We start from the raw sequence: 142,068 nt of genomic DNA, 5'->3' as shown, positions 1-142,068 counted from the left end.
AGCGAAATTCGACTTTTGGGTGGACTTTGGCCACCCGGATTTGTTGCCTGCATTTCATGCCAGGAAGCTCTTAGAACACTAAGCACTGACCCACTTTCGAATGCAAGTAGTACGGAAACGGCAGGGAAAGCTACCCTTAAAAATCGTCATTACGCCACAGGTAGCTACTTGTGCAAAATTCGACTTTAGGACGACTTTGGCGATCTGAATGTTTTGTAGGACGGACTTAGAACACCAAGCTTTCAAGTATAATTATGAAAAACGGCTAGGAAAGCTGTCCTTAAAAATAACAATTTCGCCACAGGTACAAAATTCTGTGCAAAATTCGACTTTTGGGTCGACTTTGGCGGACCGGATTTTTGTTTATGTTTGTTTTGGTTTAAACGCCGTTTTTTTTTACAGTATTCAGTTATGTAACGGCGGGCAGTTAACCTAACCAGTGTTCTTGGACTCTGTACCAGTACAAACCTGTTCTCCGCAAGTAACTGCCAACTTCCCGACATGAATTATCAGAGGTGGAGGACGAATGATTTAAGACACTCGAACTTGCAATCCCGCGATCTGTAGTCCAACGCTATCCCTACTGAGCTAAGCGGGCGGGTTTAGGATTTTTATAGGACGGTCTTAGAACACCAAGCACTGACCCACTTTTAGATATAAGTGCGGAAACGGCGAATCAAGCTACCCGTAAAAATCGTCATTTCGCCACAGTTAGCTACCAGTGAGAATTTCGAAATTTTGGGTCCGGAATTTATGCCTGCATTTCATGCTACGACGGTCCTAGAACACCAAGCACTGACCCACTTTTAAATATAAGCACAGAAACGGCCAGGGAAGATACCCCTAAAAATCCTCATTTTTCCACAGGTAGATAGATATCTGCAAAATTCGAATTTTGGGTCGACTTTGGCGGCCTAGATTTTTTGCATGCATTACATGCTAGGACGGTCCTAGAACACTGACCCACTTTTAAATACAAGTACGGAAAGGGCCAGGAAAGCTACCCTCGAAATCGTCATTTTGCCACAGGTAGATATCTGTGCGCAATTTGACTTTTTGGTCAACTTTGGCGGTCCGGAGTTTTTCCCTGCATTTCATGCTAGGATGGTCCTAGAAGACTAAACACTCACCCACTTTCAAATATAAGCACAGAAACGACCAGAAACGCTATCCTTAAAAATCGGCATTTCTCTCCAGGTTGGACCCTGTAAGAAATTCGAGTTTTGGGGTGATTTTGGCAACCCGGATGTTTTGCCTGCATTTCATGCTAAGATGGTCCTAGAAGACAAAGCTCTCACCCACTTTTAAATATAAGCACAGAAACGGTCAGAAACGCTACCCTTAAAATTCGTCATTTCTCTCCTGTTAGAAATTCGAGTTCTGGGTTGATTTTGGCGACACGGATGTTTTGCTTGCATTTCGTGCTAGGACGGTCCTAGAAGACCAAACACTCATCCGAATTCAACTATAAGTACGGAAACGGCCAGGAAAGCTACCCTTTTGACAGTCCCAGTACACCAAGCACTAACATGCACACAAACGCACCCACATACGTGCACACACATAAGCACAAGCATTCGCAAACATGTCCGCACACTCATACGCACGCATGTTCGGACACACACACGTGATGAAATGAAATATAACAATATTGGAGTATTTCACCCGTCTGTAGTTTTCAATTTTTGCAAAATATTTATTCCTTCTTAAGAAGTAACAAAATGAACAGTTTTTACTTAAAGGTGCATATTTACGCTAAGCTGAGCGAAACTATACTACCGATTATAGCTTAACACAGTGGAAACTTATTGTTTCAGCAGAGTGTATGTTTTCTTTTATACAAAACTCTTAATTTCACCATTCAGCGTAGCCTAGCTCTACATGTTGACATGTGCTTGATTCGAACTTCTTAAATAAGAATAATAACATCAGTAGTGGAATGACACGTCAAGCCGTACTTATTCATCCTCTCAAAAATGGGAAATTCTAATATCTGGCAAATGTTTAAACAGATCCACGTACCCAAAATGTTTCATCTTCATGACCTAAGTCCATCAGGGGTGGTTACTAGACTCACAGAAGGACTACCTTGATATACAAATGTACAAAGGCAGAAACATATTCGGCCCTGAAAGGTCTGCATTTCACATTACATAAAAGCAGTTCGTATTTGCGATAAACAAGTCATAGTATAATTACATGTCAGGTGTAGTATCTAGATCATTAGCGTTATTGATGATTTACAATTTGGTTACAAGGCGTTATCACTATTCTCTGACAAATATCAATGTACATCCTGGTAAGCCGATAAAATCTGTGACCTGGGCTCCTGGACGACGTCAGGACCACATGTCACCACTCTTTACTGGAATCAGAAAGCTTCATGATATGGATGTCATTTGAAAACTAACCTGACGCCGTTGACAACAGAATTCAACAGTTTGCAATGTAATCAAGACAAACGGTTGTACAATAGAAAAGAAAATGAATGAAATTTCCGTTGTAGCGGTGTACGACTGAATCTTTGTAAAACTAGGATATTCAATTAGATCGTTTTTTGTGTGTTTAAATTGAATATCTTAACTTGCAAGTTAAAACTCTACTTTATCACTGTTATAGAGCATAAGCACCTATATGTCTACATACAACATTTGTAAGACTAGAGACACATTTCGTATCATACTTGCGCATGTTAATATGCAATATGAGGAGCATTCTGATTTGTTTGTGTTCTCTTTCATTCAGTTTTAAGACCGCATTGTGATTTCTTTTGGCCATATTTATCTGACGAAGGATGATCATTTAAATCGAAAATTATGGTCATTAACATGCCTGTGATCAATCAGGACATTTATTTAACCATGTTTCATTCAAAGTTACGTTTCAGAAGTAGCTTTAATAAGAATATGAGCCGTGCCATGGGAAAACCAACATAGTGGCTTTGCGACCAGCATGGATCCAGACCAGCCTGCGCAGATCCATGCTGTTCACTAACGGTTTCTCTAATTGTTATAGACTTTCAAAGCGAACAGCATGGATCCTGACCAGACTGCGCGGATGCGCAGGCTGGTCTGGATCCATGCTGGTCGCAAAGCCACTATGTTGGTTTTTTCTCATGGCACGGCTCATATAACTACACATTTGAATTTTTTCTATCAAAAGTTTTATATGGATTTCACTTGGAGAATCGTGCAATATTTAAAAGACGCTCTAATTTCAGAAGCTTCCTATTCTACCTTTTCGTTGGGAGTTCGATCCTCATTTTTTTTAATTTGCATTACATACTTTGTGTAAGTTTGTTTTACTCTGGTTTCTAATTTAATATTTTGTTTCTTATTTTCATATAAAATTGGTAGTATCTATAAATCAAGCAATCCTAAAATTATTATCGGGCAATGCTTTTACAAAAGTGAAGTGTAAGATTGTTATAAAAGTTATAAACCTAATTCATATAGGTTTAAAAATATCACAGGAAAGCTTAAAACATTAGATCATGTTAAAGGTGGAATGTATTTAGATATAATTACATGTCAGTTGCAACATGTAACTTTTATTAGTTTGAACTGGTTGTTAGAGCTAAGTCGTATTACCTCCACCGAATTGTATTGAAAAAAAAATAAAGACAAAATTTAAAAGGTCTGGGAATCGAACTCAGGACGGAAAAGTATATTACGAATACCGTAACAGTTCAAGGCCAACGAGAAATAACTGACTGCATCGTAAATGTACTTAGTGTATTGACTTTATTTGCTGACGGAAATTCGTTTTTTATAAACCGGGAAATCCTTATCAGAAATTGTAGACGAATATTTTAATCTTAAATTGATTAAGAAAACAACAATTTTCAACAGAATTTGATGAAAAATACATTGTTAGAACATCGAGTATGCAGCATACAGGTGAATATAGCAAATGTTTTATTTCTTAAAATCTGACACCACGATGGGTGGGTTAGTCGCTTTAACACGAACAATTTTGCACCTTAGGAACAACGTGTATTTTATACGGGAAAACCGAAGGTTTTTCCGTCTATAGATAATGTGTACGTGTATATGTCAAAGTAAACCTATATACCGTTTAACTTGGGAATATGTTCTATACCTTCATCGTTTTTGTTGTTGTTGTTTTTACCCATCATTCCCGGAACTGCCGTGCAGTTTGCGCAATAAATAATTTTCAGGACGATAAAATAAAATTGCTTATGAACGATCCGGCGCCGATTTATCAAAACAGATTATTCTATCGAGTTGAAAATTCGCGGTATTAATGGAAATCGGTGTTATTCGGGTTTCTTTATGTAACGGGTTTGTGGATGGTTCAAGCGGCCCGCTTTTTGTTTCCAATATTGAATAATAAGATTATAAAATTATACAGTCAAAAAATGTACACGTGTCACTTACAGACTTACTAAACATATCATGATAAAGTACATGGACAATTTGATAAAAACATGTTTTGAAAATCCTTCCACAGCTCAATCACATATTGACTTGTACAATATTTACACATCGAATTCAACTATTATAACTGATTATGCACGGTAATTCTGTTCTGTCCGTCTTTTCCGTGTTCTAAGCCAGATTTACTTAGGGCGTCCTTATTCCCCGGATGGAATTGAGTCGAATCGGATCACCTAGCTCGAGTAAAACGCTCTAACACCGGAAACCGGAAGTGAAGTTTTACAGCCTTATTTATGGCGCTTGTTTACATTACCGATAGGTAAACCAACATCTCTACAAAAGTAGTGTAGCTGCTTCATTCAATAATATTTTATTAGGTCATAAATTTATCATATGTTTATTTCGCTACGACGTTTCATTGACAATGAAGTTGTACCTTCGCATTCCGCCATATTGTTCTAGCATTGTTCTCGGTCCTCTCGATTAGGAGGTGATGTCTTATTTTGACCAGAGAATAACGTTCTTGGACCTTGTTTTTGTCATTAGGGCGATTCTATCTCGGGTCGGACACAGAAGAACGAAGCGCACAAGGACGCCCCGTATGTCTATTTCGCTTAGACGAACAAATTCGTGATCTATAGTATAAAATTGGGTTATTACATAATAGTAGCTTGATCTGTGATGTTGTATTCACGAGGCGCGGAACAACATCCCAGATCGAGCTACTGTTATACTGACTCTTTTATTATATACCGTGAAGTTCTAACTTTTGTTTATTGTTTTCAAGAAAAATATGAACACATCTGCAACATAGTTATTTGTTTACCTCGCGCAGGAATATATACCTTACAAGCATTAATTACTGCCCGTTCTAACCGTTTATCGTTTCGGAGCTTTGTTTTATAGGAATGCTTGTTAAGAAAGTACAAACTATAATATTTTTTAAATCTAAAATTAAATCTCAATTTAGATATCATTGATGAATTCTTTCAATGTGTCTTAAGATCAATACTTATAGATCACAGCAAAACTTTCAACCATAAAACGCTGACTGAATTTAAATCATTTCATCGCTTTTTTACATACTTTATAAGGGTAGCTTTTAACCGTATGTAGCGTTCCATTATGTGTTTTTTTTATGTCTACGGTTCTAGTAGAATTTATTTTTCATACAAAGCAGAAGGACAGAATATAAATGTACCGATAGATAAGTTCTATTTTCTATTACACACAAATGATATTTATTTAACAAAAGAATAACATATAAGTATTTTAAACAGTTTTGCTTCGGGGTCTATCGTTGTTGGTGTGTGCTATTTGTAGAACTGGGTCAGGTCATGCATATTAATTCACGAAATTAGTACTGGAACTTGCAATGCAAAAGGTACAATACGGAATTTTTTTCTGCGGTGGCCTTAATGGATAAGATTCGAGTCCTGTTAGAAGCATTAAATGAGCTACAAGAGAGACCGGTTGGTGAGCAAACGAATTATTGAATTAAGTAAAACAGGAAATACTGAATAAAGTATGAAACGTGTATGAAACATTTGATACTGTGAAATCATTAATATTCGTGGGGGTCAATCCACGAAATCTAATTCCTACGAACAAGTAAAATTCCCATTCATTTTATGTTAAAAAAAGTAGATCCACGAATTTATATCCTCACGAAATTGTCGTTTTGACCAAAACCACGAAATTTCATGCACACGAAATTGAATGATTTTACAGTATATGTCTATTGAATACGACTTAGTAACGGACTGTTTTCTTTTACATTAAATATAAACTGTGTATATGATCGTGACAAATATCCCGCAGCAAATATGTTAGTATGCGGATCCGCAAAAGAATTTCTGCTACGTAAGATCCAACCAATTTATAAGACTGAAACTGTGTGTTATTACGCAACACAAGCATTGAATACGTCAAAATTATTACGTCATAACGTCAAATGTCATAGCGTTGCGCTTGAAAAATAAAGCACACTAAACGGGTAAATACTTGGCGAATATCTTTAAACACGAGATTATAATAGTTGACGACGTGTTAGAATAGAAATAATATATCTCAAACATTGATTTGCTCTTGTATGAAATCAATGTTTGGAGTTCAGATGTTGATTATCACGAGGGCGCAGCCAACGACAAATCATTGTTTGGCATATATTATTTCTTAAGTAAAATCTTATCACCAATATGTACACATGTAAACGCATTATTTTCTGATAAAATACGTTTATTTTCAGCAAATGCCTAAGATGTCAAGATTACATAAAAGAAGTTTCGGGTTGTAAAGAACTGTCATCAAAATTGATACTTTTATCTTTTTGAATAATGCTATTGCGTGTTTTATACTACAGAGTTTTAATACTTATATGTATAATGTTTAGGCTCAGTACCTGGGTGTGTTGTACATAGTAGCCACGAATCAATCTATTTTCACTTTCTAAAAAACGGAATCTGATCATATGACGTGCCCTCTTTCTAACGCTTCTTACATGTATATTTCGCCTCTATAATTATACTGATTTATAGGTTCATGTGTACATCCTTAACGAATTTATTTCGAAACTAAGCACTTTAGCTTATCACGATCATGTAAGGGCTTTAATATTGTCATAGAAACGATCTGATGCAGCGTCTTGAAAACGAATGTTGTTTATTAATATCTAGTTATGTTGGAACTGCTTAATCACACACTAGATATAGTCGGTTGCGAAAGCTTATGTTTATTTGCTGTAGTATTGCCGACTCCAAAATAAATCATATCTACCTTACCTTACCTTACCTTATCTCACGTCACCTCTTCTCACCTGATCTCATGATCATCTCATCTCGCCTCGTTTCGTCTCCACTCGTCTAATTATCTTGTAGTACCTTATCTTATCTTATTGTACATTACCTTATCTTAACTTATCTTATTTTTGCGCACAGTATTCCTGTATAACATTTAACAGTACTTAAGCCGTTTTAATTCTCTTTCTTTCTTTTTTAAAAAGAGACGACAACATGTGACCAGATCTTATTAATAGCTCGTATGATTTTGAAAAATAGCCTAAGATGTATTATCGTCACTTGTGAGCGCGATGCTATTCAGTTATTTTTGTTTTAAATTACACAATACGGTAAATGATTTACTTTTCTCTTAAATAGGAACTTCAATAACATTTATTATCGTTACTCGAAGAGCTAGTGTGAAAGGATCTCGAACTTTCAGTTTCTTTTATTTATTCTACATCTGCTGAAAAGTATGTCTGGTGTTTTATGCTTACCTTGGCCTTTTTTTTACAGATTTCACCATGTACACATGTAACAAGTTAGGATTTCCGCATAAGACACACAATGGTTTATATGCAAATAATCTACTACTACTTTTAACTGAGTCGTTTAATGGTTAAGGTAAATCAGGAAGAGTCAGGGGCCTATTGCTGAAGCTTGAGGCACTGCAGAGAGTACAGGTAGAGTGCACGAGGACAGCCGTTAACAACGACACTTTGGGATATGTCTTTTAGTAATGACTATGTGCTCTCTGATGCTAATGGATGGGCTACCAGTGGAGTTTATGTATTATTTTATGGTGGTCAACCTTTTGGAAAGCGTTAGCAAAGTGCATTGCCATAATTGTCAGTTTGCTGGCCATTTTCTAGATTCTAGAAGACCTCTTTTGTAACAGTTATAACTTTTGTTTCATAGGTGAGCTCTGAACTGAATCAATATTGGTTCTGTCAAAGTAGGACGTGGTGTTAGAGACTAAAATATGTTCCATCATTTCATAGGCAATGCATGCCAAGGATATAGGCCTATAGCTGCTAGCCTCGGGATTTTGGCGTACTGTTGCTCCCCAGTTCAATGTGTCATTTCAAAAGTCTTAGTATCGGTGCAACGTTTATGTGCCCAGCTGCAGTATGATACCTTTCTATGATATAGAAAAAATATGAGGTCCCGATTGCGATGTCGTAATTTAATACCCAGCAGATCGAATTAGAGCTAATTTGGTCATTTTGTTTGTAAAACGGTCTCATTGGTATGATATTATTATGATCAGCTTAAACAATATAATACTTTATTTATAGAATATGCTTATTGTTATACTCGTTGAATTTTATGTTTCTTTGATTTTTCTATGATATTTCTGAGAAGATGTTGTTGAAAGGGATTTCTACTCCTAAATCTAGCAGCCCCTTAAAGGGTCCAAATACCAACATTTCTACAATATTCTACAATATTGAGGAAAGACCTTATAATGATGCTACAGACCAATTTGGTGAAGATCGATCAAGCAGATGATGAGAAGATGTGTCTTATGCGGAGAATAATTTAAACGTTTTTTTTTCTATTTCTAGCTCTTTCTAGCCAAAAAAGGATCCAAGTGCCCCATTTCGATCAAATATTAAAGTCGTTCATAAGAAGAAGTCATTTAAATATATTTCTATTTTTAACTCTTACGGTCCCTAAGAGGCAAGCTTAAACATTTGTACAAACTTGACAGAGGGTCTTGGTGTAATTCTGGTCAGTAGTTTCAGAATAGCTGTCATCTGAAGAAAAATGTGGACAGACAGACGACGGACGGATAGTGAGCAATAACAATAGCTCACGCGTCGAGTACTTCGTGCTCAGGTGAGCTAGATAATAACCAAGGCAGGCATATGAAGTATTGAACACATGTCGTTCAAATTGTATCATGATATGAAAGGCATGTCTGAAGGGCTATGTGAAATAGTAGCAATACTTTTTGACGCTCCTCCATTTAGCTGTACAATTCAAAATTATATATAATTTGACTTACATATGTATTACATAACACACTCACCTGCAATGAAAGTATCATAGCTTTATATTTCGTAGGTAATGCAAATCCGGCATTTTCCCTATGTGTTAAACTGTTATTGTGAGATTATAGACTTTCACCACTTGGGTCGTTCAGGAGGTTGCCTCTTTTAAAACGAATGATTATCCTGGAATGCTTTTGTCATTAAAATATCGATTCGAATTTGGTTGAATTTAATTTAATCTAAAATCACAAAAATGCATATTATGTTTAACCGTCCGCTAATGTTACTATCTGATAATCTAACGTTCGACTGGCTGAAGGATTACCTATTTATATGCAATTTATACACAATTATTTTACATTCTATCTATACAGCACATTAAAAGACAAAATTATGAAAATTAAAAACGTTTTATTGATGTATTTTTAGCCAGTATGCAAGAACAAACTAGTAAAATATTGCCTTAATATTCGACATTTTTTGGTTTGCTGCTTTGGATAAACGTTAATTATAATAATGATTATAAAAAACAACATTTAACGTAATAACATGGACCATAAGTAAGAATTGCTACAGTTCATGATTAAATTTTCTGCAAGTAGATGTATCTGAACATGACATATTAATACGAGAATGAGCAACAAGACCTGTCTAACTGCATTTTATTGAACAAACTGATATGTTTTTAGGGTTAAAAGCGGGGTCTATGTGTGCCTCAATTGCCAACACTAAATGCTAGAAAGGCAACATTTCAAAAACAATTCTAGGAAATAAATAAATTGAGCTATTTGTCTATGGATTGCCAAGCAAAAATAGTCAATAATAAGAGAGAACCATTAGTTCGAAATAGAATGTCTCCTTATGTCTAACGCAAGTTTGATAAAAGTCTGTTTTGGGGTGGTGTGACTACACGGCTTATAGCGCACAAAAAGCTACCACCACTGCAATTCTATCTCATAGTTTCTGACTTGTCAGATGATTACTTTTCTAATAATAGTAATGAGCTTTATTCCCATCGAATGGTACCGCTAACCAATATTACCGGGTCTGGATCTTCGGCTAATAGACAACTGACTGGCATGGCATGCCATCTCGTAAGTAACAGAGTTATAGATAAAGGTTCAGGAAATGTTTATTTGTTACATTTTAAATACAGTAAAATGATGATTACACAAAACATTTGCATACATAATGCATTTTAAAACACTTCATGGGGTTATTGAAACAGGTCAATATTCATTTTGCTTAAGGTAAAATACATGCAGGTAAAGAAACAGACTGTCTGTCTTGCTGAATGATGGAGTTTTCGAGAAATATTTCGCAACGTTAAAGGAAATGAACCATGTCAAGATTAAATTGTATTTTGTGTATTAAATATTTATCTTTGATATATCCTTAAATTGGTCCTTCAACGATAGACCCTGAAGTGGAAGGCTATAGAAGACGGCCTGCTTGGAATACACATAATAAACCAGATGCATTTTATTTATACGAAAACACATGGCAACATACATGGCATATAAAACGGACAAAAACAAGCTGAAAACATAAGGACATCGTATTATAAAGGCAAGTAACATGAACTGCACGTTTTTAAATTCTAAAGCCGATGAGCTTATTTTCACTGTATTATTGCTAAACGTAATGTGAACTAAACACATTAAGGATGGTGGCAGTATCCGGTTTACTTTCCTTTAAATTCAGCGTTTTGCGTGACGCCCAAATTATATGGTTAGTCATATATATTTCCAGTTCTGCTTCACGATATATGGATATATATTTGACTGGTTTTAATCTATAGAAAGGATACAAGTTAGCCCAGTGCTACGGTAATTACTAATTAGCACATATGCTTATTTCTCCATCATCACTCTTAAATATTCATCATAATGATTGCTATCCAATTCATTTCAACGTGTATTGTACGTCAATAGTTAGTCTGAACCATTTTAGGTGCTGTTATATGTTAATACTGTGTACATTGAATAATGGTTTGTTTCGTTGTTGAATTTATAACTGTTTCAATAAAATATTAAAGCGATCTTCATAAATTTACTTTTTTAAACTTAACCTATCATTTTATGTGATTTGAACGATCACAAAGTTGACATTGCGTTCCGAGTAGAAGTCCGTTTCGCAAAATTAGTGTCCGTAGGTAGACTTCTACTGGTAGAAATGAATAACAGCAAAAGTGATCCGGAATATTTGGAAATGACTCGAAATAGCCGCGTTCACGGAGGTCGGAAAATTTATGTAATAAGCAAATTTAGCGCTATTTCCAAAATCAGTTAACGTTTTGGCAATTTGATGATCTGCTCATAGATACAAAGAAAACGAAAGTGCACATGTTAACTCCTCGAAAATTCTGAAAATGTGTTCGAAATACAAGTACACTGTATACGTTAAAACTTTTACCGCTATTTATTTATTAATTAGATAAATAGCAACATGGAAAATGGTTTCATATAAAGAACAATGTCTCAGACGATTTTTAACAAATAACTTTTTTATTTTACCAGTTTATAGCCGGCTTATCTCAAATTTATTATCATATTACATTTATAGTCTACATTTAGCACGATTCGTAGTGTGCTCTCATGTTAAGTATTGATAACCTCCTAATCAAAGTGTTTGTGTTGAGAAGTGGACAGATACTCCGGAATTTTTTTATATATTCGATTTACACCCTGTAAATTACACAGGTATTTATTTTACTTCTTCAATATGTTGTTATTGTTATGATTCTTTTGTTATTGGCATTTATTCCTGTTATACTGGTTGCATATCTTTCCATATTATTAATTTGATAACGCATCCATAACGAATACATATTCAGTGGCGTAGCTTCTATAAGGCACTGCAGGCCCGGGCCTGCAGATTATCCGAGAAAGTGAAAAAATAAAAATGTCAAATATGCAATAAAAATCGAAGGGTAAGGGGGGTTAGGCTGTAGGAGGTAATGAATCAGTCACTAACGGGAGCGTACCTGGATGGTTTTGAACTGTAATAATAATAATAATAATAACGACTTTATTTTACGTGGATAACATATTTGGTGTTTAACCAATTTTCAATATGGTCCACATTATCAAACAAAAGATACATGATTAATTACAAAATTTACAAATCAGCGAACAGTAATGATTGATAAATATACAGCTGTATACAGCTGAGAAACAAACCTGAAAAGAAAGTTCAATAATGAACTGTACGCTAGATATGAGCAGCACAGTTACGATGCTGCGAGTATGATGTTGGTGAGGGAGGGGTCTCCATCTCCCAGAAAATTGAGATTTAGTGAATGTTTTAGGCAAGAGATGCGTTCTCTTGCTATATTCCAGCGTTAATCTATTTTGTTTGTCACATTTGTACTACATATTACGGAGATAATCATTTAAAATCAAAGATTAGCACACCGCTCATGCTTAATGGCAGGGATCGTGACATTGTCTAAAAACAAAAACTGCAACTCGAGCAGCCCAGGATATTTTGAGGAATACAACCATTTTTCATATACTTTATTTATAATGAAGAGTTCTAATTAACTTGACCATGAAATTGTATATCACTCTAACACGGCTGAGACTTAGAACGTTGAAGAATCAGAGTTCTGTGAATTGCTCTACACAATATACTCCCTGTTTTCGTACATTAGACATCAATAGTAACAGTAGATATATGGTTATGTTTCAAAATATTTGTGTCACTGAAACACTGTGTCATTCTATGATGTATTTTATTGTACAACTGCCAAGACCCGCTCACGCCAAAGGGGCCTAACACTATGGCAGTTTGGGTAACTGCATCTAACTGCTACACACGTGAAAACATCGAATATTCGAACCGTGTGCAAAGCTGTCACTATGATTATTTATTTATTTATTTATTATTCATTTAATATCCTCCACAACATCAAGATTACATAGACAATGAATGGAACGTTACCAAGCACATTAAAGGTATACTAGGTTTTTTTTGGTTTTATCATAATTGAAATATTCGTCGTTAATTAATGCATTGCGTCTGCATCCGCATTTTGGTAAGTTTTTGATACCTCGCACTTTAAAGGTATACTAGTTGTTTTTTTTTACTTTTGTTGTAATCGTATTTGAAATCTTCGTCAGTGTTTAATTTAATGCATTGCGTCTGCATCAACATTTTGGCAAGTTTTTGATTAATGTATCTATGCACACATTGCAAACGTTTCAAGTTTTCTCACGGGAAACTTAACATTTTTTAGTCATTAAACATCTAATTTTGGCAAAATGCAAATTTAAACTGCGCAAATTGCTAAAAGTACTTCTGTATTCAGATCTGGATATAGATTGATAGATGTTATTGCAACCATTAATAAAGTCTTCGATATCACGTAAGCAGTCACGTTTTTCTTACTCGAGATAACGGAAGACTATCAGTTTTATTCTCCCACTGCTCTGTTTTATTACATCTTATTGATACTTGAATAGCAGTCAGGCGGGTGATCCTTTGTGCAAACAGATTCCGACATGCCCAAATTGAGTATACCGAGGTTCAATGGGCAAAGTGATATGTAGGTATGTTTGTAGAAACGAGCGCTCGGTAGTTGCCGTAGAAACTTGCATGCACAACGGAATCTCGCTTTTGACTGAGTATCGCAACTAGGGGTTTGTGGCAAAATGTTTCGCCTGAAGCGGTGGTCTAAATCTAAAACATCCAAACATCCAGTTAATATACATGTACCGGTATGCTGAGATTTAGTGTCAATTAAATATAAATCATTGGCTACATTTTTTGTAATAGCAGCAAATATTTATACTGTGTTTAGCTATACATGCATTACGTCTTATTTTAAACCTAGGGCATATAGTACTGTTAATACAGATAAACCTGTTACTTTATGTTTACCTCAACTATATGAAGTAACTGTTCATATTTTCAAATATGAAAGTCTTTAGCTTGTATCCGCTTGTATCTTTGTCTGTTCGAAACCTCGCACGAGGTGTCTATTTTTTCATTTTTCATTGTGAGGAAACCATCAGGTTGGCTTTCTGAACAATTTATGGCTTTATCCAGGTATCAGTTCATGGCCTAAAGTTATGTCCGAAGGAGACATCCGGGGTCTTCCTCCCAACATTAAACACTGTTAAAAGCTGGACAGTTCTTTTGAGACATAAACACATACTTGTAAAAATTACAGTTGATGATTTTATACTAAACCTCTGAAACTGTTTAGGGTTTACCTACATAATTGTTTTCCATGGCATTAAAACACTTGCTTTACTTTCATTTTTTGCTTGTTTCTACTTAAGTTTGTCACTTAGGCAGACAGAAGTTTTAGTTCTTGTGAGACATATCTGTGCGAAATGTCTTCTACATGTATAGAAAACTTCAACTAAACGGATGCACAATATACACATATGTAATTAAGATCATATGACATTACGAATTCATTTAAAATATACGAAACTTAAAACTATTCACAATATATGTTCAACATCAAATGATATGTCCGTACTCCCTATATAAGGTTTGTTCACTTTTACGCTATAGATCACAATAATCCAGATGCCACTGATCATATGAACTGCAAACTGCAAAGAAGATAAGTATGATATACAGAAATGAAGCAGTATCAGTACGCCCAGCTTTGTAAGCAATGTGTAATTTAGAAAGAAGGAAAATACACACTTATCGTTCGAAGGTGTTGCCACCGGCCGTTCCTGTGCGGTTCCCACTGTGTTCCTTTATATGTTCGTTATGTTCTCGCTGACAGTTTGTGTCGAATTTGAATTGTACGCACAGGCTTATAGGCGTATGCCCAGATACGCGCCTGACCAATATTGAACATGTAATTAGAGCGTATTTATTACATATTTCCATGATTAAAAAGATAAAACCGATACCAGTAGTTTTAATTATTTTCTCGCTCGATTACCACCGCCCCGCCAATTATCGCCCCACAACTTTATTAATGTTGGCAAATAGACAGTACTTGAGCCGAAAAAAGGGGTTGCGAATGTCATGATCAAATTACGCGGACGGAATTCGAACCCGCGACCTCCGGGTTAGGAGTCCGACAGTACTTACAGGATTTTTTTACCAAGAGGGGAAGGGGCCAATGCCTGTTATTTGAGGGGTGTGGGGGGAGGGGGAGGAGGGGGAATAGCTAGGTATTTGAGCAAAGGGGAATAAAAACCTGATGTAAAGTAAATTTTTGTGGAAAACTGCATGATTTTAAAGGAATTTACTGAGGGGAAGGGGCCTATCAGCGGCCCCTATTATGAAGGGGAAAAAACCCTGATTTAATTCTACCCCTACACCTCGGTGCCTCTAAATAATCCGTGAATCTAATGCATATTGAAAACATAAACTGTTTCAAGTTTATTTAAGTTTGAAAGTATTGTTTTTGATTAAAGAAGTCTAGACTGTGCTGTAAAATCTGTTTCATAGTACAAAATGCAAATCTTTAAGTGCGTATACAGCTTATTTTTCAGTTGAATAATTATTGAAATGTGCATCTGTTTAATAAATAATGATTTACTACATTTTATCGGTGAATGAATATAATCAGAACTTCGGATGCTTAGTAATTAAATCAGGAGTGCGTAGCATGAGTGATTTAATTATTCGCATCATTTTATCCATCAACAAAATACAGGAACATATTTTAATTCAGTCACACTGTGAGTGATATAGGTTTGCTATTTCTTTTATTAGCATTCAGCAAAAAATAAACAGAATTTGTTTGTTGTGAATGGATATGGAATATCACATCGAGAACTGATACAATAACTCGCGCTACCTGCTCATGAAAATATCAATTGCATCAACTGTCAATGTGATATATTCCATAGCCACTCAAAACAAACAAATTCTGTTTATTTTGTTTTGCTGAATGCTAATAAAAGAAATAGAAAAACTATATCACTCACAGTGTGACTGATATGGAACTGATAATACTGATGCTGGGTCAGTTATACTTAGTTATGATAACTTAGTCATAAACTGAACTTTGATCGTTTTTTGTGTGTTTTTATTGAATTAAACTCCCCCGCTTAGCATTGGTATTATTCCGCCAGAATGGCTCAGAACGCACCATAGACACTCTTAGTTTTTCCAAATTTTCGTGGGGAGGATACCCCAATACCCCACTACCAAGGTCGCTTCTTCGGCGCATCGGCCTGCAATTTATAAAATGCCAACTACGCCCCTGATATTGATTTAAAAGACTGACAATAACATCTGTTAGAGCTGAGGGTCATCAGGCAACCGGCTACTATCTTTACATTTGACAAATTAAACATACAGAAGGGTATTTTGCAATAAGCCGGTTGGACCGAACTCTTAAACTGTCTGTTGTGGACGATCGGCCCATTTTACAATCTTTAATTTGTTCCTCGTGTTGTTTTGATGTAACATCTCTTAGCTGAGACTTGAGCGGAAGGTACCAATTAAACGTATAGTTCTAACAGTTTTCACCTATGAAAAAAATAAAAAATAAAATAAAACCTCACATCTCTTATCACGCACCAGTCAAGGAGTGGTGGTATATTTTATCAAAGGTTCATGATTTGACTGCATAATCTATGTCTTATTTATCTAAGTATTTTAAAATTATTATGCACTATGTCAGTGATCCGTGGATTTTAGAGCAAAATCGAAGTATGTACATGACGAAGTAATTTTGACATCACTTTTACATGGCATCACGTTAACAGGCTGGTATTTACTTGCAAATAACGGATAATTACTTCAATAAAATGTTTAAAATGTTAGAAAATCAACGTTCCCCACTAGTTATTTTGTAATAAGGGAATTCAAGCATTGGTTTGTGATATTAAAACAATAAAAAGCTCGGTGCTCATTTTTAGAATAAATATCAACCTAAGATCAGGGACCTCTTTGTCAGAATGGTTAAGGTTGCAGACTTCAAATCATTTGTAGGACCGGACCCCTAGGTACCCGCCCCTGGGGTCCTCTTTCATCATCAAAAGCTAGAAAATCAACATATGACATATAATTGTGTTGATGTGACGTTAAACCCAACAGGAACAAAACAAAACAAAAAACCTTGGGTCGGATTTTCTGTATTCACAACTCAAGGGCATGGTAGATGCTCTTTATGTCACGAGTGGTAAAAACTATACACTTTAATCTTAAATGCTTTTGCATGTCTTTGTTTCTTAGATGATTGTCCTTTAATATCCAAAGTGGAAGAAATTCAGTTTTGGTAAATCGCCCATCTCATATACTTAAACTGTAGCGAACGTATTTAAAGGCTCATAATGCCTTTGTTCATAATGTGGCTGCCACCATTTTCATTGTGGACATAAAATATATTAATTTCTTGTTAAATCCTATTTTCAATAACTGTTTTCTCTAATTAGTTGCCAATGGTTTGAATATCGATAAACATAGTATAAAGTTTTAAAGAACACATAGTTTTTTATTACCTCCCTTTACATATCCAACTATATAAGTGCATATGCAGTACTTTATGTACTAGTAGTGCTTTTCTAACCATCCAATTTCGCATAACATCTATTTGGACAGCTCTTTCATCTGTCTTAAATATGATATTTAAAGCCTAATGGGATTGATTAGTTGTGGCATGCGCATAAAATAATTTATTCGTTTCAGCAGCGCTATTTCTCCGAGATAACATCAGTTCAACATGATTCAACTGCAGTACCGCGTTCTTCTAACACTGTTGACAGTTTATCACAATGTTGGTATGTATATTTTATAGATGTCAAAATGGATGTTGCTAAAAAGTGTAAACCTGATATACGTTATCTAAAAATAACTTGATTTCAGTAAAGTGACATTTTTGCGAAATAAGTATAATCAAATACAAATAAATTCATATAAAACAAACATGAACTATAACGTATATATATTTATTGAAACTTCAAACGCCCCCACCCCCACCTCCCATACCCCTCTCAATATTTTTGACTATCTTTCAAATTGCACACATTAGATATAGGATATTTCTTACACATTTTGAAATTTCAAGAAAACAATGTAATAATGCAGTAATTTTACGACATCTGCCAATTTTAATAATAATAATAAAAAAAACTATAAAGGAAAGTTTTACTTTCGACAATCATGCAAATGATTTATAAAGATAATGAGGCATAGGCATTAAATCATTTTAGATATATCTAACCAAATCTCTTGTTGTCTAAGATGGCAGGATGTCTGTCTACTTTGTTCGTGATTTTCCTACCTTATGACCAAATTCGTTCGTTTGTTACTAGATATCAGTGTGTATTTATGTGATTTTTTGAAATTGTATTAATGTAGCGAAGTGATTTAAAAGATATCATAGCCTTTTCCTTTTAGTGAAACTGTTAATTAAAGCATATCGGAAATGTTGTATATATATCCTATTTGCAAAGATATTCCACAAATATTGAGATGTTAGAAGTTTTGTTCAGTGTAAATTATGTAAAGATGTTGTTTTTTTTATATTCCAGTCATGTTTGCATGTCATGACGGAATCCCATATACTGTCAAACGAAAACTAACAAGAATATTTAAAATTGACGGAATACCAGCTGTCAAGACATCGATAAAAGATAATTTGAATCATTGGGTATCTGGAAGCGAAATAAACATCGGTGTGACAGGAAATTCAGGTGTCGGAAAGTCAAGTTTTATCAACGCGATCCGTGATCTAACGCCGGAAGATGAAGGGGCAGCCAAAGTTGGAGTAGTAGAAACAACGACAGAAATAAAAGCATACCATCACCCAGTAAATAACAACATTATTCTGTGGGACTTACCCGGAGTTGGAACTCCTACATTTCCGCGATATAGGTACTTTAGTAAAATAGACGAAGAACAGTTTGATTACTTTATTATCATTTCCTCTGAAAGATTTACGGAAAACGATCTTTGGTTAGCAGAAGAATTTAATGAAAGAGATAAGGCATTTTATTTCGTTCGAAGTAAAGTAGGGCAAGATATTGAAAACGACAAGAGAAGCCATCCAAAAAGTCACAACAAAGAGTCAATTTTAACTGACATTCGAAACAACTGTAACCAAAATCTTAAATATGTAAATGCCAGAAATCAGCGGGTATATCTAATTGACAACTATGACACTGAAAAGTACGATTTCAAACTGCTCTCATTAAAACTAATGGAGGATGCATCGGAGCTAAAAAGAAAGGCCTTGGATAGAGCATTGATTCACTTTTCCAATACTCTTATAACTGACAAAAAGGCTGACTTGCATGGAAGAATAAGAGCTATTGCGTTGGCGTCCGGTTTGGCTGGCGCAATGCCAATACCAGGTTTGGATGTTGCTGTAGATTTAGCCGCTCTTCTGAATGAAGCAGTACATTATCGGAAAGAATTTGGTTTGGACGACGACTCATTGAGATACTACGCAAATAGAAATAGTTTATCAAAAGACAGGTTTACGCGAGAAGTCGGTCTCAAAAGTAGTCTAATTGAGTATACAACATCTGGTTTGCTAACATATTTTGCGAAAATTGGACTGACACAGGCTGCCTCATATACAACTTCAAATATTATGAAGTACTTGCTACCAATATTTGGCAACATAGCGAGTGGCATCACATCATACACGGCGACAACGATCTGCCTTAATAACTTGCTTGATATGATGGCAGAGGACGCCAGGAAGATAAATGACTATAAGCTTTAAATATTTCAAAGACTTATACATTGTTTATATATTTTAAAGTTTTATACAATGTTTAAATGCTTCAAGGTCTTATACAACGTTAAATATTTCAAGCACTGTACAATTAATTAATATTTCATGGACTGTACAATGTTTAGATATATCAAGGTCTTATACAAAGTTTTAATATTCTAAGGACTCAAACGATGTTTAAATATTTCAAGGACTTACACGATGTTTTAATATTCCAAGAACTTGTGCAATGTTTTAATACTTGAAATACTTACATAATATCTTAATAGTCTAAGGACTTATAGAGTTGTTTAGTATTCAAGGACGTATTCAATGTTTTGATATTTCAAGTACTTGTTTTAATGTTACAATTTTGATGATTTTACAGATAGTCTGAACGTTTACAAATTCTTTCTGCAGTTCAAAGCATTCCTCTTTCAGAAGTATTTTTATTCTATGATTCTTTCACAATTCATTAACCTTATATCAACATTTTGATAAAAATCCATAAATAAAGATTTTATACATATTTTTCAGTATCACAATATGTTAATCGACAGTTACAATTAATATCTGTGTATGCAAATGTTTGGTTTACCAGAGCCATCTGTAGCTGAACTTGTATAACAAACATCTACACATACTGAGTAAGAAACTTCAGAAAAAAAACTCCAGAGACGAGGATTAATATTAGCAGTATTACAATTTAACTGTCACTTCAATTCATTTACACACTACTTTTCAAAATCTTAATAAACCTGATATTCAAGTAAAGATTTTATACACATTTTATAGGATCACTATTTAAACTCGTTAATGCGTATGATAAAAAGCTACGTTTTTATTAATTTACAACCTTATCAGTGAAGAAGTGTAAATTTAGATAACGCATATTGTAGACTCACACGATTTTAAATGCAAGGTTTACTGAAAATTGTCGTGTTAAACTATTAAGAAATAGGAGAGATCGCCGTGACGTCACGCGTTAACATCTGTTTATCTGGTGGTTGGCAAAACAAATGATTTTAACACCGTATTGAATCAGAATTTTTAATTTTTAATAACTTTTTTGCTCATTTATGGATTTTCAAAATTCAAAAAGATTTGAAATACTAACAATCTTCATATTTTTGTATCCAAATATCTTTTTTCAATGAATAACCGTTTTAAATGACATATAATTTTAAAAGCGGCGTAGTGATTTTCACAACCTTTAGAAAAACAGTGTAAGTTAAGCGTTCATAATTAATCCATTTTATTTCGAAATAACAATTAAAAGTAATCAATAAATTGCTTGTTTTATAACCTTTCCATTGATCAAAAAATTATTTATGTAATTTGTGTTTTAAGAAAGTTTAGACCGTTAGAAAAACATCACTGTTTACAAAAAACATGGACGGTCGGCTTCTGCCCACCCGATCATTGTCTTACCAGTTCTAAAAATAGAATTTGTATACAAACACGATCTCTCCTATATATGTAAAATTTAATTGTTACATCAAAGACAATAAAGTTTTGGTAAATTGTGTGTAAATGAATTTATTTCAGATAATATTTAGTATTGGCTAATGTACTTTTCAATTTTTGCTGTGTGAGAAGTCTGCCCTTAAATATATTATTGGATTTACTTTTGGTTGAAATTTTTCTGTAGAATTAAATCACGATTATAGCTATTCAAATGAGATGTTGAAATTTTAATTTAAATTGCTAAATATTTAAGCATGCTTAAGTCAGTTTTTAGTGCACTGATATAATTAAAATTGTTTAATCGAATGCAGAAAATTTACGCTAAATAAAATTTATGAAAAAATGGATGGAGATGGTTAATGTACTTAATACCTGTATTGCCACTCTAAAGGTCTTTATTCATTAGCTACTGGATTTCACTTCAATTCCCTCCTTAATTGGGTACTAAATGAGTAGCAAAATATTTCAACAGCACCTTCATTTAAACATGGAGTTTGCCTTGACCTATGGTTTAAAATAATCGTACGAGTACACCAATTTTAGAATCCATAGGTCTCTGCACAATCGTAGCGTCTGGTCACAGTATCTACGGGTCCCGTACGATCTTTAGAGGACTCAATCGTAGAATATTCGTACGGACATCACAGACAGGTCGTGCGGAACTCCAGGGAGCCCGGCCGTACCTGGTACGGTACTCGCGAGTTCTTACGGCGTTCGCACGGCACGGTGTCCTTGCGACAAGAATAAATCAATTCGGCGACGTCTGAAAAAAATGCATTTACGATCGTAGGATATCTGTACGGACATCGCAGACGAGTCGTACAGAACTCGCAAGGAGTCCGGCCATACCTCGTGCGATGTCCGTTGGCTCGTACAGTGCTTGTACGGTGTCTGTACTAGTGTCCGTGCGACAAATAATACATTAGTTTTGCGAATTAAAACTCTGTGAGCCCCATTGTACGGATATCGTACATTGACAGTGCTAGTCCCCTACGCCACTCGTTCGACCATCAGCAAGCCTCGCACTTCTCCAAATCGGTGCGATGCACGCACGAGCTCCTCTAGAACCCCATGCGGTTCCCGCACGGGGCTCTTGCGAGCAGCTCCCGACTTCGAAATCCTCTATAAGCTAGTAAAGAACTCAGGAGCTCGGTGAAACATTTTCACTGAGTTCCCGAATTCTCTACTAGTTCAAAAAATCCGCACGAGGGTCGAACGAATGCGGCGGACGCCGTACGTGTTTGCCAAAATGTGACTGAGAACCTACTCGTACGGAGCTCGTAGCGTTCTTGTGAACAGGGTATAAATGGTTGCCCAATCAAGAAAGCATTTTTAAACGTGCGAATGAAGCTCATAAAGGTATATTGACTGAAGAGGTCATTGATCATACTGTAAGACAATTTCGACGATTGAAAAAAAAAGAACGCCTTTGAAATAAATGTTTATGAGTTTGTGTCGTCTCCATTCTTAACTATACTTGTTGTGCTAATCAAATCTAATTAAAAATCATGTGCAAAATTCTGTGAAAAAAAAACTTATTCGAAACTCAAGAGAAACAGTGTACAAATACACAATTACGTTTATGTAGACTGTTTAATTGATCAAAAATATTTGAAGAGGTGAAAACAGTTACTACCTTAAATTTTTTTTTATTGAAAATGGGTGGTTGATGAAAGTCCCCATCTAGAATATATGGGAGATTTTATTTGCAGACGGGCTCATGGTAAGTGTAATATTTACCGCCCAGTATCTAGCCAAGCTCGACACAATTGGTACAGTACAAGTTAAAGTAAAATCGCCCAATACTGAACTTTAGCTGGGATAGCAGCAGCCACCGTTAATTGAACACAAATCACCTACTCGCATTACTAGTTTTAATCTTTCAAAAACATATTACAGTATATCTTTACATTCAAAACTGTCGAAATTATTACATGGATACACTGTACTTGCTTCTAATACCACTTAGTGTACAAAATGCAATATATGCAGTCATTGACTGACTACGTATTTAACAAAAGGAAATTTCAAACAGAAGCTTATCAATAAATTATCAATCTAGCTTTCCCGATCAAGGTAAGCGTTGTTTATGTACAAAATAAAATTAACCTGCTCTTCAAAATTCGTGAAAATGATTATGAAAATAAATATCTGAATTTTGAACCCCCGATACGATTCGACAAAAGAATTAAATATTTTGTTCAGGTAACCATATACCACACTCTTTAACGCTTTGTTCCCTCTTTTCAGATATATGATATGTATGTTCTTCAGTTAACCAGTTTATAGCAATACTGCAGTATCAGATACTTTATCTTATATCATAACTCGGTGTAGGGTTACGCACACAATGCTTTATCGTTTAGCTTCTGTAGTATATTCATATAACATAAAATATTTACAAACGTTGATGTTGAGACAAATTAATATTGTAGAATGATTTTTATTCTCATTTTCTATTGTTAATTACAAAGATGTTTGAACTTTTATAATTTTGCTATCTGGACCTTTGAGGGCTGGCTTAGAATATCACATGAAAATTACTACAGAACATGATATTCAGTTTCTTCTTTGTTTTACATTTTACCACAGACTTTTAAATATAGAAACAAGAATTGTTGCCGTGATTGTAGAAATGCCTCCAAACTTCTATAAATGATGAATTAACATTGTAACATTTTTTTATATCCATTTAACAAAGTGATAAAGGGACGTATTATGTTATACCCCTGGTGTCCGTCTGTCCATTAGCAATTTCGTGTCCGCTCTGTAACTCTTGAACCCTTGTCTCGCTTCAAGGTCAAGGTCACACTTAGTGGTCAAAGGTCATATCAGTTTGTTTCGTGTCCGATCTGTAGCGCTTGAACTGCTTGAAGGATTTCAAAGAAATTTGGCACAAATGTTCACAACACCGAGAGGACGTGGAGAGCGCATGTTTCGGATGACTTCAAGGTCAAGGTCACACTTAGGGGTCAAAGGTCATATATGACTTTGCTTTATGTATATTGCTCTGCACTGCAGTGCTCTTGTTTTTATTTGGCAGATCTGTTGTTTGTTCATTTACAATAAAAAAAATCGAATTACTTCCCTTTTATGTTACTATAAATAGCTTATTTTGATTTTTTTTTATTGGCCGTAGGGAAAAACCGAGACCACTTTTCTATTGTACAACATGAATGGTACCTCCAATTTTAAGCTGTATTTTGACATACTTGTACCTGGTAAGGATTTTTTTGTGGACTAAGATTTTTTTTTGAATTTCTTCCCTTTGTTCTTCCTGTCATTTGGGCTTCAGCAGTCAAGTTTTTTAAATTTTATTCCAATCCTCTGAGGTAACCCATCGGGCTTATATTGCCCCGCTTGGCGGAGCTCTTGTTTTATTCATAATTTGATACCTACAAGACTTTGATGAAGACCTTTTGAAGATTTTTTATGACAGACATACCCATGCTATGGGTAAATCTACGAAAGAGTTCCCGTGTGTGGACTGACGATAAAAGGTCCATCGATCAACAACCTAGTAATGCCAATGCGAGACTATCAAAAAGTGTATCACACGCTTGTTTTTTTACTCCGCGACATATTTCTCTTGAAGCAAGATACATCTATGAAACTCAATGACCAGTGCTTGGTAGTTTTACATATTGGCATATGGACATTGGTGCTGACTCAGTGATCAATGTTTGTGCGTCTGTTAGTAGAGTAGAGAAATCTCAATTCTTCCTGCCGTCAGTTTGCTACATATGCAAATATTAGAAGTGTATGACTGTATGACTTTGTCATGAATTTGTTTTAATAAAACAAGTAAAATAACTAGAACTGTGATGCCCAACTGGTTGTTTATAATTAAATAGGGATTATTGAATATAGTTTTGGAGGACCAGGCGTGTTTTTCTCGAGTTTGCTTGTTTCATTGTCTTTTGAAAGGGAGATTTTCTTGATGTGAACACAAGTGATTTTCTTTTCGGATACGTTAACGTTTTGTTCTAAATGCAAAGGAAGCCATTTCTGAGGATCTGAATACAAACGAACTCAACTGATTGTTATATAAACATGTTACATTTTATATTCCAGATTATTATTATTTAATGTTCAGTATTTCAGTGAAATATGAATGTAGACATGATCAATAGTTATTCTGGTAAAATTTATATTCGTACTTTATGCTAGGTGTTTGTTCAATTTAAGTTCTAGTTTTTTTGTTGTTGTTGTTTGTTTTGTTTTTTTTGTCAAGAAAAATAACATTTTTAGCCAATAATAAAATTAGTCTATTGAAATGGAGCATTTTTTCCCCTTCTTACAGAGATTCAAAGGAATATATGCCCGTCGTATCGAGAATTTTATTAGAAAATAAATTGAACATATCCAGATGTCCGCTTTCCAAGTACAGTCAAGCTATCCAGACTCGAGATCCAGTTAATATATATAATAGTTGTAGGTAGAATACATGTCATCTCCAGTACACATTGATTAGATTTCTCAAAATTACTCACTTCGGTAGTTCCTATATCATTATTGCCTGCAGTGTACAGCATACTTTCGAATACATGTATGTCAATATTACCTAAGCCACAATAACCCTATTTTATAAAATATTTATGGGCAAGCTCCAGTAACTCACCTCGAGACGTGTAAAAATATTTGTCGTTCTGCATCTTACATTTTGGTTTGTCCGAAAGGCATACCGCTTTCGTAAACTAACATGGTAGGTCAAATATTATTTTGCGCAATTCTATCTCCGATGCCGCAACTGAAATATTCCAGCCATGTATTTTAACTTTATGTAAGGAAAACACGATTTGAAGTAAGGTTATGTATAAAATTGCGATTTATTTGCTATATTTTCGTTCGGAATGGAAAGGATAGCAAAAACAAACCATTTATGTGCAGCACTCAGATATCATTGAACAATATTTTGAGCCGTAGGTCTGCAGAGTTTTCATCGTACTTCACTTGTTCTTTTACTAATCAAGCACACATTTTCTAGGATAAGTCTTTGTTCATATACAGGTCAAACTACGAAGCCCGATTTGCGGTATCCTATTTCAAGACCAGAATGATTTAAAGAAAAGTGTGTTACCAAAAGTAAATTTGTCGACTTTATGTGCGCAAATCGTTCACCGGAAATGCCGCAATTCCATTGAAGCGGAGCACCAGTGGTGCTCGAATTGCGCGATTAGCAGCCGTGCCCTCGGGCGATTTGGCTAGTTTATAAACTTGGCCGAGGAGTTATGGTCAAAAACTTTTGGTTGAAATTTGGTGAAGATCGGATGAGAACTTTTCGACTTAGAGCGCGAACAAGAGTAAAAAGAACGGAGTAAATCAATATGTCTCTAACACCACTGTGTGGTAGGAGACATAATCAGCTTCGGAGAAGATTATATGTTGTTTTGGATCTCTAATATGATTCTAACGAACTTACTACTGTTTAACCATACTTTTACTGATTTGAAATAAAAGTATACGTACATTTGTCTTAAAGGAAAATACATAGTCTATTTTTACATTGACTTGCAAATGTCAAGCTAGAAACTCAGGGTAGTAACTTAGACTATAAAACCTAAAGTATCTGTGTATGCGACATCAATTCAATTTGACAAACCAGTTTGACAAACCAAAGAACGGACGGGCAAATAATCGGATGAAACGATGGACGACATATCGAAGGGTCAGAGCGAAAGTGTTCCTAGTAAAGGTAGATAAAGAAGCACTTAGAAGTTTCCTTTCATCCACGTCGAAACCATATCCCCCCGACTTTACCTAGAGGTAAAAAGCCGTATGCAATGGATAATCATTATCACAGTTACCTTAGTTTTTATTCTTATTTTCTATTTTTTGTTAATATTATATTTGAAAATCTACCACCTTACTGAACATTGGTGAGCGACCACAAATTTTAAATAGAATTGTGCCATTATATAAAAGAAGATACACATTTCCATCAAAGACATCAACTGCTTCATTCTCATCCATCAGAGGTTCGCCAAAATCCCGAGATGAGCCATGGTAGACCTCAAGTATGCGAGAATTATACTGCTTATGATCGAGCTTTTTGTAAATCTTCAATATTTAGTAAATTTTCACCATAATACACAAAAAAGAAGGATGACGGTATCAATTTACAATAACAAATTAATATTTACAGAGTAAATGTTACTTTAGCTTGCATATGAAAGATATATTTCACTCTTAATTTTCTTTCAGCTTTCACAAATTTCATCCGTAACGACTCAACGCAGGTAGGAACCGCACACAATATTACAATACTTAGCAATATCGGGCTACTGTGACTTATGTGTTTGTTCCTATCTATCATTGATGATATTTCTTTGAAATTAAGATTGTGATCTACAATTTGCGGGGCTTTACTGCCGATTCAGTTCATTGGTTAGGACATGTTGACGGTATAAATGTAGTCTAAAATTGAATATTTACAGAGCAAATGCTACTATTCGTTGCATATGAAAAGTATATGGTACTGGGTGATTTCTTTCAGCTTTTCCCCAAACATATTCGTATAAGACTCAACGCAAATGTAGACCTCATAATTTTTAACAAGCCCTAGTTATTCGGGCTACTATGACCAACGTTTTTGTCCTGTTCTGGCATTGAAAACATATCGATGTATTAAGCTTTTGATCTACAATTTGAGGGGCTTTACTGCCGAATCGGTTTAGTGTAACAAATTAATATTCAAAGAGGAAATGTTTCTATAGGTTGCATGTGAAATATATATTTCACTAGTCTAGTTAATGTTTTACTCCCATTATGAAAATTTGAGTGAGGTCCAAAGTTTTCTAATCAATCCAGCAAGAGAATAAGCAGACGATCCTGTCTTTTTCTCTAAGTATATTCTGAAAATAAAGAAAAAGATAAAGGTTTAATCAAGCTCTACATTGTAGAAATATTTATTATCCAAACGTGTACCTTAAAACATACAAATATAAAAAATACTTACTCCTGCTTCAAAATACTCACCATTCCGTTTCGTGATGATACTGTTCGTTTTGTTTCCTTGTGTCTACTTTAACTTTCGTTTTCGCACTGTGTAGGGTAAACCCTAGGTTTTCTACAACTCTAAAGTAAGGAGTAAAATGATATAGTTTTCGAACACGTGACAATAACCGCATTATTGGGGTTTTAATCGCGACAGTTTGAAATAGGAGGGTAAATGCAATATTCATTATTGGTTTATATATTTGTAAGTTTATGGGACCCTATTAAATGATCAGCAAAGTGTTTGGCTTGATATTGGACAACAAGTAATTATGCATGTTTTAGATTTTATCTTATATAATGTAGCATAACATTTCCTTCGCTGGTGGATAATTTGTAGTGATTTATATAAAGAAATGGTGTGTTAAACCAGTAGAAGACACACGTCAGTGCTCCATCTATACTAAGTTATTCCATAATTAGCACGTTAGGTAGAATACCTTGACTACCTCATTTGTTACGTAAACAGATACAGGGAATATTGATTAAAATATAGAAGATTCACACACTGTAAAGAACATAGTAAGTATTTATTTCACTTTTTTTTGGCAGTGATAATACTGGTTGCTTGTCGTTTTATAATATTGAACATATTGATTTAATTGGCAATAGCATTTTCTTTCAGTTAAAACAAATAGATAATGTACTTGGTTCAATCTTTCGGCTAGGGATAAGTGTCTGAGTGGGTGGGGATTCCAGTTAATCAAGTATATACAAATGTATATATATAGTAACTAAATTCTTTGGAGTATTTGTGTAGGCGAAGTCGAGGCGTCGGTCAATCGGTAACTCTGTGTTTGCATTTTATTTATCCAATGACACGTGCACAGGTAATGTATTATATCTGTCATAAAGCCTGCCAATAATTTTGCTTGATTAAAAGGTACTACCCACCCGATATGGGCAAGAATCTCAACACCCAATTTAATGTTAGGGTAAACGCAGGGCTCCTTGATGAATTGACACTTTCGTATAGTTTGGGACAAAGTAAATATTATGCAAGCGAGTATAAGAGTATATTGCAGTTAGTATAATAAGACCGAACTCTTGAATTGTGTATGGCAGATGAATATTTGAAATTCAGAAATTTGGACATAACCTAACCATAGAATGAAAAAGTTGTTTTACATTCAAACTGAACGGCTCATTAAATATGCTCGCTATTCTAAAAACAAATTTTAATTTATAAATATATGCCTTGACTTAAGGAAAAGGATCACATGAAGGGACCACACATCCGCACAGTAAAATGCCATTTTCAAGGAACTTTTGCATATCTTAGTTTTTATGCATTTGCTCAGATTCCACATATGAATTAGGTTAAATAGTTTTCATCAATTTAAAAAAATTGATAAAAATAAGATGTCTTCACAATGATTACTTATCCATGACTTGTTAAATGAAAAATGTTGTTCCCATGCTAGTTAGAAGTACATTTTGCAATTTACATTCACTTTTATGGAATAATCATGTTTATTTCATGAAAGTCATTATGTCCAGTTCTTTGCAGTGTTTGTTTCTGTGAGATTTACATGCAACTGCTAATGGCAATGCGTAAAATATTGCTCGGACATCAATGCAAATACATAACAAAAAAAAAAAAATGTACAACCACAGGTCGCCCAAAATGACATACACGAAATGTTGCAGGCTCGGTTTGATTAAGCCTGTTAATGGATGGTAGTGGAAATGCAAGCTTCCGTCCACGCCCTCTAGCCCCGGGTTGAGCAGAACTCAACATTTACACATGTTATAAGTACTATAATATAATTTACAGACATCCGCAGATGTATACATACGGCGGTTGACATGGAACCTTCAATGATACACAGAGTGCAATTCCATGAAAAGCGGCGTATGGTCCCCAGATAAAAATAGCTTTGTCATAAACGAGAAAGCAATGAGCAGAACTAAACAGAGGGGATCTGTGGTTATGTACATTTTACAGTTTAATGACTAGAGTGCCATAAAAAATATAAAAAAAACAACACTTTGAATAATTCGAAAGTGTGACCCTTACAAGAGTAATATTACAAGACTTATTTCAACAAATTGACAATTCTATAATAGCATAATAAACATTTTTTAGATTCTATATTTAATGTTTAATTTTTATATAAGATATCCTGCTCAACCATAAAGAACTGTAGGAATTACGTTTTAATTGTGTTCTCATGAAATTTTGATGATACTGAGACCTGATAGTTGAGACCTATTTTGCAATATCCAATAAAGCAGTGCGTATGATATTGATATTTAGATCTAGTAAATAAAATACCGATATTATCTCACATCACTTGTCTCACACCCGTCACGGGCTGATATTAAGTTTCCAGTAATGTAAAATGGATAAATAAAGTGGTCGAAACGGTGACAAAATAAAGCTACTTCGTCAGTTAAGTTGTGATAATAAAGAAATCCCACATTTGGTTTGAGATATTCCCAAATACCCATATACAAAATCATAATCTTGGGCCAGGGGCCTCCGTGGCAGAGTTTCCTCTACCAACAAAAGCTGGAAAGTCACCATATGACCTATAATTGTCTCGGCGTGACTTTAACCCCACCCCCACCCCCCATCCCCCGAAAAAAAAAGAACGGTCCGGATTTCTCTAATCACAATTCGAGGCCATGGTAGATTTACCTTATGTCACGTGTGGTGTGAACTATATATTTTATCTAATGAGTTGCGACTTTCGCATAAAATAATTTATTCGTTTCAGCAGCGCTATTTCTCCAAGATAACATCAGTTCAACATGATCCATCTACAGTTACTGTACCGCGTTCTTCTCACACTGTTGACAGTTTATCATAATGTCGGTATGTATATTTGATAGATGTCAAAATGACTTTTGCTGCAAAAACGTGAAAACCTGATATCTGTTTTCTAAAATGAATGAGATTTCACTTTAGTAATGCAATGTGACATTGCAAAGTATTATCATAAAAGCAAACTTATGCGAATACACGAAACTTCTACATCACCACTTATTTTTTTATTTATTGCAATTATATCTCTCTTTGTAGTCTAAGTACATTTATGTCGTTTCTCATAAGTGATTGTTAATAACATATTGGATTTTAATGCAATCAGATCATTGTTTATTTACGACCTCTACCTATTTTTAATATATCATAAAAGTAAACTTGAATGTTTTCTTCATCATATAGGTGTAACTATCATTTATGATGATACAGAGTTGAAGATATTAAATTATTTTCGATATAATAATGATCAGATATCAAGCTAAATCTATTTGTTTCTAAGGCAGAAAATAGAAGTCATTTTGCTTTTTTTCGTAAATTTCCTGCCTTACAGCGATTTTTGTTTGTTTGTTTATTCTAGACATTTATGTTTATTCGTGTGACTTTTTGAAATTGTTTTTGAATATCGTTTCAAATTTGCGGCGCATGCCGTTTCGCCGCTGGCTACCGGCTAGGCATTCGGTTGTCCCCCTGCACTGCCAGATCTATCACTTGTACGCCTATGTGCGTCGGCTTCGATACCAGCAAAGATCATGTCAAAAGAAAACAGTCGCAAACTTATTTGGAACAAGTCGCAATAGAAAATCAAAACAAATTAAATTTGCTTGTTTTAGTTGCAGATCACGCGACTGGCGTACACCGTGGCGTTCGTTTATTCAAAAAGCTGGAGAGATTTATTTTCTTATCGCTAACGTGACCGGCGTATCCTGGATTGTGTGAAACAAATTAGCTCAATTGTTCTCCGCGTATTTCAGATGTCCAAAATATCCTATTTGTCATATGAAAGATATAATTGCAGAGATATCGAAATTGCAGATATTTCATTAGTGTGTAATGCTTATAATTTTCTTTGATATATTCTAGTGATGTGTACCTACCTACAATGTACTTCCAAATGATATCGATTGGGATCTGATACGTATATTTAAAAATGACGGAATAACCGCTGTCAAGACATCTATTAAAGACAATTTGAATAAATGGGTATCTGAAAGCGAAATAAACATCGATGTAACAGGAAATTCTGGTGTTGGAAAGTCAAGTTTTATCAACGCTATCCGTGGTCTATCACCGGAAGATGAAGGGGCTGCCAAAGTGGGAGTGGTTGAAACAACAACAGAAATAAAGGCATACCGCCATCCAGTAAATAACAAAATTACTCTATGGGACTTGCCAGGAGTTGGAACTCCTACATTTCCGCGATATAGATACCTCAGTAAAATAGATGAAGAAAACTTTGATTACTTTATTTTCATTTTCTCTGAAAGATTTACGGAAAACGATCTGTGGTTAGCAAAACAATTTAATAACAAAGATAAGGCATTTTATTTCGTTCGAAGTAAAGTAGGGCAAGATATTGAAAACGACAAACGAAGTCATCCAAAAAGTCACAACACAGAGTCAGTTTTAGCTGTCATTCGAAACAACTGCAATCAAAACCTAAAATATGTAAATGTCAGAAATCAGCGGGTATATCTAATTGACAACTATGACATTGAAAAGTACGATTTCAAACTACTCTCATTAAAACTAATGGAGGATGCGTCAGAGCTGAAAAGAAAGTCCTTGGAAAGAGCATTGATTAACTTTTCCAATAAACTCATAATTAACAAAAAGACTGACTTGCATGGAAGGATAGGTGCTATTGCGTTGGCGTCCGGTTTGGCTGGCGCAATGCCACTACCGGGTCTGGATGTAGCAGTGGATTTATTTGCTCTTCTTGAAGAAGCACTCTATTATCGGAAAGAATTTGGTTTGGATGACGACTCATTGAGCCATTACGCATATTTAAATGGTATATCAAAAGACAGGTTTACGCGAGAAGTCGGTCTCAAAAGTAGTCTAATTGAATACACTGCATCTGGTTTGCTAACATATTTTGCGAAAATTGGACTGACACAGGCTGCCTCGTACAAAACTTCAAATATTATGAAGTACGTGCTACCAATATTTGGCAACATTGCGAGTGGAATCACATCATATACAGCGACAACGATCTGCCTTAATAACTTGCTTGATATGATGGCAGAGGACGCCAGGAAGATAAATGTCTATGAACTTTAAATATTTCAAGGACTTATGCAATGTTCTTATGTTTCAAGGACTGTACAGTGTTTTAATATTTCAAGGACTGTTCAATGTTTAAATATTTCAAAGACTTTCACAATATTCTAATGTTTCAAGGACTGTACAATGTTAAGTTATTTCAAAAACTTACACAATATTCTAATGTTTCAAGGACTGTACACTGTTTAAATAGTTCAAGGACTGTTCAATATTTAAATATTTCAAAGACTTATAAAATGTTTTAATGTTTCAAGGACTGTACAATGTTTAAATAATGCAAGGACTGTACAATGCATAAATATTTCAAAGACTGCATTTTTTTATTTCATGGATTGTACAATGTTTAAATATTTCAAGGATATACCGTTTTTAATATTTCAAGGACTGATACGATCTTTTAATATTTCAAGGACTTGTACATATTTTAATATTCCAAGAGCTTATACAATATTCTAATGTTCCAAGGACTTATAGAATATTTTAATATTCCAAGAATCTATTCAATGTTTTGATATTTCAAGAATGTTTTAATATTTCATGGACAGTACAATGTTTAAATATTTCAAGGACTTATACGATCTTTTAATGTTCCAAGTACTTATACATATTTTAATATTCCAAGGACTTATACAATATTCTAATATTCCAAGGACTTATACAATATTTTAATATTCTAAGTACCTATTCAATATTTTGATATTTCAAGGCTTTGTTTTGATGTTACAATTCTGACGACTTTACAGCTATACGTATGACGAAAATCTACACTTATTAAATTAGAAACTTATCGGTGGAGAAATGGATGTTCTTACAGAATTTATTGTCGTCTATGAGACGGAGATGTGTAAAGTTTATAACGCAAATCGTGGACACACACGATTTTAACTGTAAGAATTACTGACAATTATCGTGTTAAATTGTAAAACGTAATTATGTAAATTCTTAAATTTTATATCAAAGTCAATATAGTTTTGGAATATTGTGTGAATTTATCTCAATACGCATAATATGCGGTATTAACTCAATGAATGCACGTTTCAGCTTTTGCCGTGTAAGAATTTTGTTTTTAGATGTAATATTACCAAAGATTTACTTTGTTCTGTACTTTCACGGTTGAATAAATTCTCAAACGGTGTTGAAATTTGAATTTAAATTGTTATTTATATAAGAATGTTTAAGCAAGTTTTAAGTACACTGATATTCTTTACATTGTTAAATCGAATGCAGAAAATTTACGGTGAATATAATATATGAGAAATAGAGATGGTTAATATTGTTTATATCTGAAGCGTTTATTTCATATGTATTCATATCTATCTAATATGTAGTCTTAATTATCAGAATGAATGATATCTAGTGACAGACAACAAAATGTTATAGTGTTTATTCTTAAACTATAAAATACCTTATTAACAGTACTGTATAAATGTGAGTTTTGGTATGAACAGTCTTTCCTCATTTTCCACTAAACTAATTTGCTTTTAATCAATTTCAGGTAATAAATGTCCTTTATATTTCAACTTACAGGACATACTGTCACGTTTTCCTACGTAATGGTGTCAATACGTTACAATACGTTATCAGTTTGAGGAAGTTCTTAAATGTATTTTCTAGATAGAAAAGCTGAATCATTCATCTTGAACATCAAATATTTCTGGCTGGAGTTTTGCTATTGGCTAGAGTCTGGGCATGAACGACTTGTGAATTGCAAAGAAGCTAGTACCCAATGTTCTGAATCTGTTGTTTATCCATAACAAACGTCCGTACAAAAATGTCTAAGGTCTTCTTTCTTATTTAAAGCTATGACAAATCTGTATAACACTAACTTTGAGTGCCTCTTTATAAATGACTTAAGAAAAATGCGTGAAATTTGCAGAAATTAGGGCAGAGAGAAGTACTAGTAAAAAAAACCGACGTGACCGCCCAGTCATTGCATCAAAATAATATCGTGATCTTAATAATTAGCGTGAAGAACGTGAAGAAAATAATAGTAAGATTCGTTAAGGAATCAGAATAGTGTTTTACTTAACTGGCTTAGGGATTTCATTTCTGTAACAGTTCCCTCCCTTATTCGGGTTCTAAATAAGTAATAAAAGAAACTTCAACAGGAACTTCATTTTAACTGCGAACTTGCTAAAATGGTTGCCCATTCAAAAGAACATTTTCAAACATGCAGAAGTTTATAATTATGTACCATACTGTGCGACAATTTCGTTGATTGATAAAACGAAAACTTTCTTAAAATAAAAATTAATGAGTTTGTTTGGCCTCTTTTTTTTCCATGTATATCAGTTGCGCTAATCATTTCTTATTTAAAATCATGCTCAAAATTCCATTGTGAGTAACCTTTGAAAATGACTTATTCGAAATTCTGGATAAGCCATTTACACATGCACAAGTACTTTTATGTAAATTGTTTATCTGATCAGAAATATTTAAAGAAGTGAAGCTGGTATACCTAAAAAAGTAAAAGGTGAATGTTTCTCATTATGCATGGATACCAGACGAAAGTCTCCACCGGGAATGTATGGAAAAAAACGGCACATAGTATATTAACACCTTCGCCACCCCCCCTCCCAGAATACAGTCAAGACCGATACTTATGGTAACTATTAAAGTAAAATCACCAAGAGCCGATCATTAGTACACATGTATATTCAAAACTGATAAATTGTTTCTGCATTTTACATAGATACACTATACTTACTTCAAATATACAATGTACAAAATAAAATTTTAGCAGTCGTTGACCTACTTTATATTTACCGAAAGATAGTTTGAAACAGAAGCTTAGATATTATAAAACTGTCTTTCCTGATCAAGATTAGTTTTGATTATGTGCAAAATATAACTAACCCCGACTTGAAAATTTGGTGAAAAGAATTGTGAAAGAAACTATCGATTCGACAAAAGAATTAAATATCTTGTTCAGGCAACCGTGTACCCCGCTCTCTAAAGCTTTGTTTCCTCTGTTCTGATACATGATATGTATTGTATTTAGTTAACCAGTTTATAGCAATACTGTAGTAACAGATACTTGATCTTAAATCATAAATCGGTGTAGCCCCATTTGGTTCTGTGACGATCTGTGTATGAAAAGAATTGGAACCACTGCATTACCCTTGCATGATCGTAAGAGGCGACTAATAGAGTCTTAAAACTTGGTTTTGCTGTAACTCTGTGATTCCAGCAGGTGTGCAAATTTTAATTCCATACCTCATGTTTTTATTTCGATGTAAATGAGATATGAAACCTAAATTTGTAGTCCTGTTTGGCGCCATATAACCTATACTGTGTTGGTGCGCCGTAAAACCCAAATAAATAGATAAATAAATCGGTGTAGGGCTACGCACACAATACTTTATCGTTTAGCTTTTATACTATATTCATATAGCATAGAAATATTTACAAACGTAGATATCGGGACAAATTAATACTGTAGAAGTATTTTATTCACATTTTCTTTTGTTAATTACTACGATGTTTGAACTTTTATAATTTATCTATCTGGAACTTGGTGTCTTTGACTTAGAATATTACATGAACATTATTTCAAGTTATGGTATTCCATTTCTGTTTTATTTTACTTTTACCACACACTTTTTAATATATAAACACGATTTTTCGACGTGATATAAAATTGCTCGCTAACGTCTATAAATGATAAATTAACATTATAACCTTTATATACCATTTAACAAAATCATAAGCTGGTACCCGTTTTCTTTTAGATTATATGAGGAAACAATCATGGTGCATGTATCTGTAAGGCTGATGCTGTTTTGGACAACAACCTTGTGTTGCCAGGCTAACAAAGGTATGATTTAAATCCATTCAGTAGTCCAGTACACGATGTAGGCAATATATAGATAAATTATAATTCATACACTTACCTAATTTCAGAATTCTTTCAAAATTGGTTCTTATATTTCGTTTTGCGCCAAATACCATACTCTTCTATACTTTACAGTTTTCAGACTTTATCTACTACGAACAAAGTTTTCAAATAACAGTGTTGCTTACTATGTTCAAATATTGCTTCTAAAATCATCTGTAGTCTAATATCTTTATATATTTAAATTTGAAACCTTTAAAGTTTCTCTTAATCAAAATATTTATAGTTAAAATATCTATGGTAATGTATTTTCCCCATAAATGTTTTATAGACAGTTTTAAAACATTATTTAAATTATTTTTAACAGAATTAGATGCGCCCAGTAGCATAACGAACGTCATAGAATATAAAATTAGATCGGCGTTTTCCAACGGCGGAGCGACTGCTGTAAAAGGTGTCATCTTTGAAGAACTTCATAAATGGAAAGATCTCCCAATTAATATTGGAGTAACAGGAAATTCCGGTGTTGGTAAATCAAGTTTTATCAATGCCATTCGTGGTCTTAGTGCAGAAGACGAAGGAGCTGCTAAAGTAGGCGTTATCGAAACAACGCAGACAATGAGCTCATATCAACATCCAAATAACAAGAATTTACTGTTCTGGGATTTACCAGGTGTCGGTACTCCAAACTTTCCACAAGGGAACTATCTGAAAGCTATCCAAGCTGAAAAATTTGATTATTTCATTATAATGTCTGCTGATAGATTTACAGAGAACGATTTGTGGCTTGCAAAAGAGATGGTAAATCTTCGCAAAGCGTTTTACTTCGTCCGAAGTAAAGTTAGTCAAGATATAGAAAATGACAAGAAGAGTCATCCAAAATCTCATGACAAGAAATCTGTACTAGAGGTCATAAGGACCAACTGCAATCAAAATTTGCAACACATCAGAAGTCTCAAGAAACCTGCCCGGGTATATCTAATTGATAACTATGATGTTGATAATTTCGACTTTGTTATCAACACATTTAATTGAAGATGCTCCTGAAATGAAAAAAGAAGCCATTACAATGTCACTGAATGTTCTCTCAAGAGAATTGATATTAACTAAGAAAGATGTCTTGATTAGTAGAATATACAAAGTGGCAGTACTATCGGCTTTAGCTGGTGCAGCACCGGTACCTGGACTTGATATTGCTGTAGACACGTTAGTTCTTCTTGAAGAAGCCATATTTTATCGATCTCAGTTTGGTCTAGACGAGGACTCTTTGAGGAATCACGCTAAACTACATAGAATGTCGTTGGACGATTTTATCGAAAGAGTGGGACTAGAAAGCAGTATGGTCGAGTTTTCCAAAACCGGCATAATAATGTATTTATCAAAGATTGGAGTAACGAGTGCTGCGTCATACGCTACAAAAAACATTTTGAAATACACTTTGCCAGTGGTAGGAAACATAATAAGCGGTACAGCCGCCTATACTTCGGCAACATATTGCTTAAATAGTATACTGGATATGATGGTCAATGACGCATTGAAAATAAACGATTATCGTCCTAAGGAATAATTAATCCTTTCAGCTAAAATGTATAGAGAAGCTTGCCTTCATGTTTTATTGTAGTACTGTTAATGTTTTCTTAAAGGACAAGGAATGCCTGAATATAAGTTAATTTGATATGAAAGCCATCATCAAGCCTTTAATACCGCTGAAAGAATTTTTAAAACCCGACCAATGTTGAAAAAGATATGGCATTTTGTAATTTGGAAAAAAATGGCTTATCATGGAGGCAGCTATTTTAATGTGTTTATGACGTCATTTACACACTGCTGAATTCTTTATTTAGCAACTTACCTTTTAAATAGATTAATTTCATATGTGTCTCGGGTGTAAGCTGTAAAATATGGTAATTTCTTTCATTTTAGCTTTAAAAAGTAAATAAAGTATTTTACAGAAATAAGTAAATACACTTCAAATATGTATCTAAAATTTCACAAATCCACCATTTTGTTTCTTGTTGGCATGGAAACAAAATGGCCGCCATTTTATCAAATATTTGATTGCTCATAACTTTCTCAATATTAAACCGATTTTGAAAATTCTTTCACTTCTTTAAATGACTTAAGAAATCATAGCAGATGGATTTACATGAGACCAACACTGCCTTTCTCTTTAAAATTACAGTATACATGTAATACAAAGCATGATCAAGAGAATAATAATTACAGATAATCTCACTTAGGTAGTTTTTATGCAGCTCATTCATTTTATTATCGCCTAAACATATTACCATAAGGCATAACTCTTGGCAGGTATGTCGTTAAATTTCCTTAAGCTTAACTGAACGGTCATGTAGTTTAAAACTTTAGATAAATATTGTCATTGATTATTTTTAAAGTCAATTCATAGCGTAGCGTTTTATTTTCACGTTTATACATTTTATTAACGTATGCTCTGTTTATTATCATTCAGTTAGCTTTTTTTTCTTTTGACGCTTTTAAGGCCCTTTCACATTTTCCTGTCATGATTAATGTTTAAATTAAAATGAAATGTACACGTATTTTTGAAAATTGTCGTTCACATAATTTGATTTTTTACGATAATTGTGATGAAATGGCAATACAATCAACAAGAAGACAGTAAGTGTTCATATAAGACACCATGAATTGTGCAACATCCCTCAGGACTATTATTAGCGATTTAGTTGAACTGTGTTTCAAAGTAATATTGATTAGACTCCATGTACCTAATGATTTAGAAACAATAATTACACCGAGATGAAATTCTTTAACCGTTTTACGATTTCATGACAGTATTCTGTGATATATTTTATTACATGTTTGTGTTCTGTTCCTCTAATAGTAATGCCGCACAAGGTTTGACATACCATTATCTTAAATTGTTGCAGTCATTATCGGTATACTGATATAGGTAATTCAAAAAATATTTATAAAATGTTTAGTGGCATTATTTATAATATCACCGGGAAAAAATAAAATGTCAAAGGTTTAAGGGATCTTGTTGAATTTTAAAGAGAAAGGCAAACCGGTAATTCAAGACCCGTTTGAAAATATTTGTACGTAGAACGATAATATTGTAAAATGTTCCAAATGACTGCTTAACTGCTTATGATGTTTGTGTCAGCACTTTATGAATATACACCATGAATATTGTTTGTTGAAGCAATCTGTACTAATAATGTCCGCCAGTAAAGAATTAAATGTTAATGTTCATTTACAACACTCGTCATTTTGTTCAACATCTAAATACATGTAACTCAAAATATGTGATTAATTTGAATACAGTTGATCTTCGTGTATGACCCTCTTATACATGTAGTTACAAGATCAACACACAGTAATGATATAATTTTAGATAAAAGTTAGACATCGACTGGCAGGAGATTGCATCTATGTAAGTTGTAACATAAATATTAAACATATCAATGACATCTAAACCTACGGTATGTGACATTCCGCCTAACAGGTATCAATGCATGAAGTATATAATATCAGTTATTTTAGAAATAGCTCTTTTTACACACGTCAGTATATACGGTGTAAGATACTGATATTTTACTTAGTTAATACCTACATGTAATTTATTTTAGGTCGATTGTACAGCAAGTTCTACAGCGCTTATATTATCCACTCTCGACACCTCATTCCTGATTGAATCCAGCGCTACGAGGTATGAGAGAAGAGAAGCCAGTTTCCCTTTTAATGGTGAGCGTCAAGCAAGGGAGCTACTTGTACCATTGTTCACGTCTTTGGTATGACGCGGCCGGGAATCGAACCCACGACCTCCCGCACTCGAAGCGAACGTGCTACGATTAGGCTATCGAGGCGGGTGATTTTTTACTTGTTCATATTTGTTGCAGAATAAAGAGATGAATTAATTAGATAAACTGCATTTTATTAGTATACATTGGAATGAATACAAGGGAAATTGAAATGAAGTGCTCGTCTAGTCATTTCGTTCTATAAATCAGTTGGCTAACCAACTTGTCTTTATAAGGCCTTTGTTCGCTTTACATTTATAACAAACTCAGATATAATGAACATCTTTTGCTCCATCTAACTGGAGGTATTATATTTGATTTTATGTACTTATCAGCATTAGAAAAAAGTGTTTATTAAAACTTAATTTGTTCATTGCGTGTAAAAACGTTATATCTGTTTTTTAAACAATTAACAAAAATATCGGTCAGTCAATTTTTTCAGTTATCAAATTAATTTGATGAAACATGGTTTTAGCTCCATAAATAGCCTTTTTTCAATACATAGAAGCAATTTAATTTCTTCCCAAAGAACATTGTTTACCTAAAACAGAGGCAAGTGAAAAGAACAATTATCTTCAGCGCTTTTGAACGTTTATTTTATAGATGAAAAGAGCGCTATAAAATCTGGTTAAATAATAATAATCTTTTATTCACCTTCAAATATCAAAAGCTCTATATGTCGATTTACAATATGATACAGAATTAAAGCATCTGAATTATGAACATCACGCCATTTAAGCCATTATTCATTTTTTTTCACTCGGGCATATTGGTGCCTAATATGGAGCAGTATCAAAGTATTCACCAGTATCTTATATATTTTTTGTTTGTTTTCAAGATGTTTATTGCACTTAAATTTATTACAGTCATACCAATGATCAATATGGCAGTTCCTGTTAACCAATAGCATGTACTGAATGTCCATATCTAGTAAATAAACAATGAAACCGACAACTGTTTCAGTATTCGATCGCGAAATACTAATGACACATTCGCACGAGGGAAAAAGATAATAGTATTACAGGGGCCAAAATTATGAGCTCTGAAAGTCCCAGGTTCGATCAATTTTTTAGTTTCGGAATATATTTTGAAGAAAACAAAACAATCCACAGTTCACACTTTCTTTTATTGGTTACCCTTTCTAAGTTGTTCAAATTTTACAACTCATTAATAACAATTTCTCAATTACAAAACCCCAAAAATAAGCAACTAAAATTTCCTAATATAATATCTGGGGAGAGAGAGAGGGGGAGTGGTTCAGGCAGGTCAGTGAAAGGAGGTAAACACTACCTTTCGTTTCGGCGACCAAACACAGAACAAAACCACTGATATGCAAACCTGCCTATTTATTAGCCTAACATTCCCGCCAAAAACGGGGGTCATAGTAAAAGTAATGTAAAAGTTATGAAAGTTCTAGAAACCATGTACACAATCAATATGGTAAATTGAAATATTAGAATTATTGACCAACCCTGCCCTGACGACAGCAGTGAAAAAGCAAGAATCATGAAAAAATTATGAATTAAGCTACAGTCTAATACTGGATAGTTTAAAGGTGCAAACCAATTATTTAAAAGATGGCACAATATGCAAGCAAAACTACAATAAGAAGACCCTCAAATAGGAGGCAAACATAAGTATTTATCACCTAATTACTAATTACTAAGCTTGTGAAGTCCCAATAGGTACAAAACATCATTTAAATAAGATATAGAAAAAGTCACCATCATTAAACATGTATATAAAGCAGTATCAATATATGGCATGGACTTTTAAGAAGAAAATGTACTGAAAACTGGTTTAAGTAAAAATAGAATGCACAATTGATTTAAGGTGGCTGTATACCAGTTGAAATAACAATATACTGACAGGTATGTACTTGAAGATATCATTTCTGCTACAATAGTTTATACGTATTCTCCCAACATCAGTCAGAATCTGTTAAGAAACATGTTTCTTTGCGAGATTTTCTGTTAGGACACAGTGTACTTCAATCGCTCGTTCCGCTGTATCATCAAGGCATTTCTTCAAGTGTTTTGAATATCTAATAAACATTGAAATGCTACCAACGAGAGGTATGTAGTTAATCATATGAAATATTGACTGTCGCAGATAATTTGACATAGATTTATTATGAGAGGACATCAACTCCTCTACAGTTTCTTTTTTATCATCTCCTAAATCGCAAACCATTGCTACTTTAGTCAATGAACTGGTGTCGACTCCGAACTCCTTCCCATAGTATTCGATCTCATGTGAAATATAATCATTTGGATTTTGAGAAGTAAGGCTTAAATTCACAACTTGGGTAAATGCAGCAGCGAAGTAAGCATGTAGTGGAATCATGCGTTTCAGACTTTTCCTTTTGGCTTCTATAACCTCCCTTGAAAGACAGGCCAATGATAAAGCCAACACATCTTGTTTAATTCCGCACGAGTCCTCAATCATTTTTCTTGCTAAAGCTCCAAAATCGTAGGCTTGTGTATCGTAATTGTCTATAAGGTAAATTTCCTTTCTTCGAAATGTGGTAAGGTGTTTTTCAAGGTTCTGCCTGATTTCTGCAATCTTAGAAGCCGCGTTATGCGTTCTTGGATGGGCCCTCCTATCATTTTGCATGTCGTTGTCTATTTTTGAACGAACGAAGTAGAATAATTTTCCACTTTCTTCAACCTTACTTGCTAGCCAAAGATCATGTTCCATGAATCGAGTGTCGATTACTATTATGAAGAAGTCATATTGATCAAAATTCACATCATCCAGGTAAGTTTCTTTCTAAAATTGAGGTGTTCCTAAGCCCGGTAAATCATAGAGCAAAAAGTTGTCATTCCCTGGGTATTTATACTCCTGAACTTCTGGTGTACATTCTACAACATTGACGGCAGCTGGATTATGATCTACGTCATCGGCGGTAATACCCCTTAAGGCGTTGATAAAGGAGGATTTGCCTGTCCCAGCTCTCCCTGTCACGGCTATTTTTAGAACAACATCTTTCCATTCGTTTAACTGCGACTTCAAGCGTTTGGCAACTCCTTGAATTCCTTCTTTGTCATAATGTACTTTTAGCGAGTCAACCTTTTCTCTGATAAATGAGAATTTGTTCCCCTCAATACTTGCCATGTTCTGTGGAATAAAATTGTAGGCATTTAAAATTAAATTTCACAGAAAGTTATTTGAAACGAAAAAGGGTTCTGTATATTAAATGACAACAATGAAACTAAGAGAAAATAAGATTTCTGAATTTTTATCGGTCTTACTCATAGAATCGTATTGAAGTGACAGCGTTGGGAGCCAGTCGCGATATCTAAAAACGACTGCTATCAGACCAACCATACGAGAAATGTGTTGAATCTTGGACGAATCACATTTAAAAGCTTACTTATACGTATAATTCAGTGCATCATGACAGATCAAGATGCTGTTGTAATGACACTTCAATCATATGCAAAGACATATTGCCAGCGTTATATCAGTCAAATTGGATTATGATTTCAGACAAGTAGGGCTAGAAATCAGTTTGACACGTGGTAATTTTGACACAAAACTAACGCAAGTGTTCCCAGTATTGATTTGTTTCCATAACAAATTGGATTTGTATTCATTAGTGAAACACTGGCTGACATAAAAATCGCAGGTATGTTAAGATTATTTACACAATCATTTTGAAAAATAAAACTATTACAAATAATCATTTACAATTTAGCAGTAAACGTGAATCGTACTACAGGCAATTTCTTCATGCAGTCGTTTAATCATTACATAAAACATTATTAGTTAATACAAGAACTACAAGAAAAAGTGCTGTTCAGCGTAACCTGTGATAGATACAACATAGTGTATAAATAGATACAAAAAAAAACTATCTGCTGGTAAATATAGCTTCAAAATCAATAAGCTACCGCCATATTATCCAATACTTAAAGATGTCAATATCTATACAATATCTATATCTGAGTCAATCTATGTTTGTCTGACTAGCTGTAGATCATTCGCTGAAATTTCCAACAAATAATAACCTTAAATTTAATAAAAACAGGAATTAAACTCACCTCAGGTAGCTCAATACATCTCCTGCATCATAATACAACTGTTTTGAATGCAGACTGCGCAAAAATCTTTCCCGCGGCATGCTTTAAATAAATTTAACAGCATTGTGTTATTTTCATTTAATAAATTTATAGTATTTTCAAATGCTGTTTTTTTTCTTGGCGGTAGCACGTTCATCTGTATGGGGTTTCTTCGTTCTGCGAATAATAAAGCTGGCTGAAAACAAGTATGATACTAGTCAATAAACCAAGAAAGGAATCGTGAAAACTTGAATACACTATTATCCAATGATATGTCCTGATTAAAAAAAACAACAGTAGTTAAAACTATTTTCAAAATTATACATGTTATGTACGCATACATGTTTTAGATTTTGAAACTACTGAGAAAAGCAAACACGTGGAAAGATTTAACAATGATATAAATATACACACACTTGTTTCATACTTCGGTTTTTACTCAGAGTAACTAAATGAAAGCAATTCAACTAAATGGAGGCAATTTGCAATTGAATCACTTATGCAAGATCCGGAGTCTTATTTATACAAACACTTGTGCATTAACTTATATGTATAGTTTGTCAGAACATAATTATGCAGTAATATAGTTTAAGCGCTGTAAAACAAAGTTTCTCGAGACATATCCTTCACAGTGATCCTTTCCGCTGTATTGATTTGTAATGTGAAGTTGTTTTTCATTGTAATGCATAGGTGAGATGTTGGTAAAACGCAATGATATTGCAAAAACGAGACAACCATTCAAGTGAAAACCATGAGATTTTGGTATAGGCGATACATATTTTGAAATATTATACAGTGCGACATTAGACAATATCTCTACGTACAAACTCACTCTGTTGATTAATATAGGGACAGTTAAATTTTAAAGCCAATTCACATTGTAGCAGTTTCGAAAAATACTAGGTCGGCGACAAATATATGCAGTGTTATCATAATCAAAACAATTCTGATGATATGGGAAATAGTAATTACGTTTAGGTAGAATGTCCCAAATGTCTATCAAATAGAACACACAGTAATCTGCCCACTGTGATAAAACGACGTCGTTAAGGTTGCTCTCGGGTTTCCTTCGAAAAGTTCAAAGTATGAGATATATTATTGATCTCTGGTCTGTATGTACTAACATCTGCTTTCTTTCCTTTGGCAAAATAATTAAATCGTTCGAGGTCCAAATTTCATCTGAGCAGCGACCCCCTCCAACCCCCACTAGCGGCGAAGTTATTTCTCGAGGGAAATCGTCGTTTTTCAGTCACATGTTGTTTTTCACATCAATTTCAACGGGATTATAACTGAAAAGCGGCGATTTCCCTGAAAAAAAAATACATGCGCCGCTGGGGGAAGGTTGCTCAAGGGAAATATGGGCTCGGAACGATTTTTTTTCGCCAAACGAAAGACAGGAGATGTTAGTATATACAGACCTGATATCAATCTTATAAGTCATGCTTTAATAACATTAAATTTAACGCCAACGCGGCAATATGGCTACGTTTATTTTACTTCTCAATAAGTGTAAAACATTGCACCTTGTAAGCAGGAGCATATTTCTGCGCTGTGTGATTTTCCTCATGCATGTACTCTCCGAATCCCGTTGTCTATGACCTAGGTATTCGATTCTCAGACACACATTTTTATATGAGCGTGTAGGGAAATGACCGACGTTTTGAAAATTATTGTTGTTAACAAAATCTCACATTAACACAAAATACACTAACAAAGTAATACAAACGAATATTAATAACAAAACATAGTGGGAACACAGCTGGACATTGCCTTATAACGGTCATTGGAAAAACTCAATCAGAATACAGACTCACTGACATATTGATAGTGAAATGATATTGATATAATGTCAAAAAGAAGAGGCTCTTTCAATCAAAATAGCTTTTTATATGTTTGATCCGTTTTAGTTCAATATCAAAGAAATCATAATTCTTCATTCTAAAAGTACCATTTTGTGGAAAATTTTTTTTTTTTTTTTTTACCTTTTAATCAAACCTGTTTCCAAACATATCGCCCACTCACTCCTCCTCATACAACCACGGTTTGCAACGCTTACAAAACCAGTCACTTCCGCCTTCTTCCAAGCTTTCTTGCACATACATCCTTTCATTCTCTGTTAAACACCCTTCATGATACCATCGTCCGCATAACTCCTCATCACATCCAAACCAGAAAATACCATTCACCTCGTCATCAACACCCCCATGCATACCACACACATCACAAACATAACTATTGGCTATTAAAACTGCAGTGGCATGGACGTCGGCACACTTCCCTTTCTTTTTTTCCTGTCTTTCGTCTGCTTTCCTCTTCTTTTCTTTTAACTTTAATTCCCTTTCTTCCTCTCTCTTTTTTCTCTTGATCCGTCTCTCCTCCTCTTCTATCAATCGTTTCTCCTTTTTAATTTCCCTGTCTTTCTTCCGCTTTTCCATTTCATCTATCTTTTTCTTTTCAATCTGTTCTTTTTCCTGTAATTTGGTATAGACTTATAAACAATGTGTAAAAATACGCCGACTTGACAAAACTGAAATATCAAAATGCCCTACGTATAAATCCGATCCGTAAAGATATGGATCGCCTCTGTCCGGACTACTTTCTTATAAAGTCATGGCATGTTTAATTAAAATGTCTTTGATTCTGAGGAGTTTAAATTTAAGATTGGCGTAAGTTACAACGAAAGTTAGGAATGTAGGGATAACGCATGTTTATTCGTGTTATAACGTCTGCAGAATCCCGAGGGATTCTGAAGATGTTATAACATGAAATGAACATGCGCTAACGCTATTCTAGCATAAAACGCAGAAAAATACTAATAAATGAATACATCCTACCTCAACGTCATTAAATTTCCATGAAGTGCGCGGGAATGTCTGAGTTGTTTTTTACGTTGACGTCATTTTGTTTTGAATTATCCGTTTTGGGGCCGAATGACGTTTACGCTTTGCCACGGAACTCGCACATATAAAAAGGTGTTATAACAGCACGTGAGCGCGAGAATCTCTCTGTTAACACACGTTTTCTCTCCTGTTAAAACACCCCCGAAATGTGACAACAACAGCAGTTTTATGCTAGAATATATGACAAACATATCATTAGTCAGACTAATTAATGTCATGTATAATTATATGTAAGGTGTAAATTAAACCTTCAGCTGTTTGAGCATTTCCTCGCCGCTAATCAAGCGGCCCTCAGCTACAACTCTCTTTTTCCGCTGCGTGTCTGCCGGTGTAATGAAGTATTTCGACCCCCATAGAATAATGACCCCCCGGTCATTATTCTATAGAAAAAGTGACCCCCCGGTCATAGTATTATGACCTCCGGATCATAGTACTATGACTCCCCCACGTGAAGTAAACTGAACCTCACGAAGAATATTGACTCCCATAAAATAACGACCCCCGGTCATTTGGTCAAATTTATTGATAACTCATGTATCTAAGGCCTAATTGCTGCATTTTATGCCCCCACTCGGGGGAGTGGGGGGGGGGGGCATATAGATTTGCCTTTGTCCGTCCGTCCGTCCTTCCGTTTGACCATTAGCCCCAGATACCATCACTTGACACAGAAATCAGAGCATTCGCAACGGGAAAAGGGATTCTATTTCTAGACGCTGTATCTTGGTGTATACATTTTTTTCAGGAAAATAACATTTCACAATACGTTCATAAAATACACCAGTGTCAATAATCCCTGCAAACTTCGGTATGAAGTAATTCTTCAGAAGAAAACTGCACAAGAAACTGCTAGCATAGAACTTAGTATTAATAGAAGTTGCAATACTTAGCAGTGGCAGTAAAGTACGGTAGCGGCAACAATAGAAAGTAGTAGTAGTAGTAGTAGTAGTAGTAGTGGCAGTTGCAGTAGCAGCAGCAGCAGCAGCAGCAGCAGAGGAATAAGTGACAGCAACAACAGCAGCAGGAGAAGAAGAGGTAGATGTACAAGACGTATTAGTGGAAGCAGGTATAGTAGTATCGGTAGTAGCAGTTGTAGTAGTAGTAGTAGAAGTAGCAGTAGTAGTAGTAGTAGTAGAAGAAGAAGAAGTACATGTAGTAATAGCAATAGAAGTAGCGGCACCAGTAGTAGTAGTACAAAATGTTAACTATATATTGGCAATGGAGGGTATTACAGTTGTAGATCTAGTAAAATTGTCCGTTAGGTTTGGTGGGGATCACTTTTTAATAGATATTATCGTCGAAAGTCTTTTTAGGAGCCGGTGTTTTACACGGAAAGAGTAACTTTTTTAAATAGAATAATGTCCGGGAATCGATATTGTATGAGAGTTCGAATGTAATAATTTCGGCAGTGAGTATTTTACATGGAAGGAGTCACTTTTTCTATAGAATAATAACCGGGGTCGTTATTCTATGAGATTCGAAGGGAGTCATCTTTAGGGAGTCAGTATTTTACTTGGAGGGGTCAGTTTTTTATAAGGGGAGTCAATATTTTACAGGAAAGGAGTCACATTTTCTATAGAATAATGACCGGGGGGGTCGTTATTCTATGGGGGTCGAAATACTTCATTACACCGGCTTTACGGGTGGTGGCAACAGAATATCGGCGAGACTCGGCGGTATCAGTCCACGTTGTACAAGTGGATTTGTTAAGAAGTGGCCACATCTTTCACACGTTTGAACCTGTTCGCCTCTTTCTAACAAAATCAGAAAACAAAACGACAGATATAAGGGTAAGGAAATAAGTTGTGTGTTATCAGTTAATACATGTATTTGTTTGTACATTATTGGGTGTTTAAAATTCCACTTAAATGTACTATTTAGAATTTAAGTATTAAGTTACAGATGAACACACAGATGGTGCCCATCCGGGCATTATTTCTTGCACGGTCTGAAATCTGGGTAGAACACTCGATCATACATTAGCCAACTAGGTTGCTTCCTTGACCGATGAAGAGAAGACTTCATTACACAAGGAACACAGTGATTCAAAGTAAGCAGCCTTAAGGACACATTAAGACTCTTCTTTGAAACATTAACGAAGAAGTGCATGAAAAAAAATCATGTAAACTTTAGATGTAATTTGTTTAAATTATGGATTATTTACTATAACGGTAATTGTTAAAGTATGTTAATATTACTTTCACAAGGAGGATCAAATGAAGCTTCCACCAGCTGGGAGGTATCTATGGCTGATGGGTTGTATGGGCATATGCCTGTTACAGCGAATGCGTCCTGGATTGATACTGGTGTCGCGCTGTCAATGGCGTGCTTCATAACAATTGGAAATTTTGCTTTTCCAATAGTTACTCCAGCACCGCCGAAACCCAGCTTTACTGTCATTTCAGCAAAACGACTCTTGAGAGGACCTATTATCTGAAATATGTAGAATTCTGTAGTAATTGAAATGAACCAGCTCCACTTTATTAAAAAATTGAAAAGTCACAACAAATTGATAAACAGCATACACACGTACCAAAAGGTTTTAAGGAAGACCGCAGCTTTATTCAGAAAAAGTCGTGCAATATTTAAATCTTAATCACCGAAAATGAGTGAAGAAACACTTATTAAACATTATGTTCACTTCTCAGTAAGCCTATCTGATGTATGCCTTTGAAAAAAAAACACAACTGATGTGGTTCTTTTTTATTGCGACACGGATAGGATTGAACTAAAGGTCTATGGTGAGAATTCCTGCGCTCTACTTCGGTACACGAGCAGTTCGTCGGGATGATTATTTCATATATGTATTATTGAAATGATTTATGGAAATCATATTTACGGAGCAGTGAAAGATATATTGTAGTAATTTTAACGAATCATAACAAACTAGAGCTATCCCTAAAGGTGATGACACTACATTGCAATTTGACGCACGCACGATTGCATAATTATGTGGTCTGTATGTATATAGACTGTATGTATACAGTATAGTAATAAAAACAAAGTCCCATAACTATGCAGAATATTTATCTAAAAGAACGTAGCACGCACCATGCACAGCTAGGGTTTGTACTGATCACTTGTGTGAACTGAAGTTTCATTAAATTGTGTCAAGGGGTTGAGGAAAGATGGTGCGCACAAGATTGTGTCTACGGACAGACGGACGGACGGACAGACAGACAGACAACCTGAAACCAGTATACCCTCTTACAACTTTGTTGTCGGGTGGGGGGTACAATAAAATTAATTTTACATACCTTAACATCAAGAGGTTGCAGAATATGAGTGGTGTGTCCCGGAAGTCCCACTAACACAATATCATTCGCAATCGCTGCTTCCACTACATCTCCACTGATATGTGCATCGCAGTTGTCCATCAGAAGTACGACTGGTCGCTCCCGTCCACAGTGCGGTATGAACATTTTCGTGAACCAGCGCTGGAACAACTGCGTGTCCATGTATCCGTTTTCACTTGTGGCAAATCCCCATGAATCTGGTATGCTATCATTGTATTTCCGGTGTGGAAGTGAACCCTGTGTATTCAAGTACACATAATTTAGTATTTAGTTACGTGTTACATTTTTATCAATTAATATATTTCACTCATCATTAGTATCAAGAAATACTGAAGACGTGAATGACTCTTGGAAAAAAAATCTTACCTGGTATATTATCATAGTTGGTAAAAATCTTCCATCAGCACTGACACATAGATGTGCGGTGATGTGGTCTGCTGTGGTTACACGCCTGCGAAATACGTGCCCTCTTTTCGGTCCAATTACTTTTAATCTTCCTGTCTCTCTTCCTGAGAACCCCGTTTCGTCACAGTTGAATATCTATATAAGCAATGTTTCATACTGACTTAAGACAATATATACATACAGAACTTTATATGATACTGATAAACTTTAGGCAATATTTTTGATAGCTTTTAATCCTGATGAAGGTGTGTGTACATTGAAGCCGGTAGATTATTATTAAATTAAAAACATCTTACCCTGTCGTTGTATTATCCAAACTTTATATTGCTTTATTAATAACAAATTCGAATTTTAATACGATTTAGTAACAACATTGGTAGAATTTAAGCATACCTGAGATGGCTTGTCCTTGACACCATACTTCAACAATATGGTGTCTAGGAGGGTGAAAAAATCGGCCATCACTTTTTTATTGGACATGGCACTTCTGGCTTTGTCATGGTTTTCCGGCTTTCTTTCCAACAGATCTGGGTGCCTTTGGATGAATTTTTTAATCCATTTATTGGACGGTCCTTTGTTTAGGTTGAAGAGTGTTTTCCGTCCTGAAACATGTTCGGTTTAAACGTTAGTTATCATTTTATAAGTCAAATTAAAACGAAAAATTAACTATATTCCCGGACGTTTTTATTCATGCCTGCATAGTTAGATATAACATTTGCATCTTCTTGATATAAGATTTACGAATACATTTTAACACATAGTTTTGAAAGATTTGACTGATCCATTGGAGTTAGGTATCAAACTTAAACAAATTAAAGCTATGTGTGTTTGACTACTAGGAAAAGCTTGTAAGTGCCATTATTTCTATAAAATACTTTAAAATGAATAAATATAGCTTTATTCATCAGGGAATTTTTACCTGAACGTTTGACAATCGCTTGGATGTAGGCTCTCGTCATCTGTCTGGTTAGTGGAAAACCCTGATTTGCCATGTACAGCAGGTACTGTACCAAGCCTGTCTCCTCCTCGGCTGTGATCTGCCGCTCCGGACCTTGCACAGTCGTTTTAAAGCGGCCACGAATACGGTCATTTAGCGTAGATTTCGGAACGTGGTATTCCGCAGCAGCCTTTCGGATGTTCAGCCTGTTTTGCCTAACGGCAGAAATGGCACTTGTCATATCCTCTTCTTTGTATTTCTTAGTGGACATTCTTTGAAAAAAAATAGGGTAAGACAGAATAATATGGTTATGAGAACAGCACCAAAATGTCACTTTAAAATCGATTCGGACTTCAAAAGTACATTATAGCAAAATAAGGGGAGAATACCGTGCAAGAAAATGAATATATTAATAGTAGTCGTTGTCTCCCTTGGATTGGAAAATTGGCGATAGCCCTTCTTGGCATCTTAACAGTAACTTTTTTATTTTTAAAGTAAAGTAGACAGTTTTCTAACAAATGTAATATTTTTATTATTTGTACCGTTTACATAAGCGAAGTAATTATGAAAAAAGATTTTAATTCATGTCGTCTGCATTCGTTGGGATTTGAAGAATTATTGTTTTACCCCACTTGATACCTCAAAAGGAAACAAAATATTGCGCATGCGCAGTGTAGTTTTCATGCCCCGATGGTACGAAGGTTGTATTGTTAACACAGGTGAGATATCTTTATGAAATTTAATGTTTTTACTTACCTGCCAACAAGTGATGTTATTTACTAAGTAAAAACAATCGTCTGGATGATATGGATGAAACAATAGCACGGATAACGCCAAAATAAAGCCGTTATTTAACTTGTCCGGAAACTATGCTTGTCTGGAAAGTGGTTCCCAACCAGTATTCTAATAGAATATTAAAGTATTTTTCGTGTTTGATTTAGTTCGTTTCAACTGTTTCATAAATAGATCTAGTTAAATACAATTTCCCCCGAAATCCGGAGATGTTAGTGCGAGCCGGACTAGCGCTCAAGGAAGTGGGGAAGTTGTCAGTTTCTAAAGGAGTGGCCATCACTTTGTAACTTGTCTCTATTTGAGCTTGAGGAGGTATCATGAATTATACAAAATTTGTGGGGTCTATTATGAAAAATTCTTTGCAAATAATTTGGAAGAATTTATAACAAACGGCACGGTTAAAGTTGTTTAAATTTTGAATACATGTCTTTCACTGGATGCAGTATATTGCTGTAACATAGTTTTAAACATTTGAAATATGCACCAACAAAATAGAAATAATTTAGCCTAGTCATATACAGCTTCCTCTGAGATGTCTAAAAACTGTTGATATGCCTGAGAGGACGTGTTTTAACAATTGGCTAGACACAAATATCTGACCTCACAAAGAAACAAAATATAGTAAGTTTCGTCTAAACCCTTCCTTTACCAAATACCGAATGCCCGCCCGCTTAGCTCAATAGAGAGAGCGTTGGTATTACCGATCGTGGAGTCGCGAGTTCGATCCACGCGTGGGGCGTTTGTTCTCCGTGACGATTTGATAAAAGACATTGTGTCTGAAATCATTCGTCCTCCACCTCTGATAACTCATGTGGGGAAGTTGCAGTTACTTGCGAAGAACAGGTTTGTACTGGTACAGAATCCAGGAACACTGGTAAGGTTTTAATTATAACTGCCCGCCGTTACATGACTAAAATAAAAATACGTTACGGCTAGACTAATAAATCTGCGTTCATTTCATTCGAAATAAAACTTTCATTCGCTGAAAATTGATTCAGATTGTGATTTTATATTGTGTAAAAATAACTAGTTCTTTTATCCTCTGATGTCTAAAATACAGGTGGCGCTTTATTTTCGATCAGAACGTCATACAGGACATGTTCATCAAAATTGTTGTTTTACTTACATTTGATAAACACCGATAATGCGCATGGTGAATTTCAACAATATCGGTTGATACAAACTTTAAGTTCATGAACTGGAGAAAAATTTTTTTTCGGACACGCTGTTTGTCACTTTTAAATGGTACCGTAAAATATGGCAATGCAATGGGGCAAATCTATGTGTCTTATATTTGGATATAAAAATGTTTGAGAAAAAATGTGATATGCACAACGTTCATACTATCTTTGTAGACAGCCATTTTACAGCTAAAATGAGCACACATGCGTGTTCTACTCTATCATTCAGGCAACATTCTGTGTAAGTTGGTTGCCTTAACCTACGAAATCGAATCTCTAAAAAAAAAATTAAAAGCACATTCCCATTTACATAATTATGTTCGGTTCTTGTTATTATTTTTCTTTTTGGAATTTCATCCCTGTAATTTTTAAATGAATTCACCATCAAATGATTTCATACACATATAACAAGTGGTATTATATTCGCTTACGATTTTCAGTATTGGGGCAAATTTTGCCAGTAATTATCGCGGCTTTACTATTTCATAAGTATTTATCAACTATTCTGTGGAATTTTGAGTTCAGTTTGTTCAAAAAAAAAAAAAAAAAAAAAAAAAAAAAAAATAATAATAAGCATACGTTGGCATTTGAAGTTGCAGGCGAAATAATATTGACCCTAACATCTAGACAACACTACTACTGAATTCGACAATTTCGCTCCGCGACATACTGCAAAATCTAGTAAATAAGCGTATACAGTACGCTTACAATAATTTTAGTGACAATTTTATGCGCCTATTCTTGATATACATGTGCTTATACTTAATCCAAAACTATGCGCTTATATTTGATATGCGCTTATAGATAAGCCGTTTACGCCTATTATTGATATATCAAGAAAATTGACATTTCTTACCTTGGTTGAGAAACGAAAGTAGAACTTGGTCATGGACGTGCGCAGTGACTTACTTCCTTTTATTGCATACAGTATTTAGACATAATGAAAGCATAATTATGAAAACATAATGTTCAATCTCTCGGACCATTCACTTGTCGCCTGTATTTATGATAAACAATTACCACGGTATAAAACCGTTAATTACGTCTTTTTGCTTCAACTGTTGTTTGTTTACCAGTAATCGGATATGCGCCTACTTTCGAGACAAAATCATGGTAAGGGCATGGCATGCGCTTGTGTCATAGGGAATAACGGTAAGGTCGTATGCGCTTAATTTTGGTATGCGCTTATGATCGAATATGCGCTTATGTACCAAATTCTATAGTACCTGCTGACGATAATAAAGATTTGCCACGGTCTCACTCTGCATTATTAATGCTGTAAACAAGTGTAGAATAAGTTTAATTAATACATTTTTATTCCCCATTTTGGAAAAACGAAAAAAAAAAATCAAATGATACCAAACCACATATCGTTCCTTGTGCCCTAGTATTCCGTCACCACCACCGCCCCAAACCCACTTAACCCCATTACAACCAAAACCCCTCCCGTACATTCTGCCCCCCCCCCCCCCCCCCCCCCCCCCCCCCCCCCCCACACACACGCACACAACAGAAAAAAAACAGAAAAAAGAAAATAATGTCACTTTACTTCCTCCTCTGATCAAGATTTTCGAGCGTGTATTGCCCCACTTGGCGCAGCTCTTTTTTTTCTTTTTTTTTTTTTAAAGTCTGATACGAGTCTTACCTTTCTAAATCAAATGACAACCGTGGGATAATCTTTTTTGCACCTATACTTCTCCCCAGCGCTGTCTTTCCGTGAACTATTTTGATTTACAGTAAATTACTTTTGTATTAAATACTACGTTTTACTGTGAGCATATCCAAACTGCTTTTGTACAGACCATGTACAGTATGTACTAACGAGATATTTGGTTTAAACAATATTTATTAATCAAATAGCATTTAATTACAATACATATTTACAAAAGCTAGGAATCGAGTAGAAAGCTAATAAGCCTTTTTAGAAACTCTTTCCCGAAATTATTTGAAAAGATATTTGATCCGTCAGACCTTTAAAGTTGTGTAAAGGTATATATCAGTGGCTTAGTTCTGCAAAAGTTTTCAGATCGAACCTAATCAAAATTACCTCTAAAAACACTCAGTGAAATTTCGCAAAAAGTAGCCTTGGTGGCTTTGATTATATTCTCCTTAGCGCACCGCTGACTGTAGTGCTATTATATTTTAGAAGACGTAAATGTTTCCACTCCATCACAGTGCCTACCTGGCTACTGTGATCGTTTTGTGACTTCTGTTGAAATACTGCATGAACGCAAAGATTTCCAGCTCCCTTTTGACTTAAATGATCATAAAATATATTAATGTAATTACAATGTTGTCTCAATAAATTGTAATATTATTGTCATCTGGTGTCTTCAGAATGATTAAAAAAATAGATACATTGACTGATACCTTATCGTACTCGGTGACTCCATCCAATGAGCATGATATTGTAGCTAAGCCTAAAATATTATTTATATTTACACTTTTGTAGTAGCGTAACCCGTTTGAAGAAAAGCTGGACAAATTACAAATTACTTTACAATTTATGTATTTGATTTCCAAATAACATAAACAGTCTGATGAGGCTCGTTTCATTCTAAATTCTGGTTCATTAACACTTACTAACACTTACTAACAGGCGGGCTCAGATCAGGATAGGAATAGCTATCAGGCCTTTAAATTTATCATGGCCTCTAGTGAACAGATCTTCTATCAAGCAGTATTACCCGGGAATAGATTTTCTCACGTTCTACAGACTTTTAGGCTTTTCGTGCATGTATGTTAATGAATACTTTCCTTTACTTATATATTCTCTTCGCAGTAGGCAATAATTTCTTGAAATAAAGGGGATGAATTTTCGCATTTTTATGTTTTGAAACAAAGATCAGGTGTAGAAAGGAGAACATCATTGAAATTTGCTTCAAATGTCTTTAATTGATTTTTATAAGAACTAACTTTATTATCGTTTTCATTTGAAAAAAATCAATTAAGAAATGAGAAAACCTTTTCCAGGTAAACAAGTTATATTAATTATTATATTATATAAGTAATGATTTTTCGTCAAATAAGTCATTTTTGACAGCCATCTGCTATCTAGCTTTGCTCACAAAACAAATGGAAAGGAAACTGTAATTGTTATTCAATATTTTAAAAGGGTCCTGAATGAAAAATGATATATAATGATATCTTGTGGAAAATAGGTCTACGACAGAGTGGACATCTTAGAAACTGTATAAAAATTGTTCTGAAGTAGCTGAATTTTATATGAAACAAAGAACAATTTCTTTTATTGGTATATAGCCTTTAGATAATAGGCTCAGAATTACTCCCCTTTGATTTGTATTCACCATTTGCTCTGTAAAAAAGACAGCTGTACAGGTTTTAATTTTTTTTATAATCTTTAATACCAAATTGTGTGATTTGTTTGAGGGAGGAGGGCGTGGCAGTATGGATAGATAGATAGATTGATGTGTACATATATTGTAAATTTTTGATATTTTAAAGTGGTATGTATTTATTTATTGCGTGGCGGCCTCCGTGGCCGAGTGGATAACGTAGACATACGAAGACACACTCTACAGTCAGGAAATCGGACGCATCATACAGTTATAGGCGGTCCGTAGTAAGTAGGTGGAGCGATGATATTATGATAAAGTTGTCAGCGTTTTCGCGGTGGCAAGCAACAGCTAGAAACGAAAAAGACGTTTAAATCATTAAGTAATTAAGTAGCCTACATTGAAAGCAATAATCATTGATATTTAAAATATTACAAATGTTCATTGTGTAAATTAATATGAACCCGGGCGATAAATTAATTAATTACCGTAATAAATCTACCAACAGTTTGTATAGATGATAGAAATATAGATCTAACTAAACTGAAATATATAAACTATACTACAATGTATATAAATCTATAAAGCTTTAATATAATTTTTTTAGGGGGGGGGGGTGGATAATTTTTAAATGGAGCCAAAAACGATACCTTGGCGGTCCATATAATTATAGTAAAATGTATCATACAGCTATTGGACATAGGCATTTATGAGAGCAGGGAGCAGAATGCGAGAAGGTTTGCCTTCTCATTTTATGATGGTGTGGGGGACAGCCCGTGTTACACCCACACTTTAATTTAGCGCAAAAAGAAAAAGGAAAGAAAAGAAAAGAAAACAAAAACGCTCCTGATTTTCTCAGTAGATAAAGGGGAAAACCAGTTTTATAGATCATTTAAATATAAGTTGTAGTACTGCTAAGGATTTAATGAAAATTAGCGGAAGAAGATTGTTTTTGTGTTTCTGTTGTTTCTTTTTATTTTTTATTTTTTTCCTTTCATTATTACTCTTTATTTGAGGTGGGTGTCAACAAAAGCAATGGTCGTATTTAACTGATTAAGCCTGCTCTAAAGACGAGTCTTGTAACATGATTCTGGAAAGCGTCTTTATTTCCATTTAAATAGTGGTGTTGTTTATAATCTGGCCCTGAGGTGCGTCCTCAACTTTCATAAGATATGCTTAATGTGTCATAGTATAGAAATTAAGGAAACAACACAGAGTCTGCCTGTATTCGACCCTACTACTGGAAAAGCTTTGGATCCGACGCTCTTCAGAGTCAGGTAATACATTAAGCTTCTATTGACAGGCTTGGAAATGAATTTATAACTAACTTGTTCTCTAATCCAAGTATTTATTAATTAGTATTTAGGATGCTCTTCAGAGTCAGGTTTTATACGAAGCATCTTTTAATGAGAACTTATACTGTAACAGCTGTGTACGCACCTCAGTGTAAAGTTATATATTACACCTGTATAAAAAAGGAATATACGCTATACACCTTAAAATATGATTATTCATTATGTCAAAATTAACGACGGTATATTAGAACAGTTGAGGATTTTCCTCAGAGTAATGTTGAAAATTAACCATGTATTAGAAATTGAGGATGCGCTTCAGAGTAAGGTTTTACATTTTATGTCTTTATAAATGAGGGCTAACACGTTGAGAGTTGAAGACATCGTAGTGTGATTATACATAACGCCCCAATATAATACAACGTTAAACGTATACTATGCACATTGAGGATGCATGTCCGAGTAAATTATACATCAATTCATTTTTCAAGAGGACTTTATACGTTAAAGCTTTGGGCGACCGTCAGATTGTTTTTAGTATTACTTTTGATATGAGATTCTGGTAGAATTTTGCAGACAGTTTCTACATTTCCTTAGCTGAGTGATGTTTTGATGAGCATGTACATGTACTCTTCAATCATTCAAGGGTGTTTGCTTAGCAGCATGTTTGTAAATCGTTTATATCAGTCATTATAGCTATTAAATGAACTGAAAACACCACACTGGTGGTGTTATATTTCTTATAAGATACAGAAAAAAATAAATCAAATTACACCCGTATACCCCACAGTCATACTTTTTGACAGACTTTGATAAAGGAATTTTTTTCAGCTCGATTTTTATTTATTGTATTCCTCTTTAATAATGACTTAAAATGTATTACCTTACTCTGAGGTGCATCCTCGATTTATATAATGTACATTTCTCATTAATACCGTTTTTTAAACTATTTAACCTGACTCTGAAAGGCACCCATAACTGTTTTATAAGTAATGCCTCAGTTTAGCTTTTGTGATATGTAGTCTTTCTAAATACAGGCTATAAATATGTAAACTGACTCTGAGGTGCGTCCTCAACTTTAACAGTATGAACCTCTCTCAAATAAATCTAGTGAATCTGAGATACGTCCACGATTTCTGTTCTGTATAAGCTGACTACAAGATCGGTATATGCAACTTATATAATATGTATAGTATTCTTAAATAGAGGCGAAATGCATAAACCGACTCTGAGACATGTATTCTGTTTCTTTCTATATTTAATATTCCTTCCTCTTAATACAAGCTTAATGTATAATCTGACTCTAAGGTGCATCCGCAGCTTTTTTTAGTAGAAAGTCTTTTTTAACAAGAAGCAAAATGTATGTAAATAAATATATATACTGACTCTGATCTGCACTCATAGATTTTATAGAATGTAGTCAGTTTATACATAAGGAATCCTTTAAAGAGACTGCTTACTGTAACAGCTGAGGACGCACCACACAGTCAGTTCAAACATTAGGCATCCTTTAAGGAGACTACTTACTGTAACAGCTGCGGACGCACCCACAGTCAGTTAATACATAAGGCATCCTTTAAAGAAACTGTTTACTGTAACAGCTGCGGACGCACCCCACAGTCAGTTAATACATAAGGCATCCTTTAAAGAAACTGTTTACTGTAACAGCTGCGGACGCACCCCACAGTCAGTTTATACATAAGGCATCCTTTAAAGAAACTGTTTACTGTAACAGCTGCGGACGCACCCCACAGTCAGTTAATACATAAGGCATCCTTTAAAGAAACTGTTTACTGTAACAGCTGCGGACGCACCCCACAGTCAGTTAATACATAAGGCATCCTTTAAAGAAACTGTTTACTGTAACAGCTGCGGACGCACCCCACACTCAGTAAATACATAAGGCATCCTTTAAAGAAACTGTTTACTGTAACAGCTGCGGACGCACCCCACAGTCAGTTAATACATAAGGCATCCTTTAAAGAAACTGTTTACTGTAACAGCTGCGGACGCACCCCACAGTCAGTTTATACATAAGGCATCCTTTAAGAAGACTAAATACTTTTATAGCAGCTGTGGCCACACCTTACAGTCGGTTTATACATAAGGCATCCTTTAAAGAAACTGTTTACTGTAACAGCTGCGGACGCACCCCACAGTCAGTTAATACATAAGGCATTCTTTAAGAAGACTAAATACTATTATTGTAGCTGCAGACGCACCTTACAGTCAATTTATACATAAGACATCCTTTAAGAAGACTAAATACAATTATAGCAGCTGCGGACGCACCCAACAATCAGTTTATACATAAGGCATCCTTTAAGAAGACTAAATACTTTTATAACAGCAGCGGACGCACCCCACAGTCAGTTAATACATAAGGCATCCTTTAAGAAGACTAAATACTTTTATAGCAGCTGTGGCCACACCTTACCGTCGGTTTATACATAAGGCATCCTTTAAGAAGACTAAATACTATTATAGTAGCAGCGGACGCACCCCACAGTCAGTTTATACATAAGGCATCCTTTAACAAGACTAAATACTATTATAGAAGCTGCGGGCGCACCTTGCAGTCAGTTTATACATATGGCATCCTTTAAGAAGACTAAATACTATTATAGCAGCAGCGGACGCACCCCACAGTCAGTTTATACATAAGGCATCCTTTAACAATACTAAGTACTATTATTGTAGCTGCGGACGCACCTTACAGTCAGTTTATACATAAGAATCCTTTAAGAAGACTAAATACAATTATAGCAGCTGCGGGCGCACCTTGCGGTCAGTTTATACATAGGGCATCCTTTAAGAAGACTAAATACTATTATAGCAGCAGCGGACGCACCCCACAGTCAGTTTATACATAAGGCATCCTTTAAGAAGACTAAATACTATTATAGCAGCAGCGGACGCACCCCACAGTCAGTTTATACATAAGGCATCCTTTAAGAAGACTAAATACTATTATAGCAGCTGCGGACGCACCCAACAGTCGGTTTATACATAAGGCATCCTTTTTACTGTAACAGCTGCGGACTTACCCCACAGTCAGTTTATACATAAGGCATCCTTTAAGAAGACTAAATACTATAAAGCGGCTGCGGACGCACCTTACAGTCAGTTTATACATAAGGCATCCTTTAACAAGACTAAGTACTATTATTGTAGCTGCGGACGCACCTTACAGTCAGTTTATACATAAGGCATCCTTTAAGAAGACTTAATACTATTATAGCAGCAGCGGACGTACCCCACAGTCAGTTTATACATAAGGCATCCTTTAACAAGACTAAATACTATTATAGAAGCTGCGGACGGACCCCTCAGTCAGTTTATACATAAGGCATTCTTTAAGAAGACTAAATACTATTATAGCATCTGCGGACGCACTCCACAGTCAGTTTATAAATAAGGCATCATTTAACAAGACTAAGTACTATTATTGTAGCTGCGGACGCACCCCACAGTCAGGTTATACATAAGAAATATTTAAGAAGACTTAATACAATTATAGCATCTGCGGACGCCCCCCACAGTCAGTTTATACATAAGGCATCCTTTAAGGAGACTAAATACTATTAAAGCAGCCGCGGACGCACCCCACAGTCAGTTAATACATAAGGCATCTTTTAAGAAGACTAAATAATATTATAGAAGCTGCGGACGCACCTTGCAGTCAGTTTATACATAAGGCATCCTTTAAGAAGACTAAATACTTTTATAGTAGCTGCGGACGCATCTCACAGTCAGTTTATATATAAGACATCCTTTAAGAAGACTAAATACTATAATAGCAGCTGCGGACGCATCTCACAGTCAGTTCATACATAAGGCATCCCTTAAGAAGACTAAATACTATTGTAGAAGCTGCGGACTTGTGCAGAAGGTGCGCTTACTGTAACAGCTGAGGACGCTCCCCACTGTCAGTTAACATATAAGACATCCTTTAAGGAGACTGCTTACTGTAACAGCTGCGGACGCTCCCAGTGTCAGTTATACATAAGCATCTCTAAGAGACTGCTTACTGTAACGTTGCGGACGCACCCCACAGTCAGTTTATACATAAGAGATCCTTTAAGGAGACTGCTTACTGTATTAGCTGCGGACGCACCCCACAGTCAGTTTATACATTAATTAATCCTAAATTTGAACAGGAATATATACAGTATAAAAGTCGCGGGACGAATTTCACTCAGTGATATATTAGTCCTCCATTGAAGAGCACTGTATACTAGTCACAATAATAGTTGTGGGCGTACCCTAGAGTAGGCTTATATATTAAGAATGTATTACAGATGAAAGTTTGTCGTAGCAGCCGAGGACACATTCTTGAGTCAGTTAATACATGATCCCAACATATTGCAATACTGCATACTATAAAAGCTGCTGACACACTTCCTAATCAGTTGATACATTAAGCCTCTCCTTAAAGAATGTCTTATGTATAAACTGACTGTGGGCAGTTAACAGCCTATACAGCTGTTATCGTAAGCAGTCTCTGAAAGCATGCCTTATGTATAAATTGACTGTGGGTGCGCCCGCTGCTGCTATAATAGTATTTAGTCTTCTTAAAGGATGCCATTATGTATAAACTGGCTGTGGGGTGCGTCCGCTGCCGCTTTAATAGTATTTAGTCTTCTTAACGATGCTTATGTATAAACTGACTGTGGGGTGCGTTCCGCAGCTGCTATATAGTATTTAGTCTTCTTAACGGATGCCTTATGTATAAACTGACTGTAAGGTGCGTCCGCAGCTACAATAATAGTACTTAGTCTTGTTAAAGGATGCCTTATGTATAAACTGACTGTGGGGTGCGTCCGCAGCTGTTATAATAGTATTTAGTCTTCTTAAAGGATGCCTTATGTATAAACAGACTGTGGGGTGCGTCCGCAGCTACAATAATAGTACTTAGTCTTGTTAAATGATGCCTTATTTATAAACTGACTGTGGAGTGCGTTCGCAGCTGCTATAATAGTATTTAGTCTTCTTAAAGGATGCATTATGTATAAACTGACTGTGGGGTGCGTCCGCAGCTGCTATAATAGTATTAAGTCTTCTTAAAGGATGCCTTATGTATAAACTGACTGTGGGTTGCGTCCGCAGCTACAATAATAGTACTTAGTCTTGTTAAAGGATGCCTTATGTATAAACTGACTGTGGGGTGCGTCCGCAGCTGCTATAATAGTATTAAGTCTTCTTAAAGGATGCCTTATGTATAAACTGACTGTGGGGTGCGTCCGCAGCTGCTATAATAGTATTAAGTCTTCTTAAAGGATGCCTTATCTATAAACTGACTGTGGGTTGCGTCCGCAGCTACAATAAAAGTATTTAGTCTTCTTAAAGGATGTCTTATGTATAAAGTGACTGTGGGGTGCGTCCGCAGCTACAATAATAGTACTTAGTCTACTTAAAGGATGCCTTATGTATAAACTGACTGTTGGGTGCGTCCGCAGCTGCTATAATAGTATTTAGTCTTCTTAAAGGATGCCTTATGTATAAACTAACTGTAGCGTGCGTCCGCAGCTGCTATCATTGTATTTAGTCTTCTTAAAGGATGTCTTATGTATAAACTGACTGTGGGGTGCGTCCACTGCTGCTATAATAGTATTTAGTCTTCTTAAAGGATGCCTTATGTATAAACCGACTGTAAGGTGTGGCCACAGCTGCTATAAAAGAATTTAATCTTCTTAAAGGATGTCTTATGTATAAAGTGACTGTGGGGTGCGTCCGAAGCTACAATAATAGTACTTAGTCTACTTAAAGGATGCCTTATGTATAAACTGACTGTTGGGTGCGTCCGCAGCTGCTATAATAGTATTTAGTCTTCTTAAAGGATGCCTTATGTATAAACTAACTGTAGCGTGCGTCCGCAGCTGCTATCATTGTATTTAGTCTTCTTAAAGGATGTCTTATGTATTAACTGACTGTAGGGTGCGTCCGCTGCTGCTATAAAAGTATTTAGTCTTCTTAAAGGATGCCTTATGTATAAACTGATTGTTGGGTGCGTCCGCAGCTGCTATAATTGTATTTAGTCTTCTTAAAGGATGTCTTATGTATAAACTGACTGTAAGGTGCGTCCGCAGCTACAATAATAGTACTTAGTCTTCTTAAAGGATGTCTTATGTATAAACTGACTGTAAGGTGCGTCCGCAGCTACAATAATAGTACTTAGTCTTGTTAAAGGATGCCTTATGTATATACTGACTGTGGGGTGCGTCTGCAGCTACAATAATAGTACTTAGTCTTGTTAAAGGATGTCTTATGTATAAACTGACTGTAAGGTGTGTCCGCAGCTACAATAATAGTACTTAGTTTTCTTAAAGGATGCCTTAAGTATAAACTGACTGTGGGTTGCGTCCGCTGCTGCTATAATAGTATTCAATCTTCTTAAATTATGTCTTATGTATAAAATGACTGTGAGGTGCGTCCGCAGCTGTTATATTATGCAGTCTTCTTTAAGGATGCCTTATGTATAAACTGACTTAGGGATCCATCCTCTTCTAGAATGAATATATCTCTTAATATCTCCTTATGTATAAACTGACTGTAAGGTAGATCCACAGCTCTTATAGCAGTCTACTTACATGGATACCTTATGTGCATATTTACTCAGGGATCCGTCCTCCATTTCTACAATGTATATTTCTCTTTAATATATGCTTAATGTATAAGCAGACTCTGAGGTGCGTCCGCAGCTGTTATAGTATGCAGTCTTCTTCACTGACTCTGATCCGTCATGAATATTCCTCTTTGATATATGCTTAATATATAAGCTGAATCTAGGGTGCGTCCGCAGTTGTTATGTTATGCAGTTTTTTTTTTAAAAAGGAGGCCTAATATATCAAGTGACTCTGAGACGCGTCCTCAATTTCTAGACTGTATATTATTCTCCAATATAGGCTTAATGTATCAACTGACAAGGAGGTGCGTCTGCAGCTGTTATAGTATGCAGTATTGCAATATGCTGGGATCACGATTGTATTAACTGACTCAAGAATGCGTCCTCGTCTTCTACGACGAACTTTAATCTGTTATACATACTAGGTATACAGTGCTCTTCGAGGCCTAATATATCAACTGACTGAAATTCGTCCTCGATTTTTATACTGTATATTCCTGTTCAAAATAGGATTGATTAATATATTAACTGACTGTGAGGTGCGTCCGCAACTGTTATGGTATGCAGTTTCTTATTTAATAGATGTCTTATGTATAAACTGACTCAGGGATGCGTCCTCCATTTCTACAATGAATATTCCTCTTTAAAAATTTAAGGAATTATCTGACTCTGGACTGCGTCCGCAGCTGTTATATTGAGTGAGTTGCGAATCGACACAAAATGCATGCGCGGATCCAGAGGGGAGGGGTGCGGGGGTCCGGACCCCCTCTGACAAATCCTTAAAGAGAAATTAGGACCGCATTCAAAGTATATTCAATGGAGGCTTAATGTGTAACCTTACTCCGACAAGATGCGTCCATATGTAGCTTTAAAAGTACAACGTAATCTGCAGTATAATGACTTAATAAATACGCTGAACTGCGCCCGTAGCTGAATTTTATGGTATATATTCCTCTTCAGTTTTGACCAATACAATAGGCCCTACTGGATTACGAGGTCCGTAACTCTTCATAAGCCCTCTTTATAGTGTGTAGTCCGCTTCTATTGTGTAACGTATAGTGTACATTCCTTTCTCTACAAGCTAAAATGTATTTCCTGACTCTAAAGTGCGCCCATAATTTCTCTTTTTAACTTAATCGAGTACCTGTCAATCATTCATCCAACTCCGCCCTATAAATTCACCGCCCCTTAAGGTGCGTCCGCAGTATCCTAACTGCAAGGTGCGTCTTCGTATGCCCACCGAGTGGATAAGGTAGCTGACTTCAAATCACTTACACCTCATCGATGTGGGTTCGAACCTTACTCGGGGCGTTGAATTCTTCATGTGAGGAAGCCATCCAGCTGGCTTACGGAGGGTCGGTGGTTCTACCCAGGTGCCCGCTCGTAATGAAATACAGCACGGAGGGGCACCTGGGGTCTTCCTCCACCATCAAAGCTGGAAAGTCGCCATATGACCTAAAATTGTGTCGGTGCGACGTGAAACACAACTATAAAAAATGTTTATTGCGTGGCTAGGTTTCTGCCTTACTGGTCTACAGACCATATATATATTGTGACAGTTTCTGTTACGGTCATATGGTCAGATAGGTATACTGAACTGGAAGGTCTTGGTAAACATTATTCCCTGCATTTAATAACAGTGCACACCCGAGTCATGTCTGTAATAAAAGATTTTGTTACAGATTTTTGTTGCGGCATTATTTAGTTTGCCAGAAAAAATAGGGATCTTTTTAATCAAGGGCGTAGGAGCTGGGGCGGGAGGGGCGGCGCCCTACGCCCCAATATTTCGAAGAGCGGCGGAATTTTTGAAAGGAAGTGTATAGGGGTACGGATCCGTACCTCTAGACAAGCCTGTTAGGGGTTTTCTAGGGGTACGGACCTCTTTCTTCTAGAGATTTAGGGTTATTTACATCTTAAATTTTTTTAAAAATGAAATAACAAATAGAAAACATGTTCACTTAAACTTGGATTAAAGTTTACAGATACCGACGTTCATCCGATTGTGTACCTTTCTTCAAAACCTAATACCGAGACTCAATGAATACACCTTCCGTGCCGTTAGTTTACTGTAAGATAACCGTGTGATAACAATTAATGACTGACTCTAAACCTTGAATATTATATTGAAGTTCAGAGAAAAAATTAATTAGGCATATAATGACTATTACTTTTGTTATTTAAACAAGAAACAATTGAAATCGGCATGGAATTATTGTTAATAATTTAACCGACATACAATGGTGTGGAAAACATAAATACCCTGGGGTTAATATTAAAAAAAGTTTTGTTTCAAACATAATTTCATATTTTGTTAGTCTTAACTTTTTGCCGTCGAACTCTTGATTATTTGGTTCTGGGTTATTTACTTCAAAAAAATACCTTTCAGGCGACGTGGTATCTATAACAATTGTCCTATTAAGGTGATTACGATAAAGTCTATTTGGTCATTTTATTTCAACAAAATTGAAATGTAAATAACCCTTAATCTGTAAAACGGAGGTCGTACCTAGAACCTAACTGTTTTAGGAGGGATCGATACTCTAGATTAGACGGTACGGATCCGTACCCTACACTTCTTTTTGAAGGTAGACAATGTATTGAGAAAATCACCGGTCTTCGATTGCATTGTCATTTACCATGAAGTGCATCGGCAATGAAGCTATATCGTGACACCTAGCTAGTCAGGTTTGTACATCCAAGTCCTATTTTCATGCCCCACAACTTGGATTATAAAGCATACATCAGTTGAGTTTAATGCTTACTGTGAACAGTTATAGACATTGTAATTTATGTGTGTCCAAATTCTGACAAAGGTTCTTGAAACGCATCGGATCTTTAGATATCTTCATAATTTTATTATTGAAAATTAAGTTTTTAGCCTTAAAGATGTTTGAATTATCAAAGGGGAAAACTATAGTATCATACGAATAAAGATTAGCGTTTATTTCAGAAGGCATCATTGAGTTGGGTTACCTTTATACATATGTAAATTGAAATGTTAGTACTAAATGCATAAGGATTATAGTTACCATGTAAGTCGGGTCATGTGCTCGATCCTATAGACATTATGGTTCACCATGGCAAATAAGTATACTAACTTCGTATACACTTCAGTGATTAAACACAATAACTGTAATAGGGGTTAAACTCGAAATAATTGAGTAATGTTCAACAGCTACTGAATCAGTCTAGAAGTCACAAGATTACACATTACTTATCTATTGCAATTTTCAAGGCCAGCGACACTTAGGGAGAGGTACCCATCCAAACTCCGCGCCAATGCTAAATCATCACTACGCCTGTTAATAAGTAGGGCAGTGTGAATACATTTTCATGTACAGTATTAAACTTTTATTTGACTTTTTTCGCAAATAAAAAGGTATAATTGTTTTCAGCTCAACCTGAGCACGAGTGCTCAAAGTGAGCTTTGTGACGCCTGTGTCCGACGTCAGTCGTCTATCTCGGGCGCGTAAAATTTGCTATTAACACTCTAGAGGTCACAATTTTGAGCCAATCTTAATGAAACTTGGTCAAATGTTACCCTTATAAATCTTGGATGAAATTCGATATGGGTCACTTGGGTCAAAAACTAGGCCACAGGTCAAATCAAAGGAAAAGCTTGTTAACACTCTAGAGGTCCACAGTTTTACCAATCTTAATGAAATTGGTCGAATGTTTCTTCAATAAGTTCTTGGACGAGTTCGTATTGGCATCTGGGTGTGACAAAACTAGGTCACCAGGTCAAATCAAAGGAAAAGCTGTTTACACTTAGAGGCTACATTTTTGGCGCAATCTTAATGAAACTTGTCAGAAATGTAACCTCAATAAAATCTGGACGAGTTCGATATGGGTCATCTGGGACTAGGTTCACCAGGTCAAATCAAAGGAAAAGCTTGTTAACACTCTAAGGTCACAATTGGCCATCTTAATGAACTTGGTCAGAAAGTTACCCTCCATTAAGTCTTGGACAAGTTGATATTGGATCACTGGGGTCAACAACTGGGTCACCAGTTTTGACAGAATTACATCTTGCTGATCTCAAGGCGTTTGAATCTGTGGTCATGTGGGTCAAAAACTGGTAAGGTCAGATCAAAGGAAAAGCTAGTTTACACTGTAAGGCCACATTTATGACCATATCTTAATGAAGCTTGGTCAAATGTTAGTCTGAGGCTGTAAGGTCCAGTTTGAATCTGGGTCAGGTGGGGTTAAAACTAGGTCACTAGTCAAATCAAGGGAAAAGCTTGTTAAACTCTAAGGCCACATTTATTACGTATCTTTATTGAACTTTGTGAATGTTAACCTTGTAACCTTTAGTCTTTTCGCAACCTGGTTTGTTTGTCAAAAACTAGCTCCGAGTCAAATCTATGTTAAAAGGTTTCTAACACTGTAGAGGCCATTTATGACTATATCTTTGAATTGTCAAATGGTAATCTTGTATTCCAAGTTTGAATTTGGGTCATGTAGATCAAAAACAGTCACAGGGTCAAATCAAAGAAAAGCTTAGTTTACACTAGAGGCAACATTTTGACCTTCTTAAGAAAATTGGTCAGTTACTGAGCTGTAGTCAAATTAACAGGTCAGTGGGTCAAACATATGGTCACAGGTCAAAAAAAAGTTGTTAAATCTAAGAGGCCACATAGACTGTATCTTAGAAACTTAGTCAGAAGGGTAATCTTAATGTTTCAGTTCAGTTTGAACTGGGTGTCAACGGGACAAATAATAGATCACGTGTCAATTAATAAGAAAAGAGTTTACACTTTAGGCACATTTATAACACATTGTATCTTATGAAACTTGGTCGAATGTCAATCTTGAGGTACTTAGGTCAGTATGTCAGTGTAGGATACAGGGCTTCTGCCCTGTGCTTTTTTTTCGTGATTACAAAAAGACATTTCCACAACAATGGTCATGTTTACCGTGGCTAACTCTAATGTTACTGCACCTAGAATTGTATGATTCTTATACCAAGGCCTAACTAGTACCATACAAATCCATTGTCGAGGTTACTTTGCAACTGTTCTTTTGTGGTAAAGGTGTTGGAAGAAAGGATTCAAATATATACATTCAAGGTTTCACATATTTCGACTATTTTGAAATTTATCATATTTCAATTTTTGGGTTACACAATGTTATGCTTTAGCTACTGTAGCGGATATAGTGGTAAGACAGACTTGTACCAGAAAACTAGTTTAAACTCATCAGTTTTTTGGTCACTGATCGTTCTAAGGCGGTAATCTTTTGATTTCCTTTTTCTTGTTTATGTTAAGCTACTTCTATGTAAATATTATTGCATATTAATGTTAATGTGTACAGGTGGTCAACAGCAGTGTACGTGTACATGGTGTATACATTTACACATACCCTTATTTCATTTGGAAGTACTGTATGGATGACTGTGTTCTGAGAATTTGGAATGTCGATTTCAACCGGAAACGAAATGCAGAAGTTAATTGTATGGACTTATCAAACTTCTGCTAACGAAAACGAAAACATTGCTTTAATCTACAGTGAATTTTTATTGCTTTTATAGCAGATAACAACACAAGTTCAATTAAGGCAGTGGTTAGATGTCAGGCAGCAAATGTTATTGCTGTGTAGGTATTTACTTTTTAAGAAGAAAAAAATCCTTTGTGGATAGGTGTTTTGTTTCTTACAGGCTTGGCTAAAAGATGTTATACTGTGTATTCATTAGAATGTGTTCACCAGTCGTGCATGGATACCTATATTCCCCCAAATGGTGTATTTTTCATCGCTACTGTATTACAAAATATTACAGTCACTTCACACAAACCTACTGTTCTCAAGTCACATCATTTCATGAGAGAAAGTCATCTTGTTTGGTAGCAGAATATTTGATGTTAAAATGACATCTATGGTCTTCTTCTACATTAAAACTGAGAATGGTTAGGTCCAAACAAAAATAGAACAGTTTACTATTTGCAATCCTCAAATTATGTATTAAGTAGAGCTTCAATACAGTTTATCACATGTTTGATGTCGTAGGTTGTAGTAAAGCCAATAAATAAAGATGATAATACACAAATGTAATAAAGCTTTGATGTCGACGTCGTTTATAGTAAAGGAGACATTGGTCAAATTGACTTACTTAAAATAGTTAACGAAAGTAGAATTTTTTATGTTTCATTTATAATTTGATTTTAACCAAACTTGCACACAACTTGTATCACCACAAGATCTTGGTTCCTTTTCTTGAATTGGCCAGATTCCCTCATGGGTTCGGGAGTTATGGCCCCTTAAAGGTCAAAAATTTGCTGTTTTGGCTTTTGCAGCCATATAGAGACTTCATTTATGGTTTGATTTGATACAAACTTCCAAAATATCTTCAACAACAATAAATCTTGGATTCCATGATGAATCTGTGAGATCCAATCGTAGGTTCCATGGTTATCTTATATCTGATTATCTCCCCTGACTGTAATCAAAATGGATTTATATCAGTAAGTGCTTTTAGGACTTATTTGAAATTTCGTTATTGTCATTAGTTGGACTGAGACAATCAGAGTAGATGTCTATGGACTGGTTTCATGTCAAATTACCTCCCTTTATTTCAAATTAAAATGGGTATATCTCTGTAACTAATGAAGATACTGAACTGAAATTTCATTTATGTCAACAGATGGACTTGGAAAATCAGTGAAGATACGTACTGACTGAATTTATGAGAAATTACCTCCCTTTATTTTTTATCTAAATGAATACACCTTAGCAGCTTCTAATGAGATTGGTTTTAAACGTTATTTATGTCTTCTTTCATATTAGATAACTCTTGATTGAACATTTATCGATATGAATACTTTACTACTATATATTGTTGTACAGGCTTGTATTCTGTATCTTCTACATGCATATAAGGGGCCTCCGTGGCCGAGTGGTTAGAGTCGTTGACTTCAAACCATTTGCCCCTCATCGATGTGGGTTCGAAACCTCATTTGGGGCGTAGAATTCTTCACGTGAGGAAGCCATCCAGCTGGCTTACGGAAGGTCGGTGGTTCTACCCAGGTGCCCGCTCGTGATGAAATTGTGCTCGAAGGGGCTCCTGGGGTCTTCCTCCACTTTTAAAGCTGGAAAGTCGCCATATGACCTAAAATTGTGTCGGTGCGACGTTAAACCCAACAAAATAAATAAATCTACATGCATATACCAATGCATGATTACCTCCCCTGATTTTAATAAAAATGGATTTATCTTAGTAAATATTTATAGAACTCATTTGATATTTCATTATTGTCTTTAGTTGGACTGAGGCAATCAGGGTAGATAGCTGTAGACTGATTTTGTGTCAAATTACCTCCCTTTGTTTCAAATTAAAATGGGTGTATCTCAGTAAGCAATGAAGATACTGATTTGAAATGTCATTTGTGCCATCAGATGGACTCGGACAATCAGGGTAGATAACTTTTGACTGAATTTATGACAAATTACCTCCCTTTATTTTATGTAAACGAGTACATATCAGCAGGATCTAATGAGATTGGTTTTAAATGTTATTTAAGTCTTCTAGGGTAAGGAATAGTCATGTTAGTACAAAAATGCAGCATTTGAGCCTAGGACCCTCAAACTTGGTAAATGGCCCTGACTAGGTCAAAATGGACTGTTACAAGAAATGTTCATCCTGATGATATTTAATGTGTATGCATATCTGCTCTATGTCAAAACATGATCATATTATTTTGAGCAATGGTACTCAGGTGAGCGATATAGGACCATCATGGCCCTCTTGTTGTGGAAAAGTTGCTTTTTACTTGTAGGGACTGAATGAATATTTGTTGCGGGTACAGAATCCAGCAACACTTGTCACTTGTTCTAGATTTTCAGGTCTTTGTCAATATGTAACATGCAGACAGTTATTTTTGAGACACAACTTTGTCCAATTCGGGTAAAGAATTTTGTCTTTAATCTCTATCATATGTTTAACTTATGTTTTCAAACCTTTTGTCTTTCAGAAAGTCACCAGGAAAGTTTGGTAAAGAAGACTTTGATCAGCTGGCACCAAAAGTTGATCAATTTTCCATAATGACACCAAGGTAAGTATAGGGCCTAGTTCTCCATTTTTGTTAGATTTCAATATTAGGCCTAATTGTCTACTTTGGACTACTGGTTACTTTGGACTTAAGTCTATAGGGACTTAGTTATGTCTCATTGAAAAGTTATATATTTATCGTATCATGGATTTGTATATCTGTTTAGTGGTTCTTGATTTGTAGCTTTGACTATTCGGAGAATAAGTAGAGCTGTATGATTCATCCAATTACGTGGGCATCAGGGCCCCAATTTGGTTAAGTTTTGTATGTAAGCTGGTATCTAAATAACCACTTGTTGGAGTGGATTGAAACTTCACACACTTATTCATAGTGATAAATGACCTACATTGCACAGTTCTATAACTCTTATTTTTCTTTTTAACAAAAGTATGCCCTATTTATACGCCTGTTTAAAATAAAGGGATGTATTATGGGTTGCCCCTGGCGGGAGGGCGGGTGGCGTCCACAGACGTTGTCCGGAGCATATCTACTTTATGCATAGTGGGATTTTGATGTTCACCATCATAAATCGGAGTGTCATGCTCAAGAACCAGGTCCCTAGGTCTAAGGTCAAGGTCACACTTAGAGGTTAAAGGGCAAATTCAAGAATGACTTTGTTCGGAGCATATCTTCTTCATGCATGGAGGGATTTTGATATAACTTGGCACAATTGTTCACCATCATAAGACGGAGTGTCTTGCTCAAGAACCAGGTCCCTAGGTCTAATGTAAAGGTCACACTTAGAGGTCAAAGGTCAAATTCAAGAATGACTTTGTTCGGAGCATATCTTCTTCATGCATGGAGGGATTTTGATGTAACTTGGCACAATTGTTCACCATCATAAGACGGAGTGTCATGCACAAGAACCAGGTCCCAAAGTCTAAGGTAAAGGTCACTATTAGAGGTTAAAGGTAAAATTCAAGAATGACTTTGTTTGGAACTTATCTTCTTCATGCATGGAGGGATTTTAATGTAACTTGGCACAATTGTTCACCATCATAAGACAAAGTGTCATGCACAAGAACCAGGTCCCTAGGTCTAAGGTCAAGGTAACACTTAGGTCAAAGGATACAAGAATGAAAACTTTGTCCTGAGCATTTCTTCAACATGCATGGAGGGATTTAGATATAATTTGGCAAGAATGTTCACCACCCACCACGAGACAGAGTGTCATGCGCAAGAACCAGGTCCCTAGTTCTAAGGTCAAGGTCACATTTAGAGGCCGAAGGTCAGATACAAGAATGACTGTCCGGAGCATTTATTCTTCATGCATGGAGGGATTTTGATGAAAATTGGCACAATTGTTCACCATCATGAGTCATAGTGTCATGTGCAAGAACCAGGTCCCTAGGTCTAAGGTCCGGGTCACACCTAGAGGTCAAAGGATACAAGAATGAAAACTTTGTCCGGAGCATTTCTTTAACATGCATGAAGGGATTTTTATATAACTCGGCAGAAATGTTCACCACCACGAGACGGAGTGTTGTGTGCAAAAACCAGGTCCCTAGGTCTAAGGTCAATGTCACACTTAAGAGGCCAAAAGTCAGATACAAGAATGACTTTGTCCAGAACATTTCTTCTTCAAGCATGGTGGGATTTTGATGTAACTTAACACAATTGTACAACATCATGTGACGGAGTGTCATGTGCAGGTCCCTTCTTTAGAATTACTTCCTTTTGTTGTTACTTTAAATAGCTTATATTGTAACTTTTTCATTACTAGTCGTAGGGAAAAATCGAAACCACTTTTCTGTAGTACAACATGCATGTTAAATCCAATTTTGAGGTGTATTTTGACCTTTCTCTACCTGATAAAGATTTTGTGTGGACTTACATTTTTTTTAGCTCACCTGGGCACGAAGTGCTCAAAGGTGAGCTTTAGTGATCACACTGTGTCCGTCGTCCGTCGTTGTCCGTCCGTCCGTCATCAACAGTCAACAATATCCCCGACGATTTCAGCTGCCAAACGAAGTGATAAAAACCAGGAACACGTCCGCTATCCGGAATGAAATCACCGGGGATAACTGAAATATTTCGCTAGTAGAGGCTTGCACTGTGTTTTTCAAAGCAATTTGTGGGGTCAGTTTAGTATTTATGGAAGGCTTTAAATGTTTCGAAGGTGCAATCATGCAGGTAGCGGCTGCAAGTGTATAAACATTGACTTTGAAATGTTCCACAAGTTTGCCGAGTAGCTTCCCATAGCGTTACGCTCGCGTAGTTCACCTTTTCAATGTAAATGATACTGTGACCGGATTTTTTGTCATCGATTTTTTTTTCATTTGACTAACATATAAAAGGTTAATTGTGTATTAAAAAAAAAAGAAATTAACACTGGACCCGTGCCTGTGCTATAGAGCAGACAGAACGAAGTGTATTTGTACGTCGTGTGACAAAATTTTGAGGTATCATTAGTAGGAGTGCGCTAAAAAGTCACAAGAATAGTGATAAACCTCAGCAAAATAGAATAGTGAATTACATCAATCTAATAATCGAATTACGTCATTTTCAAAGGTGTGACAAGTGATGGTTGTTTTATTTTTGCATTACATAATAAAAGTTGTTCAGATTAGGTCGTGGTTTTGAAAAAAAATAGTGCTTGAAAAATTGTAAAAAGTCCTTGAAAAGTACTTGAATTTTGTCTCTGATATTCTGTATGAACCATGTGATTCAAACTTAAAATATTTGTTCCACCTCATCAACCACATCATGTGACATAAGGTGCTTAACTCTGACATCAATTTTTATGAATTATGTCCCCTTTTTACTTTAAATTTAAGGTTGATTTTGATGTATTTTCACTATATCTCAGTTATTACGAAATGGATTTGATTGAAACTTAAAATAGATGTTCCACCTAATCACCCACATCATGTGACACAAGGTGCATAACTCTGACACCAACTTTTCATGAATTATGCCCCTTTTTACTTAGAATTTAAGGTTGATTTTGATGTATATTCACTGTATTTCAGTTACTACTTAATGGATTTGATTTAAACTTAAAATAGATGTTCCACCTCATCACCCACATCATGTGACACAAGGTGCATAACTCTGACACCAATTTTTCTTGAAATATGTCCCCTTTTACTTAGAATTTAAGGTTAATTTTGATGTATTTCACTATATCTCATTCTGATTGGCTTAGAGCCAAAGGGAAGTAACCTTTTTTCTAACTTTTGTACTGAGTTTTTTTCCCTTAAATTCCAGGAATAAGTCTGATTTTAGAAATCTATTTTTAGATTTTCAATATTTTTGGTATTTTTCTAACTTGTTTATTATCAGTCCTATGTAAAAAGTAAATACATTTTTCTGTGGTAACATGGGTTGATACGACACTTTTTTGTATTCACTTTTAGTGTATCTCTAATATTAGAGATTTTTTTATATTTACCTCATCCTTCATCCAGGGCACATAATTATACTAATATTACTTATATGTGGAAGCCCAGGATGAAGTACTCCAACGACGAGTAAACTTCTTTTTAAGTATTAAGCTTTTTTGACATTTTTATATTATTCTAAGTATTTTTATGAATACTTATGGTTGCCATTCTTCTGTGACAAGACCGTATGGTGGGGGTATGAGTCACTCCTGTGACAGTTCTAGTTTATAATTGACCGTAGTGAAAAACCAAGACCACTTTTCTGTGGTACAACATTGATGCTACTTTCAAATTTTAGCTGTATTTTAAGGTATCTCTGCCTGGTAAGGCGTTTTTCTGTGGATTTAGAAAAAAAAAGAATTACAGTTATTACTAAACAACCACAAAATTAAAATTCCATTTGCAAATACAGGTGCTAGTGTAAAGAAATTTGCTGTGACGGGCGTATATTGTAACATTCTGGCACTCCTGTTTGACTAAGTTTTTAGTCCATTTTTTTATGCTTTCCGAAGAGGGGAGTATATTGTCGCCACCTTGTCCGTCTGTCCGTAATTTCGTGTCCGTTCATTCATCAAGGGATTTTAATATTACTTGGCATAAGTGTTCTCATGACATGATAATGTGTCACGCCCAAAACTCGGATCCCTAGCTCAAAATTCAAAGGTCACAATTTGAGGTCAAATCTCAACAGGATTTTTCTCCTGTCCGGTCCATAATTCTGTCATCCAGGGATTTTAGTTTTATTTGGCAAAAATGTTCCCCACAATCACACCCTGTTGGCATAAATGTTTTCTATAATCAGATGACATGTAATGCGCATCATCCAGAATCCTAGCTTAAACGTCTATGCATGGTCACACTCTTAGATTAAACGTCAATAGCTTTTTTCCCTGACCGATCCATAACTTTTCACGCAAAAAAGAATTTAAATATCAATTGGACCAAATATTCCCCTGGATGAGACAACGGTCATGTGCAAAAATCGGACCCTAAGCTGGAAAGTCAAGGTCACACTTCGAAGTCAAAGACAGACAGTTTTTTTTTCTATCCGGTCTGTAACTCAACAATCCTTTAAGGGATTTTAAAATCATTCCACACAAAGTATCCCATGATAAGACAGTGTGTCATGCACAACAACCAGACCCCTAAGTCAAAGGTCAAGGTTACACTTTGGGGGTCAAATGTTGATAGGGATTGTTTCCCTGTATAATCAATAACTCTGTCATCCATGAAGGGACTTTAATATTACTTAGCTTAAATGTTTTCCATAATAAGACAACGTTTCTTATGCAGCCCCTTATCCCTAAATCAAAGGTCAAGGTCATTGTCAGAGGTCAAATGTCAATAGGGACTTTTTCCCCTTTCTATTCCGCAACTCTGTCGTCAACTATAGGATCCTAATATTACTTGGCACAAGTGTTCCCCATAATAAGAAAATGTGTCATGTGAAATACCAAGACCCCTAGTGTAAAGGTCAAGGTCAAACCTGAAGAGTCAACATTGAGAAGAATTACAAAGCCATATGCGCCACCAGATCATGACCATTTGTTAACATATATGCAACCAAGCAATTCTGTGACATGATTTCTTAGGAAACATCTGCCAGCATGATGAGCAAATATAACCAAATTATAGACAGTACAGTATATTTAGGAAGTGTCTAAACTCATTCATGTCATACGTGACTGGAATTTCTTTTCAAACAAAGTTGTTTATATTCCCTATGACTTGTTTTGCGTAATTTATCTTTAACAAGCAGCTAGGGGTTAGATCTACTGAATTTTATACGTATTCTCTTGCTGAGGTAACCATGTCACAGAATTTTGACATATGTAAGCAAACTAATTGTATGCCCTTAATTTTGCGAAACAGGGCGTTTACCGCTTTACCGAACAAAATAGGTAATGGTTAACAAATGAAGACATATAACTTTTTCTAAATTACATGACAACGTTCCCTAAAAGAGGGACTGGTGTATTACATGCAGTGAAACTTGTGTATGTAGGGAGTTATCCCAGGCTGTATGCTTTGTTAAAATGATGGGTAAGAATTTTGTTTGTTTTTAGTTATCTAAATCGTCATTACTGTCTTGATTTAATTATCAGAAACACACACTTTAAAACATCTAGATGAATGCAAGAGTATTCATAGATTATTTACCTGCGATTTAAAAAAATCTACATTTTTGCTTTACACGATCTAATCATACTATATAAAAGCATTGTTTTCAGTGGTGCGTTTACGATATTAAGTATACGTTTACGATATTAAGTATATTATTTTATGTTTGGCAATTTTAGCTAGTCTTCTAACATAAAAGTTATTTCGTCCTTAAATAGTCTTCTAACATAAAAGTTATTTCGTCCTTAAAATAAGCCGCGTGAGTGACCTATCAATATTTTTATACATTAAAACTATTTATATTAGAAGTTTGTCATTTATCTCTCACTGATGTAACTTGACAACTTCAGCTTATTATTTCGAACATTTGCCGTTTATAATGCATGTCATTTCTGCCTTAGTATTGAGATTAATTCTATTTATAACTTCAATGAGATAAGGACTACTTTTTAAAACGACATTAAATTTATTGGGGAACTTCTGCTTACATTGGTAGTTTTGCTGTAAAGAATCAGAGACTGAAATAACTTGAATACGAACGCCGGGACCTACATCTGGTAAAGGTTTTTAATTCATTCCTCGAAGTAGACGTATGAACACACTTTCAGAATAATCTGTCTTCTACAGGGAAACCACGAGATAAGCCTTTAAAGTCATTCCGTTTATTACCTTAATAACGGCCGATTGATAGAACGGCATTTTCTCTTTACTTGTACAAATATGATTACATCGATATGGCGATTTGAACAAAAATACAGGCTTAATCGTTTAATTTTCGTCTGCTCATCGCGTAATACAAATCAAGCAGTGACGACGACAACAACAAGTTACAATAAAACGTTGCTTGATTTAGAGATAGTACCTAAGTTTTTCAAATCATAGGTTTAGAGTTAAAAAGCTTTGAAATGAAGAGAAATGTCCATATATTTCTCAAAAACAGAAATATAGACAATATTTTAACCAGAAGTGCGGAGTTATGAGTATTTAATATTTTCATGATAACGAAAATTTTGTGATCAAGGAAATGTAACTCTTCTTGAACATGGAGAGCATAAACATCAAAGGGACATAATATAGTCAATATTTTCTAATTGGGTGCATTTGACTTAACGTTCAACTTTGATCTGGATTGCTAAATACTGATCCATGATACTGTGTGCTAAAAATTTAGAACATCTGGAACAGTCTATTAACAGCAAAACTATGCTTTAGCAGAATCTAAATAGTTAAGCTCTAACTGGGACTCGAACCCAGGACCTCTCACCCCTAAGGCAGACACTCTACCACTTTCCTATAACAGCAGTAGCTAATAGCTATGCAGTTTAATTGCTGGATTACATTGCGTGAACTGGAACAATAATCGGTGAACTCCGGATTATCGGCGTATTCGCTTTGTTACCTAACGGCAACTTTTGTGTAAAGAAAAAATATAATCTAATGCTGCCAACGTCATAATTGGTCTAACCTGCCCAAATTTCTCTGCGTGTTGTTCAGAGTATGAACTTACTAACTGGCAGTACCAGTGAAATATTACTTACACTGAATCTTTTATATTTGCCCTTTTTGCAGCTGCCGAACGGCAAAGACGATGAGATTTGTCCAAATATAAGTAATTACTTTACCAGTTTTAAGAGGATTTCAATTGATGGGAAATTACAGTTACAAACTAAATACCTTTCCTTTCTGCAACACATGGAGTCATTAGCATTCACTGTCAATCAGTATTATGACTGAGATCGACTGTCATTCATTCATTTCAAAGTTTCATAGAGAGAGTCCGTTGTTTACATTTTTATCGTAACCGGTGCACTTATAAAAATCACTTTAGTTTGAAAAATCAAAGTATGCGAAGAGCTATGGTACGGTCTCTACTAGATTGAGAAAATACAGTCTAACTTCGTTCGCTCGAACACAGATAATTCACTGCCCTTCGCTTGAACTCATCGTCAGATTCCGGCAAATTCCCTGTATAACGTACAGATCAGCTCACGCGGAAAACCCATTCTACTCGATCCTCGGAGGATGGCCAAAACGAGTACCAAGGCTCCGACTCGAAGTTTCTTCGAGTCAGCCATTTTCCGTCATGGAATTTCGCTATCTGACTCCGAGGATTAATGCGAAGTCACTCGAAGGAAATCCTCGAAGTGACTCGAGATGAAATCCAGTTAGTGGAATACACACCTACATTTGTATATTGGTTTCTTTTGTTTCCGAGTCACTTGACGGAATTCCTTCGAGTGACTCCGAGACGAATAATTAATTACCTATACAAATTTAAATGAGCCTTCGAGTAAAAATAATACTGAATTGTAAATACAAATAATACTGAAGTATGTATCTTACTTTAAGATAAACCAAATTTGTTCTGTTTACTTATGATATTTTATTTCTTTTTGAGTAGATACGGCACTAGTATTTTTATCCTATTTAAAATTCTTTCCAAATGAATAAAAGAAAGACCACTTGCATGATTGAAATTAATCATTGTTCCTATAATTTTCATTAATTAATAAAAGTCACATTTCTTTCACGGTGATTATCTTAACGTTTGTCTAGTATCATATAGTTTTTAATTTATTCCATTTTACATCAATTTATTTCTAAATTTAATTTGTACTGTCAGAAACCATTTCAATATTATATTTAACAAATCACTATTCGTTAACGGCAGTTATTTGAAATTCTGTTTACTTTTAATTTACTTTTCTAGCGGGCGTAATTTTAAAGTTTATCTAGTTATAAAGTATTCATAATTTAGTGCATTTTTATTACTTTATTTCCAAATTCAATTCGCAATGTCATAAATTATTTCTATATCATCATACAAAAAGCAGTTTCCTTTCACGGCGCTCATTTGGAAATTCGTTTAATTATATTTCGTTAATAATTTATTCCGTTCTACATAAAATTACTTCTAAATCTAATTCGCATGTATTTCAATATCATACTAAACAATTTACTTTCAGCGGGTATTATTCTAAAGTGTATCTAGTTATAAATTATTTTAATTTAGTGCATAAATTATAAATAATTACACGACTTTTTTTTCTAAATTTAAGTCAGAAATTATTTAAATATCAAAATTAAAAAATAAAAACACTTTCCTTTAACGGCGATGATTTCAAAGTTTGTTTAATTTCGTATGATTAATAATTTAGTTTATTATAAATAAATATACTTCTTAATCTAATTCGCATGGTCAGAAACTATTTCAATATCAAAAATCACAACAGTTTCATACATTCAAATAAAAGAAAATGAAACAAGCTAATTATGTAAAAACAATCCGTAAGTAAGGATCCTAATACTGCCTCGAAGTTTCGTCAAATCATCTCGCGACACTCGAAATGACCGATTTATTGTTTATTACAGACTCGGAGTCGCGCGGAGTGGCCATATAATACCGGAAATCATTACGTGTTACCTGTATATTTTCGACTCGGAGTTCCGTCAAGTGATTTCTCGGAGTGACTCGACGAAATTCCGCTAAAGTAATAAAACTATAACTGTCGGTACTCCGAGTCAGAATTAGGCAGTACTCGGAGAAATTCCTCGCTATGTAAGATTTTTCCTTCGAGGAAAAACGGAAAGTGGGTTTTCCGCGTGAGCTGATCTGTATATTTTTTGGTGTCTTGAAGTACTGATAATCAGAACAGTTTTTAGCTCGACTATTTGAAGAATAAGTAGAGCTATCCTACTCACCATAGCGTCCGACGCCGACGCCGGTGTCACACCTTGGTTAAGTTTTTCGTACCAGTCCATTTTTTGACAAAGTCTTTTGAGATAAAGCTTTGAAACTTTTAACACTTGTTTACCATCACCATGTCCAGTTGTAGGCAAGAGAACATAACTCTATCCAGGATTTTGGCTGAATTATGGCCCCTTTTAACTTAGAAATCTTGGCTAAGTTTTTCGTACCAGTTCACATTTGACATAATGGCTTTGAAACTTTTATCACTCGTTCATTATAACAGTCTCTGTCTGTAGGCAACTGTTTTGAATGAATTATGGCCTTTTTCGACTTGGAAATTGGTTCAGTTTTCGTACAGGTCCTTGTTTTGTCAAAACTATTTGACATGTGGCTTTAAAACTTTGAACACTTCTTTTTCATCATGATTTCCATCTGTACATACGAGTACATAACTTTGTCCACTATTTGGCTGAATTACGGCCCTTTTTAGACTTGGAAATTTGTTTAGTTTTCATACAAGTCAACGTTTTGTCAAAAGCTTTTTATACGCCCTTTAAAAAAACGGGACGTATTATGGGAACGCCCCTGGCGGGCGGATGGGCGAGCGGGCGGCCTCCACAGACTTTGTCCAGAGCATATCTTCTTCATGCATGGAGGGATTTTGATGAAACTTAGCACAGTTGTTCACCATCATGAGACAGAGTGTCATGCGTAAGAACCAGATCCCTAGGTCTAAGGTCAATGTCACACTTAGAGGTCAAAGGTCAAATTCAAGAATGACTTTGTCCGGAGCATATCTTCTTCATGCATGGAGGGATTTTGATGAAACTTGGCACAATTGTTCACCGTGTCATGCGCAAGAACCAGATCCCTAGGTCTAAGGTCAAGGTCACACTTAGAGGTCAAAGGATACAAGAATGAAATCTTTGTCTGGAGCATTATTTCTTCATGAATGGAGGGATTTTGATATAACTTGGCACAAATGTTCACCACCACAAGACGGAGTGTCATGCGCAAGAACCAGGTCCCTAGGTCTAAGGTTTTGGTCACACCTAGAGGCCAAATATCAGATACAAGAACGACTTTGTCCGAAGCATTTGTTCTTCATGCATGGAGGAATTTTGATGTAACTTGGCACAATTGTACACCATCATGAGACAAAGTGTCATGCGCAGGTCCCTTCTTTAGAATTACTACCCTTTGTTGTTACTATAAATAGCTTATATTGTAACATTTTCATTACTAGTCGTAGGGAAAAATCGCATGGTGGGATTTCGATGTAACTTAACACAATTGTACACCATCATGTGACGGAGTGTCATGCGCAGGTCACTTCTTTAGAATTACTTCCCTTTTTTGTTACTTTAAATAGCTTATATTGTAACTTTTTCATTACTAGTCGTAGGGAAAAAATCGAAACCACTTTTCTGTAGTACAACATGCATGTTAAATCCAATTCTGAGGTGTATTTTGACCTATCTCCTGGTAAGGATTTTTGTGTGGACTTAAAATTTTTTTTTTGGATTTTTTTTTTGTTGATATTTTTTTAAAGATTAACTTCCCTTAGTTGTTACTATGAATAACTTATATTGTAACTTTTTTATAATTGACCGTAGGGAAAAACAAAAACCACTTTTCTGTGGTACAACATAGATGTTACTTTCAAAGTTTAGGTGTATTTTAAGGTATCTCTACCTGGTAAGGAGTTTTTATGTGGATTTAGAAAAAAAATACAATAATTACTTAACAACCACAAAATTAAAATTCCATTTGCAAATATAGGTGCTAGTGTAAAGAAATTTTCTGTGACGGGCGTATATTGTGACATTCTGGCACTCTTGTTGACATGTGACTTTGAAACTTTTAACACTTGTTTATCAACACGATTCCCATCTGTAGGCAAGAGTACATAACTCTGTCAACTATTTTGGCTAAATTATGGCCCTTTTTGGGCTTGGAAATCAGTGAAATTTTTCGTACCAGTCTATATTATGCCTTACCTGTTTGTCATATGGTTTTGAAACTTTGAACCACTTGTTTACCTTCATAGTCTACTTACCTAGGACAAGGACTTGAGCTCAGTTATGGCCCTTTTCTGGACATAGAAATTAGTTAGGTTTCGCATACCATTCGGTATTTTGTCTATCAACTGTTTGATACATGACTTTGACACTTTGAACACTTGCTTACCAACATGGTCACACATAACTTTTGGTGCAAAACTTATCCAAATTCAAAAGTACATTGTCTTATCTGTTCCTTTTCTTTTGTCTGAAAATCTCAGGTAATATACTGACCCTATATTTCTATCAATGCTTCGAATCGTCGAGCGCGCTGTCAATAGACAGCTCTTGTTTTCTGGCTTGTGGATTTCGGGCGAACGAAATTTGACTGTAGATAGATACACGTTTTCTGCCAGGGCAGTGCAAATTTGATGACAACCCTTTTAAAATTAAAGACAGAGAATATATAAATTTTACTTATCTGCCGTAGAAGACAGACTTTTTCGTACCGAGGGACAGTTTGGGACTAGAAACCGAACCTAATTGAAGTTTCTTGTACATTTCATACTGTCTGGAGAGGAAACAGCTGTCATGCATAGGCCGGTATGCAGTATATGTTTTCTTGCCAATTACTATAAAAATCTGACTTTGATGACAAATAAATTCCTCATATTATAGTCTAGGACGTCTTTATATGGCTAGTATTGGATGACTTTCCTTTGAAGAGCGCTGTTTCAGGCAAAGTATTCCGTAGGAAAACAGATGATTGTTTTCTTTTCGCACATGATCAGTTCAATACTCCCCCATCTTGCTAGGAAAGAACTACATTTCCAGATGATTAATAACGCAACTTGTGATTAAATATTCAGATGCTTTTGAAAATAAATTGCAATTGGGAAAACAAATTAATGGAAACTTATATTGTTTGAGTAAGTCATGTATTGTCCAGCTTTGATGCAGAAACGAAGTAATGCCAACTTTACATTATATAATGTCAACAGTTATTGTAGTACACAGGCAAATGTCGCAGCATATAAAACGAATATGATTGCCATATGATTCTCATATGCGACTTTTCATATTAGCTATGTACCTCGGCAAATATTACATACTTCATAACTACTATGTCAGTTGTAGTCATTTTATTGTACATTCGCGTTACAAAGTTTATTTCTGTCATGCTAAACGAGTATCTTTTCCATATACAGTACAATCGCGATCCTACGAAAAGCCAAGGGACCGGCCGTTTTTTTCGTAGTATCGCATTTTCGTTCGAGCGCAGTATAGGAAATTTCGCTATACAGCACCTTAATATTTACACATCGTAACCAGTGGTATTTAAACATGTAATATAATATTATGTATTATATCAAAGAGTGTTACCATGATTTCGCTACGTCTCGTTGAACAAAACAGCTTACTTGTTTCAATAGCGATGTCCTTTAGACCAATAAACATGATACCATTTGTATACTTTTAGTATGATTTTTAACCTCAGAAATGACATTCAAAATAAGCAAGAGTCATTACTGGAGCCGCAGAGAATGTGTATATAGCGTCATGATTATAGAAATATTATGTTTATTGAAGTACACAGTTTAATATTTGGTGTAACCAAATACCACAATAAAACATTTTTGTTGTACTAGAAACCAGCAACAAACAGTAATGCCATTCAATTTAGAGACATTTCTAGCTGACCCTTCCCAGGAGGAAGAAAAGATTGTTAAGATATCTTAATCGCCTGTTTTTTTCAGAACATTACAATATTTCTAAAATAAAACTTTCCATACGTGAGCAGAACATTAAAAGTGATTTAGTCAATTTTGTATTGATGATAATAGCAAGAGGGAATTCTCTTATAGGGAGAACGTTATATTTCTTATACAGAAACTTGCCAGGCTCATATCATATGTCCTGTAACAAAGGATAAATTATTTGACAGATTATGTTCGTCTCAGAACGTTAGTGAAGTAATGAAAAACTTATGACTTACGCTAGACTGGAAACGTTGCAATTGCTCTAATGTGAAAACTGTCTTAGGTGAGAACCTATCATACAATCATACAATTTAAAAGAAGCTCTTCGTCATGCTGACAAATAACCTAATACATGAACCAACACAATTTCATTTATGAAAACTTTAAACCCACTTCCTTATATTTATATTAATAATTTACTTTTTATGGAAATTCAGGCAGACTAAACACCTCTACAACAATGTCATCAGGTGAAATCAAAGGTCAATCTCGGTCTAAATGTATTTAGTGCAAGAAACCTGGCCACTCTTTATCTGAATGACTACCATTAAACAGGAAGAACTAAATTGTGGAGACAAGACCAACAGACTTAATGGTCAAAGCCACAATCTTACATTGAAAAACACAGAACACCGTATAGCGGGTTGTTTCTACGGGAGGAATATTTTTGCGTTTCTGTGGTCTCTCGGTAGGATCGTAAAAATATTTCCAGCAGAATTTCATCCAGTAAAAATTTAAAACGCAAAAGAAACTCCTTTTTTTGCCCCAACGTTGTTTCCCCTAGGTAATCCAAAGTAATTATTGGAAATTACCGTCACCATCTGACAATTACCGATAATTGCATAATTAGGTGTTATGGTCAATCAGAGTCCTAACTGTTAAAGGTCCATTACTAAGGGAAAGTGAGTTCGCAATTTTTTTCATAGCCAGTGGATAGACTTCTGCAAGACACTAAATAACGAAGATTGGCAGGTCAAAATTTACAGAAGGTCTTTGGAACTCAAAGAAATGTATGTGTATTATGTTGAAATTTCAATGAATCGGCAGAATGACTCCCAGGTCTTTTTAGCTCACCTGAGCACGAAGTGCTCAAAGGTGAGCTTTAGTGATCACCCTGTGTCCGGCGTCCGTCGTCGTCCGTCGTCCGTCCGTCCGTCCGTCCGTCCGTCCGTCGTCAACAATTTGACTGTTAACACTCTAGAGGTCACATTTTTGACCCAATCTTAATGAAACTTGGTCAGAATGTTACCCTCAATAAAATCTTGGACGAGTTCGATATTGGGTCATCTGGGATCAAAAACTAGGTCATCAGGTCAAATCAAAGGAAAAGCTTGTTAACACTCTAGAGGTCACATTTTTGGCCCAATCTTAATGAAACTTGGTAAGAATGTTACCCTCAATAAAATCTTGGACGAGTTCGATATTGGGTCATCTGGGGTCAAAAACTAGGTCATCAGGTCAAATCAAAGGAAAAGCTTGTTAACACTCTAGAGGTCACAATTTTGGCCCAATCTTAATGAAACTTGGTCAGGATGTTACCCTCAATAAAATCTTGGACGAGTTCGATATTGGGTCATCTGGGGTCAAAAACTAGGTCACCAGGTCAAATCAAAGAAAAAGCTTGTTAACACTCTAGAGGTCACATTTTTGGCCCAATCTTAATGAAACTTGGTCAGAATGTTACCCTTAATAAAATCTTGGACGAGTTTGATATTTGGTTATCTGGGTTTAAAACTAGGTCACCAGGTCAAATCAAAGGAAAAGCTTGTTAACACTGTAGAAGCCGCATTTATGACTGTATCTTCATGAAACTTGGTCAGATTGTTAATATTGATGATCTTAAGGTCCAGTTTGAATCTGGGTCATGTAGGATAAAAAACTAGGTCACCAAGCCAAATCAAATGAAAGCTAGTTTACACTGTAGAGGCCACATTTATGACCGTACCTTAATGAAACTTAGTCAAAATGTTAATCTTGATAATCTATAGCTCAAGTTCAAATCTGGGGTAGGTGGGGTCAAAAACTAGGTCACTAGGTCATATCAAAGGAAAAGCTTGTTAACACTCTAGAGGCCATATTTATGACTATATCTTCATGAAACTTAGTCAGAATGTTAAACTTGATGATCTTTAGGGCAATTTTGAATCTGGATCATGTCGGGTCAAAAACTAGGTCACCAGGTCAAATCAAAGGAAAAGCTGATTAACACTGTAGAGGCCACATTTATGACCATATCTTAATGAAACTTGGTCAGAATGTTAATCTTGATGATCTTTAGGTCAAGTTTAAATCAGTGTCAGATGGAGTCAAAAACTAGGTCACTAGGTCATATCAAAGGAAAAGCTTGTTAACACTCTAGAGGCCACATTTATGACTATATCTTCATGAAACTTAGTCAGAATGTTAAACTTGATGGTCTTTAGGTCAAGTTCGAATCTGGGTCATGTCGGGTCAAAAACTAGGTCACGGGGGTCAAATAAAAGGAATAGCTAGTTAACACTTTAGAGGCCACATTTATGACCATATCTTAATGAAACTTGGTCAGAATGTTAATCTTGATGGTCTATAGGTCAAGTTTAAATCTGGGTCAGGTGTGTTAAAAAACAAGGTCACTAGGTCAAATCAAAGGAAAAGCTTGTTAAGACTCTAGAGGCCAGATTTATGACTGTATCTTCATGAAACTTAATCAGAATGTTAATCTTGATGATCTTTAGGTCAAGTTTAAATCTGGGTCATGTGGGGGCAAAAGCTAGGTCACCGGGTCAAATAAAAGGAAAAGCTAGTTAACACTTTAGAGGCTACATTTATGACCATATCTTAATGAAACTTGGTCAGAATGTTGATCTTGATGATCTTTAGGTCAATAGGTCAGGTGAGCGATACAGGGCCTTCATGGCCCTCTTGTTAACTTTCTTCATACTTCATAGAAAAATAATTGTACATATACTGCGATTTATTTCGAATTTCTACATACCAACTTTCATTTTCCAATAAAATGAAATAGTTTCTGTGCTTTTTAAAAGAAATTAAAGTGTTCACTTTTCTTACTATTGGACCTTTAATCTCTCAGAAAATCATTTTTTTCCTGTGAATGAAAGAAATTGAGAGAAATTTACTTGTGTTGTTCTTATTAACCCCTTGTAATAAATATCTTTCGAACTATACATGTACTTTAATATCCTTTATATAAGTATAACCGTTATGCCGACATGTAGTAGTCGCAACTTGACCGCGGTGGTTGACCTTAGACTGATTATTCATATCGATTATTTCATTATAGGAATCAAGGGTGCTTAGGGTATATGGAATTAGTTTGTATACAGTGCAGTACCAAAGTATATATACTTACATTTGATCAGTTAAAACCTTCCAATACAATAATTTGTATTTACACAAAATTATATTTCCTTTTTCTCATGCAGCTCGTGTTTTACGTACACTCCTTTTCAATAATAAGGTTGTGCCTCATTATGTATTACATTGTATAATGCAAAGATCAATCATCGGGGTCAAGTTGCGTTCACTATACCGTAGCTTGCAGTTGGTGTTTGTGCAATTGTTGTTGTACTTACATTTGTTTCAATTCACATGTTATTTATCTTACAATGTTTTCATTAAATGCAAAGTTACTTTACGATAGTTACCAGTAATCTAGTGTATTGTTTTCATACGCTATCATTCTCATAACGCCTGATCATGCGAGGAACTACCTCCTCTTTGGCATCAAAACGCAGAAATTTCTTTTCCTTCTATGTGAAAACGCAGAAAATAAACACGCAGAAATTTGTTTCACAATTTTTGGGGCCAAAATGCAGAATATTTTGAACGCAGAAATAACCCGCTCTACGGTAGTATAAAAGTGACTTTATAATGGAGATTTATAAACCTTTCGCTATGACTGTTTTATGTCACTGAGCAGTAATACTTGGATTTGTAAATGATGTTTGTTTGTCTTTAGAATGTATCCTTGGTCGGTGGCTGGCATTGAGTGGACTATTTACCAGCACATTGTGGTACCAATGTAATATTGCATAGACATACGCAGTTTTTCTCATGTCAGATCACTTAGGTGTAAACAATACCACCATAGAATATGAAATCATTTTACTGCCTGGTTTAAAAAGAGATGCTTCTGGGTACTGTTTATATTGCCATACTTGTCAGATGGCATAGAAACCTAATATGTAATGATCATTTATAGTCTATTTTTGCGTTTTGATGAATCATTACCTGGTTATAAAATAGAGAAAAGTGGAAACATTTAAGACTTCCGCCTAGTATCCGGTTATTGTAAAGTCGATCATTGTCTTGCAAACCTTGAAAACTCTGACATGATGACACAGTCTAGATGATACATGTGTTCATTTAAAATCGTTACATGAGTATCAGCACTCAGTTTTAGATTTTGAGACAAGGAATCATAAAATTTAACATGACGTTACTTGTATTAGCATAATTGATAATCTGTTCTCTTCAGTATTCATTTGATTAAATATAATTACAATAATTCTAGATCTGTCTTTACACTATAAAACCTTTTAGTGGGACATTGGTTCATATGTTAATTTTACATATAGATTAGATTTCAAAGATAACAACAGAAGATTTAATGTAAATTATACTTGTATGTTCCAGAACAAACTGAATGATCCGGTTTTACATATAAATGTGCATTAAGGAGTTTCGTGGTTAAACTTTACGGTACCTTTTTAGGCTTCGAAAGTAGCATTACTGAAGAGATATTATTTTAAAGCATTTCGGACCATGTTTCGTGTATTCTCCTTTAAAGTTGCATTTATTAAACTTCCTTGAATATCTTTTGATATGAGTGTTTGTTGCTGTCACGCCTGGCTCCTAACACTAGATTTTTTTTACTCTTTTAGGTACTTTCTTCGGTGTGCTGCATTTCCTCTTTTCATGTCTTTTAGCGATGTCACTTAATGTTAGCTTCTGATTATCACTGTTTTTGCAGTTACTGTCACTACTTCTTGAAAGATATGAGTCTTAGATGGGGATCTGAACGGCACGATTTCAGCTGAGTCCTCATCCTTGCTGTCATGAGAACCGTCTGAGTCTAAACACTAGACTTCGTAGAGAAATTACTTCTGAAAGAGAGAAAAAAAAAACATTTATAAGGGGTGAAGGGCAAAGTCATTTATAAAGGGGGTAGGGGTCAACTTTTATTAAGAGTCCTATGGCTCTTGGGACAGAAGATCTAGAGTGGGAAAATGCACGGTAAGACACTTTAACGTTGGCATTTTGAAGACCGGACCACTAATAAAAAGTTTCAAGTCCTCCCCCAAAAGGTCTTTCCCCAGTCTTGTATACATGTCATATTACATATGTTGTACTAGATATCAATAAAATATTTTTAAATGTCTTGGACAACAAATTGTTTTAAATGAGGACGCGATAACTAAAGCTAACCATGTAGTTACAGAGCATTTTATACCAACTCAATATAAAATTGAGCAGGTATTGTACTGATAATATCAGAACTAGAACAGCTTATTAAAACGTAAAAAAACACATTCTAGATACGAGATGATTTTTATGTTATAGTGGGTACCTTTTAAAACTGACGACGACATTCAATGAATTGGTATTTCCCACCTACCGGATGCACAACCGATCTAAAACTGTCGCTTAAAAAACTTTCTCCGTCTGCATATTTCTCGGTAGTAATCTGATAACCAACTTATGTACACTGGCAAGAGAGTGTCCAGTTTCCACATAAAGGCGTCTGCTACCTCTTTACGAGTGTAAGGTTGAATTTAAAATTGATTTATTCTATAGATGACACTGCATGACTCAAAACGGTCCTATTCTTGTTCCGTTTTATTTAAAAGTTACCTACTTTTAACTGTTACTCCTCAATATTGTCGATCATTGCTATGTTTTGGTTACATAAAAGTTGTGATGGAACAACGTGTACAAATGCCATTGAATTGTATCATTATTTGATAGAAATAAAAATTAAAAAAAAGTTTGGAATTTGACAATTTGTTTGTAAGATTTAATATGATTAGTATTCCGATAAAATGCTGTTGATGTATTTCGTGCTTTTCAGTATTCAGCTAAAAGACCTAGAAATTGGAGATCTGATAGAGATAATAAGAGGGTGCTATTCTCACTGGGCTGTCTATGTCGGTAAGCATTTATTTTCATTGAATCCTCCCAAGAAGCTTTTATTCATATTTCAGATCCAGTTTCTCACATTTAACGAAGTAATGTTAGTTTGTTTTCATAATATAATTTTCAGCTCCACTATTCGGAGAATAGGGGGCTATTCTACTCGCCTCAGCATCGGCGTTGGCGTGACTTTTATTTGTTAAAGGTTTTGGACACCGTTTGATTTTCTGCCATACCTTTGTTACTATTGCTAATGTTTTACTGTAACTTCATATAAACATTGTCCAGTATACAAAGTATGTGTAGGGTCTGAGCCCATTATACCCAAGGTCACCAAGGTGTGATACTTAGGTTATTTTTAAGAAAGATTTTCGGAAACATTTGACTTCTGTCATATCTTTGTTACTTTTGCTTATATCTTATTGTAAGTTCACATAAACATTTTCCAGCATACAAACAAAGTATGTACAGGGGTTTGGCCAGTTATACCCAGGGTCAAGGTCACAAAGTTGTCATACTTTGAATTATTTTCATGTTAATTTTTTTTCGAAAGCTTCGTTTATAGCAATACTTTTGGTTCAAGAGATAATGACTTGAAATTGAAAATATTTCTTTATAATCATCATCTGCATGTGTGGTTACAAACCCCATAACACTAATTGTAATTTTGACAGAATTATGCCCTTCTTGTACCAAAGGTATTTTTGCAAATTTCGCTAACTGGAACTTTAATGCAATATAAGATAAAGACTTGAAACTTAAAATATTCCTTTAACATCATTATCTGCATGTGTGGTAACAATCCCCGTAACTCTGACTTGTATTTTTGACCAAAGTATGCCCCTTTCATACATACATACTGTTAACAAACTTCGTTTTCTGGACATAATTTCGGAACTATATAAGATAATGACATGAAAATCAAAATATATCTTTACCATCATCATCTGCATATGTGGTAATAATTCCAATAACTCTTATTTGTGTTCTTGACAGAATTATGCCCTTTGGTTTTTCTTACATTTAAAGTAGAGGTCTCATCATTTCACTGTCAAAGCCCCTAATAGTGGAGCACGCTTTCTTACGGACAGCTCTTGTTTTGATTCCTATTTCAGTACAAATTTAAAAATAATACAGTGAACATGGTAAGTTCATTTGAAACACAAATAAATAAATGTATGACTAATTTATTTGAAGGCAAAATGCATGTTTTGCTGGTGTAAAGATTTTTTTATTTCCCAGTTGTCACTCTAACACTGTATGCTGTCAGGTGACCTGGTGTATGGCGGATGGGATATTGAAGAAAGGTAGGCTCCTTGTTTGTTCATTGATTTCTCTGTTAATATTTCCTTTAGGCGAGACTTTTTGTCATGCAACACGGAACTGACATTTGTCTTTCATCGGTTGTGTAACATTATTTCGGACAACGACTTGATTTAAATGCAAACAAAAACAACAGAAAATAAATTTAAGCGAGGAGGTGCTCGTTTTTTTTTGAAATTTTCGATCCCTTTCTTCCACGATTTCGTCAGTTTATGAAGTACACATAGACTATGTACATAGTCAAAACGTGCGTATCAAGTATCAATCAGTCCCCTGAAAACAACATAATAATAAAATTATTTCTTAAAGAAATTCGTTTTTAAATTTGCCAAGTGTACGGAAAGTAGCCGAGGCATTCTGTCGGTGGACGGAAAGATGTCGGTCAAAAAAGTGACCGGTAGAGACCAATATTTCAGATTTTGCACAAATTGGTTAGGCAAAGAAAGACAATACCCTGACACGGCCACCAAAACTGCTGTATCTTAGAAGGATAATGTGGTTCTATATTTTGACACATGCTCCATGAAAATTTGGTGTGTTTGCTTAATACTTCTCCAGTGTTCAGATTCAAAGATTATTGAAAAATTAGAATTAACTTGTTTCTGTTTTAAACTCATTTGAATGATGTTAAATATATTTGCATATAATCTGATAGATCTTTAGCTTCATACACTCGCTTTAGATGATCTTAACTTGTTGGGACCGAAAGTGCGGAGAGATTTATGATGCAGCCCAGTAAATCACCTTGACGTAGTACCGACGTTGGTTAGACGTAGGATTTTAGAACCGGACGCGGCCCCTGATCCAATCTCAACCAGTCAAAACCACGACCGCTGATAGACGTCAGACTTAGACGTCTAGGAACGTTGAATTTGGCTTGAAAATAGAAAGTCTGTTTAAAATGTTTCATTTATGAAATTAACTGTGTCATTTTGCTATTATAGTTTAAAGATAGTTATCCCTTAACATGCGCTTATAAAAAAATAGTTCATAGCACATCAAACATTCATTAATTATGTTACAAAATCGCATGAGATTGGTCATTTTCGAAAACGGATTTCCTGTTTACATTTAAAAACGTTCAGAAAAAACTTGCATTCTATATACACAGTATAAATTATGTCAAATTCACCTAAGGATCTGTCTTCGACACATGTTGTTTATTAGCCCTTTGCCTTCGCAGAAACTACATCGGTTTAACCAAGTCTTTCCGGAATTTGATATTTGTGGGATAAGATATAGCAAGTTATAAATACTTACACAAAGGGCTCCACAACGTGAGTAGCAGATATTTGAAATTTGTTCTTAGTTTAATACTACTTCTTTTTAATGTTACGTATCTCTTCAAAGATTGATGCATTATGTTATTACTTAAAAATCAATTGCGTTAACATAAAACTTCATTACATTTAGGAGGGGGATTCTTTTGAATTTAATATACATGTTTTTGCACGTAGCAATTATGTTCTTAGTAAATAGTCTAGCATACTTGTAGTTTCAATTATGCAATGATGAACACTGTCAAATTTATTACATTTCAGATGTAAATTTAGCGGAGTGAAGAATCATGCAGCATGACTGAAAACTTGAAAGTGCAATTACTGATTACCTTTGGATTAATGATATTAGACTTATGTCAGCTATCATGTAAACTAAGATGTAATTTACTTGGTGATTACTTGTGATTCAAATTCTGTTGAAAATGTGGCCAGATTTTGGTTGGAAAGTGGTTAGATTTAGTTGGAAAATGGTCGGACTTGCGAGTCTAGCAACTCGTGATCACGACGTTAAACGGTTTGCAAATCCAACCAAATCCAACGTTTATACCGACGCGGGGTCCGACGTCTAATTCGAGTCTAACCGAGTCAAAGTTATGGGTGTGTTTTAAAATTACCTGATCATTTGAGCTAAACTGAACAATTGAATATACAAGTTATAATTTTCTTTCTATTTGTCACTATATGTCAAAAACGGATGCATGCATAGAAAATTGTCATAAATTAATGAAGGTCGGATTTAGAGTAAATATTGGTCAAATTATTTACGGAAAACGTCACTAAAATGATCTAAAATTGCCGAAACAGCTATTAGTAAATTTTGTATTGATCTGTATGCTAAAGGCAGAGATAAAATAAATTTAAACACGAAAGTGTTCAAGGTATTGCATGAATAAGGTTTCTGGGCTTTTTTGCACTCACAGCGTACATCCTGTAACCTTAGAGACCGCATATTAATAGATATTTACGGAAAGAATGAGCAACGCATTTCTCATTATTCAACTATCATACATTTTTACTCGATATTGACGAAAACATGAATTAATTAGTCCAAAGTGGTTCTGTTATTCATATACAACAAATTAACTAATAAAAATGAATGCAAGTTATGAACAGCAGTTGATTTAGGAGAAAATCTGTTGAAAACGGATCATTTCAATGGGCTACGGACACTAAAGGGCTACAGATACCTAATATAGACCCTAAACGTATAAACTGCAATCTTTCTTTTTTTGTGAAAACTTTTTGATTTGACATTTCTTCTATGGATATCGAACAGTAGATATTAAACATGAGATTATGCCATGTAAGATGTGTGCTTTATGTTGTAGTTTTAAATAGGGGCTACAGACACTACGAAAATGTCGCGTTTCAATAAGGCAGAATTCAACATACTGATACATAAGCTCATATGCCGACTTTGAAACACTCAACAATGAAACGTTTACATAACAGTACAATAATCAAAGCTTAATTTGCAACATTTTTATTACCCCCCATCCGTCCTTCTGTCCGTCCGTCCTTTTGTCCGTAACACTTTCGTGTCCGCTCCATATCTCCTAAACCTCTTGAAGGATTTTCATGAAACTTTGATCAAATGATCACCTCATCAAGACGAAGTGCAGAACCCATGAGTCAGCCTTGTCGGTTTAAGGTCAAGGTCACAACTCAAGGTCAAAGGTTTGAGCCTGCCATTTTGTGTCCTCTCTATATCTCCTAAACCCCTTAAAGGAATTTGATAAAACTTGGGTCAAATGATCATCTCATCAGGACGATGTGCAGAATCCATGATTCAGCCGTGCCGGCTCAAGGTCAAGGTCACAACTTGTTGGCTCAAGGTCAAGGTCACAACTCAAGGTCAAAGGTTTGAGCCTTCCATTTAGTGTCCGCTCTATATCTCCTAAACACTTGAAGGAATTTTATAAAACTTGGGTCAAATGATCACCTCGTCAAGACGTTGTGCAGAACCCATGAGTCAGCCATGCCGGCTCAAGGTCACGGTCACAACTTAGGGTCAAAGGTTTTGAGCCTTCCATTTTGTTTCCGCTCTATATCTCCTAAACCCTTTGAAGGATTTTCATGAAACTTTGGTCAAATGATCATCTCATCAAGACGATGTGCACAACCCATGAGTCAGCCTTGTCGGCTCAAGGTCAAGGTCACAACTGAAGGCAAAAGGTTTGAGCCTTCCATTTCATGTCCGCTCTATATCTCCTAAACCCCTTGAAGGAATTTTATAAAACTTGGGTCAAATGATTACCTCATTAAAACAATGCAGAATTATGAGTCACAGGTTGAGCTCCATGTGCACTCTGATCTCCAAAACCTTGAAAGATTTCACAACTGGTAAATGACACTCATCAGAACTCAGATCAGCCATGTCAATCAAGGTCAAGTCGCAACTGAAGCAAGTTTACTCTGTACTCCTTAACCCCCTGAAGGATTTTCATGAAACTTGGGTAAAATGATCACCTCATCAAGACGTTGTGCAGAATTCATGAGTCAGCCATGTCAGTTCAAGGTCAAGGTCACAGCTAAAATAAAAGATTCACCCTTTCACTATCCATAGCAGTGGCGGGGGATTTATCTGTCTTTCAGACTGCCTTGTTGAAAATTAAATAACCTGTGTAACACAACTCCCCAAAAAGACAAAAGATACATAACGCAGGTATATAACCATATTTTCCGCTACAACTTTTATATTAAGTAGCCAAACTTGATTTCCAAAAGAGTTTGGAGCTCTTTAGTGACATACCTACTAAATCAATACTTTATAATTATACCCCCACAAAACGAAGTTTGGGAGGGGGATATATAGGAGTGAGCTTGGCGGTCGGTCTGTCGGCCTGTCCGTTGGTTTTGCATGGTTTCCGGATGATAACTCAAGAAAGGATTGACCAGTTGAAATAATTTTTGGTACATAGGTGTAACATCAAAAAATACTTGTCAAGTTTGAATTTGGGGACAGTAGGTCAAAGGTCAAGGTCACAGTGAGCCTGAACAGTTAAAAGGTTTCCCGATGATAACTTGAGAACACTTGGGCCTAGGATCATAAATTTTGGTACACAAGTGTAACATTATGAAATACAGGTCAAGTTCTACTTTGAGATCAGTAGGTCAAAGGTCATGGTCACAGTGACTTGGAACATTTAAACGGTTTCCAGAATATAACTTAAGAATGCTTGGCCTAAGATCATGAAAATTGATAGGGAGGTTGGTTATGACTAGCAGATGACCCCTAATGATTTTGAGGTCAGTAGGTCACAGGTCAAGGTCAAACCGCTTCGATAGCCTAGTGGTAGAGCGTCCGCTTCGAGTGTGGGAGGTCGTGGGTTCGATCCCCTGTCGCGTCATACCAAAGACGTGAAAAATGGTACCAGTGGCTCTCTTGCTTGGCGCTCAGCATTAAAAGGGCAGAAACTGGCCTCTTCTCTCATACCCTCGTGGCGATGGGTTCCATCAGGAATGAGGTGTCGAGAGTGACTAATAAAAGTTGTAGAACTTCCTTCACAATCGACCTAAAATAAATTATGTATAAACTAAGCTGACAGTGACCCGGAACATTTAAACAGTTTTCAGACAATAACTTGAGAATGCTTAGGACTAGGATCAGGAAACATTATCTGCTGGTTGGTCATGTCAAGCAGATGATCCATATTGATTTTGAGTTCAAAAGGTCAAAGGTCATTTAAACCTTTTACGGACGGACAATAACTTGAGAACACTTGGGCGGAGGATCATGGAACTTCACAGGGAGGTTGATCATGACTAGCAGATGACCTCTGTTGATTTTGTGGTCAGTAGGTAAAAGTCAAGCAAGTTCGGCTTTAACATTGGTTTAGTTCTGTGGCAAGGCCATATTGTGGGGGTATAATTCGTCACTCTTGTGACAACTCTTGTTTTTGTTGTTATAAGACTATAATAAGAATAATTTCTCTATTACGAAATACTGATTTTTATATTGCATCAGCATAACACACAAAAAGCCAGTTTTGATCTCTATGTTGATTTTCGTAAACACTAACGATAGTACGTACAAAGTGTTAAATATACCTAATTATAGGTCTTCATTTGAACTTCAACAAGCCGCCATCAGCATTTATAACTGTATTTTAAAGCTTAGTTAGTAAATGATCTTATTGAAAATCCCTACCCGATCTTGTCTAAGCCGATACGTCAAACTACATTTCAAATGCTGATCATTAATATCTTTTCAAATGGCGACTCCAAAGTTTCTTCTGAAAGAGCAGTATGCCATACTTAAAAATCGTGTGAAATATTAGAGAATACTTTGTAAATGTACGAAGGATTCACATAATTATGACATAAGTTAGCTCGAATGTTCAGGTAAAACAAAACACTTTAAGGTTAGAATCTTTCCGTACTTAAAGTCTTTCCTTCCCAACAAATTAAGGTTGATGAAAGAATAGATTTATCTAATAACATGCAAATATATTTATCAAATGAGCTAAAGACAGAAATATAATTTTTTGATAATCTTTAAAATTCTGTATGGCTTAGAGAGACTGAAATAACATTGAAAATTTGCAGCCCTAATGTTGAAATATAGACAATATGTGAACGTGTCAGGATTTTGTCTTCTGTCCGTACATATTTTCGTAGCAAATTTCTTTCACAGTACACTTCCGGCCGACGTCTTTCAGTACACCGACAGAAATACCACAGCCTTCTTTTCGTACACTAGGCAAATTTTAAAACGAGTACTTTTTTTGAAAAAGAAGAAATATGCGGTTTTCAGGGAACTGGCTTATACACACCCTTTTTTATATGTACATAATCTATGTGTACTTCATAAAATAGCATAAATCGCATAAGAAAGGGATGGAAAATACGAAAAACTGTTAAATTTATGTTCCATTGTTTTTGTTGCATTCAAGGGCAAAGTCTATAAAATTGAGACGTCCTCTCAGCTAAAGGTATACAACCGATAAAAGACAAATGCCGTTTTAAACGACAAAAAATTCTTTTAAAGGAAATAAAAGAATGATAATGAAATTAAAGAACAAACAAGGAGCATACCTTTCCTCAATATCCACATCCGCCATCTTTACTCTTTCTTGCCGTACACCAGATCAGGTGACAGCATACAGTGACTAAATAAATAAAAAGAGCATATTATTAATAATTAATTTATTTTTTAAGTCACAATTATTGAAATGAAATTAAACACACAATAAGAAATTGTAACATACAGGAACAGTCATTATCCATCAAGTTAACGGCTTTTGTCCGTCCAAAGTGCACTTCACAAGAAACATTTGTTCCTTCGTTTAGAGCGACAATCAAAGTTTTCTATATTACTATCTGTTTTGATGAAGTGATGTGCCTGTGTGCATAATATGCTGATCGAATCTCTTCTATTGCCCCCTTATTCTTTTTACACATTTACAGTGTGTGTAATAATATTTTTACTTAAGTGTTAAAAATACACATAGATTATATCTAAAAATTTCAAATGAGCGGTCAGCGAATATTGGAATAAGGAAAGGAAGCTTCGAGATGATAACTTTACGTTATTTGTCTCGTGGTCATCAGATACTTACCTCGTTATCGACGACATACTATCTTATAATCGTGAGGTAGTCTCGTGGCCAAGATAACACATGAAAAATAATTTCACCCCGTAACCTCTGTAATAAGGCAGGAAAATCCTGACAAAACAGAAGTTATTTTAACCAGGCAGTGATTTGTTTGCGTATTTTTACTGCCGAATATCGGCACTTTCTCCTCGCCAAGATGGACCATTTTCCCCCAAAATCGTCAATTTTCCCCCTAAAAAGAGTCCCCCCTCAAATTATATGATTTTATTACCAAAATGCAACAGTTTATATTCGGGCGTGAGATCCGCGCTATCTAACATGAAAGTGGCAGAAATAACATCAAAAGCGTCCTTTTTAAGATCAAAATCGCATCAAAGTTACCGTCGCAAAAACCCGTGACAGACAAAACATTGCCGGTTTTCAAGAAAAATATGGACTTCAGTCGGTTTAAATATGTTCCATCATGTCAGTTTATTATTTATGGTTATGCAAAATGACAATATCTCTCCTAATTTTTTGAAAATTGGATATCAAAATCGCCGCGATTGTTCCGATTTTCGGATAGACAAAATTTCGGACGTTATCAGATTTCAAGGGCATGAAGTAAAATTGATAAATAGAATTCTTACAAGTTGTATTGGTGTCTTAATTTATGTATCACCAAAATTTTCACGATTTTAAATCCAAAGTGGTTTTGAAAAAAATATCAACTCTTCAAACAACATTCTGTTAGGAAATGTAAAGATTTATATCCCTTAGTATGGAAATTAAACATATTTCTATTTTTCCCAATTTTGGGAATAATCGCACTTATTTTCCCAATTCAGCGGGCACAGGAACCTTTATTTTTTCCAAAAGAAAAAAAACACAGCCATGCTCAGGTGAGTTTTTTTCTGATCGCTCGATGTCCGGCGTCCGTCATCCGTCGTCTGTCGTCTGTCTGTCAACATTTAGCTTGTGTATGCAATAGAGGCTGTATTTTTCAGTTAATCTTCATGAATTTTGGTCAGAATGATAACCTTGATGAAACCTAGGCCGAGTTCGAAAATGGGTCATCTCGGGTCAAAAAGTAGGTCACTAGGTCAAATCAAAGAAAAACCTTGTGTATGCGATAGAGGCTGTATTTTTCAGTTGATCTTCATGAATATTGGTCAGAATGATTGCCTTGATGAAATCTTGGCCGAGTTCGAAAATGGGTCATCTCGGGTCAAAAACTAGGTCACTAGGTCAAATCAAAGAAAAACCTTATGTATGCGATAGAGGCTGTATTTTTCAATTATTCTTCATGAATGTTGGTCAGAATGAACCTTGATAAAATCTAGGCCGAGTTCGAAAATGGGTCATCTCGGGTCAAAAAGTAGGTCACTAGGTCAAATCAAAGAAAAACCTTGTGTATGCGATAGAGGCTGTATTTTTCAATTAATCTTCATGAATATTGGTCAGAATGATAACCTTGATGAAATCTAGGCCGAGTTCGAAAATGGGTCATCTGAGGTCAAAAAGTAGGTCACTAGGTCAAATCAAAAGAAAAACCTTGTGTATGCGATAGAGGCTGTATTTTTCAATTGATCTTCATGAATTTTGGTCAGAATGATTACCTTGATAAATCTAGGCCGAGTTCGAAAATGGATCATCTGGGTTCAAAAACTAGGTCACTAGATCAAATCAAGGAAAAACCTTGTGTATGCGATAGAGGCTGTATTTTTCAATTGATCTTCATGAATTTTGGTCAGAATGATAATCTTGATGAAATTTAGACCAAGTTCGAAAATGGGTCATCTCGGGTCAAAAACTAGGTCACTAGGTGAAATCAAAGAAAAACCTTGTGTATGCAATAGAGGCTGTATTTTTCAGTTGATCTTTATGAAATTTAGCCAGAATGATTACCTTGATAAAATCTAGGCTGAGTTCGAAAATGGGTCATCTGGGGTCAAAAACTAGGTCACTAGGTCAAATCGAAGAAAAACATTGTGTATGCTATAGAGGATGTATTTTTCAATTGATCTTCATGAAATTTGGTCAGAGTGATTGCCTTGATGAAATATAGGTCGAGTTTGAATATGGGTTATCTGAGGTCAAAAACTAGGTCACTAGGTCAAATTAAAGAAAAATCTTGTGTATGCGATAGAGACTGGTTTTTTCAATTGATTTTTATGAAATTTGGTCAGGATGATTACCTTAATGAAATCTAGGTCGAATTTGAATATGGGTTATCTGAGGTCAAAAACTAGGTCACTTGGTCAAATCAAAGAAAAAACTTGTGTATGTGATAGAGGCTGTATTTTTTAATTGATCTTCATGAATTTTGGTCAGAATGATTGCCTTGATAAAATCTAGGTCGAGTTCGAACATGGGTCATCTAGGGTCAAAAACTAGGTCATATCTAAGAAAATGCTTGTTTTATCGCAAGAAACCAATTTTTTGGTCCAGTCTTAATGAAAATTGGTCAGAATATTTGTTTCCATGAAATCACTAGGTCAGACATGTTTTACACTGTGATGGTGTGTTTCTTAGGTAAGCGACCTAGGGCCATCTTGGCCCTCTTGTTTTTTATTTGGGATATGTCGCTTGGTTTCAGCACAATAACGTTAGTTCGGAATAAGCTATAGTCACAAAACTTAATCTGTAGATAGATGGTAAAATTTAAAAGGTTGGGATTGCATTTGGGGTCATTTAAGAAAAGGTCAAGGTCGCTGTTGCTAAAAATAGAAAAAATAGTTTCCGCTCAATAACTTTAGTTTGCTTTGATGTATTGAAATTAAACATGATCTATAGGTAGCTTATTTAAAGCCAAGGTTGGTATTTATATGGGGTCAAGTTCAAGGTCAGAATAACTTATTTAATCTTCACACTTAGAAAACTCCGCGATGGCGCAGTGGTCTATAGCATTGGGCTACTTTCTAGTCAGGTGGGACAGAAGGGCGTCGGTTGAGAACCTACTGAGTTTTTTTTTTTTTTTGATAAAAAGGGTCAATTTAATGCTTTTTCTCTATGTGATCATCAAAAAGGTGGTGTTAAGGAAGCTTATCTGAAAAGTTACCTTTAAATGATATATTGGGTCACTAAGGCTAAAAGGTACAAAATGGCTTCCACTCAATATCTTTAGTTTAGGTACACTTATGTCAGTATACTTAGTGTATAGATAGCTTCTTTAAAACACAAAAGGTTGGGAATGTATTTGAGGTCACTTGGATCAGGGTCAAGACATCTTTTCTATGCAAAAGCTTATACATTCCTTTTCTATCTCAAAGTAAAGCAGTGGACAATATGTTTTTCGGCGACGCGTCTAATTCGTTTTCGTTACCTAATGCCAGTGACTTTCAGTTTTGCAAATCAACTATTTGATACGCATTATCTATTTATCAAAAGGAAGATTATAGCAACCTCTTCCTGATTGGACGAGTGTCAATTTCTTTCACTTGTAAATGTGTACGCTGAGTGAAATGTAGACAAGCGTTTATCCTAAACGATGCTGTTCACAGTTTAAAAGCTTACTTTGGCTCAGCATATTAGCAAGAATATTGATATATCTAAAAATAATAAGTAAGTTTAATAAATATGATAAAAAACCTGTTCAAATACCAAATTATATCAAATTAAAAGAATGAGCTAATACGATCGCGTATCACATAGATAAGGAGTGATAAGAGTAATTTATGTAAGAAGACTTTTTAAAAGATTTTTCCTTGTTACAATTGTATAAATGTATATATGAAAAAAGTTTCTTGCTTTTGGACTTATTCAGATTGCATATAAACATGAGTACTTGTTTGCTTGGATAGATTTGTTATAAATTATTTAACTGATTTATTATATATGAATATTTTTCTTTAGTATGGTATGCAATATTGAAACCAGTTGAAATTGTTTTATTAATAAAGCAATAATGACTGAAATTCATTATACGAAATGAAGGTACACTGCAACAGTTTATCTATGTTATGACATACCGGTTCAACCTTTGTTTATGAAACTATAATATTGTAATTTACTTGTATTTTTGTTTGACCTTGCAGCTTTTTTATAGTGTGAGGTCATTGTCACAAAGATTCATGAATAGCGGAGTATGCATTTGTTATACCGCGATCATTGGCCTAATTTTAAAACTAAAAAATAATAAATAAAATAAATCCTTTAAATTTATTTTTCTTCATAGATATTCTAATCAAACTTGATTTGTAGCATCTTTATTAGGCCGCAACCAACTTTGTTCAGCTGGGACATTTGACCCCTTTTTAGGGGCTGCTAAAAGCTAAAAACTAGTTAATGCTTTTACAGCGTCTCATGAACAGCTTGGGGATCTTTGTCATACTTGGTCTGACGCATCATTATAAAGTCCTCTTCCAAATCTTTATAAGGAATTGGGCCCTATTAGGGACCACTATAGCTAAAAGTAGATATGCCTTTCTTCGCATTAACCACTAAATGTAATGGATTTTTATCAAACTCGATGTGTAACAATATCGTAAGGTCTCCTGCTATTTTGTTACAAATGGGGATAGGGACCAATTTAGCTAAAAATATAAACACGTTTAATGACCTCTTCTCATGAACCGCTTCATGAATCTTCATCAAACTACTGCTGTAATTATTTGTCTAAGGATAAATGAAACAAAATTGCAACCCTACGAAACCTTTGCGAAAAATTAAAAGAGAACCATTTAAATTGTTAAAGTGCGGTGTTTAGTTTTGCAATTTGAAAAATGTTAGATGAAAGATGAATGTTAGATGAAAAATTCATAAACTTCTTTCCTTATTACAATTCGCCGACAATCATTTTTAAAGATATTTCTTGTTATGGTATACGTTTGTTTATAGATATCGGGATTGTTTTGCAAACATTTTAGTAATCATATCTTTACAGTAGCGCTCGTCTTCTTTTAAGCATAAAACAAATATGAGGAACCAATAGTCCTGCTATGATTTAATTTACACTTTGCTAGTGTGATAAACTTTAAAGAGGAAGTGTTACGTCAAGGGTAACAACTTCTTGTTACAGTAAGTAAAAGTAACAGAAAAACAAACCGGCAACTATTAACGATAACAAAATTTTATTCTTAAACTAAAGTAACAATTCAAATACATTTAAAAATGTCAAATAACCGTAAATTCCAATCTTATGCGGAAAGATAGTCCAAATTTTGTCCAGGTCAAATTAAAATCCAATCAGTATAAATCCAACAATATTTCACAGCAGTTTAAAACCGGATTTAGTATGTCCAAATAATATATTAATTTATCCTCCTGTCAAAGAAAACTTTTTTTTAAAATCCACAATTCTTTAAAAAGCCTTCAAATGTTAAATATCCAAACTGGTAATATTTTGCTATTAAGAAATACCGAAAACCTTTCAATAATACTTTAACTTTAGGTTCTGATTCTGTCATAAAACAGCCCCCTATTTAATGTATCATGGAAGGTTCAAGAACTTACATGTATCACTAATAATAAAAAGAAAATGAAAATCCCGAAATGAAGAACAATCTAGACTTTAAATATATACTGTCACACCCTGTTTATCAATAATGTAGTAGAACATTCTGAAATACCATAGAATACTTAGAATGACTCAAAACTAGGTTAATAAACAATAAATTGCCTCAGGGAAAATGACATATACTAACAAAAGTTAGAAATACCTGCAAATATTCGAAATCAATCCGTCTTCTAGCATAACCGATTTCAACTTCTATTCAATCTTTCATTTTGCTACCATTTTTTGTCAGGCTTAGTAATATGATTGTTTACAGCTGCAGCTACTTTTTATCTCAGGCGAAGGACATATCATACACAAAGCAACCAGAGGCTGGAGTAGCAGTTCTCAGATTGATACTTTCAGTTCATCATTTGGAATTCTAAATGACAAAGCAATCGTGAAAAAGGATAAAATCAAAGATGTAGCACAGGGCTCGACTGTCATGGTGAATAATATGTATGACTTCATAGGAGGGTAAGAATTTAATTACTAAAGTAAAAACGGTCTTTGCATTTATCAAGTTCCAACATTTTTAACCATAACCCTTTTCTGCTAAAGGTAAATGAATACCCAAATCTATTTTGGTCTTGTAATTATGACTTAAAAATAATTCCTATCACTTATATTTCGAATTTTAATTGAAAACGATGATGCAACTGGAGAGTAATGAATCTTGCTTTTTTGTCCTTACGTTTGAGAATATCTTTTGAATTACAGTGATTATTCAACTTTGTTTTTCAATGACAGGCGGAATCCTTCATGCAAGTTCCGAATGGATGTTAACACGACGCATCTAAGTACATATTTTTAGCTCACCTGAGCCAAAGTCTCATGGTGAGCTTTTGTGACCGCTCAGTGTCCGTCGTGCGTCCGTCAACATTTTCGTAAAAAATCTTCTTGAAAACCACTGGGTAGAATTACACATAACTTCACAGTAATGATCCTTATGTGATTCCCTTTCAAAATTGTTCAAAGAATTAAATTTGATGCAGAACTCTGGTTGCCATGGCAACCGAAAGGAAAATTTTTAAAGATCTTCTTGTCCAAAACTGCAAGGCTTAGAGCCTTGATATTTTTGGCATGTGACATCATCTTATGGTCCTATATCAAGATTATTCAAATTGTGGCCCTTGGGTGAAAGGGGCCCAGCCCCGGGGATCAAAAGTTTTACATAGATTTATATAGGAAAACACTTTAAAAATCTACTTGTCTAAAACCACATAACCTAGGCCTTTGATATTTTGTATGTAGCATTGCCTTGCGGTCCTCTATCGAAATTATTCAAATTATGCCCCAGAGGTATAAAAAAAGATTTACATAGACTTATATAGGAAAAACACTTTAAAAATCTTCTTACCTGAAACTGCAAGGTCTAGGCTTTCGATATTTGGTATGTTGCCTTTCCTAGCGTTTCTCTACCAAAGTGTTTCAGATTATGTCCCCAGGGTGAAAAGAGGCCCTGAACCAAGTTCAATATAGACTTATATAGGAAAGAAGTTAAAAACCTACTTGTCTGAAAGTTCAATGCCTAGGCCTTTGATATTTGGTATGGATCATTGCTTTGGGATCTCTAACAAGTTTGTTTAAATTATGCCCCTGGGGTGAAAAGAGGCCCCGCCCTGGGGGCACTTGTTATATTTATGAGTTATATTGGAAAAAATACTTCAAAAATTTTCAGATCATCACATCAGTTTGATTTGATTTAAACATATTTTATTCCTTCCTTTTTATGACAACGTATACAATGTACATATACAGAATATAAACAAAACATTCTAAGAAAGGTAAAAGGGTTGGACCACAAGTTCATATAACATCAGTAATTCGGTCCGTCCCCGAAGGTATGTTTAAAGGAAAATTTTACATTATAGATTGCATTGTATTCTTATAAAAATGACAAAATGTAATTGGAAGAGAACAAAGTTAAGCGAAATGAATAACAACAATGTTGGAGAAGAAGTAGAATGATTTAACTGTAAAAATAAGAAAGCTAGATAGATGGTAATATAAGAAGAGAGAGAGTCCAGAGTGTTCCAAGGGTCGTAACTTGATGTGTGGGGTACAGCTGTGTTAAGTTTATATACTAAAGTAATACGGCAGCAATCAGATTTCTTAATGAAAACGATTTGTATGTTTGATATATTTTTGTACTTCTATAAATATTAGTGAATTTTCTTCTTCAGTATAATTTTCATCTCCAAACAAAAGAGTACGCGTATTCAGGTGATGAAAGATACGTGTGGCGTTCAGAAGTTGTATTCTTTGTAAAGCATAATGTCTACATTTAAAGAGAAAATGTTCGGCATCTTCAGTATCGTGACCACAATCACATGCAGCATTGTCTCTCAAATGATTATTATATAAATCAGCATTTAAATTACTGCATTTATTACGCACTTGAGCATGGTAAACCGAGTACAGCCTTTCGCCAATACAAAAATATGTAGTTACAGATGAAGGTTTGTATTTTAGTTTAAGTTTTGATTTAAAAATATGAATTGTGGATGACTCTTTTATATCGGATTCTAAATCGTTCCATAAAGAAGAAGCTGATGGAACAAACGAGTTAGCAAATATTTGCGTACGACGAGCAACTGTCATATAATCATTCCCGTTTCTTAGAAGATAGGGTACATCATTGGCAACTGTATCTGGAATAAGATTTAATAGATAGTCCGGTAATGTACGATGCTTAGCTTTATACATGGTAACGAGTTTCTGAATGTTTCGTCTGTCGGACAGAGATACCCAACCAATTTCGTTAAGAAGACGTTCGATAGAAACAGACCTCGTAAGACCTGTGACAATACGTGCAGCCTCGTATTAGAGTTTTTCAAGAGAATGTTTTTCGTAATCTGCACAGCCATCCAAGACTATTGATGCGTATTCTAGAACAGGTCTCATGTAGGATATATAAATCTGATTTAACGTATTTCTTTTTAGTTTGAACTTTAATGCTCTCATTGACCCTAGAATTTTTGAGGCAGATGAAAGTATATTATTGATATGATCGTGCCATTTACCATCTGATCTAAAAGTAACTCCTAAATGTTTATGACTGTCAACATAATCAAGATGAACATTATCAAAGTAAAGAGACGGTTTAACTTCAGATCCGAGAGTAAAAAATACCACTTCTGTTTTGTTCGGATTAAAAGTTACTAACCAACGCTTGGACCATTCAGCTATTTTATTTAAGTCGTCATTTAATGTACTTTCCATAGAAGCAATATCAGAGGTGGAAACTGCGAGAGAACTGTCGTCTGCAAAGAGCGTGTTACACTAGCAAGATTGTCTGCAATGTCATTGACATAGGTTGAAAATAATAAGGGCCCAAGTACAGAGCCCTGTGGAACACCTGCAGTGACATACTTACAATCAGAATATGAAGAACCTACAAATACCTTTTGATTGTGATTACTTAAATAATCTTCAATCCATTGCAAAATGTGTCCATTAATTCCGTTTTGTTTTAATTTAAAAAGTAATTCATCATGCCAGAGACGGTCGAAGGCTTTTGAAATGTCACAAAAAACCATACTGTTGGGATTTTATTATCGAAGGAGTAACAGATTTGGTGATAAATGTCAAACAGGCTGATATACAGTAGAGTGCCCTGTAAAAACCTGACTGCCTTTCGTAAATTAACTTATTAGCAAATAGATGATTGTAAATGTGTTTAAACATAACTCTTTCCATAACCTTACCAACGCAGCTGATTAAAGATATAGGTCTATAGTTTGAAGGACTATTTTTATTACCTTTCTTAAAAAGTGGCATAACTACGGCCAATTTCCAGATTGCGGGATATTTTCTTTCGGTTAACGACCTATTAAAGAGAATACACAATGGCTTACAAATTGAGTTTTTACATTCTTTTAACATTCTGTGACTTATTTCATCGGGCCCAGATGATTTATTTAAAACGAGAGAAAATAAAATCTCAATAATTTCTTGTTCTTGAATATAAAAATCCTGTAAGACGTTATTAGTTTTTGGGAGAAATTCTGGAAGTTTGTTCGTGAATCATCAACTGTAGATTAAGATACAAAAGTAATCATTTAAACAATTCGCTTTTTCGGTATCTGACGTATAAATCACATCATTGCCATCGATATCAACATTTAATGGTGGTATAATTTCACAGTTTTTGTTGTCTTTTACTAATTGTTTAACTGTTTTCCAATACGATCTTGGATTATTATACATACTGTCACTTAATGTAGATTCTAAGTCATTGTAGTATTTTTGTTTAGCATGTGTTTTAAGATTGTTTACTTTATTCCGAAGTTGTTTGTAAACATTCCAGTCATTAATTTTACCTGATCTTATAGCTATAGATTTTTGACGGTCTCTTTTACGGGAAGTACGACGAATGAATGAGTCATACCATGGTCTATCCTTTGGCCTTATCGTTACATAGTTGGACGGAATACAGAGTTTTGCTAGTTCCATAAATTTAGTATTAAAATTTTCGGAAGCCTCATCGATTGTGTTTAAATCAAGAAATGACCAATCAGTTGCAATTATCAAGTCGTTGAGTTTATCAAAATCTGCACGGTTATAATACCATACTAGTCTTTTTAAGGAACAGATGGGGGTAAATTAAACTTCATGTAAATAAAAGTGCCAAAATGGTCACTTACATACCTCGGGGTATGAAAAATACCGGAATGTAAAAGTAAATCCGCATCAGAGATGGCAATAGGGTCGATAATGTTATGAATGAGCTGAAACCCTTGTTGTTCCGAAATAACATTATACATATTGTTTAATAAGAGGACGTCTCGAAATTTATGATTACTAGAGTTAAGCTGGTCTTCATTAATGTCCCCTACTAACAGAATTTTACCACATTTTTGAAAAGCATTTTCAAGACAAATACTTAGCCTGTCCAAAATTCAACACCTGTGTTTGGTGGTCTATATATATTTGCAATTAAGTATTTTCATTTCGGCATTTTATTTCAATCCAAAGAGATTCCGGTAAGTTATTTTCTAACTCAATTAATATTTAGATATTAAATGATCCTTAACGTATACTAAAAGTCCACCCGAGTGACATGTATTATCTTTACGATGAATTTCACAGAAGTTTAACATTTTCAATATGTCATTACTGACTGAGTTATCCAAATGAGTTTCAGTGAAACAGACGACATCAAAGTCCAACCAGTTATCGCGTATATACTCTAATTTATTTCGAATGCTTCTGATATTTTGATGAAAAACAGAAAGAGCGCTTTCAACCAAGTCAGTTGGTCCGGGATTTAACTCGACATCACCAGATAACATTAAAAGTTTATTAAGAGGAAACAAAATTGTAGAGTCATTGATTGGAATAACATGTCCGATTTATCGAACACATTGAAAACAATTTCGTTTGTAACAAGATTACCAGCATATAATGAAACTAGTATCCCAGTATGAAGATTTATAAGACTCGAATAGATAAAACAAGTCACTTTTCGTATCATAGATACATAAATTGACAAATAAATTATAACTTTCAGTAATGTTTCTAGAGGATAACAGTAAAAATGATCTGTTTTAAAGAACCTTTGAATGCCGTTATAAAATAAACCTATTGTCGCACGGTATGCGCTTAAATCATTCACTATCTATGAGGGTATAGACACAATAAGTACATAATTGGTTTGTTGGCGACAGGTAGGTTATCAAAACAAAATAACGTTACCCCTGAAATGCTACACCCAAGAAGCCCGGACTCGAAAGATGAAGAAAAGTGAAAGAGAAAGAGAAGAGTAGGAAAAACATATGTCACATCAGTTCAAACAACAATATTTTTTTATCCAACATGTTTACCTCCGATTTGCTGTCAGCCTTTTTGTTGTTTCGGAACCTTGCTATCTTCTTGAATCAACGTATCTGTCTTCGTGTTTCGCCAACATGCAAACTCCTCACAAAAACTAATTGTTCAGCATGCAGTTCAATTCTGAGTATTTTTGAGAAATCCATTTGCAACTGTTTAGCATTTGTGATTGCAAATGACTCAAAGTGTTAATGAACGTTAAATCTTAGTAAATACGGTATTTGAGTAAAACTGAATTTATACAAATATCCCGCATTCTTTTATATGCCCTACTGACAAAAAAGCGCTAACGGTACAAAGGTAATATCACTTATAAAAACACGTTAATCCTAATTTCTATAGAACGCGTGGAAGAGTTTTCAATAATTGCAATTTTTATGTCAGGTGGCCTAAGTCGGATAGACAACTCGTGACGTTGTCTATACTTTTTCATGCAAATCAAGTATAATTACCATCAAGGAAACACAAAAAATACAGTTATTTCTGCAAGTGGTGCGTCTTAAAACGGGATATTCGTTTGAATGAATTTTAAAATCACGCGATCCCCGGTTACGGAAAAGCGATAAACACGAAAGTAGGACTTTCCATTAACCACCCATGTCAGCCAAAGAAAAAAAAAAAAAAAAAAACATCATTCGTTTTTCTGCAAATGTTTTGACTTCAAACGAGTTTTGCACGGCTATTGTAAGTTTAGTAGTATATTTCAAAATGTGTAGTCTTTTTTAAAGATTTATTCTTTTTTATTCATCTTTATTTGGCACCTATAACCAGCAAGGTTATCCGGCCGAGAATGAAAAAAAAAAAGAAACATCTGGTGTATCGCCCTCCTGCATCGCTCGGCGCCATTTTGTTTCTTAATAGAACGTAATGACGCGACGTTGCGAAGCGTAACGTTTGGCGTTCCGCCAGACGTCGCTGAATTACACCTTCTTCACCTTAAGGCCTTTCCCTTTAATGAAAAATGTAAAAAGGCTAACTTCAGCTGTGTTTGTACATGTAATAATACTCGTGTCTATGTGTAAATATTACATTAAGATTTACAAGGATATTTTTATTCTGCAACATAAAAGCATTAATAAAATTGTATATGATTGATACCACATCAATTTAACCGAAATATAATATACAACATAGCCTACCCGCCATTTATTTTTCAGGTTTGTCAAAATTACTTAATATACTTTTCTTTCAAATTTAGATTTCACTCAGATACGTGTTATTGAACTTTCAACGAAGTCGAATCATGCTGTCAAATAAATTATTCATTTACGACTTCAGTCAATTTGACACGTCACAAAAAATAAACTTAATTCTAAACAATTTACAAAGTAGTAAAAACGTATTGTTGGAAGAAAATGTTGTGTCTAAAAAGTGCACTCATTATTTGTGTGATATTTAACCATTTTCTAGAAAAAAAGTCAATATGAACGCCTTCGTATTCATATAAATGGTTCACCAGCTTGCTAGAAAACATTTGAGGTAGTGAAATTAGTAAAATTATATGTTTGCGTCATTTATTATTTTTGAAATTTTATTATATTATTAACAACACTAAAAGTACATTTAATTTTAAAACAGTACTGTATTAAATAAAATTTTACGGTATTTGTCAGGATATTAGGCAAATAGGGAATGTCTGCTAACTGTTTTTTCTTCAGTATATTCTGGCAATTATATCAGATCAAGCGTAATGGAAACATACTGCTAAATCATTTTATCAGTGCTGCAAAATTGTGTGACAACATCAGTTTTAACACATATTTGTTTTGGAGACATCACCGAGATGAACCGGGATGTTTACTCCTAAATAAGGTCTTTGTCTCTAAGCATGAACATTCCGGCTCCCATTAAGATTGTTTCAGGAGCAAAAGACCACCAGATTAATATTACAAAACAAGTATTAAGGCCTATGTTATTTTGAAATTATGAATTAGATGGGTGGGGTACATGATATTATATCTGAGAAATTTCGGAGTTATTGTAAAACAAATTTTATTCCAATGTAACAATACATTAAAACCATGCAGTGCTGAACTCTTGCTTTAGTTAAAAGACTAAAGTGGGAAAAGTTATCTGAATATGTTCGGGTCACAATTTTCGGGGTAAGTATTCTATATCATCAAGCATAAATGCGAAAAAGTATAACATACATAGTAAAGCTGAACTATCCGTGTAAATGAGCTGAGAGCTATTTTTCTATTTCCATTTATTACTTTTCTAACAAGCACATTACAATTAACCAGGTGTCGGTAAAATTTGTCATTTTTGTGCACATGCCTTTACACAATAAAGAAGTCCCAACTATAAGTATTGTGTGCGAGAAGGGCCTGAGCGCTTGTACGTAATGCGCATTTACAGGGAGTGTATTGCTCAGATTATAATATATTAAATATATATTTGACTTTATCGTAAGCCCGCAAAGTGCACCAAAAATAGCAGTATTAATTCTGTAATAATATTTATTTACAAGCGTAGCCTATCTCAAACAAATGATTGACAAATGATATCGGGAATTCTAACTAGCCTTTTAGAAAGCTGCATTTTCAAGTACCTGATATTTTCCACTTTGGTCAAAAAGCATTTTTTACAATACATTTTTGTAGATAGTGACCGGCTACTGAAGGAATATCACGGAAATAAAAATACGCTGCACCTACGGAATGCTACAACCTACTAAACTTCAAAGTTTAAGTTTTTACTTTAATAAAAATTGAAAAATAAACTAGAACTCTTTAATAAAAATCAAATAGATCGTTTCGGAAGTGTTAGAGAGTGAGAAAGCAAACATGCGTAGTATTTAGCATGGATGATTTTGCACTGGGGTTATAGGACTCGTCCCGAAAAGTCCGGTTCGTCAGCCGCGTGTTAGTTAAATGAATGTTTACAGACTTCTATCCGCATGACGCCTGGCATAGCGGTAGGAGTTGGGAGGTAGTTGGCTAGCACAATAAAGGTGTCTCATAAGCCAATTTGGCTGTCCCTTTCAATAAGGGTGACATTATAATAAAAATAAAAAGAGACCTTTACCTTAATACAGTAGGGATATGTTTGTTTTACATGTAACATCAAAGCATTAACCCCTCGTGAAAATATTATGCATGTGGCGTTCACTGTATATGTATAATTGTAATATTATACTTTGACGTTACACTGATACAAACAAATACCCTTTTGCATATTCATTTATATAAAAATAAAAACAAGCAAACAAACAACAACGGGAAAAATGTTTATCTATTTTATTTTGTTGGGTTTAGAGTAACATCAAAACGATACAATTAACTTTTTCTGTTTTTTTTTTTTTTTTCGTTTTTTTTTATGAGGAAAACCTCCAGGTGCCCCAAACATTTTTTAACATTCTAACATTCTAAGTCAGCGACCTTGGTCATCCGGTCACGGAGGCATCTATGCAGAAGTAATGTTTGAAATATTTACCATTATGCAATTCTCACGCTGATTTTCATTCCTGTGAAGTGAACAATTATGTCTACGTTTTTCTTTTGCAACTATTAAACTTATATATTCAATTAAGTCCCGATAATATAAATGATACTGTCAATGATATTTACCGCCTGAAATTACAAATGGTTTGTCGAATACACCATACTTTTATTACAAAAATATACACACCACGAGGGTCGGAAAGCACGAAATTTACGTTCTTGAACGTATATATGAAACGTCATGCTTGAAATGTAAATAAAGGAATAAAAGCAAATTTTTACATGTTCGTGGAAAAGATCGAACTGTGATTGTCGATGTTTCCGGTACAGAATATATATGAACGTATATATACGAGCCGTTTCATCTTATGGGTCTTACAGGAACATTGTAAGCGATTGTTTATTTATTTTATATATGTTCTAGTAACCTCTGACACTGATTTCGAGGACAAGCCGTATTTGTGACACATACATGTCTATTGTTGGGCTGTAAAAACATAGATCCAAAATTTAAACTAAAAGCTATATTGCATAACTTCTTCGTCATTTCTGTGCATAGAATTCGGTTGCTATTTCGTAAGAATATCAGAAAATTGCTGGAAATAAAACATATCTTTGAAAGTCCCGATCTTTCATCATTTTTTTGGTTGGCGTATGTTTACAAATTTCATGTTAGTAGGCCGTCATGTCCAGGAAGCCGTGTAAAGTGATAATTTTTAAGACACATTGGTTTCATTTTGTAATTGTGAGTGATCGTTACGTGATCAGAAAGATCGGACAGTGGAATGTTATAAAACTTTATAGATTAGAAAGTGAATCGCACTATACAATAAGGAATTCTAAGGTAAAATACTCCTTTTACTTCGTTCACTGAAGAAACATGGCGGACATGTTTTTGTGTGATTTGTGTAACCCAGTTTGAACGACGTTTTCTTAGAAAACTAACGCTCAGCACATTTACACTGACATATTCTTGATTGATGAATATGTATATTGTATAGATATTAGAGACTTACAGTACCAAATACTTACCCCGAAAATTCCTGTGCATTTTCCTCTTGTGCACAGTTGGGACATGTTTTTAGTGTCATTGATACTTTATAATTTACTCGGAGATACATTTTTTTATTATTATTAGTTTCCTTTTTGAACCCCATGCATTTCTCGCGTTGTTACGACAATCTCAGGTTTACACAGGAATTTTGCATGGTCAAAATAACATAGGCCTTAATTCGCACCTTTTTGCCACCATTTAACGCACAGCATCACTCTAGATATTGGTGAAACTCATATGTTCCAATAATCCATAACTGGAATTGGTTTCTTTTTTATATCGATCAAATTGCAAAATAGAAAATGGTAAAAATGTGATTTTAAGAAAAATGATCAAAATTTTATGACGTTAAATGGGCAAGTTATGAATATATGCATTCTATCAATATCAAAACTTTTATATTAGGCAAAACAAAATAAAATACGAATACAATGCACTCGTTTCCAAAGTGTATGAATTCGGAATTTTCCGTATTCTATTGTTGAATTACCCCCATCAACTTTCAGAGCTGTTTTACATTTACGGAAGTTTTGCCAAAATTACAAACTGAAATTATTCTACAACAAACGAAAGAATGACATTCTGAAAAAGTACTGGATTTTAAGCTTTTTTCCACACCAAAATTCGCGAATTTTCGAAACTTATTACTAAATTATCATGAAAACTTTATTTTATTGGGATAGATGTCGATAATAAGCAAGGATAAAAAAATATTTATGCACAAAAACAGCTCTATGGAATAAAGAAAAGGCAGTTTATATTTGTTGGCGGCCATTTTGGCGACTCCTGGGTTTTCTAGAACCACACCATGACGCTATACCACAACCATTGATTTTGTCGTATTGAACATGCTGAAGATATTCCTCTAAACATTTCTAGAAATTATTCTCTGGGCCTGTCGTGCACACAAACAATCATACAGGGACTTACAGCCCGTCTTCTGGCGTTAGCGTTTTTAAGTTTACACGACTTTGCTTCTTTAACCTCTTGATGAATCATCTCCAAACTTGCTCAAAAACATAATAAGATATACCTTTAAATGACTGATTTTTATTTACGGCGTTGTGCATCTTCATCTTACTTGGTCTGGATCATCGTTATAAGGTCATATTCCAAATGTGTTCAAGAAGGGACACTGGGACCCTTTTACTGGGCACTAGAGCTGAAAGTAGAAATATCATTGATTGGCCTCTCTAATGAACAGTTAGATGGATCTCTGTCAATCTACGTCTGTAGAATCATTATGTGTCTTATGCCAACTTTAATTTGCACTTTGCCCCTTTTAGGGTCTGCTAGAGCTCGAAATAAAAATACCTGTAACGTCTTCTTCTGATCCTCTTGAAGAACCTTCTTCCAACTTGGTTTGTAGCATCATTGTAAAGCCCCCTTCTAGCTATGTGGAAACGGGGCGTTTGGACTAGGTTAGGGACCACAAGAGCTGCACATAGAAATAGGTTTAAATGACGTGTTCTCATCGAAATTAGTTTTAGTATCATTTTAAGGTCCTCTTCCGTTCCGTTTAAACGTGTGTGTTCAGCCCGTTAAGGATGTACGAGCGTTTTTTTTCAGGATATCCGCCATTTTGAAAAATGTTTCTTCTAATATTGCTTTCTAACAAAAGTTTTGCCAAAAATTAATGCTAAATCATTAAAATATGGCTAAAAATGTACCATTTAACCAAATATATTATGCTTTTTGCGAAAATTTAATTTTGACTGGCATTTGCCTAAAATTAACGTAAGATTTACAATGGGGTAGGGGTAGGTAATTTCAAATATTTCTTAAAGTAGATCAGGTTTGGTTTTGATATTTTTCTGACTGATGCATATAATGTTAAGCTATAAATAAAATAAAAGTTTTCAAGATAGCACTTTATATTATCTAGAAAATATAGATTAAAACAAATTTTTTCTTAATAAATCTCTTAGATGCACGGTGACCCCAACTTGTTTTCTTTTCATTTTGAAGCATTTTTGTGTGTCTTTAATGCTGCAAAATATTTTGAAAATCTTAACGTCAGAATTTTTTGTGTAGATCTAAATACGTTTTTTTCCATTAAAAATAATGTGGATGGGGTAATCATGTCAACATGTAAAAATTAAAGAGACTATTTAGTGACATTTATGCTTATATAATACTGAAATCACCATGTATTCATATTAACCTGTAAGACCTGAAATCCCTGTAAGATTATGTAGGATATTATATGTTTTATATAGCACCACCATTTTTCTAATTTTACAAAATTTCAGAAATGCTTAAGCAGTGGGTGAAGAAAATGCCCTATAAAATTAGTACGAGTTCGGTGACCTATGTTTTTTCTGCTCTTGTTTGTTTTAGAAATTAATGTTCTTCAAGCTCACAGAGTATAAAAAATTCTTAACGTTAGAAAAAATTCGCTCGTACATCCTTAAAAGACCCGCTAGACTTAAAAAATAAAAGACCTTTTGAATGACATCTTCTGACAAACCGCTGGTTGGATCTTCATTAAATTTTTAAACTTGATCTTGGTTTGTTGCATTGTTCATATTTAGGTGTTTAGTCCTGTATAGATTCCAAAGAGCTACAATTAAACATATTATAAACGACCTCTTCTCATGAATCATTTAATGTATGTTCATCAAACTTGGCCTATAGCATCACTGTAAGTTCCTCTCCGAGTCAATTTCAAATTGGGACATTTTGCCCAATAAAGGATGCTTGAACTAAAGATAGAAAAGAACATTTTAACAACTTTTCATCAACGATTGATTGATCACCTCCGAACTGAGCCTAGCATCGTCGTATGGTCCTCTCTCAAATAAGTTAAAATGGTTCAATTTGGTCCCTTTTACGGGTCAACCAGGGCTAAAAATCTCAACATACTCGTGTTACCCTGGTATTTCTGTACAAAATTCTTACTCACATCTATAAGACTTTATATGCTATAATACCGACATGTAAAAATCAGACTGTTTAAAACCGAATATCAAAATCTAGAAACAAATATATACCCTGTTTATCGATTTTCAATATATAATTCTTTATTTCAGTCTCATCAGTGTACAACATATATTACATAATATACATAATAAGATATCAATAAAATGCACACCACCACTCTATAAAAGAGTTACAAGAGACTTATAACTAAAACATATCAGTATTACTTTGACTATTATGTAAAACACCATGTTAAAAGAAAGATGTAGTTGCTAATAAGCTCAAACAAAATGTTGAGGCATGCCCATAAAACCATATATAAGAAAACAGCCAAATTAAAATTAAGCGGTACTGAAAAAAAGAAGATTTTATCTCATCAAATTGTTGATGAGCAAATTAGCACCCACCTCTTATAAAAAATTATACATGAAAATAAAACAATCATTTAAATATCAAGAGCTATCCACAAGGCAGCTTGCTCCACTATTTAGCAATTTGAAGGTAAAATAAATTTATTTCACAATAAAGACGTCTACTTACATACTAACACTATGTCTATAAAGAAAGCATCCGGGAACATGACCTTGACCTTATGTATAGTGTCCCTAGACCCCTCTTATACCCCGTTTGCATGCTGGACAATATTTATGTAAATTTATCAATAGCATACAAGCAATAGCAACAAATATATAAACAAATATTTTCCTTGAAAATAATCTAAGTATAACACCTTGGTGACCTTGACCTTAAGTATCGGCCCAGACCCTGCATATATAATTTGCATGCGGAGGAATGTTAACACGAAGTTTAAGCACAAAGGACAAAGAAAAACAAAGGTTGTCGAAAAAAAAACTTAGACAAAAAGGGCACTAGGAGAGTAGCACATATTTTCTTCGAACAGTGGAGCTAAACATTTTATTTCATTTTCTTAATTTTTTTTACAGAGGTAAACAATTGTAAAAGTGTACCTTAGCATTATTTACAAAGGTAAAATTGTCTTCTACTTAAAATATCACTACAGGTTTTGGCACATCTTCTGACTAACGATGGATATTTGAACAACACAATAAACTGTTCAGTTTCTGATAAAGCAAGGAAATTAGATTCGGCATTCAACGCATGGTGAAATAAAGTCTCCCTCAAATCATCATACAAGCTACAACTAAGAATTACATGTTTTTTTTGTTTCTACAACATCACAAAATGGACATTTTCTATCTTCTAGACTTAAATTTTCGTACCGGCCTGTTTCCAACCTTATAGGTGCAACACCACAGCGAAATTTACAAAATGCTGACCTATATTGCAATGGCATTATCATTATACAATAACTTTCTACACAAAAACCGGATTTCAACATACAGTAAGTTCTAAGCTTGTTCCGTCCTCTACCAGACGTACTGTCAATTCTGTTAATAGAGTATGCCCAATTGTGTACAATTTTTTCCATTGATATCTTCACAACATTTTCTAGGACAACTCGTTTAGACACATGGTTATTTATGCCACAGTAGTTGTTTAAATTACATTCAGTTAGTATATTTCTAACATAGAAAAACCAATTCTTACATGACACACGTGATTTAGAAATAGCCCATTATGCAATTCGCTTGTTAATTCTATCCGCAGATGTATTACAAAGACGCACCCAAAAATTTGAAACAGTTTTAAGTTGACGAACTACAAGGGGCTGCCAAGCCATCTTTCCAGCAAGTGCTGCACTAGGTGTATATTTACTAACACATAAGAAGAAACGCATGGCTCGATTATGCACTTCGTCAATACAAGAGTATGACCGATAACCCCATATAGCTGCCCCATAGTTGATTACCGGTCAAACAAGTGTATCATACAGTTTAGACTAGATATCATAAGGCACCCCTCCAATGGCTTTACATTTAGCAATAACTAGTACAAGCGCACGACTTGCACTTTGAGCTACTGCTTTTGCAGTTACATCATAGTCAAGAAATTCATTTAAAACTATACCAAGATATATATACTTATCTACAGTATCGACAATCACATTACCACACATAAAAATACAGTTTGATCTTGGAACAGACACAGGTCGAAAATGAATAACTTTACTTTTGCCATTATTAATATTCATATAATTGGTATTACACCAGTCATTTAAAGCATTTAATAAAGTGTGCAAGTCATGTGCATTTTCAGCTAGTAAAGCTATGTCATCTACATACATCGGAATACAAATATTTTCATTTTCAAACGAGACACCAATCGCCAGAGACTTTAAATACAGTGCTTAGTCATGAATATACAAATTAAACAATATGGGTGACAACATACATCCTTGTCTCAAACTAGTTTGTACACTGAACCAGTCTGTCTTAAAGGAATTAACCCTAACACAAGCATAAACAGATGAGTAGAGTGATTTCACTGCTGTCACCATTTTCCCTGAAATACCGATTTCTAGCAGCTTTACCCACAGCTTCTCTCTATTAATACAATCATAAGCTTTTCTGAGATCGATGAAGGCGGAAAATGTAGATTTATGCAATTTCTTCCTGGTTTCAATCAAATTAGTAAGTGACGGAAAGTTCGTACAATTGTACTATACGTTTTTTTCTCTAAACCATCTGCTCATCCACAAGCCTGTCGTTACCCTCAACCCAAACATTATAACGATCATTTAGAACAGTACAATAGATTTTATACATGGAAGATGCAAGGTGCAATTCCTCTGTAGATAAAGGATCTCTGGTCAGCGGAACCTGATTTGGGAATTGATTGATAATAGACTTTCCCCATATTGTCGGTACAATGCCATTACTAAAACATATACTAAAAAGTGAAAGTAAGAATATAATTGCTGTATTATTCTTTAAAGCTTCTGAGGGTATGTTATCTGGACCCTGAGCTTTACCGTATTTAGCTTTATCAACGGCCTTTTTTACTTCAAGGATAGAAAAGGTTCATTAAAGGGAATTCCTATAGTTTTTTATGCGCATCTTTCTGCGCAGCCGACACTTTCTATGGAAAACTGAACTGAGGTCAACATTTGTTGTAACATGTTACAGACAATCTTAAATATGAGGAATCTTGAATGAAATAACATTTTTGATAAGTTTTATCAGTAATCAAATGCTGGTACTGGTTTATGTTGTATTAACAAGTATCATGCCTGACAGATATCTTGCTATTTTTGTGGTTGAGTTTTCACATCGCATTTTAGTACAAAGACTGTGTTATTCATCTAATGTAAAATAATTTACTTAGTACTGATAAGACAATATCACCGTTCAGATTATTTAGTACTCAATTATAGAAAGAATTAAGAATTTTTGAAACTTTTTTTTAACTTCTAGCACACATACTTGTAATTAATTTGGCCAGGATCGCGCCACTTTCCGTTTGAACAGGTGTTGTATTCTAGCGGTCTTAACATAAAATTTAGCCTGGTGACCCATACATTTTTAGCCATTTTTATGCTCACAGTACAATTATCTATACACAAGAAAAACAGGAAAAAATCTATGAGAGAGATTTTTCAAAATTTAAAAAAATATTCTTCAATATGGGTATTTTTCATTGAAAAAAGTTCACAAAAATAAATATAAACAATATTTTTTTCTTAATTTGTACCCATTATTGTAAGGATAGAGAATTACAAATATGACTATGATATCAAATATGTATATAATAAAATCTGTAAAAAGAAAAAAAAACCTTGTTGCGCGGTCTTGATGTATGTTTTGGTTGGTATTTATAAAAAAGCAGAAAATTATGAAAATGTTGAAAAATCGCTGGCAGTTTCAGCAACAGTAGGTGTGTTCAAAACAATTTTTCACAAAAACAAGCCGGGTGACCTATTGTTTTTATTTGCTCATTGTATTCAGCACAAAATTTCCTATCATACATGTGAATTTAAAAAAAATTCTATGAAAGGAAAAAATCTATAGGAATTCTTTTTAAATGGTAAAAATACATCACTAGATCTAGTACCATTTACGTTGGAGGCAAAGTCAGAGTTAGAAACATTATCATTATGGAACAAAGAACTAAAGTCTGACTGCCATTTATGCAGTACGTCTGTAAGTGAACAAGAAATATTACCATTATTCAAAACAACTTCATTAGGTATGCTCTGTTTTTTACAATGCCAAACACCAACTTTCCCAATACTTTTCCAAAATTTAGTATTATCAACATTGCACTCAGTAAGAAGTTCTTGTTGCATGTTATACCAGCAGAACCGCTTAGCTCTTTGCACTTCACGGTCGAACAATTTGCGAATACTAACATACTCTGATTTACACCTTACTTTTTCTGCTCTTTGCTTACTCTTCACCCACAACCGTTCTGCATTACAAATATTAGACCATAATTCTGTTAGTCTTTCAGACCACCATGGCTTTCCTGGTCGTCGTTTTTTATTATTTAAACCCGAATTAACAGTTTTGTATGGGAGTTGATTATACATGTTCTGTTTTAAAATAATACACCATTCATTGTATACAGAGTCAATAACATCCTGGGTTCTCATACCTTGCTCCAACTCATCGATAATCGCATTTACTTCTGCAAGTACATTATCGTTAAGGAAATCAACAGGTACATTAGTTACATCAAATTTATCATAAGGTTCAAACGGCAAAGTTTCATTAACAGCCGTGTTGGTACAAAAGTCAGTGATTTTCATACTTGTTCCTGCAAAAAGAGAAATATTCTCAGAGTCATTGATTAACTCTGTTGTACGTATCACAGAAAAATCTTTAAATTTATTTAAACTGTCTTGACCAGTTATACAAAAATCAATGACAGAGGACCCCTTTGCAGATATAGAGGTTTAATACATATGTTACTATATACAGTAACAAAAATGAATGTGTTTTCAGTAGGTTATTGCTTTCATGCACTCATTATCACTTATCGGCCCGGGCCGAAAACTCATAATCATAATCCGCCCGGTGGGCACGTGCGCGTGAAAACAATAGCTACATAAAACATCATCATAGACGTCATAATGGTCTGTCACAGGTCTACACGTTAAACCGTTATTTATCGCAGATCTGTTAGATCTAAGTACTATGCTTTGCTTAAAATTAGTAATAAAACAGAGCATGCACATATTTACTTTGGAGCCAGAGTTCCGAATTTCAACAGTGTTCGAGTATGCGTTGTAAAACAGCATGATTCGCACCAATTTCGACGATGTTGCGAGTTTCTTCTCAGTGAAAATGTTATGACTGCTTTTCATAAACATAGATCTAGATATCTAGATTCTAGCTATTGTTAATAAAATTGCAGTTTTTCTTTAACGAGCTGGCTCAAATTATGTGTTGTTCCATATTTTAGAATGGCGAACCATTGATGAGTTTGATTGATAGTAGATCTATCATACATTATGAATTTACTTAGCTTCTGACCGGCAAGAAATTCTGCAGATCTAGATCTACTTTGTCTAAATGTGCAAGAATAAGTTTACTGTAGTACACTCACTTATGACCCCAAATTGTTTAATTGCTTCCGGCTACGAATAAACACAAATTTTGAGACAAAAGTACCCCAAACTATTTAGCCATTGAAATCTAACGACAGGAGTTGTAATTCTACCCCCTCCCCCCACCCCCACACACACTTGAGAAGTGCAACAAATCATATGTATTAAAGACATTAATACACGCAAGAGCCTGGCCGGGAGGTGATAATCTGCCCGAAATTCATAATGGCCCGAGGGCTAAAGCCTTTAAAAGATGAGTCTCTGCAATTGCAATTATATCAAAGTTACATTTTAGAACACAATTTGAACGCAATAGATATTTACTAGTATCAGTATCACAGTTATTGTTCCATCCGCGTACATTCCAAAACCCGACATTTAACTAAAAATCGCGTCTGCCAGTCATGCTACCTCCGTGCTATTTCCGTATCTTCTGTTGCCCCATCTATTGCGCCTGTTCTGTCTCGACCAATTATCTGAGCGAGAATAGTCGTTACTGTTTTGCCTGTTGTTATCGCGATGTCCGTTATTATGATGATGATGATTCTCCCTAGAACCGTTTCTATCACTTGGACTACGGGCATCACTATCACGCTGACCAGCCCTGACAACACGATTACCCTTCACAGATAGATTATGCTGTTTTAATGCACCATGAATGGTACGAAAATTTTATGACATGAGACGTTCAGATTTGGATTAGTCATGGTCACACTTTTCACAAACGATTTTGATAAGACGAGACGTTCAGCGGTACAACTAAGTGGTTGAAAACTTTGGAATTTACTGTAGAAAAGCTAGAAATAACAGCGAAATTTGCGATTCAAATAATGAACCATGGTAGACTTCTAATATGCGAAAACCTGCTTCTGTCGTTCAAACGGCATTATTCAGGTGAATGTTTCATGACATAATTATATATTAAGAATATTGTGAACATTAGGTATGGGACAACCATTCAATTTAATTATTTTACTTACAGAATCATGCCTTTACCGAAAGAGCAGATAGCTGAAAAGGCCAATAGTTGTCTGGGTGAGGTAGGCTACAATGTCTTAACAAACAATTGTGAACACTTTGCCATGTTATGTAGATATGGCAAAACAATGAGTAACCAGGTATGTATAGGTAAATATAGTATTAGCATATGTCTTATAAATATTACTGCTGATTCTAACACGATCCGCAGCAATAGCTATATAAACATATAGCGAAATCGCCTATACATGAATCTACGATAAAATATGGATGGCTGTTACATTTCACTCCCCTATGATTGTGACATAAGAGAATCAACTTCAGTTCCATTACATACGAATTATTTCAGGGCCAAACGGTTGAAAACAGCATTTCAGAAGACATAAATATGATAAAAAGTCATACTGACTTATGTTAGAACCGTAAAACACGTTTTGATCTCTACGAGCGAATTCAATTAGCTAAATTATGATTCAGCGGTGACGTCATAAATGTATGACATAAAGTATGACGTCATATTGATGTGACGTCATATAAAAGTTAAGCTCGTAACTCGTAACACAGGGTCAACTCGCCTAATTTGATGATTTTGTTCATAATTAGTTTGCGAGTTGTTAGATTACTAATTTATAAATACTTCTCAAAATTCTGATAAAAAAGAAACAAATATCTATACGTTCCATTGGCTATGCAACACTTTCTAACCATAGGGGGTAAATTGTAACAGCATATGACCCGAATGACGTATTACGCTGAAAATGTAGTACTGTAAAATGCGAATTATTTGCGTTGTTAGAATCGAAATAATAAATATGTTCCAATAAATTTATCAATTAATAAAACATGGGCAGTCGTTTGGATGCGAATAGTTAAATCACTCGTGCTACGCACTCTTGATTTAATTATTACGCATCCAAACTACTGCCCATATTTTATTAACTGATAAAATATAGGAACAGATTTATTATTTCTTAAATCTGAAAAGTTTTACGAATTAACTTGCTAGTGATGACAGACACAAGATCATATGTATTTCAAACTGGTCATGAACAAAAATGGAGAAGATTCGTATTATCGCTTGTACATTGAACATGTATAAACCTTACAGAAAAGACAATTAAATCAATAATAAGGTCTTTTAGAAGCACGAAGCAACAGAATAATAAGTCCAGTTTGATTGCGTTTACAAATGTATCCTTTCGAAATAAAGAACACATTCAAGAGAGCAAACTAATAGCAGACAGTTTGAATGAGTTTGTTGACAGCTTGCACATCGAAGCTATAACGGCAAAATATTATAGGCAGATTGCTTCAAAAGTCCAACAAGTACATTTTAGTTTACTACTGTTTGCAGATCAAATTGCCTTTTCAACGTTTTTCAAATCGATAGAGTTGCATGTTTACGTCACAAAAACTGTGAAGCTGAAGCTATTTTTGGAGTAACCCTGACAGGTTAACTCCGCCTCATCCGCAATAAATAATTCATTCACCTTGTCGTGAAACCTTTTTCTTTATCTTGACGTCACACAAAGCGCGCGCTCGTGATACTGTAGGCCTACATGTGAATTTATCTACTAGATCTCGATCTATTGATATGAAGTCGTTAAAACACTATTTCAGTTATTAAAATACTGGCAGTTGATAAGCCTAGTCTCCATTCATGGAGGAACCAGTTATAGACTCATATAAGTCAAAATAATTCGATGTTTAGTTTGTTTTATATTTGTGACAGCCACTCCAAAAGCACCAAAATAATTGAGGATAAATAACAGCACACCGGCATGTAAAGTTATTGGTTTTATTGCTTGCACTTTATGTGTAATGTTAATTTATCGAATACTTAAACAAAATCAGCATTTAAACCCAAATCTAGCGATGACAATTTCTTTCGAGTGGAGAAAATAACTCGTAACTGTTTCCTAGGATCGCGTCAAATTAGTTAGACTACGACGCGACTTTTTTCAACTAAAGAGGCATGGTCGGTTCCGAGATTCGAACTCATGCCCTTCAATCAATGATGAGCGAATCCAACAACTGGAGTCTGGCACGTTTTGTAATTATAGTGAAAACTTCTCACGAGATATATTATTTAAAAGAAAAGGTACTGAAATTTAGGTTGAAAAAGGCCTGTAATGTGTAAGAGGAGGGTGTTCTTTCACATCCACGCTACCTAAATGTAGTGTGCATTGTGGCAGGATTAATTTAAATTCTTAATGATGATTAGATCTGGTGCATCTGTTACAATCCTCCAACAGTATTTATGAGGATTTAAATCATCATTTCTCAGTGATACAGCCTAAGTAAACAAGTTCATTCAGTATTTTACTCGTATCGGAAAGGCGGAGTTACCTGTATAGACGAGATCCAAAAATAGCTTCAACATCGCTGCTTGTGTGACGTAAAGGTACAAGTCTCTCGATTTAAGAAAAGGCGAAAGGGCAATTTGATCTGCAAACAGTAGTAAAACAAAAGTATGCAAAATATAGACAGAAAACAAGTCAAAAATAGGGATACCGCCTTGAAACGGTAAGGAACCTAAACGTGCTTCGGGCATGCCAACCTCACACTTACCCTATTTACAACAAGTTAGACAACACAATGCAATGTAAATAAAATCATTCCGCGTTGAAAAACAAGTGAAAAAATAACAGATCATATTAAGTAAAACATAAAATTATGGTCATTCTAAGGTATAATTACACCAATGTACTCAACAAATTGTCTAAAGTCAGAACACAAGAGCCTAACTTTTAAGGGCAGGACTAACAAAGCTGTTATTATTTACAAAATTCCACTCCCTCCGTCGGTTTTTTTTGTGTGTAGGATTGAGGAGAAAAGCATCAAGCAGTCTTACATTTTATTAGTCATCGCACCATCAAAGGAAAGCGTATCGATTAACTGACGAGGGGTCAGTTTACAAATATGCACTGTGCTTCACGATTTTCTCATTGTAAACTCTTTTGATAAACTTTTTAACACGTTATACCAATATATGATTAAAATAAGGACTATATTGAATTATCTGAATTTTATAAACTACATCTCCATAGTCAAGATAGTATTCCGGATGTGTAAGAGCAAGTTTGAAGAAGTTTATCGTAATAATATACATACATGGAAACAAAGATAAATATCAAACAGGGAATGCCACGCACCAAAAGCGCAGCCTCCTCCTTCTGTTTTAAAGTATAAAAATATCAAAACTATAAAAATATTACGTTATTATCCTCGTTAAGTGTGTCAGCAAGTCGAAGAAAGGCTTATCCATCCGAAACATAACTTAAAATCTTGTTTATTTTGTGACTTCTAATAAAACCTGTTAAGAGCAAAATAATGTATAGAAAATGCATTTTAGTATAAAAAATCCATTCGCATTTTACTGATTTGTAAATTCCTCCGCCCTTTGCTCGCTTCAGTTAAAACGATTGCTTATATATTGCAATGAAAACATTAGTCCTTACCTTACTATTTGACCTCTGCGTGGTATTATCAAATGTGCTAACAGGCATTTGTGTACAAAATAACTCGGAGAAAATACAGCCGAGAACGACTCTTGAATTAAAATCATGTGTCCGCAGTCTTTACCTTAAACTACTCCCATTTCTGGGAATTCAGTGAAAGTCCTTCCTGAAAGAACGGATTAGATCCAGTAATTCTAATAAATGCTTCAGTCTCAAACCAGAAACTTCGAAACTCAAAATTTCACAAATTAAAGGTCAGTTGACTTTTAAACAGTCTTCGTAAATTTCCGCACAAAATGCTCAAAAGTGAGCTTTTGCGATCGCCCTGTGTCCGTCGTCCGTCGTCGTCAACAATTTGACTGTTAACACTCTAGAGGTCACAATTTTGGCCCAATCCTAATGAAACTTGATCAGAATGTTACTCTCAATAAAATCTTGGATGAGTTCGATATTGGGTCATCTGGGGTCAAAAACTAGGTCACCAGGTCAAATCAAATGAAAAGCTTGTTAACACTATAAGTCACATTTTTGGCTCAATCTTAATGAAACTTGGTCAGAATGTTACACTTAATAAAATCTTGAACGAGTTTGATATTAGGTCATCTGAGGTCAAAAACTAGTTCACCAGGTCAAATCAAAGGAAAAGCTTGTTAACACTGTAGAAGCCACATTCATAACTGTATCTTCATGAAACCTGGTCAGAATGTTACACTTGATGATCTCAAGGTCCATTTTGAATCTGGGTCATGTAGGATTAAAAACTAGGTCACCAGATCAAATCAAAGGAAAAGCTAGTTAACACTGTAGAGGCCACATGTATGACCTTATCTTAATGAAACTTGGTAAGAATGTTAACCTTGATGATCAACAGTTCATATTCAAATCTAGGTCAGGTTGGCTAAAAAACTAGTTCACCAGGTCAAATCAAAGGAAAAGTTAGTTAACACTGTAGAGGCCACATGTATGACCTTATCTTAATGAAACTTGGTAAGAATGTTAACCTTGATGATCAACAGTTCATATTCAAATCTAGGTCAGGTTGGCTAAAAAACTAGTTCACCAGGTCAAATCAAAGGTAAAGCTTGTTAACATTCTAGAGGCCACAGTTATTGCTGTAACTTCATGAAACTTGGTCAGAATGTTAACCTTGATGATTTTAAGGTCAAGATCATATCTGGGTCATGCATGGTCAAAATCTAGGTCACTGGGTCAAATCAAAGGAAAAGCTTGTTAAAAGTCTAGAGGCCATATTTGTGACTGTATCTGCATGATACTTAGTCAGAATGTTAACCTTGATGATCTTTAGGTCAAGTTTGAATCTGGGTCATGTTGGGTAAAAAACTAGGTCACCGGGTCAAAGCAAAGGAAAAGCTAGTTTATACTTTAGATGCCACATTTATGACCATATCTTAATGAAACTTTTTTTTACACTGTTGTCGTAGCAAAAGTCATGGGTCTTACATACTGCGTCCAGTTCGTTGACAGGAGGTCCACAATAGTTATATCCTGGGAGTGTTAAACCCTTTTTAGGTAATAAAGGTAACATTGCTTTGTGAATATCTAAATTGCCCCCTGTACTTTTAACAAACTTTGATTTCATTCTTCTACAAGATGAACAGGTAGCCATTATCATTCTTTTCCCGTTTTTTGCTGTAACATAATGAGGATTTATATTATCAGTAAATCTTCTTTCTTTCAAACAATATATTTTATTTTGTAAACTCGTCTATATTATGTGTACTTAAATTTAAATCATACAATATCAAGACAAAACAAGTACACTTTGTGGATATTAGTGTTTATTTTTCATTAAAATGTTACAAGACAAAGTACCGTTGTATGATTTACTTTATAAAATACTAAAAATTAACAATCAAAGAGTAAATGAACAAACAATTATAAATTATTTTAATTAATAATGACATTTTCTTCCGTTATTTTTCTGTTTAATTGTTGTTTTCAATTTGAGTGGACCTTGGTTTTCATTTTATCCTTTCAAGCTTACGTCCATTAAAGATTTTCAGGGTACAAATGTACCGAGTTATATTTTTAAGACAGAAACTTAGGGTAAGATCAAAGTGTGCTTAGTGAATCGAGCAGGCTAATTAAAATTGAAAAAAGTGTCCCAGAAGCGGCATTTCTGATACTACTTTCGAATGTAGGTCATCTTGGCTCAAAAACTAGGTCACTAGGTCAAATTGAAGAAAATGCTTGTTTACACTTAAGAGACCACATTTTTGATCCAATCTTAATGAAAATTGGTCAGAATATTTGTTTCCATGAAATCACTATGTCAAACATGATTACACTGTTATGGTGTGTTTATCAGGTGAGCGACCTAGGGCCATCTTGGCCCTCTTGTTTTATTCAGGTGCAAAAGTGTAAAGACTCGGCATGGGTCGCAGCAAGTGAAATACAGACGATGAATGAATTTTCACCAGCAGATGTTGAATGGTACGTATTCCTCTAACTAAGATGAATCCCCGAATAAAGAGTATCCATAAGCTAATTTTAAACAAGTAACTACAAGTCATTTTGAAAACATTATGCATAATTCTGATATAGTCCTAACGATGCTTTAATCAGCACGACGATATTTTGTTGACGTCACGTCAACGTGATACGTAGGGCCATGTACATGTACGCGTCGAGAATAGCGCTTTCAAATTTGTTCAAATATTTTACTTGAAAATATGTTTAAAACTATAATAATTTGCTTCTTAGTAACATCCTTAACTTGTAGCCAGATATATTTTTGCCATTCCTCACCACAGACCCTTTCGTCGGGGGATACCAATACATCGAATTTGCTTGTTTTACCCTGTAGCGCACTGGAGTTTCTCAAAAATAAAAACTTTGTTTTCCGTCTGTTTTTAATATCTCATTCGCATTTCCAAAATTATTAATGGTAGTGGCCCTAACAAATATGTGAGTGAACATGCTCATAATATTTCTAAATATATACACCTTTATGTCACTGCAGCTTGCTGTCCTCAAAGTTTCTTTCAATATTGGTGTGTGGGACAATGTTATTGAAAGTCGCAGATGCGGTAAGACAAACGATGAGAAAAGCATCAAGCAAATGCGTAAGAATAGTATTTTTTTTTTCTTATTTAGAACATATTATTTTACAGCCCGTGTTTTTTTAGATATGATGCGCACTATGATGATATCAAGAATATTTAAGCGTGTTTGCCCTACTCCAGAGAATCCAACACAATTGCTTTTCGGCAGGAAACCTCGTCTCAGTTGTCTCGATCAGAATTTATATCTTATAACTGTTGGCTCATTTATGACTAATCTACTGAAGCTTTATGTCAGGAACACTTGACATTATATTGTTTACGTAGACTTCAACTTCATCTTGTACATCTTCACCTGTCGACTCTCCATACGTTCGTGACAACGACTCTACATGTATTTCCCTGCTGTTTACGACAAATGAACAACAGATTTCTGACGTCTCAACAATAACCTCTAACTTCTCAATGGAGAATCACTCAAGTTGTTTGAGTTTACAGTTGTAACTTATGGTTTAATCGTGATCAGTTTCACATTCAAATGACTTACCAAAGACAAACTGATAAATTCTTTCACATGCGTACACAATTTCTCAATTTGCGCATACCTTTTATCAGTTCCGCGTAATCTACATATGCATGACAACAACACAATAGGTTACATACTTCAAAATTACATTGAAGCTGGACGAGGGTAAATACAAATATCAGTATAATTACACGAGCGGTGAGAATTCTAGACATATATGCCTTCGTCATGAACATAGATTTTCATTCTACTTTCATAAACTGCCGTCGGTGTGTATAGGCGCGTAGCAACAAATGGCTGCATTTTGAGACCACATATCTTAAGTATATCAGATTATAATAAAAATAGATTGTGGTACATGTACATACAAATATTCACAGATAAAAACTGCATTTACTCCTTTAGAATATGTCGGTATTTAGGAGAGTAGCAACACATGTTTATAAAATGCAGTGAAGTAGTAGCAGACATATATAAAATCAGGATTTTAGAAGACAAAGTATCCATCATTCTCTTAAGGTTAACCAATTTGCACACACATTTCTTTATCTGAATTTCGTCCTAAATTGCTGTGATAAGTCTAATGATGATGAAACATTAAAAAAGTTTTAAAAAAGGACCGTCAAGTTATATAAATGCCTTGTAGGGAAATACTTCATCCCGTTTTAAGCTACGTGTATTCACATACCTGATAGTCTAAGACCAATTTTTTAAAAATCCAGAATACCATCACAGAACTTTGGTTAAAATTATATCTAATATATATTTTTCTTTTTTCAGTTCAGGTTTTCTTTCCGATTCATTGCACGTACGGATAGCTAAGGTTTAACAACCTGGCTCCTTAATGTGCCAGATTTATAGGACTGATACCAAAACGTTTTTTTTTTCTGAAAAAACCTAGTGGCGGTATTGCTATGAAATCGCATAAAAGGTATTCCAAGGAAAAGAAAAAAGAAAAAACAAAGTTAACCTGAATTTCTATTGATTGCAAATAGACATTTTTATAGAAGTTAATTAAATGGCATTTGATTGAAAGTAAAATTTCAGTGAAGTAGCCAAACTTTATAGTGATGGGAGCCTAAGATGAAAAATATGCATAGACATAAGTAATATAGGCCATGAAGTTAACAAAGAAGCAGAAAAGGGATCAAAATGCAAACTTTACTTCTGAAGTAATGAAGCCAGACAAATAGCTATATCATGATCATATTTTGATAAATAAAAGTCGAGACAATGAAACTGAAAACCAATACGGATGTTCAGAACTTCTAGTACACAGGAATTAATAATACAAAAGAACAGATATGCAACTAAATATTGTCTACCATGTCTACCAACGAGTGTATCAACCTTAAGCTTTTTATTCACTAGTACTTCACAAACTTCTTGTACGCCATAACATTTTATAATTGATATCTACATGTGTAGTGGCACAATATTTGTTTTGTTTTAGAGCTAAGTAAATAGGCATTTGTAAAGTAAAAGAAATTTGAATACTTTTTGCGGAAATTGGAGTAACATTGCATAATTCTGCTAAGATACAGCGTTTTGGTACATGCGTTACTAAAGTATAATGCTAGTATGTTAAATTTTCGGCCTAATTGTGCATTATATAACCTAGATAGGATTTTTTATTAACATTAATTGAACATTTAATTTCTTAGGATTCCAACTGTTATTTCTAATAACATTGATACAGTTAACTGTTATATCAGTCAACCAAAGTATGTAAATTATTTGCTATTTCTCAAGGTTGTATTGTAATCACAGGCAAAGTACAAAATGTAGCACATGTGATGTACCCCATGCAATACATGTACTGCCAACATCCAATATCATGCAAAACTTACTTTACCTATAATTTTGCTGATGAAACAAGTTCTGGTTTTTCACAGTATGTCCACTGAATACATACGTTACCATATAAGGATATATTTGTAATCATTAATTAATATGTGGTCTTTAAAGTGAATACATGCATATCAAATACTGTTTTCATTGTAAGATGTTATGCCAGCAGGGTGTTATTTCTACCTCTTCACATATGTTTTGCAACTTTCTTGTGATAAAAAATAAAGTTAATAATTAGTTTATTTGAAAATCACTATTTAAGTTCAATTTATAGAGACTAACTGGATATTCTTGCTAATTTTTTACTGGATTTGATCAGTCAAAGCGTTAGCTGAATTACTTTGACAAGATGTGATATATCTAAGATAAAAGCTAGTAGACACAAATATTTGTTTGATTAAGATATGTAGTGGGTAACGTATGTTTATTTCATTATAATTATTGGCAAGTAGTGGCTGTGTTCAGTGTGCCATAACTTTTCTTTAATAATTTTGTGAAAAAATTCAGAGATGACTCCTCGCATGTTAAATATGTAAATAGCAATACAATTCAGGATTTCTAGAACATTTACACGGTCTCAGATTATGATATTTTTGTTACATGGACTACTTATTTCACGATCACTATTCCATGACAACCTACTTTTCCAGTTTATTACATACTTGTGTTGAGTAAAAGCTGATGATTTTACGAGGCAAAAACTGATGATTTTATGAGGCATGTCTGCCTAATATTAAAAGCATTTAATCAAAATATGTGTCTGCTCACGAACTTCTCCATTGGAAGTGACCTAGATAAATGTTTAGTAAATATGAGGTTGCATTTATTGCTTGTGACATGAATTATGTGTTACTTTTTACAAGCTGTTACTTTTTTTTCCAGAACGTACGCAGGAAGAAAGTCATTTTGAATTAGGAAAACGATGGATATGCTGCCAGCATTCCGATATTCTGTTAAGACATAAATCATCATATGTGACAGTTATGTACATAATTAGTGCTTTTGAAATATAGTTTACATGAATTAAAATTGTGATATTCTGCATTCTTTTGTTTTTGTACTTTTACAATTGTAGTAAATTTGTTAGACAAAAATAAGCCGCCAGCAGGAAAAAGAAGGGTTATGGGGCTTTTTCGCATGTAGTTTGGTCGTCGTCTGATTTCTGATTAATATCTGGAGAATCCTTTAGTGTGCAGTCGCCAATCTTTACAGAATTGCTATTATCAGCGGAAGATCTGTTTGGTATTAAGTAATGGTAACTGGTCGTTTCGACACCAGTTTGACAAGTTGTTTCGGCATCAAATATTGAAAGCCAGAATTTGACTACAAAGGGGGTTTGTTTATAATTGTTTCTATGTTGTTTTTTTAAATTTAGCTCACCTATATATTTCTTATAATGACAAGATGATCTTTTGTGATCACCCTTCGTCCGTCGTCCGTCCGTCCGTGTATCCGTCCGTCAACAATTTCTTGTATGTACGATAGTGGTTTCATTTATGATTTTGTTTCAACCAAACTTGCACACAACTTGTATCATCATAAGATCTTGGTTCCTCTTGAACTGGCCAGATTTCATTATGGGTTCCAACGTTATGGCACCTGAAAGGGCTAGAATTAGCTATTTTGACCTTGTCTGCACAATAGCAACTTCATTTATAATCTAATTTTAACTAAACTTGCACACAACTTGTATCACCATAAGATCTTGGTTCCTTATTTAAACTGGCAATATTTCTTTATGGATTCCAGAGTTATGGGTCCTGAAAGAAAGAAATAGCTATTTTGACATTGTCTGCAGAATAGCAGCTTCTTCGTTTATGATTTTTGATTTTAACTAAACTTGCACACAACTTGTATCACCACAAGATCTTGGTTCCTTTCTTGAACTGGCCAGATTCCATTATGGATTCTAAAGTTATGGCCCCTGAATGGGCCAAAAATAGCTATTTTGACCTTGTCTGCACAATATCAGCTTCATTTTTGATTTGAATTTAATCAAACTTGCACAAAACTTGTGTTACTATAAGATCTTGGTTTTTTTCTTGAACTGGCCAGATCCCATTATGGGTTTTAGAGTTATTGCCCCTGAAAGGGCCAAAATTAGCTATTTTGACATTGTCTGCACAATAGCAGCTTCATTTATCAACTTGTTTCACCATAAGATCCCGATTCCTTATTATACGCCCGAAGGGACGTATTATGTTATCGCCTCGTTGTCTGTCTGACTGTTGGTTAGCAGTTTCTCTTCAGTTCTGTAACTCTTGAACCCCTTGAAGGATTTCAAAGAAACCTGATATAAATGTTCACCTCATCAAAAATATGGGCAGAGCGCTTGTTTCGGATCCTTGTCCTTAAGTGCAATGATAACAGGTATGCAATATAGGGCCAGTTTGGCCCTCTTGTTTTGTTTTGTTTTTTGTTATTTTTTTTTTATCTTTCACTGTTAATGTGTGATCGGAGTCACATGGTGTTGGCTAGTTTGGATGCACATATTACTGAATGTTAGAATACTTTCTACATGGCAGAAACTGCATGTGCTAGTTGTAAAAATGTTTAAATCGATTTCTTTAAGGGATCATGTCAAATGTTTAGAGGCCTCATGTGAAATTTTAATTTTGGATTATTTTTACCAATTAGACCATCACTATTCATATTATATTTACTCAATTGTACAAAAGAAGTATGAACTACTTTCCACCAAGGTAAGCTTGTTTTGAAATATATAATATTTTATATTGTCTTATATCACCTGCGTTTCGACTGTCAACATTCTATTATGTAGAAAACAAAACAAACCTCTTTTACAAATAGTGAAAAATGTTGTTGTTTTTACTTTTATTTTGGTTGCGTGGGTAACATATATGTCAAAGGCACTGACCTCCAGATTTGGCTAAAATAATCTTTCTCTGAAATTGAAGTTTGGTCATATTATGAACATTGGAATTTGAGTTTTTGTTTCTAAAATGTTATAAAAATTCCAAATAAAAAAAGATGACCGCGTCGGGAATCGAACCCCGGACTACCGCGGCAATAAAGACAATATTCCGTCGTCGTGACCAACAGCTATTGTGGAATTAGTAAATTATGACCTCAATAATATAGATATTTATAATCGAAACACTTTACCTGGAGTAAACGAAATTCTCATGTGTTTCCGTACCACTCTCTTTTTCTTTATCACTGAACTTTTTTTTCACATTTCCATGTAAATAAAAACAAAGTAAACTTTAAATGTTAAGAAACATTGAACCCTCTAAACTGGAACATTTTTAAAACATATTTACAGAGTTTCTTTTGCACAAGTTCAGCTACATACTGTACACAGTGGAGGCATAGAAAAGTACTATGCCTCCTGACAACATGCACTGAAGTACACAGGGCTAAATGGACCCAGTGACCGCACTTATCGCACATAGCCCAATTAACAAGCTTCAAGAAAGGTAAGTCCTTCAAGTTGGGTTACATACACAGCCAGCACAAGTCCTGCTCCATTATTTCCACGTCAGAGTCGGATCCGTCAGAATAATCTTCAGCTGATAAAGCCTTTGTATTTAGGTTCAAACCACTTGTTGATGGTTTTGGGGATTGCGGCTCTTGTGCTGATTTATAAATTTTGGACTGAGTTTTGTGGGTTTTCTGTTTTTTGCTTGATTTTGAATTAGTTTCATCTGTAATTATCTTTCCAGGGTGCTCAGACTGTGTATTTTCTTTCTCATATTCTGTAATTTCAGTAATGAAGCTGTCTTCCGTAATTGCTCTACCGCCAGGCTTTGCTTTTGGAGTTTTTCGACTTTTTTTTCTTCAATGCACAGTCGCATGTTTTACATTGTGCATCATCGAGAACTTTTTTTTCCACTTTTAGTTTGAGGAACTCTTCAACTGCCTCTTTATCTTGATCGCTTTGGCCTTTGCTAGGGGCCTTTCTTCCCTGAAGCCTTCACAGAGCAGGATCTTTTCTAAGGGAACTTCTGTTTGTCCAAATGGGAAGATTACAGTGTTTTTGAACCCTGACGTAATATTGAGTGGGGTCATTGCCTTTAAATAAGCTATCTGACACATGTCAAAACGCGTTATAGTTTTGCCAATATGTGTACTTATATAAATTGCACATTTAGTATAGTTCTGAGACTTGAACGGGCCAAAGATAGAAACGTCCAGTGGCTGAAGGAGATGCGAAGTAAGTGCAGGCAAAACAAATAATACAATGTTATGTTCCTTTGCCCATGTAATCAATATTTGATTAATTTGGGAACCGTGGCCATCATTTATCAGAAGGACATGCTCATTACCTGATGTCCGACTTCTTACATGAGGATAGAAGTGGTCTTGTACATAATACAAAGAAAGGTGGGAGAGAATTTCCAATGGCATTTCAACATCCAAGTAATGTAGTTGTGGTAGATCTTGGTAAGGTAATGGCCTGGGATTTACTGTTGATAGGTGCAATAACATTTGATGGTCGGGGTTCATGCTGCAAATCAGTTTCATCAACATCGTAAATATTTTGAGGCTTATCATGGAGTTCATATTTGTCATACACTTGTTTAAGGTTTGTATAATAATTCTGCAGTACTTCAGGTGTAGTGGAACGGGCTTTGCTACTGTCTAGCTTTTGTGGCTTCAAAGAAGCAAGTCTATGCCCCCACCTTTTCTTGAACGCATATAACTAATTGTTGCTGATTGGCACATTGTTACTCTTTTTGCCGAGATTGTACGCCAGTTCAACGGCATTATGCTGGAGCTGAACATCAGTGATACCATAACCCAGCTCAGCCATTGTTTCAATATGTTCTACCAAGGGATGTTCTTCTTCATGAGTAAAAACTGTCTCTTTACATGTTTATCTTGTTTGAAGCTTAAGAATTTACTATACCCTTAACTCTGTCTCGTAGAGTCTGCTCAGTAACGCCATATTGCAGTACTGCCCGCTGCACCGGTACACCATTCTCTCTCACAGCATCATAGGCCTTCAGCATGCTGTCAGCAGCATATTTTCTGTTTTTCTTTTCAATCTTTCTTGGCTTGGCTTTGTCTAAAAAAAACAACAACAACATTCAACCTCTGACTGACTAATATTAAGCATTAAGCACATTAAGACTATATATTATACTAGAAAGGTTTAAGCATCGACAAGAGAAAAGGGTAAAAATTAAGAAGACACACTTATAATAATATCTTTTATTCATTATCATAAACATCAAATGCAATCACTTTTAGACAATATCACATGCAATCACTTTTAGACAGTTGCAGCACACATGCAACAAATCATTGCTAATTGGAATTTAATTGGGCGAGGAATTTTTTACAATAACTATAGCTGCAGATAGACAACCTGCATCATGGTTGCTGCTGGACTCGGCTGCATACAATTTTGATAAATATCGCAAAATTACGAGTGCAATTGTAGAAATGTAAGTGTTTTTCGGGAAAATGCGTGTTTGTATTCGTGCATTACAACATATTTTTAAGTAAATAAACTATACTTGCCTGTTTATTGCGATTATTATTCGGATGCTCACAAATCCTTGTTTACTTTTCCGAGAAACTTGCATGGATTTCGGACACGCGCGACAGCGGCACGAGCGTATTTTCGAGAGCCACGGAATGAACGAGAAACCACGGAATATCGAGAATAAGGTATAGTCACTGTTTGTCAGTAATTAAGTTTTAAAGCCTTCTTAAGAAATATAGCATTTATTTTCAGATACCTAAAATATATTGTTTTGTTGTCGAATGATCTGGAGGCCAGTCCCTTTAAGGTACTAACTTGTGAATTATTTGAAACATAGCAGTATTCTAACATTTTGGTAGCTCTGCACACGGTTTATTTTTGCAATTGACACATTTTTAAATGTTCATGTTTTGTACGATTTTCAGCACCAGGTGTCTTGAGAAGCACGTTAGGCATGCAATAATTACAGCTATAATGGAAAAATAATTGCAAAAATAAGTTTGGTATTTCCTGCAAAACAGAACCAGAACGTGGATAGCCGATGTACATCTGATATAAGACAAAAGTTTAGCTTCAAACATAAACAAGCTGTCTTGAAAGCCTCTACTGCTTGCTCTTTACAGCTATATGTTTATGTTAAACAAAGACCTATGAGGAACAAAAAGTCTACCAATGGGAGATTTAAAAAAGATTTTACAAGAACCTTATCTACTGAATTTACTATGAAAATATCAATGAAACTTATAATTCATTTATCGGGAAAGAATAGAACATTACTTTATTACAACTATAACATGTACATTGTAGTAATGTGAAAACGTATTATTATATAATATTGTTAAGTTGTTTTCTAGAAATTTAAAGTTTTAATGATAAGAGAAATGCAAATTGAAGAATTAGAAGTCGATATAGTTTGTCAAAAACACAACAGCATCTGGTAAAAAGTTGGTTTATTTCTTTTGTATATGAGGAAGGAAGTACATTTGTCTATATTAGAGATGGTACCTACCTAAGGAAATCTAAAGGAAACAACTCTGATTTGAACAATAAACTGAAGTAAACATTAAACGCTCGTCAAAATGGAAAGAATACTTAATAGGTCCGTTTCACAACAACTGATCAAGCAGACAAAAAAATGACATACATTTGTTTAAACCTCTCTTTTTTCGATATACAACATGCGCACTTTTTCTCATGGCTTACACTGACAATTTTTATAAGTTGTGCTGAGGCCCTAATAGAAACTTTATAAGTGCATCAAAACAAAGTAAAATAATGCATAAAGTCCTTTTACGACATTAAGAAACGTTACCATAGATGTTAAGTTTGGCTTTTTAGCAAGGTTCTCGTCAGGGACACTTGCTTTAGTTACGCCAATTCCGAAGACACTCGATGAAAGCCTTTAGATTTGAACCGCCAAATGCGCATGAAGAAAGTAGTACTTGGTTAACCAAAAGAAGGCACCTGTAAGCATTTGCGATATCAGCTGGAAAATGGATTTCAAGTGATATTACTTATACAAAAGAAATCACCTGAGA

At 34.9% G+C, this 142,068-nt stretch overlaps 6 protein-coding genes across 6 annotated transcripts; 5 read left to right on the top strand and 1 right to left on the bottom strand.

Annotated features, from left to right (window-relative positions):
- The first annotated feature begins 11,284 nt into the window (after window positions 1–11,284).
- Window positions 11,285–21,333, top strand: LOC123531937 (interferon-inducible GTPase 5-like). The gene is made up of 3 exons (XM_053517576.1): window positions 11,285–11,876; window positions 17,797–17,885; window positions 18,639–21,333. The coding sequence occupies exons 2-3, from the start codon at window positions 17,828–17,830 to the stop codon at window positions 19,835–19,837; spliced, it is 1,257 nt and encodes a 418-aa protein (XP_053373551.1). The 5' UTR covers window positions 11,285–11,876; window positions 17,797–17,827; the 3' UTR covers window positions 19,838–21,333.
- Window positions 21,334–28,336: 7,003 nt separating this feature from the next.
- Window positions 28,337–40,417, top strand: LOC123532163 (interferon-inducible GTPase 1-like). The gene is made up of 3 exons (XM_053517577.1): window positions 28,337–28,813; window positions 37,076–37,161; window positions 37,547–40,417. Exons 2-3 carry the CDS (start codon window positions 37,095–37,097, stop codon window positions 38,212–38,214), a joined length of 735 nt encoding a protein of 244 aa, XP_053373552.1. The 5' UTR covers window positions 28,337–28,813; window positions 37,076–37,094; the 3' UTR covers window positions 38,215–40,417.
- Window positions 31,049–33,341, top strand: LOC123532528 (interferon-inducible GTPase 5-like). Its single transcript, XM_053518154.1, has 2 exons — window positions 31,049–31,112; window positions 32,296–33,341. The coding sequence occupies exons 1-2, from the start codon at window positions 31,049–31,051 to the stop codon at window positions 33,339–33,341; spliced, it is 1,110 nt and encodes a 369-aa protein (XP_053374129.1).
- Window positions 38,249–38,746, top strand: LOC128546804 (interferon-inducible GTPase 5-like). The gene has a single exon (XM_053518153.1). It carries the CDS (start codon window positions 38,249–38,251, stop codon window positions 38,744–38,746), a length of 498 nt encoding a protein of 165 aa, XP_053374128.1.
- Window positions 40,418–42,065: 1,648 nt separating the features above from the next.
- LOC123532164 (T-cell-specific guanine nucleotide triphosphate-binding protein 2-like) lies at window positions 42,066–45,057 on the bottom strand. The gene is made up of 2 exons (XM_045313528.2): window positions 45,005–45,057; window positions 42,066–44,078 (listed from the first exon to the last, which is right to left on the bottom strand). The coding sequence occupies exon 2, from the start codon at window positions 43,656–43,658 to the stop codon at window positions 42,900–42,902; it is 759 nt and encodes a 252-aa protein (XP_045169463.2). The 5' UTR covers window positions 43,659–44,078; window positions 45,005–45,057; the 3' UTR covers window positions 42,066–42,899.
- A 12,793-nt stretch (window positions 45,058–57,850) lies between these two features.
- LOC123531910 (phospholipase A and acyltransferase 1-like) lies at window positions 57,851–136,119 on the top strand. The gene is made up of 8 exons (XM_045313210.2): window positions 57,851–57,869; window positions 73,708–73,788; window positions 92,817–92,896; window positions 106,812–106,989; window positions 126,219–126,354; window positions 132,047–132,129; window positions 132,659–132,761; window positions 135,958–136,119. The coding sequence occupies exons 2-8, from the start codon at window positions 73,778–73,780 to the stop codon at window positions 135,988–135,990; spliced, it is 624 nt and encodes a 207-aa protein (XP_045169145.2). The 5' UTR covers window positions 57,851–57,869; window positions 73,708–73,777; the 3' UTR covers window positions 135,991–136,119.
- The last annotated feature ends 5,949 nt before the right edge of the window (window positions 136,120–142,068 follow it).

Source organism: Mercenaria mercenaria, chromosome 11 (assembly GCF_021730395.1).
Source record: "Mercenaria mercenaria strain notata chromosome 11, MADL_Memer_1, whole genome shotgun sequence".
NCBI lineage: Eukaryota > Metazoa > Mollusca > Bivalvia > Venerida > Veneridae > Mercenaria > Mercenaria mercenaria.
The sequence above is the reverse complement of the archived record's forward strand: the minus strand, read 5'-3'. Positions and strand labels throughout refer to the sequence as shown.

Excerpts from the sequence above, each read along its gene's own strand:
- LOC123532164 (XM_045313528.2), bottom strand. The coding sequence starts at position 43,658 with ATGGAACATGATCTTTGGCTAGCAAGTAAGGTTGAAGAAAGTGGAAAA.
- LOC123532163 (XM_053517577.1), top strand. The coding sequence starts at position 37,095 with ATGGTGCATGTATCTGTAAGGCTGATGCTGTTTTGGACAACAACCTTG. Across the intron at positions 37,162-37,546 it reads GTGTTGCCAGGCTAACAAAG|AATTAGATGCGCCCAGTAGC; the intron begins GTATGATTTAAA and ends TATTTTTAACAG.
- LOC123532528 (XM_053518154.1), top strand. The coding sequence starts at position 31,049 with ATGATCCATCTACAGTTACTGTACCGCGTTCTTCTCACACTGTTGACA. Across the intron at positions 31,113-32,295 it reads GACAGTTTATCATAATGTCG|GAAATTCTGGTGTTGGAAAG; the intron begins GTATGTATATTT and ends TCGATGTAACAG.
- LOC128546804 (XM_053518153.1), top strand. The coding sequence starts at position 38,249 with ATGTCACTGAATGTTCTCTCAAGAGAATTGATATTAACTAAGAAAGAT.
- LOC123531910 (XM_045313210.2), top strand. Across the intron at positions 106,990-126,218 it reads ATGTATGACTTCATAGGAGG|AATCATGCCTTTACCGAAAG; the intron begins GTAAGAATTTAA and ends TTTTACTTACAG. Across the intron at positions 132,762-135,957 it reads GAAAAGCATCAAGCAAATGC|AACGTACGCAGGAAGAAAGT; the intron begins GTAAGAATAGTA and ends TTTTTTTTCCAG.
- LOC123531937 (XM_053517576.1), top strand. The coding sequence starts at position 17,828 with ATGATTCAACTGCAGTACCGCGTTCTTCTAACACTGTTGACAGTTTAT. Across the intron at positions 17,886-18,638 it reads GACAGTTTATCACAATGTTG|TCATGTTTGCATGTCATGAC; the intron begins GTATGTATATTT and ends TTTATATTCCAG.